The sequence below is a fragment of the Centropristis striata genome, chromosome 3 (assembly GCF_030273125.1).
Source record: "Centropristis striata isolate RG_2023a ecotype Rhode Island chromosome 3, C.striata_1.0, whole genome shotgun sequence".
Classification (NCBI taxonomy): domain Eukaryota; kingdom Metazoa; phylum Chordata; class Actinopteri; order Perciformes; family Serranidae; genus Centropristis; species Centropristis striata.
Genome location: NC_081519.1, coordinates 41,686,572 through 41,820,955, shown reverse-complemented (window position 1 = coordinate 41,820,955; position 134,384 = coordinate 41,686,572). Strand labels below are relative to the sequence as shown.

The 134,384-nt window shown below is 37.9% G+C and overlaps 5 protein-coding genes across 5 annotated transcripts; 2 read left to right on the top strand and 3 right to left on the bottom strand.

Annotated features, from left to right (window-relative positions):
- The first annotated feature begins 63,789 nt into the window (after positions 1-63,789).
- ppcs (phosphopantothenoylcysteine synthetase) lies at positions 63,790-71,423 on the top strand. Its single transcript, XM_059328803.1, has 4 exons — positions 63,790-63,916; positions 68,126-68,663; positions 68,744-68,847; positions 70,855-71,423. The coding sequence occupies exons 2-4, from the start codon at positions 68,129-68,131 to the stop codon at positions 71,179-71,181; spliced, it is 966 nt and encodes a 321-aa protein (XP_059184786.1). The 5' UTR covers positions 63,790-63,916; positions 68,126-68,128; the 3' UTR covers positions 71,182-71,423.
- Positions 71,424-73,418: 1,995 nt separating this feature from the next.
- On the bottom strand, positions 73,419-81,386 carry utp3 (UTP3 small subunit processome component). The gene is made up of 16 exons (XM_059329562.1): positions 81,189-81,386; positions 80,879-80,963; positions 79,890-79,946; positions 79,745-79,801; positions 79,559-79,661; positions 79,408-79,476; positions 78,833-78,954; positions 78,576-78,731; positions 78,388-78,459; positions 77,322-77,362; positions 77,131-77,227; positions 76,342-76,470; positions 75,069-75,208; positions 74,927-74,987; positions 74,005-74,112; positions 73,419-73,860 (listed from the first exon to the last, which is right to left on the bottom strand). Exons 1-16 carry the CDS (start codon positions 81,203-81,205, stop codon positions 73,771-73,773), a joined length of 1,404 nt encoding a protein of 467 aa, XP_059185545.1. The 5' UTR covers positions 81,206-81,386; the 3' UTR covers positions 73,419-73,770.
- Positions 81,387-82,595: 1,209 nt separating this feature from the next.
- Positions 82,596-98,231, bottom strand: fam83e (family with sequence similarity 83 member E). Its single transcript, XM_059328870.1, has 11 exons — positions 97,398-98,231; positions 96,109-96,255; positions 92,822-92,946; positions 91,477-91,914; positions 90,544-90,594; positions 89,958-90,008; positions 89,118-89,165; positions 88,975-89,025; positions 88,362-88,581; positions 87,294-87,503; positions 82,596-83,063 (listed from the first exon to the last, which is right to left on the bottom strand). Exons 1-11 carry the CDS (start codon positions 97,863-97,865, stop codon positions 82,878-82,880), a joined length of 1,995 nt encoding a protein of 664 aa, XP_059184853.1. The 5' UTR covers positions 97,866-98,231; the 3' UTR covers positions 82,596-82,877.
- Positions 98,232-102,227: 3,996 nt separating this feature from the next.
- Positions 102,228-108,496, bottom strand: emp3a (epithelial membrane protein 3a). Its single transcript, XM_059329096.1, has 5 exons — positions 108,373-108,496; positions 106,190-106,300; positions 103,813-103,915; positions 103,561-103,701; positions 102,228-102,458 (listed from the first exon to the last, which is right to left on the bottom strand). Exons 2-5 carry the CDS (start codon positions 106,265-106,267, stop codon positions 102,283-102,285), a joined length of 498 nt encoding a protein of 165 aa, XP_059185079.1. The 5' UTR covers positions 106,268-106,300; positions 108,373-108,496; the 3' UTR covers positions 102,228-102,282.
- A 1,603-nt stretch (positions 108,497-110,099) lies between these two features.
- On the top strand, positions 110,100-129,244 carry si:dkey-264d12.5 (coiled-coil domain-containing protein 30). Its single transcript, XM_059329081.1, has 19 exons — positions 110,100-110,401; positions 111,654-111,830; positions 111,921-112,041; positions 113,426-113,637; positions 113,738-113,833; positions 114,258-114,423; positions 114,691-114,762; positions 116,520-116,635; positions 120,029-120,136; positions 122,973-123,095; positions 123,330-123,428; positions 124,038-124,135; positions 124,511-124,592; positions 124,790-124,902; positions 125,930-126,071; positions 127,152-127,288; positions 127,381-127,498; positions 128,337-128,398; positions 128,487-129,244. The coding sequence occupies exons 1-19, from the start codon at positions 110,387-110,389 to the stop codon at positions 128,668-128,670; spliced, it is 2,241 nt and encodes a 746-aa protein (XP_059185064.1). The 5' UTR covers positions 110,100-110,386; the 3' UTR covers positions 128,671-129,244.
- Positions 129,245-134,384: the final 5,140 nt, after the last annotated feature.

The following is a 134,384-nucleotide window of genomic DNA, read 5'->3' as shown; positions in this document are numbered from 1 at the left end:
GAGGGGAACTTAAATGCTGCTGGATTTGCAGCCTTCGTGATCAAATGTGTTCTCCCTCGCATTGCAGTGTGTGGGAAAATAAGCAGCACTGGTAAACGGTGTCAGAACCCAGCGGTTACACATTACAATAACCTCCGCTACAGGAGCTGCTCATAAAGGCAAATATTCCAACTACAAATTATTCCTGAGTTCAATTTACATTTCCAATAAAGAGCAGGTCTTGGGAGGAAAGAAAAAAAGGACGCACAGTTTCAAGCTCAGAGCTTCATGACTTCTTGTGGTCAGAGCGATCGGCAAAGTGCAGACCGTGTGCACGGCCTCAGCGAAACATCTGGTCATTCATACTGATTGTGGTCAGAGCGGCTCTAATAACGGACCTCTGTTGATGTAAACTGGTTTCAATCATTTGCAACACGGTATGTGTGAACCCTCCACATGGTTAGAAAGAAAATACGGCCAAAAAGAGGACTCCTGGCCAGGTTGAAGTAATTAATTTATACATTGTGATATATAAAGCCTAATAGTCTATATAATATCCAATTATTGTTATTATTATGATGGAGAGGTATTATTCACTTCTTTACATTTACTAATAATTCTGTCCCAGTTAGAGGAGCGTGTGGCAGCGCTGATTGGAAATGTTTCTATGCGGTCAGAACCGCTGGTGGAGGAGACGGTGACGCTTAATAGCAGAAGACAACAACATTTAATATCCTCGGCTCATATTCTGATTAAAGAATTTCACGGTCGCAGGGTGAATTTAATTTTTAATCATGTTTTAATGATAAATGATGTAGTCTAAACATGTTTTGCTTTGTGTCCATTAAAAAACAAAACACTAAAGAGTTTTATCAGCTCGATACATCGATACAATAGTCTAAGATCAATTCTCCGACTCAGACGTGTGGACTTCACGCTGACTCAGATTTGCGTACACAAGCTGAGAGCAGACTGAGATCTGATCGTACCCTCCGCTCACGCCCACTTTACGCTCCCTTTCTGACGTACGCTCGTTTGATAAATTAGGGCCATTGTGTACTCTGTCACAGTAACACTGTTGTTTTAAGTCTCCTATTTTGTATTAAATTACCTTTTTACATTTACAATTAAATAGGAAACAGAATGTACCACAGAGCAGCCTTGTAAAAATATCATACAGGCCTTTGTTGCCACAGTTAATATCTTGTATGCAGTGTCTGTACAGAGGAGGGAGGAATGACAAATCAGAAGAAGCAAAGCAAACATTCTTGCTGGTGCCATCGCTTGGAGGATAGGACCTCAACCTCTAATTGACCTGTCAGCAAGTCTGAATGATGGAGGGATATAAAAGACTTGAGCCACTGCTGAGATAGATGCTTCAGATCTGTTTGAAAAATACAGAAATAAGTTCTGGTGGATGGATGAATGGTGAGACGGAGAGAAAAAACTGGGCACTGAGTGGGTGAGGGAGCAAGTGAAACAACAGCCAAACAAAAGGAAAGAAAGACAGAAAGGCGTGAGTGCTGGTCTTAATGAACAGCGTACAGGTCTCACTTAAAAGAGTGGCTTATGTCAGAGTAGGCAGCAGCCAAATAGTGAGATTTAATCACTGAGCGGAAATTATTGTTATGCAAGGACATCCTTCTATGACTGACAAAGCATTTCCAGTAACATTATTTTTAAATACTCCTGTCACATTGTAATTGGAAATTTAATTGTCAACTATTCTAATAATTGGGTTATAATTTAAGCAGTTTTTCAAAGGAAAAAAGAGCAAACGTTCTTTCTCTACGTCGTCCTCAGACGAGCCTTCCATCGTTGCTTCCAGTCATCCCGATTCTCCAAACATCTGATATGATCTATCTATCTATCTGTCTATCTACATCTGGCCACTTCATCGGTACTTTGTGCTCCTGCATCGTCCTTGAGTCCGTCCACATGTTAGTATGGGACGTCCCATGTGTTGGTTCCCTCAGCACCAGTTTGCTGGCCGACAGTTCTTGATGTCATTGGCAGTGTCCTGCTAGTCTCATTCTCCTGGCTGCTATTTATATATTTATTATATTTATATTCTGGCTCAACCTTGGTATTTCCTCATTACATTACATTACATGTCATTTAGCAGACGCTTTTGTCCAAAGCGACTTACAATAAGTGCATTTAACCTGAAGGTACTAGACATAGACCACAGGAATCAAGTAAGTACATAACTTACATAACTACAGGAGTGCTATATGTTAAAGAAGAAAAGAAGAGAAAAGAAGTAGAAGAGGAGCATTTTAAAAAATATATATATATGTTAGGTGACCATGACTTAACCGAGGTATTGTTGGAAGAGTCTTGTTGGTAACATGTGTACTCTTACTGATGTTTAATACTGCATGCAGCATTCTGGTGTAGCACCCGTCTAGAGACTTCTGCAGGGTCCAGCATTCACTGCCATATAAGAGAAGAGACTCCACCGTTGCATAGAAGAAGCTAAGTTTGATTTGACGGGGGAGGTTGGAGTTCCAGACACTGGTCATGCCATTCAGGGCCCTCCATGCTAGTGCCTTCCTCACTTTCAGGTCTTGCTGGGTTGAGTTGACCCATGAGCCCAGGTACTTGAAGTCTTTGACTTCCTTCAGCACAGTGCCTCCGGTCATTGTGAGAGGTGGATGTTCTGGTGAGACGTTATAGGTGATCACCTCCGTTTTCTTGGCATTTAGCCTAAGGCCAACCTTGGCACACTCCATCTCCACTCTGTTCATGACTTCCTGATCTTGTTCCACATTGTTGGAGAGCAGGCTGATGTCATCCGCATAGTCCAGGTCTGTCAGGACTACTTTGGGATGTCGTCTCGACCTCCTTGGTGTTAGAGTGAAGCCAAGATCCTGCTCTCGTCCACTGATGGCTTTCCTGAGTGCATAGTCCAGGACTATGATGAAGAGGAAGGGGTTGCTAGGGTGTCACCCTGCATTACGCCAGCACGGATATCAAACTCCTCGCTGTTGTTGTTGGTTTCAGCCTTTCCGATGTGAAGATTTGTTACATTTTCATTTAGTCATTTAGCAGACTTACAGGAAGAGTAAAAGCAAACAATCAAGGTGCTATCAGTGCATCAATAAGTGCTAGTGACAATTCTTTGAGGAGTAGAATTATCTTGTGGTCTAGGAGAGAAGATGCTCTCTGAAGAGATGGGTCTTCAGGAGTTTTTTTTAAAGGTAGAGAGGGACGCCCCTGCTCTGGTAGGATTGTTTGTTGCTAGCCTTGTATGTATTTATGATAGTACACTAAATATCTTTAGCTAGCTTGGATGAATTCAATTTGAATAGGTCACTGAATGTTGGAGTGAATTGTAAGTGGCAATTTTCAGTGTTTTCACATTAAAAAAAACCCCAACGTATTAAAGATGTTAAGGGTAAGTTATGACTGCGTATTGGGACAACTGCAGGTAAAAAAGAATCAAATTCTGTTGGGAAAAAAAATTAAAGTTGCAAATATATGAGAAAAAAATGATATTTTCTGAGATTGAAGTGGTAAATTAACAAGACAAAAACTCAGAACAATTGTGAGGAACAATCTTGTTTCACTTTGAGTGGCTGGATCAACACCACAGCACAGACGCCTCTGTTTGCCGTGTATGATGCCTGCAGTGGAGGACCTCATCAAAATGGATTTAGCGATAGGAAAATGCTTGTGATTTTAGCCCAGAATCAACATATATCATAAGCATTCCGTCATCTAACTGCAGCAGGTATCTGTTCAATCAGCAGTTGTGCACTGTCAAGCCACAATTATGCATGGCAAATCCACATTTACATTTTGTGCAATCAGCATCAGACTGTTGTAAAATATCTTCAGAGCCTCCCGTGCTTATGTGCACATCAAGCGTGTCGTTTTGATTCATTATTTTACACACTTTCTTCTGCAAATCAACAGGCGGTTGGAGACTGGAACACTGCCATGGACAGTGGCTAATTTCACAAGTATTATGTTATTAGGTCATCCACTGTTGGCATGTTTTAGCCCAGAATCACCATATTATCATAAGCATCCGGAACTGACAGCCCCTAAGAGGCTGTGCTCTCGCTTGATGTTGCCCTTACACATTAAAAAAAAACCCAGTCACGTCCACACAGCCAGGCATACAGCTTATTTAGTAAACACTGGTATCAGATTAGTCCTCGGTATCATCAGAAAGTGTCGTTTAATGGTTTGGAACTGAAAAAGCCGGATTGTTGCATCCCAAAATTTTCTGTCAAAAGACAGACTGAAAGACTGACAGAAAGAAAGAGGGGACAGTGAGAAAGTCCACAATAAAGAAAACGGGAAATGAATCAGTAGAGACACACACACACACACACACACACACACACACACAGTATTTTTAGGCCTTTGTTATTTTATACGGACCCTGTGACATGCCCACCAACACAGAACATACTCCTCAGCCTCAGGGATCTGCACCGAGGCCACGGAATGTAGCACCTTCACTGTCTATTTGTAGTGGGTGTGGGAAGGCATGTGGGATGCCACAGCATTCGCTCAGCAAGGCACCGCTTAAAAAAAAAAAAATGTTTTACTCTACCACACAGGTAGAGAAAGGTAAGTTCGTCCAGGTGCAATCACCAGATGATTTAATCCTGTTAGATGTGGGAAGAGCGGTGACCCGAAGGCCATTAGAACGAGGCTCTTCTGCCTGACTGTATGAAAACCTGCTGTGTGATGACAAAGGGGGGCCAGGATGCTGCGTGCTTCACTTTATGAACTCTTATAACCACTTTCACCTCCTGTTTCACAGCATATACATGAAATTCATAAGCAAGTAAAGCAAGTAAATTGGGGTTTCTGAAGCTTCAGTGTCAAAATTATTTTAGTAAGCACCTATTAAAGACATTTTTAACTCTAGTTAGCTCTCTTAAGGCTTATTGACTACAGTGACCCCTCCCCCACCAACACACACGCACTGTCAGACTCAAGAAGTCTGCCAACACACACCGCAAAGCTCTCTCGCATCAAGTGAAGCTACCGAGAGACCCAAAGCCCACACTCAATGAAGTCAACTATAACGATTTTCAACTTGATTTTTTTTTTTTTTTTCAAACATCTTCAAAGGCATTTGATCTGCCTCCCTTGGCAGCTAGTAGTAATGTGCTGGCATGCTAGGTTGCTCTGTAGTCTCTGATCTTTACTGACTTGTATGTAGTTTTAATAAAACATAAACAGTTTGCTTGCCTTCTGCAGAAAAATACATGCCAAGGTGAAATCTGTCATACATATAATAACCTGTTAATTCAAGCAAGGGGAGCTCTATATGTCCATAATGCAAAGACAAAAGAAAATGGAGCAATCAAGAAAAATAAAAATGATTGTTAACTTTTGCTATCTAGACGCAGGTCATCTGGTGTAGCACAATGAGGTATTATAGTAATTAAAACTCAACAACCACTTGTGCAGAAGGAGATGACACTATGGGGAAATTGTATTTTCTCCCCCCCTCCCCTAACCCTCTCTAACAGTGAGCATTTGGCTAAATTAAACCCATTTTTCACTGGCACACTCTTATAATGAGGGCAATGCATGCAAGACAGAAATTAGCTTGATAAGCGATTACATGTTGTGTGGACTCAAAAAGGACACGTTATCAGGAGAAGTGAGAACTGTGACAGCAGCAAAAGGAAAACAACCTTTCAGAACATGTGCAAAAGTGAGATGCTTGGACATTATTATTAAGGATTTTTTTAAAGAGCTTTAATTAATGAAAATAAATACGAAGAACAAAGGAAAAAATAATAAAAGCTGTCATGGTTCGCCTGCCACTACAGGGGAGCCAATTGAGATGACAACTGAGGTCACTGGTTTGCATCAGCCTCCACAGGTGTATTGTTTCCAGAGGCCAGCTCCATACATTCAAACTGCAGGAAAGGCAAAGAGGACAGACAGGAGAAGCTGCACGTACAAAATGTTCTTCATCAGCGGAAGAAAGCCACCTCTGACATTTAGTCTAGATAAATACAAGGACGCTAACAGATGCCTACAGCAACATGAGACTATCTCTGATCACCTACAGCAGGTGATATTAGACCAAGCTGTCTACATATTAACCAGTCAGACACACATTAACCAAAGAAGTCTGCAGACACAAAAGGTAGAAAGGTTGAGGTTACCTGCCTATTCTGATACGGAGAAAGTTAAACAATCCAACTTTATCTGCCAAGTATTTCTGTAGAGGGTAATCCAGGGATACTGCATCCTATGGAGCTCGGACTATAGATTGAGCCAAAAAAAAACAAAAAAAAAAAAAACATAGTTCTCTAGCGGCATAAAAGAAGTTTATGAATGCTGCACCAAGGATGTTCCCTTTTCAACGGAAGCATGGGGTTAGAGACCAAAAGCGCCAATATAAATGTTCTGAACTCAATCTCACTCAGGCACATGCACCCACATTCCCTTCCCATCCTGCTTTGTTGCTGTAAGGCCAACCTTGGAATGGACGTGCAGAAATTCAAGGAAAAAAACAACTTCTGCATTATTTTCTAGGTGCACTCGAGGTTACAGCCCTGGCTTGAATGCTGCGGTTGAAATTCGAGCATTCCCCTTATAAATTGGGAGGCGGTCACTGCAGATTTGAAAAGCTATGGGGGAAAAATTCACTTAATGCAACACTGAATGGCAGGTCACACTACAACAAAAGCCCTGAGCCACTCATATGAGGCCTATTTGATCACAGTCCTTCAGAGAGCTATCCATCTTTGTCTCCCTTTCTCTTTTGCCGATATTTGTGCCTCTCTCACTCTGTCTCACTCGCTCGCTCGGAGCAAAACCGCACACAGTCAAACCGCTTTGTACAACCTCTGGTGCTGTTACACTTGCTATGCTATTGCACGCTGCAGTGTGCATAAGTGGTGCATTATTCCATTAAGTGGATTATTTCAGAACATCTCCGACCTTTGACGAGGTTGTCGCTGCCAATGAACCAAGAAGAATTAAACGAGAAAAGATAATGGTCACCATCCGATAGAGAAGTGGGTAACAATGAGTTATAGATAACAGTAAGTCAGTCAATACAACACAGGAGATTCAGCGCAATCAAGCCAGAACAAAAGTGTCCGAAATTCAACTGGAGAAAATCAAGAATCAACCCAGTGTTTGAGCGAGGACGGTTTTGGGAGTGCTGAGAATTTATTTGACTGAATAAAAGAATAAATAAGTCAATAGAAGTTAAAATATAAGTTAACAGTAATATTATTAAAAACAGTTCATGTGTATAATATGTGATTAGAAAGAGACATTTAATTTCATTGATTTGGAGTTACATTATAAATACTTCATTTCCCAAGATGCTCTAGGAGCAGACGTAATGTACATGATTACGTCAGAGTTTTGTTGTGTTAGCAAGAAATGTGGAGTCACGGCATGAACGCACGCGCTGTATGTTTTTTGCTCTTCTTTATTTTTCACTAAAGATCGTCTGATCATGAAAGGAAAGGTCTCGCTTCATTATTTTTAGTCAAGAAGTATTTTCTGCTACAGGGAGTGAATCAAATGGGGCCATTAGCACTTTAGGGCATTACTGGTCCATCCCCACTTATTATGCACGATAAAATAAATGAAAAATTATATGACAATTGATTCATGTGTCACAAAAGACAAATAACTTGTAACTGAAAAATAGAGCCATCAAAAAAGTACACACCTTTGTTTCCCCAATTTTAACTGTGCCACTGTCAAATACTAAATCAGTATTTTTGCTTAAATTTAATTTAACTATCTGTATCTGGAAAACTGATTTAATGTTGCTCACATTTTTTGATAACAGCTACATTTATGGCTTGGCGATAATTCAATAAGATTATTTATCACCTTTAATGAAATTGTATCGAGAAATCGTGATAGACAAATGTTTTGTTTGAATTAATAAGAACAAGCACTAGGGCTGGTGACATATATCAGCAAAACACAATTTTTTTTTATATTTTTCTATATTGTTTATATTAGGATGTTGAAAAACCTGTGGCCGAATTGCACTATAGCAATAGTTGCGCCATTTGGACGACGCTTTACATTGTTTATAGAGTATAAAAAATAAACTTAACCATATGTCTATTATTGAGTTACCAGAAAACATGCTGTATCGTGATATATGTTGTTATCAAAACATGAAATTACCTATATCAAGATTACGACCAATACCCCACATCTCTAGCTATAATAACCCAAATCTTAAAGTGACCTTTTCACTACTGTAATCATTAATTACATACAAGTGTTTAATTAAGTAGTTCTCTGCTGGTAATTGCTGTAAAGTCAAATCATCACATTTTATCTCAGTGATTCTGTTAACAGCTCTTCAGCCTCCATTTTAGCTGTCGATGTGCTACCACTAGCTTACAAACCATCTTTGGCCGACCATACACACATTAGTTTGCAATGCACATTTGTAGAAAACTGCTACAGTTCTGCAAATGCACACAATAAATGTTGATACAGCTTATAAAATCTCAAAAAAATAAATAAATAGGAGCCTGCAAACAGCATCCACACTGATCCTACCCTTGATTTCATGTGGGCAAATGGGGGAGAAGTTGTAGCGATTGGGGCATTTTAGGTTTTAAGGGGGTTATAGTTGCAATAGTGCGGCTCTGGTTCAAACTCTGTCAGTCTATTTATTCTCATGCACTAAGCACCTAAGGTTATCACAAGTTATAACAGCCTTGAGGAAACAAAAATAATTGACAGATACTCAAATGGGATAAAAAGACGTAGCACATACTGCGTGTTTGGTCACTCGAGACAAACTGGGAAACTGGCACAGTACAGACTGACAATATTAGCAAAGAGAGCCGCCTTGCACAGTGCTGTAAATTGAGTCTGGTTCTCTGAACAACGCAGACTCGCACTTTTCTCCTGTGCCACAGTACACAGGGCGCCTTTTTCTCTCCCTTCCTCCTCCTCTGCAGAGGCAGCACAAGGCCATGAAAGATTGGAGGCAAAGTGACGTCCTCCGGTTTATCCTCCCTGAAAGCCTTCGCATGCTCTCAGTTCCACATGAGGGATCTGATGAAAGCCGTTTGTCAGTACGCCACTTAATTATCAGCCAGAAGAAGAGCCTCTGATGCTATCCTCTGACAATGGCTCACAGCAGCCTGCTGACTACAGTGCCCACTAACAATGAAGAACTGACTGCAGCTACTAATGGTGACGGGGTAGTGCCAACTGTCCACTTAAGAGTTAGACAAATCAAGTAAAGGCACAGAGAGCTTTTTGTGTGCTACTTCAATGTATATTATCTTCTCTGTAGGCTTTAAGTAGAAAGGAGCACATTTTACATCTTTATACCAAGAATTTAAAATGTGATGTTTGCAAGACAAAATGCAAAACAGAAAGAACAAGCCCTACTAAAAGCACATTATATTGAGCAGAGGGAAAGCCAAGACGTTCTGACCTTTTATTTTTCCTGCATGTCTACACAAACATTATGGAGCTTATGCTGCTGCTCAATATGCATGTTACCGTCAGACTGCAAATAAATAAAAGAGTCACATGCATTCCTTAACCTTCTATCTTTGCATATAGTGGGGCGGATTAGCTGAACAATCGTTCACTTTGTGATAAAAGCATGAAATTTGGTAGATGTGTTGGTGAATATGTTTCAAACAAATCTGGATATTGGGCCACCTCAAAAGCGCCCCCTAGTGGCCGTGGCAGGCATTTGTTATACAAATAAATCAATGATGAATAAAAACTGCCCTTTTAATAATACCAACTGGTGATGAATTGTATATTGCTGGAAAGCCTGATTAGTCACCTTTACAACGAGGTACAGCTTGTAAGGATCGTGCATTCATGGAATGAGCAACGGGGCTAAACGTGTGGGTAGCACCCCCCAAAAATGTGCATCCCCTGTGGGGCGGATTAGCTCAATAAATCACAAGAATTGTTTATTTTGCGATAGAAGCACACAATTTGGTGGATGTGTAGGTGGATATGTTTCAAACAAATCTGTATATTAGGCCGTCGCAAATTCGCCCCCTAGTGGCCATAGCAGTCATTTTCTTCGTTAAAATTACAAAAAATATTTAAATTATTTCTTAAAATATTTAAAAAATTTAAACTAAATATACGAACGTAAATTAAAAAATGTAAATACACATATTAAATTAACAAAAATCCAGTTAGACACTCTTTCAGTTATTTTTCCTGCCCCACCACAATCGGGCTAGCCATCGAGCTAGCTAGCAAATGAGCTAGCTAGCATTTGCTTCCTGGGACAAGCAGTGCAGTGCACTGTCCATCAAGGTATGTCTAAATATTTTATTTCACCTGTTATAATTATGAATAAAATATGCTATGAACATCATAAAGGCTAAAGAGAAAAACAATCATCATGGGCCTTGGCGGAAAAGCAAATTAGCAAGATAGCAAAAATAGGTACTTAAGCTAGCTAGTTAGCTTGGAACATGTATCAGTGGCTGTTGGGTGTGAAAGCTTAATAAGACACTGTTAAATTATGTCCTGTGGAATGTGGACATCCCTCTCTGCACACACACACACACACAGGCACACACACACACTGTAATGTCTCCTTTGCCCATGTGGTTCTTTTTTTCTTTTTTTTCAATGTATTTTATAACTCCATCACAGTTAGTCAGGCGGCTTAGGACCAGATTTGAGAAGAAAGGGGACACGCCGGACAAAAGCACTAAAATTTTTCCACATGCTCTCTATCACCAAAGGTTTCAACTCCTACCAGTTTCAACTGGTAGGAGCCAGTTTCAACTGGTAGGAGCCACTTCATCAAGATTGCAGATCGGAGATGGCAGCCATATAAGACATAAGCCATAAGTCTATGAGAACCAATATATCTTCCAAGCCACTTAGAAGGTCAATCTTGGTGTCAAAATATACATTTTCTGGGTCAAAGAATCATTTAAAGCTATTGTGAATATCACTGGATGACTCACTGTAAATAATTTGTTGATCAAGAACTGACATGAGATGAAAGCGTACCCTTGATTTTTTTGAGCAGTGTACATGGCAGCTAATCCACACTCTCCCGTGAACATTGATTCCAAACAGTTTCAACTCAGGATACCCTGCTGCAACTTGAAGCGAGTTGCCCAGTCTGAGTGAAAATGAACATATCTATTTGATCAAATAATCTTCTAGTGATATTCTCAATAGCTTTAAATGATTCCTGGACCCAGAAAATGTATATTTTGACACCAAGATAGACCTTGTAAGTGGCTTGGAAGATATAGCATTTCTCATAGACTTTATATGGCTGCCATCACCGCAATCTTGATGAAGGGGCTCCTACTAAAAATTGAAACCTATAATGATAGAGAGTATGTGGAAAAAATGTGGTGCTCTTGTCCGGCGTGTCCCCTTTATTTGGCTAAGCCGCCTGACTAAGTCACACACCTCAGTACAAGGATTTTGCCAGTAAGAGTAACCTGCTACAAGTAACCCTAGTAGAATTTTTAAAATGTATGATTTTTTTCTCTGTCTAAATGTGTTTTGTTTTTATTGTTGCAGGTCATACAATATTGAAAATTATTTTTTCTTTTTAAGGAGCAACAGAAGAATACAAGCCAAAGAGGAGGCCGTAGCCTGTGAATGGGAATATCAAGACCTAATAAAATGTTATACAAAGTTAATATTCTTTTCTATTAGACTGTAATAAAGCTTTTGTCACTTTAACATGTCTCTAAATTATATTTGTGGTGCTGAAAACATGAAACAGCAGCTGAAGGGTAGGCAAAGCATTCCACGCCAATAACCACCGGTGGCCATTTTTAAAAATGGCCGCTTTTAAATGGCCATTTTTAAAAATGGCCGCCACAGACATCAGAATTTTTTTTGCGATGGCCCAATATCCAGATTCATTAAACATGTATTCAGCAATGAGTGTACCAAATTTGATGCTTTTATCACAAAATGAACGATTGTTCAACTAATCTGCCCCACTACACAGGGGATGCACATTTTTGGGGGGTGCTACCCACACGTTTAGCCCCGTTGCTCATTCCATGAATGCACGATCCTTACAAGCTGTACCTCGTTGTAAAGGTGACTAATCAGGCTTTCCAACAATATACAATTCATCACCAGTTGGTATTATTAAAAGCGCAGTTTTTATTCATCATTGATTTATTCGTATAACAAATGCCTGCCACAGCCACTAGGGGGCGCTTTTGAGGTGGCCCAATATCCAGATTTGTTCGAAACATATTCACCAACACATCTACCAAATTTCATGCTTTTATCACAAAGTGAACGATTGTTGTAAAATATTGAGCTAATCCGCCCCACTAATAGTCATATTCTTGTGACTGCTTAGTGCTGACTGTAAAGAAACCCACAGTGACCACAGCCACATGCCACATTTATTTCTGTGATGATGGATAAAAAAAACAACAGAAAAAGGACCATCAGTATCTGTCATTATTGGTGTATATGTAGTCCAATATTCACTTGTATAAATACTTTTTTTTTACATAAAACACAATGCAGAAAATGATGTTTGGGATGATTTAGAATCAGTGATAGCATTTTCCCCATTTATATTTCTGGAATTGGTTCACAATTTAATATATGGTATGTTTAATATTATTAAATATGTTTCAGCAAAGTTCTTTCTTCCTAAAAGCAGCCTTCTGAGAACATTTGCAGCCATATACCTGTAAATTTGTTCACAATCCACATAGAAAAGGTTTATTTTCATTCCAACAAAACAACCCATTTATCAGCCTACCATTTTGGTAATAGTTACATTTTTCCCCTCTAAAATCAGTATGACATCAGTCTCAAAAATCCCATTTTCAGTGGGGCTTGAAAGAAATAACTGATTAACAAGCTTTATTTCAAAGAAACTCTAGCATCAGAATCCAATATGATATTTTAATATCATAAGGGGGGAAATGCTCAAAAAATGAGCATCAGTCTTGTTTTGATGACTAAAATCTCCTTATGTCTGGTAGAAGTCTATTTTCAAAATAACTAGGACTGTCGTTAGCAAATGTGCAGCTCAAATAGGGAAAGGGCTCCATTTCTTTATTCAGAAGCAACTCACTCTTACATTCACTAGTCATCCTCAAGCTCTTGAATACACTCAGCTACTACACAAGCAGAGAAAAAAGTAAGCCATTTACCATCATCCGTATTAATCTGATCTGATACTTAGCTTTTCATTAGCAAAGTACATTACGGTACACATCCATGACAGACACAGGGCTATGACTCAGTGTAACCTTGGACTCCCCACAGTAACCTGTCAGCAGGGAACAAATCCACAAAAGAAAAGCAAGAAGCAACGTCTCATTTCAAATCATTGCTCTGCTCTCACTAAGTCTGAAAAAAGCCTAAGAGAAGCTTTTTTTTTCTTGTAATATGTATTAGATTTGATTTCCTTCAGAAAGGAAATCACAGACCCACCCTACAGTCCATTAGCCAAGTTAATGCAGAGCTGCCAGACTTGCTGACCCATTAATAATACATTGCAGTGGTCAAAAGAGGCCAGACACCTCCGTGCACCCCTTCATCCCTCTACACGGCCACATTAATGGACTAATTCAGATGCAATTAACTGCTGGGGAGAGGCTGTGGCCTTGCGGCTGGTGGAGCACAGGCTGAAGGGCTTACAGCCAGGGCTTGGATTATAATCACTGTGAGCACACACATGAACACACACACACCAACACACACACACAAAAAACAATTTACATACAACAAGAAAAGAGCCAATACATTTGTCATTGGATACCAGAAGCAAAAAGGAAAATTAATGAATGGCATTTACACTAAATCCTCATATTTATCTGTAGAAACACAGTTTGTAAGTGGCCCTTGGCTACATAATCTGTTTCAGCCTATGTTTTCACTGTCCACCAAATAAACCTACAATAACTGCTTTTTTTTCTCTTTGCCACTTGGAGGCAATTGAAACAAGCTTTAAACATAACACTGACATTTTCACCTTTAAAGCTGATATGGCAAACATGTTGGCAAACAGTAACCTGTTTACACATCCAGCTGATGCAGAATAACTTCTGATGCCGTGTTTGTATTCACCTGCCAAACCTTAGTCCAACATTCACTCTTCTTTAAGCTTCAGTTTTGGCTCTTTAGTGGCTAAATATAGTATTGAATTTTGTTTACACTGTTGCTTGCTTCTGTTTTTTGTATGTAAAGTGTCTTTGAATACCTTTTAAAGCGGCACTGAAATAAAATGCATTATTATTAATATTATTATAGGCTAAATAGTTGGGCAAAAATTACATTTTGAGGAACCCCTAAAACACGATTAGTCATGTGACCAATTGTTAATATAAAATACTAATTATAGCTTAAGCATAGCCAATAAATGATGGACTGAAATTCCCAGCTGATATTGAGTTATCTAACACGTATGAGTATTGACATGTGTTTTCCGATAAACACGGATATAGAAATGTTTTGTACAGAAACAGCGCTTGGGTGATTAAGTAATGGTGTCAAATTGCTGTTATTTTATTTTGTAATTATTCTTTATTTAAATATTCAGCAAATGATGGGTGTCTATTTAGTCATTTTATTTAGTTTACCCTTATTTCTAGATTTGGTTAATATAATGAATAATAATGTTAAATATAAAAAAATATTCCTAAATAAAGTAGCCTTTTGAGTACCTTTGCAAGAGCATATCAATGCAAAACTGGTGCACAAAGCCACATGTAAAAAAAAAAAAAAGTCTACTTTCATTTGGACAGCCACCATATAGTTAATCTGTGAAATTTCCCCCTCTAAAATTAGTAACAGTCTTAAAACTCCCATATCGGTCTGGCTCTAATTAGAGAAACTTTAAACAACAGCAATGCTTTTATCCTGCGAGGACGTTTGTTATGGCAAATCGGCACAAAACAACAACGTGTGAAACACTGTCCTGCACTGTGATTTGATTTCATCCATTCCTTTTTCATGTTTGTCCATTACAGGAGAATTTTATTCAATAACGTGGCTTCAGAAAAATCAGCTCTTTGAGAATGTGACGTTGACAAATGAGCAATTACAGGGACGATATTCACGTGTCACATCTGTGGCCGGCATGACCTGCGATTAGCCCTACTGATGCTGAATGTGAGATGCGAGAGCCGGGCCTGTCAACACAGGCGCCTGGGAAGACAGCGTGGCCCATTCTGGCATGTCATCCATCACTGGTTCCACTTGGCTGCCACAGCTGTGTCACTGTCCCCCTCTCACAGACTGCTGACCCCACTGAGGACGCAGCAGCACCAGGATGATCAAATATCTCTCTGGGATAAGAGACAGCCATCCTGCTTCACTGACGAGGCAGAGGACACAAAAAAAAACCCTATCCTACATATCCTCTGCCATGGTGACATCTTTATCAATAAGCAGCATGTAATGGCAGGCGGCAGCAGCACAGTTGTGTAGAGACACATGGCTGCTTGCCTTTCATTCCAAAAAAAGATGGGATTGTGAAGACCAGTGAGGTCATTAGCTGCGGGAGACTGATGCAAAAGGTGGTAGGGGTTAAATAATTGCCAGAGAAGAGAGAGAGTGGATTAAAACAAAGATGAAATAGAACAACATCGCCCAGACGTATTTCCAAGATAATTAGTTGCTATGCAGATTTTTATCAACATGGCAATCAGGGCCACTGCACTCTTTTTGTAGTTCCTATCAGATGTGAATGACCTGCAGTGTGGATGTAAGGCAGCATGGCTGTGCTCCCAGTCCCTCTAAGTGGATATTCATTGGAGGGCTTACCTCAGTCAAGCTACAGACCTTTGACCCTATCAGCAGTCTCAGGTTGCTGTGGACTTTTTAAAAGATCCCTCTCCAGCCTCTGCTAATTAGTCCTGCAGCCTCTTTTCCTTTCATTTCCAAAAGGGAAACGCTGCGTGCACGCTACAGTGCTGGCAGATAAATTAGCTGCATGCTTCACAGGAGGAAACCGTTCTTTAGGGAGAGCAGGCTACCTTAATTATGAATATTATTAATTACAATTTAAAAAAGACAAAAAGAAATAATAAAAAAGAAAATCAATCAATTGGATTCATACTAAAAGAATATTTGTTCATATTAAATCACACCTTGTTTGCTTTTTCAAAAATTACATTGTATATACAGACGGTGCTGGCAGCAGTAGCCAGTCTAACCCAGCCCAGATGAATTTAACAGGGCAGATTCAGTGTTAAAGGCAGATTCCACGGACTGTGATCTATTTATAGCATGCAGAATTCATCAGCGTACCTCTCTCCTTTCTCTGCCTCCTTGTCAGGGCAAAAATCAGTGCGCACACACACAAGAGGCTATGTTAAAAGGCACCATCTGTGATCCCAATGTCAACAAAGGTAGCCTGATATTCAGACTGAATAGCCATTATGTTGCAACTCCACTATTCAGTCTGATACTGGCTTCTTATTAGCAGTTTCCTGGAGGAGAGGATTTGATTTAACCCAAACCAATCACTGAACTAATGCATCCGGAGTCCCTAACTGTGTTAGGCTGCAAACTGTTAATATTAATATTTACACAGAACAGTGGTTGATAATGAGATACAATTAGCTTTTAAAATATCACACATGGTGATCATGTGTCCAAGTGCAAGAAAATACCAAAAGGCAGCGTTGAATATTTCCAAAAAACAAAATAAGACTGTTTTCTTGTTTAAGCACAACAGAGGGGCATTGTCACTGTTTTAACATGGACGGATATCAAAGAAACAAAGTGTTCGTTATCTTAAGACAAATAACAGAGGCAGCTGAAATTTATTGAGGACTGTGCCTGCTCAGCCTAACTTCTGTGTGCTGCACCCTTTTGCATCCCGAGGATGTCATGCAAACTAGCTAGCCAAGTTAGCCAAGTTATAACCATGAGCATGTTTACTTTGTGTTCACACTGTAGTTACTTGGATTTAATATTAAATTGTGAGAACATTAGATTTGATTTTTCAATTATATATTATAATAAGGTGATGAATAAAACCAGAAATGTCACCCAAAAGTGATTTTCAAAGTAGGTGCCACCAGGGGGGGCTCAACAAAATGAAGGTAAGATTAGGGGAAATGAAAAAAAAAATAATAACTTAAATTATCATTATAAATATAATTATTAATAGGTGTATTATAACTATATAAAAATATAAAGCATGTGAATTCTTACTTTCCATGCCAATCTGCCAGTTAAAACACAATTCAACGCGTTATAGGATGTCAATGTTGATCCTTATGGTGTTCGCCTACCACACCGTTAGGGTGTTCGTACTATAAATTATGGATAAATAACCATCAGATATGTGGATGTATTGACAAAGTCAGTAATGGCAAATAAAAAAAAAGCTAGAAAAGGCTGCTAAGTTTAGAAAATTACATCACTTTAGTCTTATGCAGCCTTTAAAAACAGGAAAAAGACAGAATATCATATCACAATATTGATACAATGTTGATATATTGGTCATTTGGTCAAAATTACTGTTTGGACTTTTAATCACAACCACTCCAAGCGCAGAAAGTATTTTCTGTTAAAGGATGAAAACTTTCCTGATTTCTTTTGAGGGGGTGGCAGTATTCACAGACACTCTCAGCAATATTAAGCTGCAACTGTACATATGCTGCATTACGCAAAGGCGACAGCAAACCAAGTAGAAAAATGATAGAGGGCAAAAGGCCACTCACTGGGAAAACTAAGTTAAAATACAGGGAAAGCAAAGAGCTATTTTTGTCTAAATCTTTCTAGCCACGGAACGATGACTAAAGAGTTTCTGAGCAGCTCCCCATGGCCCTTCATCTTCCCCTCTGAAGAATCTAAGAACTAGCTAATGATTTTTCCAGTTATGAGTTGTTTTGAAATGTGCTTCAGATTCCTTGCAGATCATAACTTTAACTGTGACACCAAGGTTGATTTTCTTGCCCAGCTGTGCTTCAGGCTACATAACTGTTACAAAGAAAGGGCACGACCTACTGGAGGTGATGATCTCAGTCACCACATAAATGGACTGCTCTGGAAAAGTCATAGAAAGGCAGATCCTGACCCTTTCTCCAGTTATTAAAGAGCCTTATGGGTCTCACTTATGCCAGTCAGCTTAATACTTCAGCCTATAGCCATCCTATACAAACTCCTATTCAACAGAGACAAATGCAAGGCCTTAACTAAATAGGGGGCAGGAGGAAAACTTGCCACCCAACAGATATGACTCCTCTGACAGAGACTCTACAGCTTTGACTTCTCAATTTTCATGCTTTCATACAAACTAAGCTTCGACTAAGAATGTGTGCAGGGATCAACAGCCCAGCATTGTCCAGCATAATATGCATTATAAATGATTCTTAAAAAGAAGAAGAAGAAAAGCACGGCAGCACCAATGTGTGTCCCAGCCCGTGAGTCAGGTATCGACTTCAACAGATCTCATTATCACAGAGGAGGAAGTTCACTGAATCAATTGATGACCACGGTCAACAGCGTTTACAACCTGCTGCTGTATCTCATCTCACAGTGTAAAAAAGAGCAGATGGGAGGGAGCTGTTATGGGTTAATGACTGTTTAAAATGATAACAGGAGCCATATATATATATAAATGGGATGAACTGAGAGGCCATAGCCATGACTGTCAAAAAGACAGCTACAGTTTCAAGTAAAATTGAAGCCAACATCTCCACACAGGCCTGCAGGCCACAAGAGGAAGCGATAGAAGCCTCAGGCCTTTTATGTTCTGCACTGCAGTCAGCACTTCACTCAGCGGAGTGTGGGGACAGCAGCTCCTGCCAAAATGTATCCGTGCCAAGGCCTGCCAGCCTGCTCTCCCCGCCCACTCTAAGGGCCAGAGCGTGAGCGGTGGGGCGCCGGTAGGCGGGTGCAAGGTGAGGCTGGTGGGCGGGTGGCCAGGCTGGAGCTTCCTGACACGGGAACCCGCCTCACAGCAGGATCAAACTGGCTGCCGAGTGAATCACTACCCCTCCCACCACCTGACAAAGTCAGCGCAGGGCCAGTACGCAGCCACTTTTACCATCTCTACAATTAACAAGGAATTCAGGATATGAGAGAGAGAAATACTGCTGTATCACCTCATCATTCATCGGATTGCATCTCAACCAAGGATCAGGATACTGGAGTAAAAAAGAAAATTTTATGAACTTCATGAAAAGGATCATTTTGGACTTGGGGTTGGGTGTGTGGGTTACAAAAGGAACAGAGTAGCACTTTAAATATGTATCAGAGCTGCTGAAAAATTCAGTATCAGCAAAGTGCTTAAAATTTAAATGCTTGCTTTACGGTGTAATGATGATACAGGCTAAGAAAGTAGATGAAGGTATCAGAGAGTCTAGCACCGAAGCAATTTTACACTTTCAGATTTCAGGCCCTGCAAACCTAAGCTTGAGGTGGGAGATAGGGGCAGGAAGCACAAATTCTCATACCTGACCAATCTTATTTAAATAAGCAACAGGAGCAGGGATTTTCTGAGCTGTGGCTAGTCACTAGTCAGAAGCAGGAACATTATCTCCAGAGTAAATAATGTCCTGGAGGACCAGTAGCTACCCAAATCGCTTCTTAAAAAATAGAAAACTGCTCCAGGCTGCTATTATTAAGCCTCAGATCCAATGGGAAGTTGAACCTTTGATCTGTTTAGGGTACTGTGTATTTGCATTTTATAATGAGATCAAAGCAAGGTCCAGGGCCCCTGCAGAAGGCAGCTCTGCGCCCCATCTCTGCACACTGGACGATTTACAGACCAAAGCTATATTTCCCTGTTAACAAGATCATGCAAGAGCTATGGGCCTCAGTGAAAATGCACAGGGAGATTCAATGTTTGTTAGGCAATCAACAGCAGCCTACATTCTCTTCCAGCTAATTTTTCCTTCCTGTACACAGGTGTGGAAGAGAAAAAGTAAATAAAATCATGCCGGTAGCAACAATCTCCTCAACAGTTAAAGTTCAAGAGCAAACATTTCAAGCATTTTTAAACTGGTTGAGAATTGCTCCAGATTTTCTTTGGCATTCTTCACCTGGAAGAAATGCAGAGGGGAATTTACACACTTTGCCTGAAGTGAGCCTACGAGGAGCTGGGAGAAGGTTTGAGATGAGCATGGAGGTCAACATTTGAGAGTATATGTGGAGTCTCTGCTCAATACTGTTCCTGACCAGGTTTTTTATTTATTTTTTAAAGAAAAATATACAAGAAAAGCATTTTGCACACACTGTCACTTCTTCTTTGGCTGAGGGAAGCAGCCTCATATTTTCTCATGGCCTGATAAGAGGTGGAGCTGCAGATCTATCAGAGAGGTCTACTTGCTTAAATTAGCCCATACAGTATGCAGATTCCAATAAAAGTCTATAATTAGAGGAGATGTTATAACTTGCAATTAAATATTTTCTAAAATGTATTTCTAGTAGTATTTACTGTTTGGCATCAAACACTCTGTTAGCAGTCCTGCATGACCCATCTTTAGAGTTATTTATTAAATCGCACACAGGTTTCACACATTTTCTGGCATTTAACAATCTGAGTTTCATTCAGATAATAGTCATTTATCATGTCGTAAGTTAAAATTGTTGCTCTGTCCTTCTCGTGGGAATTCATTTAAATGGTTATCTTAAGATGCCAATCTTGATTTGGTCAGTAAAGTTAAACAAATGTCTCACCAGTCATTAAAAGAAATTGTAATATCTATTGAAAATATTATTTAATTCAGTGGTTGTACTTGACACTGACTCACTTTAGGATCCAGACATGTTTCCATCATGACTGACACTAACTGACAAAGCAACACTTGCACAGACTCCAATAAACTCTTAACCTCTGTCTATGGTTTGCTCAGACTGTAGACAACTGCAACCCTCCTGCCCGTCATCATGCATGCGCGTAAAGGTAAATTAGGGGAATACCCCCCTCCCCTGCAGCTGTCGTCTTGAAGTGTCTTGAGGTCTGGAAGCCACACGTCTGCAAATAATTTATGCAACAATTGCTCCACGAACGATTGTAGCGAAAGTGAGGTAACGCTGAATTGCCATTCATGACACGCAAGGCAGCATCCGTGAAGAGACAGATCAGATTTCAGAAGTTGTGACAACAGATTTATTGTGCAAAGAATCAACTATTTAAAAATATTTTCTGTGTTGTTTTTTTCCCCAAAGGTTCAATACCAAATTCCATCGCTGTTTTATGTGTCTGCAAATAAAGAATAAAGAAATATGCTCTAATGGACTCTTAAATACTTAGTACTGGTCCAAATATGTTATAATGTCTTAAAAGTATTAAAAGTCACATCTTTGTGAAGCACTCAGACGGGAAGAATTACATGTTCCTCTGACCTTGAAGTGTGAGAAGAACACTGTTCCCATTTACCTGTTAATCTCAGAGAGGAGTCTTGGCCATGTTATAGTAGCTGTAATGGCATTCAATAGGAAAGGGACTGAGCTACAGATATGAATTATAATCAGGAACACATAGAAACAGTATGCTGCATTATATTGTAGATAAGTGCTGCAAGCAAAATCATATACTCTCCCAGGAAATATGCGTTCAGGAATCCTAGTATATGAAATATCCTTAAGGAATCTGGCACATGTTCAGCAAGCCATGCTGCCATTCAAAGAACAGAAGGACACAGAGGCTACAGTATACAAGCTGAATTGTACAAAAGACTGCTTAGACTGACCTGCAAAATATGAATCAAAAGTACCGCAGAGAGCTGGAGAGGGTGTTAAGAAAAGCACCACCTAATTGCTTGCTCATAGATGCCGAGCACATAGTCTGCACTCACGGAGGCAGCGTTCACATTTTTTGACCTTGATGAATTATCTGTTTTTATTGACAGCACTTATTGATATTTCTTAAAAGCGCAGGCTAATGGAGTTCTATTGAGATTATTAAATGAGTTGCTGGTGCCCGGATTAGCCTGGTCTCATCTCGCCGGCACAGCTTGCATTATCATACAGAACAGACGCATGCGTGCGCTGAGTCCCAAATTCCTGCAACTGACATCTCCAGGGGAACAGAGGAGCGATGACTACATCCGACCTACATTCACCCCACCCAGGCATGCTCGCTTCCAACTAATTACACTCACAAACATGCATACTCTGTCACACTATAGGTGGATTCATACCACAGCACTAGTCACAGTGCAGGGAAACACAACTACTGTATGCATATTATAGGATTATACAATAATTCGGTATACATGCTACTTCTCCAAAGATACATCTCTGAGGGTTTTTAAGCAACTGTACAAGCTCTCGGTGACCTCCTGATGATTGGGGGAGAAACTTTTCTCAGGCTTAGATGAAAATATAATTTGTGTGATGGGTTGTGAAAATTCTCCAAGCACAAAAAAAACATTAGGAACAAACCTAAGGCTACTGGAGTTTGCTCAAATGCCTCGGGCATGGAAACGGCACTATTGGATTTCATTCAAATGTCTTATGCAATAAAACGATCTTTATAAATACTCTATACGCATTATTTTAGTTGTTTAGATTCTCAGAAAAAAACTATTGCAGGGAAAACACCCAATTAACAAGAACTGAGAAAAAAATTGTGACGCAGGCTCTAGCGTATGAGCACATCTTCAAACCGCTTCTTCACCGTTTCCTGTGCAGTACAGCATCCTGGTTATGATGTGGTTTTTCACACTTTTAAATGTGAGGGGTATTTCTACAGTTGCAGCCCACATTTAGGCCAGAATCTGTTGATCTATGCAAGCCTTTACTAAACTAGAAAGCACTTGAAGAGCGTCAATCTCAACCAACGCTGACTAATTCTACAACTTGCTGTTATACCCGAGGCTTTATTCCAGTTACGTCAAATCTACATTACACCCAGCAATGAAAAGAAACACTTTCCATTTCCACATGATCTATTTCTGCTGTTTTCATTTATGTGGATAAAAAAAAAAAAACAATGTAATGAAGAAATGTAATCAATTGTTCTCTGTTCAAGGCCCGTTGGTCCACCAAATTTCATGGAACCCCTCCCAAAAGAAAACATATGGATACATTAAATTAAATTAAATACTAAGCATTATGTACTCACAATCCACTGGCAAGCAGTATTGATACTGTGTGGAGCTTCCTATATTGTGCGTTGAATTTAATGTAAATACCCTTTACAGTACAGTTATCACCATCATCTTTTAAAAAAAAATTCTGCAACCACTTATCACCACAAGTGTACTTTTGTAATATAGCATATGATGCAACCTTTACAAATGCACTGAACTAAAACGTATAACTCTATATAAACATCTGTTTGGCTTTATCAAGTAATTTAAAGAAAACATCTGTCATTATCCTAAACTGCTTGAAACTGCATGCTTACTTCCACTATTGGAAATCTGCCCTGGTCAGTTAATCCCAAAGAGGATTGAACCCATTTGCTGGTTAGCTACCAAAAAGGATGTAGACAGACACATGCACAGAGAAAAAAATCCCCAAAATGCAACTGAGCAGCTGCATTTTAGCCACATCTGAAATGTCACATTTTCCAAACAGCTCCTGTGTTATTTTAAAAACCTGTTATCAATTAGCATTTCATGACATTTCAAAATCCTGAGTGCTATTTATTATTTTTAGGCATTCAAAACAAGGTTCTAATAACATTACAATATCCCAAAGTGTTTCCTGAGAATGGGAATCCCGACTTCAGCACCCGACTTCATGATAAAGCCACACGACAACAGAACCAAAGGCACATGCACAGCCACACAAATTGGCCAAGCATTGATGAAATCATATTATGTAGTCCTTTCCGCTGTATCTACAGTGGGACTGTAACACAGTGGGTAGAACAAATCTTCAACGCTGCCAGCAGTAGCAGTTTGATTCCCACTGAGGACACCCACACTAAAATGTATAAAAAGTGTATGCAGTCGAGTGTCAAATAAACGTTGTGTCTTATCTACAGCTATTTTAGTTGGGCTAGTCAGTCACACCCTCATATTTCCGAGCAATAAAGTCTGTGGATGTGTGCAAGACCAAGTCCCCTTCAACCCACATAAATGATGATTAACTTATAGCGGATTTCCAGATACAAAGAAATATTAACAGTGAAAGTATTTTAATAGATACAGGCTGAGCAATGAGTGCTACAGTCTCTGCAGCCAGATTTGTTAACATCCTTAACGAAGCAACAAAGATTAGCAGAAAATACTGCTGCAACCTTGTAGAGAAAATCAGGAGTATGCAATGAGTGGTTAAATTTAATGCTAAAGAAGGTGGGCGGTATACAAAATACAGTGCTGACCTCAGTGTTGAGTGAAAATGCCTGTAACTGGATGCAGGAATACATGCAGACTTACAGCACATACACTGCTGACAACTAAATAAGGAATGATGAAGGTAAAAGAGGAAACAAAGGTTGCAAAATAAAACAATTCATTTCCTTACAAAAGGCCTTGCCACAAAAGCTAAAATCAATCCATTTGTAATAACACATGCCTTCTCATCTCCCCCTCACCTACACACACATACACACACCTCCATGCAGCCTGTACACACGCCAGATCTTGTCGCCCTAGGAAATGGGCTTCATACATCTTGTCTGACTGCAATAAAGCAGTGCCTAAGATTCTATTTCCAATAAACGTCGACTGATTGGAAAACTCATTCTAATATCAATTTCCATCTGGGCCCTTTAAAAGGCAATCAGCATAGCTTCATCTCGGTATATCATGGGCTCCTTGAGATGATGACACAGCACTGGCTCTCTTTTCTGCATAATGGCCTTCTCCTATCAAGGCATCTGCAATGAATAATACCACCCATGAATGGGCTATTTAGTCTGTGTTCGCACAGATAGGGGCCACTTCTCTGAATATTAATCCAGGGTTTTACACTTCATATGGTTCTCTCAGGGCTGCACCATTTTTCATTCAGAGGAGTAAGGCACTTAGTGTGATTTGGCACACTCGTAGTTTCTCTCTAAGCTTTCTCAGAAGTGACAATGGTGATTACCAATGGCATCTCACTTTGTTTAAGATGCCCAGCAACCACAAAACAATGATTTAAGTCAAGGAATATCAAACCCAACTCCTCTACACAAAGCTGTCCACAATTTACGACAAAACGTAAGGTCAAAGAGGAATTTCCGCGAGTGATAAACATGGGTTACTGTAAATCTGCCGCCATAAAAACCAAAAGGACATCCAGTTTCAAAACCACTAAAATAATGTGATTTTACATCAAACCAAATATGACGGAGCGCCTGTTAAAGTCAGAAGCCCCACTATAACCAGAATGCAACTCTATAATCATCATCATGTTGGCAATGTGACTTTAACGGCTTAAAATAAAGGCCAGGTGTGTCTTTTTCTCACCTTCCACCCACTGCCCGCCTCCCTGTAGTAGGGAAAGTTATCACAGATCCACTGGTAGATCTCGCTCAATGTCATCTTCTTCTTTGGCGAGCTGTTGATGGCGAACGTGATGAGGCTGGCGTAGCTGTACGGCGGCTTGCCGTCCTTGTGCTGCTGTACCTCCTCCTGGTCCAACGTGGTGTTAGGATCCAGTAGGGTACTCTTCTTGCCCATGCCTGGCCCGTGGGCATTCTGGGCGTCCGCCTTGCGGATGGCCGCCTGCATGGTCAGCTGAGGGAGCCAATCCATGGAGGTCAGGCTACTCTCCAGCTCCGACGTCATGGTGACGGCAGGCTGGGCAGGAGGGGGGTGGGGAAAAGGTGGAGGTGATGGTGGTGGTTGCTGTCGGTGCCCGGTGACTGATGGAGGGTGAGCCAGGTGTCGAATAACAAACAGAGACGAGTGACGGGTTGGAGATGAAGTCTCTCTCAGCTCAAGACATCAGCATGACGTCGTCTGTCGGTCAACTCTGGAAAAAACAGGAAACAGAAATGCTTTTATTAGTCAGTTGTCATATTTTGTTGCAAGGAGTACATTGGAAATAAAAGATTTGCATATGAGCAATACTGCAGCGAACAAAAAGAAATGCAAGTGAGGAAGCAACTTTGAACAGTTTGGCCAACATCAAAAACCAAGTGTCTCTGTAAAGTATGCTTATATACGCTGTGCAGGAGATCACAAGCCCAACACTTTCTCCACCACTTGCTGCTCTCAAAGCTGACTCATAGCTGGGACTCCATCTGTACAGAGAGAGAGAGCGAGTAAATGCCAGGCAATTGTTTTCACAACTGCCAGCCAAATGGGGGAATGGCTCAGGAGGAATTCCGACTCTCTTGAGGGTAGTAAACCCCCTCTACTTTCTTCCCTGCCAGCTTGCCTGCCTCCTCCCCTTCCTCCCTCAAACGGAGCCTCTGCCGTAAACAAGCCAACCAGTGTCGTCTTGCAGACCGTCCTCTGCCCTGTGTGTGTGTTGGCCGCGTTGAGCAGAGTGCAGCCTGCAACAGCCTGCCTCTCTGTCCCTCTCGGCACACTGCCCTCTCCGTCTTTAAATAGAGGGGCATGGGTAGAAAGGCCTAAAGTTACAAACGTAGGTGAACACGAGAGATCTGTGAAAAAAAAAAAAAAAAAACCAGAGCAGGATGACACTGCAATCTGGCTGAGGGGGGGAAACGAGAACAGGCGGGAGAATGAGAAATCCTCACCAAGTTGTGGGATTTTTCTCTTGACAAAGCATGCTCGCACAAGTGTGTGTCTGTGTGTGAGCATGTGTGAGTGTGCACTCAGGCTGACAGCCTAGGAATAAATAGTCCTGACGGCACTCAATAGGTCAAATACCGTGTCTTTCAAAAATAGTATTTTGTTTGCAGTGAGGAATCATACCCAGTTATTACCATTTAACCCCATTTTTCAAACTAAAGTTCAAAGGATTTGGGATTATTATTATTCTTATATTTTCTTTTCATGATTGTAATCTTTATCTTTATCAAAAAAAATGTTGCCTTTAAAAAAAAGTTTGAAGTAATATATGTTAATACATTTACAGCTGAGATTTCTTATGTATATATTTGTTTTTTATCAATCTATCTTCATATCCAAAAGGAGGCGAATATTTGTATGGGCATCTGGTGTTGATATGAAATGCAGCAGGAATAGTGAGCAATTCTATAAATAAATATAAAAATTCAGAAATTGGGCAAACTGCTTCGGTGGTAGTTGGTCACAAGCAGTTTGTGGTTGTCCCTTTCAATTGATCTCTCACAGCGGGGGTTAGCTCGGGCCCAGCAGCCAATTCAATATCTGCTTTCAGTGCATACAGCCAGAGCCAGATGATGAAGGCATTTTTCATACATCCAAACAGAACTCTAAGAAGGAAAAATACCAAATCCAGTTGGGGGAGATCATTAATGGAGTCAAGCATTGGTCTCAAATCTTCCCTTATAATCAGTGTTGGGATTCATCAGGCACCGTCAAGCTTCTAATCCAAGTTGTTTTTTTTGTTTTTGTTTTAAGCAAAATGCATTCACATTTGTATTAATGTTATTGTCTTTTTAAATGTTACTCCACCTAAAATGTATTCTCTAAGAATAAAAACTGAAAGGAGAATGATGGAGAACAGCAGCTGGGGTCACCTTGAGCGTATTAACAATAAACTTAAAAAGTTGTTTTTAAAAAAAAGAAATACCCATGGTCTGAATACGCTTCTCAAATCACTGCAGGAGCCTATTCCCATCATGCACTGTCCATCTGTATGATCAGCATGTTTTAAACTGTCATATTTTCACCAAACTATGGCCAAACATGCTACTTTTGGCTGAGCTTCAAAGCTTTGAGAAGGCAAAACACGACATGAAAGCAGCATTTTTAGACATATTTTAGAAAAATGATGAACATACGGAGCATGAAGGTGGACAACAAAGTGGCAGATTTTGCTGCAGGGGTGGTTTAAGAAGTGTTCATGGATGTTTTGACTATTATACTTATTATACCTACTATAAATACTTATTTGGGGTGTCACAATTTTCCAAATCCATGGTTCAATAAGACGATTTTAAGATCACTTTTCAATTTAAACATTTTTAGCAGCACTGTAACTTCCAAACGATTTTGAACTGAAATAATGATGCGTCTACAATCTACTTTAACTGACGAAATCAAGCTACCCACAACTGTTCTTCTTCAATGAGAAAAACACAACGAATGTTTAATGACAACTTTAAGCCTTTTGATATCTAAAAATAAGAGAAGAGTTTTCACTTTAATCTTTTCACTTGGAAAAGAGCTGGTTATTTACTTTTCACTGTGGGGTTTTATTCCTCTTTCATTAACAGTTGCACCATGTTTGCTCACAGGTTGGAGGCCTGGATGAAAACACCAAAGGCTTTGAGGTAACTCTCCCAACCTCTGCAGTCATGAGCAGACTGATAGATGAGCACACTTGCTGACTGACTACTGACAGGTGAGTCAGCCTAATGGTGGAGAACTGTTCCTCATCACCGAAAAGACAAACAAATCATACACAAAATATCTCCACCCTGTAACTGAAATAAAGGTGACTCACAAGCTGCTAATGACAGTAATTTTCCTCTTTGAATGGCAGCCTATTGAAATGTAAAACAAATTGGAAATTTGAAAATGTGTGTATCATCCATTTGAGTATCTGCAGCAGCACTCAGACATACATTGTTAGTATATACCTACAAACCAAGCTACATCCATTTCACAGGATCTCCACTAGACAGACAGACAAGTCATTGTAATGCCATCACATCAACAACAGCAGCTCCCACGGTAAAATATGTTGCACTGTTAACTGATCTCAGGTGGATTTAGTTATTATCATGCATGATTTACTACCAACCAGTATGCATATTTCAGTTACAATGACTCATTTGAGCATATACTGCAATGAATGCGACAAGGCCTTTTATAGATTGTTCATAAAGTTAAATGTAGGACACATTTATTACAAAATACAGTAGCCAGAAAAGGAAATGCTTCTCATTTTTGCTTCAAAAGACCATGTATTGTTTTGTTCAACTGACGCAGAATGTGTCACACCTTTCAGTAGATGTTGCCAATATTTTGTCGACCCAAATAGCCCCATAAATGTATTCATTCGTTCATTATCCTTAGCTGTTTTATCCTTGATAGGGCTAACACATGGAGAGACAGACAACCATTCACGCTCTCATTCACTCCTACGGGCAATATGCAGTCTCCAATCAAACCTAAGCTGCATGTCTTTAAACCAGGCATGTCCAAACTATTCCAGAAATGGCACACCAAGCAGCAGCACACCAGACTTGACTCAGTTAATCAACTTATCTCAGTCTTCACACAGTTGATTGGTCGAACTGTGTGCTTTTGCTTGGTTGAAACGAAAACCTGCAGCCACACGGCCCTTTGTGGAATAGTTTGGACATGCCTGCTTTAAACGGTGGGAGGAAGCTGGAGGACCCAGAGAGAACCCACGCTGACACGGGTAGAACATGAAAACTCCACACAGCAACCAATGTCGAGCCCCAGCTTTATATATGAATAATATAATGTATCGATCAAGAGGCGATCCATTGACAACCACTTTGATAGCGTAATCGTTGGGTCCAGCTCGCAGCTTTTCTCTGTTTCATGTTAATGGAAATTTAATATCTTTGTACAGTCTGCTGGTCAGACAGCACAAGACATTTGAGGACATGTCACCTCAGGCTCTGAGCAACTCTGATTGGCTTTTTAAACATTTTTTGACATCTCTTAGACAAAATGATTAATCAATTAGTTCAGAAAAATTGTACATGGATCCATACTGAAAATAATATTTGTTGTAGCCCTTATACAATTAAATTCAAGCACACAGCTTTCCAAATGACCACTGACTGAAACCATCACTCATCTGACTGTGTGTCTGTTGTAATCCATTACATCAGTAGTTCTCAACCTTTTTGAGTCGCGACCCCCAATTTAACATGCATGTTGTCCGCGCCCCCCGCTCACTGAACACAATCTCACACGCACAGTTCAGATCACCCAAAAAAGAAAAAATGACCTAAAAAAGGAAACAAAATGACCAAAAAAGACACAAATTGACCACAAATGACAAAAAAAAGACACAAAATGACCTAAAAAAGGAAACAAAATGACCAAAAAAGACACAAATTGACCACAAAATGACAAAAAAAAAAGAAACAAAATTACCAAAAAAGTCACAAATTGACCACAAAATTATCAAAAAAAGACAGGTAAATGACCAAAAAACACACACATTGACCACAAAATGATCAAAAAAAGACACAAAATGACCAAAAAAAACACACAAAATGACCCCCAAAAAAAGACATTAAGTGACCAAAAACACATGAACACTTTAACACAGTGGAGACAGAGCTGACTTCCAAAATGATTTGGCGACCCCCAGAAACCATCTCGCGACCCCAATTGGGGGTCCCGACCCCAAGGTTGAGAATAGCTGCATTACACAGACATAACATTCAAGCATTAGGCTTAGCTAGCTGTGCCTGAAAAACAGCCAGCCCAGTGTAAGTATTTGAATAAGTTCCCTTTTTTTTGTGGTCTTGATGTTAAGGCTTCCCATTAACACCAAACGCTCTGTATGGATGAGGGGAAACGAAGAGGAAGAAGCAGACAGAGCCTTCTGGTGGCCACCAGAGGTGAGCTGCCAGAGACAGGGGTTGATGAAAGGCGCTCCGCCTGCTACACAGAGATGCATGCCATTTGACCCTCTACGCTAATGATCCAGCTGCTACATAATCTGCAGGGCCAAGTCGGTGTCTTAATTAGAGAACCTTGAGCTGTGGCAGGAATGATGAAGCGCATCACAGGAAAGCAGTAAGGCGGCCCCCCTGCTGCCTTCATTACCCTGCCAGGCAGTGGGACAGTCAGAGCGGGGGGACAAGCCTGAGCCTGCTGCTGCCACATCAGGAAGGACTGTCTGAGTATGTTCACCGACTGGTCTTGGGGTAAGCAGAGAAGAAAGATGAGAAGAAAAGCCAGGGGAGATGGAGCAGTAGGGGAGGGTGTGAAGGGCAGCGCAATGCTGGTATCAGGTCTGGCAGAGAGCAGAAAGTGGCAACAGAGTCTGCACCGAGGAGGTCTGAGAGTTCAGGCGCTGTGATTACGAGCCCAAGGGAAAAGACTGCGATCCCTCACACATGGAGCCACTTTGATCTGGCTCTAAGAAAAAGGAGTTCCGTCACTGTCACCGCCAAAAAAAAAGAAAAAGGGAAAACTTCTTTCTCTCTTTCTCGACTTTAATTTGTTTTTAGAATGGAGCACTGAGAGTATTTGAGGGCTGAGAGGGAGAAATGGATGGTCAAATTCATTCTCTATTCACCACTCAAAGTTTCTTTATCCTCCAGGGATTAATGGCAGATTTAGTTGTGAATGAGAAATTGAAAGCGTTTTTGAAACATCTTAATTTACCAAGTTCTTGACAGGACTTATCAACGTTCCTGCTGCCAACTGAGCACTGACAGCAAATCAGTGATTGTGTTTTGTGTCTCTGCTACTAAGTCTGAAGTGGCTCAATCAAACTGACAGCATGGTTATTATACATGTGCTAGGCCCTCTTTTATTCAAGAATCTCCAATGAGGCAATGAGGCTGAGTAACAACAAGAGATTACTCAACGCAACACAGCAGATTACGTCAGCTTCATCATGTTAGGCAAGTACGTACTGAGTTGCAAGTCAGCAACTGCGTCACAAAAATCTGCACTGTTCCCCATCTCACTGTTGCAAAATTGATGTGTGTACTTAGCAACCACTTAAAAGTTTTAGTAGCCCTAGCAATGGATGGCCCAGAAGTGTGATATGACTACAGTGAATGGCACTTAACTGTCTTCAACATTTCATGTAATGACAATAACCGTAACTATCTACTTTATTTTAATTCTAATGCAGAATGTATGGATGTTTTGTGAGTGTGGATTAGCTCAAGTTATCAGTCACTGTTGGCATTTTGAGAAGCAATTATTGGACTCTGATCAGTGGCAACCACCTTTTAAATTGTGGAAAAATAGTGACAGTAAACAGCAAAAGGTGCACCTTAAAATAAAAACATTTTTAATATTTAAGGGTTTCAGTTTTTCATTGCAAGGCTGGTGACCCACAATGCCTACGTTGACTTCCCACTGGGAAAATCATGGATTTTTAGAAATGTATTTTTAAGATGTTTTTTATACTACAAATACAGTTACAGTCAGAGCCATTTAATGCTGCACAGTGCTTTTACTAACCCGTTAACACCACAAACAAATGTACAAATAGAATCAAATAAGCTGCCATATAACTCTATAGTATTTTAATTACTCAAAATATATGGTGACTAAAAATGGCAAACATGTTTTTCAGTGTCAGCAACCAAAAGCTCCTCAATAGAGGTTACGACCCTGGTAACCATTTCAAATAATACACCAGAATGTAGCATTCACATGAGTTGTTATATTTTGCAATTTATGGGGTGAGTCACTTCTTTCTCTTCTTCTTACATTGCCGTGTCCACTGTGTCCACATCTTTTACTTTCCTTACAGTAAGGGATGGGGCGTTACCAGTTTTATAACTAGCTACAGTGACCTGAACCTAATGCTAATTACACTGTTCCACACTTTAATGATCATTTAATTGCATCTATTATTTTACTGTGAATAATCTATTGTCCAGTAACACATGTCACATCGTCAGGCGTCTTGCTAAACATAGTACACAGGTGCAGCATGCAATATGACACTATTTGTCTGCTTCAATCACGCTATGTAAAAAGGCAACGGTGGCGCTTTGAAGCCTTTTCAGCCATTTAGGACCAGTCTGAAGTACCTTTGAATTAAGGTAATTTAATCAAAAATAAATATTTAATGTGTCATTCGCATGAGTGCAGTCTGATGCTTTATGATAAATGCAACATGGTTAATATTTATTGTCACAGATCTAAGGTGCAGTGTTTATACTTTTATACAGACTTCCACAGATTTACGTATAAAAGATTTTATGTTCCCATATAACAGAAATTGTGTATTTGTATCGACTTGAAAACACCATTGACTAATGTCACAAAGACACCACAACATTTACAACCTAAACTAGTTTCCAGGGCCTGTCCCAACAGAATAATGTGTCATTACACCTAATAATACTGCTCAACAGTTTGTAAAGAATACAGTGAGATGGAAAATGTTCTGCCTTCAACAGCACGGGATGAAAATCACTTTGCAAAGACCTGACACCTGCTAAGGTAGGTAATCCCTCTCAGTAAACAATTTTGCTTTTATCAAAATTATCTTATAATGCATATAGTTGTTCTGTTGTGAAGCCCTGAGAGCCAGGACATTAAAAATCAATGTGGGAGAGTTATTACTTTATACCTCAAAGGGCTAAAATCACTACAAATATTAGAAGCCCACAAGCAACAATTTTAAATCACCGTTATAAGATTTAAAATACAACTCACAAAAATATACAATATACTATAATAAGCTCACTGTACTCTTGTCATGTGCAACCTTCAATCTAATGAATGAAACTCACACTCTATATCTGGCTCATGACATTCTGCTTAACACAGGAAACTAGTGACCAAAGCAGAAGTATGAGACGCAGACTTAAAGGAAGTAGGTCAAACTAAAAGGTGAATAAGATTGGTTTTACTGTTTTAATTACAGTTCCAGTGCAGTCCCAGTAGGGAGTAATATTTAAAGACATGACAAGACACCCCACAGGTAATATTAGTCAAGGATAAGAAGCCTAAGTGAAACAGACAGTGCACACACACACACACGTAATGTTTTCATCTGCCACTTCTGTTTAATAATCTAAGGTCAATAAACCTGACGAAATTAATTTGTACTGTGTTTGACTAACCGCATACACATCAGTTTACCTGTAAGCTGTAAGTGTGTTTAGGAGTAGAATATGCAGGGAAGAAAGCAGATAAAGGACAAAATCAGATGTTGTGCCTAATTTGGTGTTAAGATGGGTGTCAGGGGGAAAACATCTATGTTTGTCATCGTTGTGGATGAGTCAACATGACATATTGACAAGTGTTTTACACAGGTCTGACACTGTTCGACCCATGAAAGGGGCATTTGTTGCTGTGTCTGTGCTCACTACAGCAGCCACTGAGGACAGCACAAAGGCTTTTCTCCTCAACAGATATTAGTGGGTACTTGTCCTGTCACCCATAAGTCCCCTTCATCTTCAGGGGAACACATGCTAAAACACGAGCAAAAAAAAAGTCCTCCAACCCATACAACCTTAGTGGAGCGTTGCCTAGGTTAGTAGAAGATTATAACATTATAATTAACATAATTAACATTATAACATTCCTAGGTTAGTGCCTCCTACCAGTGACAGGAGATCAACAAATCCTTGTACCTAAACTTAGCGGTTAAAGTTTTAAACATGGGTTTAACATTGTGGGAAAAGTCGCAGTTTTGTAAGCTTTAGGCAACAAAACTACTTGGCTCAGCTAAGGAAAAGATCATGGTTTGGCTTAAAACAAGGAATAATAATAGTAGTAATTTGTTACATTACTGACCTTGTCACATATGTGGCATAGAATATGACAGTTAGATTAAAAATAAAGTCGCTTTGTTTAAATAACTCAACATTGACTTTTGGTTGCACACGGGACATGAACAGCGGTCTACTGGGTCAAAGACCTGTGTTTGAGTCATCCACCCACTCTGATCTCCTCTCTGCAGACTTTGTATGGTGATGAAGTAAAAATACGGTAGATGTGAGTTATTCCGTTTAAAATACACTGGTACAAATGATTTGTTCTATTGCAATTCATTCGTGCAAGGCTTGCAAGGTGCCATTTTTTCTCATAATATATGATGAATATATTGGCACAACGTACAGCTGCTTTTATTAGATGTATGGCACATTAAATAAGAGCAACAGTATCTATATCCTCACTTCCTGTGTATTTGGTGATTTGCCATTTTCAGTTTGCTGTTTTATCTAAAGTGTCTAAAGACAAATACACAAATAGACAGAAAATATGTATATTATATAACACTCCACAACAGCTAGCCTATTTTTCTCTCTACCTAGAACACCTAGCTGCCTACCTAGAACAACTTCCTTTCAAATACCTGTGCATTACAGTCATTATTTCCTCTCCGAGAAAAGAGTAGGCTATTCAGCTCACATTCTCACTCCCACTTGCAGACACAAGACTGTTGATAGGTACCAGACCAGTGCTCTCTTGCACTTATCTGCAATTTCCGCGATTAATCCCCTTTTACAGCAGTCATGCATCCATCACGGGTAACACTCCAGCAGCATGTGCCTGCTCAGCTACACAGACACAACCATTAAGACCTGTGATGGCTGTACGGCCATATATGCTATCTCAGAACAGTAGAGGTGATGAATGCTGCATTAAAAACAATGTCACTAGGATTCAAACAGACCACAATAAATATTTACACCACTGATTGTTAAATGTTGGCCAGACATTGGTGTGTGCAGAGAGAGAGAGACACACACAGACAGAGAGAAAGAGAGAGAGAGCGCGCTTATTATGACAAGAATCTTCCTGTAGTGTGATGGTAACTTGGCAAATGGGAGGGGAATCGCTAAGCGTGCTCCCTCTGTTATGCCTGAAGATTTGGCACATGCACTCACAACAACAACAGTGATGTAACCTGGTAACAAGCCTTTGGCATCTTTACTCTCGACCGAAACCCGGGTCATACCTTCCATATCAACGGCTTGATATCCAGCGTGGGAGAAGCCCTTGTTTTCCTAGAGATTGTAAGGAGGATAAACAGGGAGGGGTGGGAACTCTGCTCACCTGCCCTTCAGTCAAAGGGAGACTCTTCACTTTTTCCAGCCTTGGAGGCAAATGACTTAGGGAGTTATTTTTGAGATCTCTCAAACTAAAATAGCAGTGCGTCTGAGTATTGTGATTGCACGTGATCTCTAATCATGCAGCGAGCTACCCTAAGCCTCATCTTCATTAAAACACAAAAAGTAGGTAACGGCAATACCAAGGCAACAGCTTTTAATGTCAGTCTTCCTTCTCAATTAAAGGCTTAATGATTCAGCTGAAACCACCCCCAGGAAGAAAGCATTAATAACCCCGTCCTTACTTGCATTTTTAGGATGTGTCAATTATCGCTTCATCGCTCACGCGGCTGAGCACATTGTTCAGCTTATTGCAGCCTACAGCAGAGCCGGGCGCCAACCGGGGCCTCCTCGCTGCTAACAGAATGTGCAAGAGTGTCTATGTTTTACAGTGCAATCTATGTGTCAGTGTTATTAGTGGGCTATGTTGTGTTAAAGTTGGCTGTTAAGATGCAGGCAAGCAGTCCTCTCTGCTGCGCTCTTAAAAAAGAAAAATGGTATACATGCTCTTTCTGCTCCCCTACTCCCTCAATCCCACTACGCCTGTGGTTGAACAAATCAAGTCCATAATTATTCTGCCAATCAATCGGGAGCGCAACTGTGGCTGTGGGGCAGTTAAACGCTGAGGAGAGAGAGTTGTCAACAAAGCAAAGCTAAACCTTGAGTTCTTTTAAACCCACTGAACCTTAAAAAGGCAAGGGAGACACCGTAGTCTTATTAGTCAGTGCCAAACAAACAGAGGTCCTCTAAGTATGTGGTTAAGAGAAGAAGCATCCAGCTGCTGCAGACATACAGACAGATAGGCAGGCAGAGGGACAGAGGATCAGAGTAGTGGAAGATCTGGGAGTTGGCTGTGGATCAACTGAGCTGCTTCAGGCTGTCTGGAGAGGCCACAATGCGATCAAAAGGTTTGTGACCCCTGAATGCAGACGCAGTCGTTCTAAGAGAGAAATGTGAATAGATGTAGCAGCGTTCGCTATTAGAGATATTAGAGAGCTGCTCTCAACAGTCAGCTACTTTTCATTTTAATGTGGGTTTGTTGGGTAGGATATATATATATACATATGTGTGTGTGTGTGTGTGTGTGTAGAGAGAGATCTAAACACAAGCACAAGGCCCTCAGCTCATTGTGTAATCTGCAGGTCAATACAAAAAAAGAAAAAACGCATACAATATTCCAGTAATTGAATAAGCCTTTGCAGTGAATCAGAGCAGTGATCAAGAGGGGTTGGTCTCTCTGTCCCTAACAGCTTGCCTGGGAGGTGGCCTTTGTTTTGGAGGTGGCAGGGGTGCCCTGACACAGACCATGCAAACCCAATTACCCCGGTCCCACGGCCTGGGGGCCCGCATTAACACACTCCCCCTGGGAGGCTGACTCCATGCCAGCCTGGCAGCCTGCAAGATCCTGCTGCTGAATCACAAATAGACCACTTAAGGCACTGGCAGGCCCAGCGTTTTGGTGGCGATCTTGAGGGTCTATCCACATCTGCATTCGCCAGATCCATTTCATCATTGACGTTAAATATTGAGCCAGTCTCTGAAGCGAGCAGTGAGGTAACAAGAGCTGAGGTCAGTTTGCCGAGGATAAGAAAGCTCTCCATTGTTCATTGAAAAATCAGGAAAACATGGGTCTACCTGGGAGTACAATTTATTTCTTTAGTTGTAATTTGGTCAGAAAAAGCACTGCCAAATGGGAAATGTTAAACTATTGCACCAGAGGCTTGACTGTATCACACATGAGTAATAACCATGAAAAAAAAAAGTTGTAGTGTAGTCTCAAGTCACGTTCATCATGGCCTACACCAAGCTTAATCCACATTTTGCTATCCTGACCATGTTAGGAAACTAATTAAAAAGAGACAAATTAAAACCAACTACAAATTGTAAGCATCACAAAACGGTCAATTTATCTTTTTACATTATGGCACTTTTGACATTAATAATAATCATCATGCATCTGGCATCACTGGTCTGAATAAACTGACAGAAGATAATTTGCCAACAATTTTTTTTACAAATATTAACCAACCGTTTTTGATTTTCACATTCATTGACACCAGCTTCTCAGTTATGATCAATTTGTTTATCTTGCGTATAGCATAGCAAACTGACTGTCTTGGGGTTTGGGGCTTAAGGAAATTATGACAGGAATGTATTCATTATGTCTTATGTCATTTTATATATCAAACAACTATTTGATTAATTGAATAAATAATCTTTGTTAATAATATGATCGTCAGTTGCAGCCCCATTCAAACCCTGAATGACAGGCATGTTTACATATCTGATGAGATGAGAATTAAAAAAGATTGTCTATTTAATTGTCTACATAAATTCAGTATACTGTCACTCTTTAAGATAAGACCGTACACTTTCAGCTTTTTTGTTCTCTTACTGAACTCAGACATAATGTGGCATGGCTGAATGTGTCCATGTCCTCCTTCTCAGAAACAACCCTGTATGAGCCTCATTTTCAGGTGCAACACGGACGTGTTACAAAAGACACCGTGCTAGAATTACCCAAGCGTGATTTAAAGGAATTACCTGGGTGGGCAATGCATGTTCTGAGTGCTACACAGAGCAGGAATCAGGTCATGAATTTCAAATTTAGACAGTGGATCAGCATTGGCACCTCTGAAGCTGGAGCTGAGAGAAGGAACTGTAACACCGGTTACACGGAGACAGAACACTCACTTTCAAACCCAGAAAGTACAAAGTAAAAACAAAATTCAAACAGAGTTGAAATAGCTTCAGGTTTGGTAGATTTGTTAGATGTTCCTCTCACGTAAAGCCTAAAATCGTCTTCATTTAGAATGCCACTGGAGCTGGAGTTATAATTAAAACCATTTTGCTTTTTAATCAATATTCAATCTCTCAGAAATAATTAACAGCATATTAAAGAGTTTACTGCCTGACGGAGCTGGATGCCTCTACATCATTAAGCTGTTGAAGCGCTGCTCTTTGACTCCTCATGTCCCATTTCCCTGGTTTACTGCGCCTCCGTACAGGCTCTTTAAAATGCTCCTGGAGTCGTACTGTACCTTCAGATAATAACACAGCCCACTGATAACATGCGGCGTGTATACTCTCTCACTCTCACAGAGACATGGCTTTTAACATGTAACACATAAACACTTGGAGCGACATGAGTGAACCTGAACGTGAGATGTAAGGCTTAAGCAAGTCTACAAACTGCAAAAAAAAAAGCTTCACAAGAAATGGCAGCAATTTATGATCAAGGTTTTCACGGCATATTGCTGAGGGGCGGCCACCTGCCATAAATCCTTGCCCTTTCCCCCTGAGTGATAATGCAGCGTGCATTGGTAGTTGCACAACAACAACACGAATCACAGAATATCTGCTATATTAGCAGGATTAGAAGTCACAGGTCAATAGTTTCATATTTTTTCTTCTGATTTATTGCGACACTGTAACCACCTATAGCCAAACAGACAGCACTGCTAGTGTCCATGACATAACGACTCTATTAAACACTAAGGGTGCAGGTCACACACACACACACACACACAGCACAAAGCTAGGTTGACGACAGCCCAACTGATTAATCACCTGCTAGATCAAAATACATCACATACCTGAAGAGATGTGCAGGGAACCAAGGTTATTATAGTTAACGAAAACTAACGAAATAACGAAAACTAGAATTGAAAAAACATTTTCGTTAACTGAAATAAAAATAAAAACTAGAGTTTTTAAAAAAACGATAACTAACTGAAACTGTATTGTGTGGTTACAAAACTAACTAAAACTAACTAAAATTATAGTGAAAATGTCCTTAGTTTTTGTTTTTGTCAACTTTTTTCATTCATAATTCAGTGTTTCTATTTGAACATGCAACACATGGTAAATATGTTTACTGAGACTGGGATGTCTACACTCAAACCAAAATTCAAAACACCTGGAACTGTAAGAGTTAATAACCTTATTGGGGCTGAGATGGATAAACCAAAGGAAACATTTATTATGAACTCTTTGAATCAGGCACCAACACATAGCCCATTACAAAAAAACTAAAACTAACACTAAAACTAATAAAAACTAAACTAAAACTAAGCATTTTCAAAAAATAAAAACTAAACTAAAACTAGAAAACTCACTCTAAAAACTTATTAAAACTAACTGAATTTGAAAACAAAAATTCAGAACGAAATTAAAACTAAAACTAATGAAAAATCCAAAACTATTATAACCTTGCAGGGAACATTTACTACAGAAACAGTGGCGGAATTTCAGAACACAGTATGAAAACACTCCAGTCAGCTGTTGAATTTAACCAGCTCCATCTTACGTCACCAGGAATTGTCTGTGTCTATACAAGCTAATAAATTCCTTGGGCATCCTCCAGATGACTTCCATGGTTATTCAGGGGCAGCTTGGTGCTCGTCTATTGCTGATTAAGAAAAAGAGCAGTGGAGTAAAACATGAGACTGAGGCCATCTACAGCGCCTTATAACAAACCAGGAATTTGTTTTTACGTGTAACGGACATCTGTCGATGTCTATACCTGTTCTGTACACCCTGCTCCGTTCCAGACAATTTCAATTAATTTGGTTTCCAGGAGACAATGTTGCTATTTACTTGGGTGTGGATGAGGGGGGGAAAGTAGCAGCAGTCATTGTTGGTTTAAGCTCTGCAGTCAAAATACCTGCTGGCAAAAAAATGGATTCATCACTGTGAGGTTACTGCCTTACAAGAGCCACAATAGGTCATCACAAAACCAGAGGTTTAACAGAATAAACAGCAGCCACGTGAGTTAGGCCTAGAGTCAAAAGTTTTTGGCTTCCACTACTTAACCGACAAGACGAGATTTAATGGTAACTCAAACAGAGTGGCACTCAGCCGCTGGTGCCTCTCAAGAAAGGCTTTTAGGCAAATTATGGATATGCTGCTGGCATTATTTGGGCACAAATCACAAATTAGCTAAGAACACATGCGTCAGTCTGATTCAGCAGAGTAACCAAGACAAAGTAAGACTAATGCCCATTACAACAATATATAGCCTTGAAGTAAACGTCCTTTGTGAGGTTTGGTTACATTTTTAAAAAAATAACTCATTCATTCGATCCTCATTCATCACTATATAGAAAAAAATGTTTTTTAGGATATATAGCAGATGACAACATTGCTGTAGAATATAAGAACTATGCATAAAATCCGCCATTTTGTCATATCCAATCTATTTATGTTTAAAGATGATGCCGTGTTGTTGTTTGTTTAGTTTTTTGTTGGTTTGTTCGTTGTTGCTTTTGTTTTGTTTTAACTTTTATTCTTTTCTTTCTTGTATACCAAAAAAGCATATAAAACTATGATTGCTTTGTGAGAGACATGTATTCCAACCAATGTGGACTTGGCAATAAAAAGAATATATATTAAAAAAAAAAAAAAAAAAAGAACTATGTATAAGAAAAGTGATAAATCTCCTTTATAATTTCACAGTTTTGTGTTTTAAACCTGTAGTTTATGTACATCTATGGGTATGGATGAAGCAAGATAATATGCCATAGCTCTGACCTATTGATACTGATCACTATTGTTGACACAACAAAAACAAACAAAAGTTCTGACTTTTCAAATGTTCATTAAAAAACTTCCAAAATACTTTTTAAAAATAGTTTTATACAGCATTTTGCTTGACGTATCTGCTGAATAAGACATGTTAAGTGAAATCAATTTTGTATTATCAGCTCTTGTTATCAACTATAATTGAATTATCTGAATAATAAATTATATAATTTTCCCATTATCTGTAGCAATCTATAATTTATTGGCCCAATATAAACATTCCTAGACATGAAGAAACATCATGTGAATTTAGTAACTTGTGTTAAAAACAGATTGCTGTTAAGCAGCCAACTCTCCCAGCTGCACATAAACGCCCCACATCATGAGATAGTTCAAGTTAAATGCAAAACACAGTGGATGTCCTTGAGCACCATTACAAAAAAAAAAGTTAAGAAAATAAATGAATAAAAAACTGAACTGTGCTAAATCCAGCATCAGACATCAAGCTCAGTCCAAATTTGAATAGTAATACAAATTGGTCAATTTATTCTTAAACCTTGATGTCAGTAAATAGCTGAATTCAGCTGAGGATGAGTAATAGCCAACCTCTAAGTCAGGCAGTGACAAAGGCCACAGCTGCCTCAGACACCCTGAGGAACTCCAGTGATGTCTCCACCCACCCCGTGCACCCTCCGATAGCCCAGCACGTCAGAAACACAGGAACTCCCTTCAGTGTGACGAGGCAGTCAGGCAACAATCTGAGTCGTCAGACAGGCCGCAAGAGCAGAAGGAGAGACTGTAGTACTGTTGTGAAATTGGCTGTGGTGTTTCCAATGAGGAACTCTAATTTCAAAGCAGGAAGGTGAAGAAGCTGTGTGGGCTGCTGACATTTTATTCTGCTATCTAGCATAATATTGGCCATGATAGGTCAACAACTTGCTCCAAACCTTGTAAAAATAGATTACTTTTAACACTTGTAGAGTCAGATAATGTCAAATCCTCGGTCTAACTTCTAGTAGTTAAAAAACATCGGCATTTGTTTTGCAGTCCTGGATGTGCTTCTCAAGTCAAGCACAATCCTCGAAACACAACAACTGTGTACAGCAATCACTCAGAGAGCAAAAACTGGTCACTTAGTTATTAACCCTCTGAACCACACAACCTGTTGGTGGATTAAAACATTACACAATTTATCATGGCTGGAAACCGGAACTGGTATTATCAGTGGATTTTCACATGTAATGAATGCTTCTGTGAGTAAAAAACTAACCAAATCCAAGCTTAAAATTTATTTTACATCTCTCACTTAGAATCTCGCTGAAAATAAAATGTACTATCCAGTTCCTATAAAAACACAATAAATTCTGCATTCCTCAGCACAACTTGGCAGCCATGAATGACTTGGCTGTGACCAGTCATGTGATCAAAATTCAATGAAATTGCGACTGAACTGCAGGCATTTTATAAAAAGCTTTCGTGCCTTCTTCTCTCTGCTCTGTGTAAACAGTTGTTTTTTTAAAAAAACATTTTTGTATTTATGGCATTGTAACTGTTCGACTGCACCAAAAAAAAAAAAAAAAAAAAAAAAAAAAAGATTTTTGAGTTCTCCCCGCTTCTTGCCATGACTGTGCTGTTTCCATAGAGCTACAGGGTTGTTATGCTGCAGTGGAAAAACTAGGCAAGAGTGAGTAAAAACTGACAGGAGCAAAAAAAAAAAACCTGAAACTGCGTTCTGAAGGTTAAGAAGGTTAACAGGATTAAAGACGGATAATGGTTTTAATGTTATTGATCAAGAAGTATGTAGCCGAATAGTTAAAGGTAAAGAATAAAGGAAGGCGGAATTAAACTGAAAACTTAACTTTAGGTCAATTGTTTTAATTGAGATGTGTAAGAAAGTGAATCCTCTAAGTCTAGCCTTTCTGGTATTTTCTCTTTCCACCACCATGTATATCCTTTCCACAACACAATCACTTTCTGCTCTTGTTCCAGACAAAGCTTTTTAATCCATTATCAGTCTTATTTGCCTAATCTTCATTTTCTAAATGTGGTGGAAAATGCACTAAAGAAGCCTTTTCTTCCTTGAGTTAGTTGCTGACTTTTATATCCTGGAGCTTATAGTTTCTGTGTCTTTTGGGACAGAAAAATCCCCAATACCATGTCCCCTAAATAGTTATAAAGATTTAAAGACCCCATGACATATTGTAGGTCTCAGCTTCTGTGAAGTGGCTGTTAACCTGTGATCGATCTGCAGAGCTCATCAAAAGTCTTGAGTGCTTTACATTATTGGATGGAGACAGAGGCCAAAGCATCCCAGCATTGACTGGGGATTTAATTCTTTATGAGTGAATAAAATCACATTTGCACAGCAATTGGACAGCCCAGCATAGACTAATGGGGTTTATGACACACTTCACAGACTGCAGCGTGGTGGCAGGTAAAATATTCCTGCTGAATGTCAGTCAAAGCACCTACAACACGGCATTTACCAATCTGCATAAATCATCAGATGTAGTATCCAGTTTATGGATGGTTAAAAAATCCAGGAGGGAAAACTGAATCAACTTGTGTGAAGATTCTTAAATCATGTGTATTCACACATCCTGAAACTATTGGTGTGATCCTTCCTTATCACGAGATACTGTCACTCAAAATGATCTGTTGGTGTGATAAGTCATGTTACCTCTAATGTAGTGAGCTATAAAACATTCACAACCCTCACAATTACATTCAACAACAAGCATTTTAGGATGCTAAACTTTCAGCAGAGCCACACAAAAGCCTCATTACATTTGCTAACAGTGATGATGCACTGTTTTTGTTTTTTTTCACACCACGTCTTGCTGGTGTAAAAGATAAGGCTAATTAACGTGGCACCATTTGCATCTTTACCTCGATGTTTCAACTGCGAAGGGAAGAGAGCAGCCGCAGCGGGCTAATGAATGTTTGATTTGAGAGGGAAGACTTCCTGTCACTTCCAACACTCCTGACATAACCCTCTCCTAAACCCCTTAAATTTGCGCGCTCTCCTATCTGGCTCGGCTGTCGGCGTCTCACCTTTTCCCCCCCACCTTTTCTTTCTCCACTTTAAATTCCTGAGTTCATCCCCCTCTCCTCACCCCCCACTACCACCACCACCACCACACAGGCTGCGCTCATTACAGCAGATTTGCATGTCTGCTCCACAGCAGTATGAGAGGAGATGAAACAGAACTCCCAGTGGCTGCCTCTGCAGAGCTTCACTCATCTGACAGAAAGAGCTCCACCTTGGGCCCCAGACACAGCCAGCAAACAAATGCAGGCTTCTTAAACAGGCCAAACACATACACACACACACATATATTCACAAACAAACACAAAGATACTCCCCCAGAAAGAATTTATACTGCACCGTATTCAGTTTAAATATATCTATATTCAGGAAATAAATTGAAAAACAGAAGTCTACCTTCCAGCACATTGCTCTCCTCCCTGTGCATTACCAATCAAGTCTGCTCAGCTGAGAAGGATGAGACCACAGGTTATGTTACTATGCAATCAGTCTCCGTCCCCACTAAGACCTCGCACACACAAGACTGATGACCATCTTTTTTTTATGTGCAGGTCATCGTTTCTCAACTGGTCACAGCTGGGTGATAATTCAAAAATACCATCTTTCTTTTTAATCGTATTATGACTAAATTATCATCACGGAATAAAATCCGTTTTAATAATAACTCATTCATTTGTTCAGTATCCGTATAACTGCTTAGCATAACTAGGGTCGTGGGGAGCTGGAGCCAAACCCAGCTGACATGGTGGGAGAGGCAGGGTACACCATGGACAGGTCACCAGACTATCACAGGGCTAAAGATAACATTTCCTCTGGGGCTTGAACACCAATCTCTTGGGGACAAGTCTGTGTTGAACCCATTCAACCACCACAACCTTCTATTATTAGCATAACGCTCTCTAAAAATATGATGTTAATTCTGTCTATAATGACCCAAACAGGAGCATAGATGAACATGAATCCCCCTATTTCTGTCCCAGACCTTAAAGTGGACATCTTGTGAAAAAAAAACGTTTTTTTAATCCCTGTGCACATGCATTCAGGTACCTAGGCCTATCAAGATGATTACAAAATCGACTTCAGTATGATATGTGGACATGACCACGTTCATTTGTCTGACCTCAATAATGCCCACCGTGATGCAGGTTTGTTTACTTAATAATGTCAGCAACATTTTAGCCAACATGATGTTTGACAAACGGCAGGTTTTACTGACCATTATAAGACCTGGGTGCAGTGCCTAAGCATGTTTTCATAGCTGCAAAACCCAATGAACAAAAATAACAAATTATTTCTGCTCTGTTGCTTCATTTATTGAGGATATTTTAGGTTTTAGGTTTTTTTCGCATTCATGTGTGCATAAGAATTAAAAGTCAATTGCTATTTGATATATATATATATATATATATATATATATATAAACACACAGTACTGTGCAAAAGTCTTAGGCAGGTGTGAAAAAATGCCTCACATTTTGATTGAAGCTGATTTGAAGGCAAAGGGGGGTCACACAAAGTATTGGTTTGATTTAGAGTTTTCTTCTGTTCACTCACTGTCTTTTGTTAATTGATAAAAAAGAAACTATTTACACATACATACTACATTTCTAATTTTGAAAGCATTCTTATTTTACAGCATTTTTTCACACCTGCCTAAGACTTTTGTATTGTATTGTATAAATCTAATATATCTGTATAATATCAGTGGCACATATTGGTCTTACAATTACAATAATATTGTTTGTTGCAGTCATTTCTGGGACAATACATCATCTAACAAACATTGGTTTTGTGCCGACCATGACACAAACTGAAATAAGACAACGCAGTCAGTTTAATATGGGCTGCCAGGATCAGAAAGCATGTGATTCAACAAGCCATTCAGATTTGGCTCCCCTTCCTATGTCACATGTAGTCTCATTAGAATATACTGTCCCCTGTCGGAGCATGTTCACCCACGACTTGACAAGTACCACTGTAAATGTGTGCCATATTTTTCTCGCAGGCCAATCAGAGCAGACTGGGATTATATTTTATTTGATCAGTTGGAGTGAGGCATCATCTTCATTTTTTAGTATAAGTTGGTAAAGTAGTGTGAAGATTAACACATTCTGGTACTACCAAATGCTCTGTCACCACTACACAGTTAACCATGAGCAAAAATAGTATGTCTGCTTCCTGGTCAGCGATGACTAAATGTCACATACTTTACTAAAAAAAAAAAACAGCAAAACCTCAAAAATAGGGAAAAAGTGCATGTTTCGTTTTCAAATTAGGAGCTTTTGTTCAGCATGACTCCCTTGGTGAAAGTGGCTTGAGGAGTGAGTCACCGTAAAAGAGAAGGGCAGAGACCATACGGTACATGCTCCAGACCTGACCTGTATTGTTCCTACTGACCTTACTTTAGTAAAAAGTACAGAAAAAGTCTTGATGACCTGCCAACTATTCTGACTATAAGTCATTCAAAAACCAAAAAGAAAAGTTTGAAAAGTTAAAAGCATTTACATCCTATATTTTCTTGAAATATTAATCAATAAATACAGTCTGCTGCTGTGAACAGTCTTCATTTTTTTCCATTTGAAATGCATTCATTGCATCATATCGGCAAGGAAAATCCAACTTGGTCCACTCTGACTCATCCTCAGCTGATGAATTAAATAAAGAGAAATTAAAAATGAGAACTTGGACATTATTTTGGACACAAGACTTTCAGATCCATATCTATCCATATTTGCAGAAAGTTGCATTATTAAGATAAAAAATAGACACACATAGGATAAATTATAGAAAATAACTTAAATTCAACTAGCTTATTTGAACATATAGGATATAATGAATACGGAACATGTGGTAATTGCAAAAATAAAGCACAGCAGGGTGGAATTACCATCAAAGGGTAAGGGTCATTTTAGAAATACTAAATGTATTTATATAGAAATGTACAAACTTGGTGACTGTGGGTTGAGATGAGTGTGAAACCACAATCTGTTGTGCAGAAATAAATGACCTCAACAGGTCTTCACTGTCACAAATTGGTCCCTTTACCTTGAATATTTTTTCTTTCCAGGGGATGCACGTGGTGTCATTAAAAGCTACTGTCACCACAACAATACAAAACAAACAAGCAAATCCCTCAAAGTCAAATTTAACTTCACATGTAATACCTTTTCTGTGCTGGAGCCAATAACGGAAAAAGTAAAGTGGCACCAGTGTCACAAGTGTTAATCTTTCGTCCTGCTCCTTCTTTCAGTAGCAATATTAGAGCAAACCACACAACCAGCAAATACAAGCACATTCTTTTGTAACCGGCTGAGTACATATAGTATCTAGGAGACAATATACGTTTAATATTGGACAGAGAAACTTAATGTTTGGGCTTAGCAATGCAACAAGAATGACTTCACTGAAAGGAAAATGTTTGAGTAAAGAAAAAAGGTAAAAATCCATCACCAGAGTGTTGGTCAAAGTCCCAAACTGGGACCTCTTTAAAAGAAGCAAAAACATGACAAAATTCATTGGACAACAGAATTTTTTTTTTTTTTTAAAGAGGTTTCAAAAAGGCAGTCATTTCGGATGACTAAATAGGGATTATCAGCCATAAACCCAAGCAGCAATCAGCGTTAACCAAAGACTTGATAATTTGTTCCTCTCCAATTATAGTCACTTTTGTCAGAGCATCATTTTGACTTTCCTTGACTGGACTCGCACAAAAAGGCAGAAATCGGAGCACTGTGAGCCGCCTGCAGAACTTAGCTGGAGTGCAGCCGGGCTGTACAGTGCACATTAAGTCATTAAAGTCCCCATGCTCACAATCCCTCCCTAACCCCCCACTGTACAAACCAGTAACCCCCCCCCAACCCCCCAACCCCCAGCACTAAGCCTTTCAGACCAAACGCTGCTCAGCCTTCTGCATCTTAATAAGAGGAGGGAAACTAGAGGGAAGTGAAGGCATGGCAGTCTTTTAGAGGAAGCCGAATAAATGACTGAACACACACCCTGGGGCGGGCATGCCGGGGGGTTTCCAGGAGGTCGGAGCGAGCGGGGCCAATCGTGTCAAGACGAAGGCGGCAGACTAAAACAAAACTGACATATCAAAGCAGCCAAGCCTTGTAGAAGGGAAAAGAGCAGCCAAGACACCGCATTCAGCTGCACAGCTTGTTTCTGCTTCAATGAGAGACAACACGACCAAAAAACGGCAATTAGCGATTAAAGTGGAAATTCCATCTGCTGCAAAGCGGCATCTTTTTCCAATCAAAAACCAGCTCAAACCATCAAACCATCTGAGTGATCCTATGGCCTTTGATCCCATCTTTGTTTTCTTTTTTAGAGGTACAGTTGAAATATAAATAAGGCATTTGGGAGACTTCTTCTGTACCAAAACATTTTTTATCCCCGGTCCTAATCCATATAATATTTAAGAGCAACTGTTCAAACTTTACCTACCCAGTACAGCCAAAACTCTATCATTACTAAAACAAACCAACTAGGCCTTGAGGCGACTTTCACTGATTCATGTAGATAAATGCTTTGTCTACATGTAGAGACCATAATCTCTGACAACCTGGATAAACTGGGACTGTGCAATATAAAAGCACACAGATACTGCAGGATTACAAGAGCTCTTAAATGAGTTATATTTTTAAATTAGCTTGATGAGAGCCAGTGTGGCCTTAAACTCAGTTTGCTTCTAATGAGATATCAACTGTTTACTACATATCTTCTTTCCTCGTGATAATGAAGAGATTCCTCGGAGGTCGCTGCCATGCTGACACAGCCTTTAGGTGCTTAAATCCAAAAATGGGTGCATTAAGTGCATTTTAATTGACTTATATTTACCCATTGTATTGTCTTGCAAATAAAAAAGATCTTCTGGCACTCCTAGAAGACTTAAAAAGTAGGTCACTCAGTCTCCTGTGAGTCATAGATTTTGGCAGGGGACCAAGCAGAGCAGGTATGGGAGAGACGGAGCTAGAGCTGAGGGGAGCCTAATGGTATACTGATACCATTTCATTAGTTTTATAAAAGATAATCAAGTTTACTTACAACTCTGTGCATATTGGGATACAATGTAATATCAAGCAAAATTGGCTGCTGGAAGTTTAGGGAATTAAAAAATAGAAAACTGGAGTGTTACACAGTTAACTGGATCATAAATTTACACACACAAATTTATATTGTAGTCAGGCCTCCTGAGGAACATTTCAGCCTTGTAACTGCATGCAAACTCCTCCACAGTCTTTACATCCTACCACATAAATTTCCCTCCAGTAAAGCAGATCTCACATATTGCAGGTGCAGTTGTTTCTCTCCAGAGTCGAGGCCCTGGGCTCTCCTCCCAGGGCCATGGCACCTTGGCAGAGTGGCCGATTTGTGGGGTCAGAGCTGGGCATGAGATTTCAAAATAGTTACTTTTTGAAGGCAGTGACTCAGCCTGTTCAAAGCCGTCAGTCACACAGCCACCTAGGGACAGCCACATTTTGAGCCGGCGCTGATGTGCACGTATCAGGCCCTGTGACCAACACACCAATACTTTCTTAATTACATTGGGCAACTGGCACAAACCACGTCGCCTCAGCCACTGAGCCTCCTCAGCTAACCTCTCCACCCTCTCATTCATCCACCCTGAGGGAGAGGCATGCAGGCCAGAGGAAGTATGACTCATCTGAGTAACAAGATGCATTCTTCTGAATTCTCTACAGACGTGTTGTTTGCTAAGTGAAGAGCACAGGAGAGTATGGCGCAGAGAGAGATAAAGAAAAATAAGAGGGACATAAATGAAACAATAATCAACAGACTGGCTACGTGTGAGAGGAAGAAAGCAGAATGGGGTGAGAATGATGGGGCAAGAGCGAGTCATCATTTGTGTGGGTTTCCTGGTCCACACAGATCAACATTTCCTCCAACTCCACCGAGAGAATCCTTGGCTTCTGTTAGGGGTTTTCTGAATCACAGATGGAGACTCCAAGTACTACATCTAAGGCTAATCCATCAGGTTCGATGCAGAAAAAAAAAGTGACAAATGACGACAACAGAGAGGTTTTGATGTGCAAATCTGCTGAGTGTGCAGAGGAAAACGAGGCAAAGACGTATGAAGAAAAAGTGTTAAATCATCCGGTCAACAGACGTACCGCAACTCCTTCCCAACCAACACCACATCTGCAAAACTTGGCACTCGCCCCTACAGATCATGAGCCTCACACACCACATCACACACAGTCTCCAACTTCTACATAAAGCTATTTCTGGACCAGCCCACATTAACATTGTCTGAAATCACAAAACAAATGGAGAAGCTACACACAGCCTTCAGGTCTGATAAACAGACACAAGGCTGTTGAAATGCACCCTGACTTGTGATTCCATTATAAATGATCTGTCTCCCACCAGTTTACTGTCAGCAGAGGATGAATTTGAGTGATGTGGAAGTCAACCACGTCCTCAAGACTCCACTATTTAACCCTACTAAGCAGGCTTAGGACTGTGGACTTAATTAAACCTGACCCTCTCTGACTTTCCTCTCAGAGTCTGAAGATTGACATTCAAACATGTGAGAAATTCTTCTGTGCTGCCCAGCGAAACACACATAATACACAGAAATAAACCAATGTACCTATAACAGAATAGGTTATCCCACGTAATCATCACTGACTATCTTCAACGACTGTGTATTGGCAAGAAACTGGCAATTTCATAAGTATTATGACACAGGGGTTACAAGTCAATATGCTGCAAATACTGTTAGCAAGGGGATGTATTGCAATTTTCAAAAAGCGTACTTTCTTTATGCAGTCAGAACAGTGAGATCTGCATTTGCATGCATAGTCCCTGTAAAATCCAACACCGTAGCAGTACTTTTTGTGCAGTCTTTCTGCTACAAATCTTTACATGTAAACTATTAATTGAAAATAAAGTATCACAAAACATAAAATTGCAATGCTGAAGTGTGTTAATATTTCTTACACCTCTACCATCTTCAGCAGATTAATTAAAAAGGTGCAGTTGGTAACTCTTTGGCTGTAAATTTGTGGCTGACAAGAAGACAACCCTCCTATCTCTTTCAATCAAAAGCCAGTATATTTAAAATTCATGTGCAATGTACACAATTTCTAGCATTTATCTACTCTCGTACGCATGCACCAACCACCAGCTCACAGAGCAGTGAGATTATCGTATTATCAATCAAGTCTTTTTTACAGCAGACTCTACACTTGTCATCACCTCTAAATTGCCATGAAATGCATGCAGTCTACAGAAGGGAACTGAAGGTAGCATCTGGGAATATAATGTTATTAAATTGTCATTTCTCTGTGGGATTTTGGTAGAGGAGCTGTTGCTCTCATTTGTATGATCTGTCATGAACAACAGCTCTGTGGCTTCCGATCTGCAGACAAAGTTGTGTTGTTTAGCCAGTTGACGGTGCTACCATTTATAGTTTCAAATTTTCACCGTTCAAAGCTGTCAGAAAGTCCCATCTCTTCGATATTAAAACTGTCTCTAGGTATTGTGCCACTTCACCTGGAAGTGAATTTTGTATCCGCCACAGGAGCTACTGTAATGATTAAAACAGATACCAAATACTATGATGAAAGCCCCGTTCTTATTACTTAAGCTGTGTCAGCTTAGCGAGCTTCTCTTCCTGCACACAGCTCGAAAGTCTCCTAAGAGTGTGAATCATATAAGCATATCAATTGCTTCTCCTGAGTAGAGAACAAAAAAGCTTAAGAGAAATACACTGATACTGAGGTCCTATCAAAACTCAAGGACAAAGCATACGATATGATAATTTATCAAATCCTTCAAGGCGTTGAAAAGTCAAGCCGGTCTTATTCGTTTAGGACTTGGTTATTCATTGTCACCAGAGTCAGTAAAATGTCAAATGACACAGCGGTGCATTTACTCTGAAATCTTTTGTTTTACATGTCATTAAGCACCACATTAACTCCCCTATAATGGAGGGGATTTGTAGGTCCCCGATTAAGTTTGTACAGTTAGTGCACTAAAACCACCTAACACATATTCTATTTTTATATACACTTCTGTTCATGTACCTCATACAGTTTGTAGACTTGAACTTAATGCAGAGATAAGATTAAACCGAACATTCATAACAGACTTGCCACGAAATTTATTAGTCTTTTTTTGCTACCACAAGGCTGGAATGAGTCACAGATGCACTACAAGAACCACCAATCCCCCACAAACCCCCACCCCCAGCCTTTTCTCCTACACTTTCTAAACTTACCCAGCAAGCTCTGGTGTGGGTAGTTACAGTAGTTCCCCTGCAGAAAGATGGGCCCTGATTAGTCAGACTGGGGAAATAAATGGCTAAACACTTTCAGATGAAACATGTATCCGAGCAAATGTGCCGATAATATTAGGCAGCAAACCAGTTGAATTAAACATCACATACTTCCCTCACTAATTCATGTCCACATCCACATCCAACCCAGAACGTGAATTGGAGCATATAGGACTAGTTCACTGACAGATTCAACTCAATAGACTAGAAGGGGGGTGTGGGATGAGGAGAACTAGGCAGTGTATTGCTGGATGAATAAAAAATGAAAGTGTAGTGCTTCAGTAAATTCGCTCTCTCCATCCCATGAGGAGGATGGGTGGGGAAGGGGGGTGGGGGGGTGGGGGGGGTGACGGTGGAGTAGAGGCTTGTTTGAAAACTGAACCAGTGCTGCATTCCCACATCCACCCGTATCCAGCGAGGGGCTCTTTAAAAATTCATTAATTTACAGCAAAAATAGATTAAAGCACCCAGCTGAGCAAAACTCAAAATTTGGCTCCTGAATAACATTAATGATAAAACATCTCCCTCAAGCCCAGGGGGTTTTGCCTGAAGAAAGAGTACTGGCTTTTTTCACCTTACAGCACCTTGAGAATAATTTATTTTCAATCATTACTAAAATAATGCATTTCTAATTGTCATTTTTAATTACGCTTTTCTTAGGTTGGAAAAAAAAGGAGCAGAGCAAAAACCTGCATAAACTAATTAAAATCCATCCAAGGATCTGCCATTCCCATGATGCCATGCCAATGTCATTCTATTCACCATTTGATATCTCAGCTACAGAGACTCAATGACAGCTGCTCCAGGCCCCCAAAAACGCCTAGAACTGCAGTTACAGTAATTGCTCTGGCCAGCACTAAATGAGGTTCACTTAAGTGCAATTATCCCCCTCTGATCTCTCACATAAAGAGACTTCTTTAACATGGAGAAGTGGGCTCACACAATGTGACTGCAAACAAGATTCAAATTGGAATCAGGGAGGCATTTCCAGCAGATGAATGGCTTCATAGCTCATCTGCATTCTAGTGATGCACGGCGTTGCTAATGAAGACTGAGCCAGTCCCTTCTCACCAACACAGCTTCCATGAGAGCAAAACTTCACGCTGGATGTATAAGCAGTGAGTACGAGGAGAAATTTCCAACAAAAACAGTCCAGTCTTTTGGCCTGAGCCGCTTTAGAGGACGACCTAGCCTCCACGCAGAGTTAACAGCTGTTGAAAAGAAAAGGAAGATCCTGTCGTTTCTGCCCAATCCAAGGTGAAAAACGCACTGAAGGACAAGATGATGGGCGATGAAGCGAAAAGAAACTGCAAGCTGAAATAACTTCACAATTCAGAGCAGAGAAATTGAAACAAGCCCAGTTTGGATCGAGACCAAAAATAAGTCATCGTAAAAATACTAAACAGAGGCCTTTGACCAACAGCATCACCACTACACCATGCCAAAAAATATATCAGACGTCCTCATGAATAAATTGCCATCTGCCAATCGCATAACACAATAGGTTTTCAGCCTGAGGGGTAAGATGTGGCAGTCTAATAGGGGTTGCTACAGAGAGTACCTGTTGGGTGCAGTCCAACAACACAGGGTGGTGAGGAGGGGGGCTGTGATGGGCATTCATGTTGCCACAGGCTCAACTACCACCAGGAGTCTGATAACTGCATCTCACGGATGGCCATTTGAATAATCACTTCAACAAGGGGAGAAATTAAAAAGCCTCTCAGTGAGACGGGGCTAGGCTCAAGGCCACATACTGAATTCCAAATGAGGAGTCTGTATTTAAAAAATAGAAACCTGTTCTAAAGTCACTCTACTCTACTGGCTTGCTGACCCTTAACATCTATCTAAATTAGCCCCATATCATGTCACTTTTCTATTTAATACATTCAATTATATGCCATCACTTTTACAAATGATGACAAAGTAACTTTTCTTCAGAGAGATGACAGACAAATGTGCTCCCTGGCGCCATGCACACACACAAAACACAGGAAGACCTTGGAGGTGTCGTGTTTTTAAACCATTAGGCAATAGACTTCTCAAAGACCACTGCAGGCTTAAACCACCATTAAAGAGAAGCTTTATCACATCCTCCCATTCACACTTTTAAATGGTGACTGTGAGAATAAACAGATGTGTAATCTCCTCTATGCTTTCTTCTCAACTCTTCAATCCATTCATCAAAACCTTGAGGGATCCATAAAAAGTAACTTACTCTGTTCAATTTGAGTTGATGTAAAATAGCAAATAACAGCTAACAAAAAGGCATATAAATCACCAAAAACATGCACAATCGGGAGCCTGCACAGCATCCCCAGTCGTGAACAAAACTGAATAACTACATTGCCTATAAACTAACAGAATCTGATGGATGCGATAGTAGAGCTCTAAGAAACAAATTCTACAATGCGTGTGTGCCGTGATTCATATTTCCGCACGCAATCTGCACACATCGGCTGCATTCTAGGTCTATTCTTTAACAGCCAGCAAGCAAACAACAGCACAATGTCACTTCTATGCCAATTATTCCAAGGTTGTTGTTTTTTTCACTTAGTTGCTTTAATTGACATACGTTATTGCTTGTAAATACAACACTCTTTATTAAAAAAAACTGAATTCCATCAATGTATTTCTTGCGAGGGAGTTATAAATAGCAATATAATTCCAATTAACGTGAATTGCACATGGAGAGCAACAGAGTACAGCAGCAGGCCAATTGACAGAAAGAGAGACAAATGTTCATACTGATTTCTAGACGATAAATGAAGCTACACTGGCTCTGCTTACCTGGACGGAGTCACATCAAAACTCAAACACCATGTGTCTTTCTAAAGCTGCACGCACAGATAGCCTCGATCCAGACAGCTCGCTGAAGGCCTGCTATTTAAAGGATGGGTGATTAAGAAGCAAACCAGGTCTGACCTTTGATTGTGGGTACTGACTAACGCTTTGAGCATTTTGTTAGTTGAAGCAGAATGTATGGCATGGGTTTGGAGGTTCTGGGGGAATTTATAATGTTTTGTTTTAGTCATAAATTTAACCTTTTTATGCTGGCTTTATGACAAAATAAACTTGGGAGCATGTGAGACGAGCAGCTAATCATTTTCACCTCATTGCACCTCAATCGTTAAAATAACAACGTGACTTCATTGATAAAACTCGCACAAGTTGACAGCGGGGCAAATTAAGAGTTCAGTCATCCATCCTCTAATAAAGGCCGTCAGGATAAAGCAAGGGCACCGTTTTGTATACAGCTGCACGCAAATGCCACAGCTGTTTAGTTTAAAGTCACAGCATTAACTAGTCAGTGTCTGCCCCGTGCGATCACACACACACCAACTGGTGAAACATCAAAGCAAGGAGAAGCATGCCCTGAGAAATGTCTTGCACACAGGTCCAAATATTTAACTGCAACACCGCCTGTGCCATCTCAGGGCAATCCACAAGGGTATACCACCTCCAGAGGCAAAGACACAGTCCCGAGATTAAATTCAGTCGCATAAAATTCCCCCTGAAACATGCTTTGCACTTGTTGATTGTCTGGCCACATGACAAACCTGCGCCTTCTCATAAAGATCGACTAGTTTTACATACGAGGATCATTATTTTCCGGGAGGAATTTAACCAGCCGCCTGAGAAGCAGACGATTGACAGACGAGAAAACACACTGCAACAGCTGTGAGTCAAATACCATCAGAGCATGCAGGAAAGCCAAATGACACTGGGTTTCTACACACACACACACACACACACACACACACACTCACTCCATGCAGGACACACAACGTCTCACATACCAAACAGCTAGCTAACGATAGCTGTTGGAGGGCTGGGGATAGGTCATTATATCCACCTAATGCGAAGAAAACACACACCTAGTCCTGGCCCAGGAGAGAGCTCAGCTAAAGTTAGCTGGCTACCAAAACTGGCTAGCTAGCTGTCAAAGTTGCCCTGTCAGTTGTCACCGGTTGCACGGCGGTGCTAGCAGGCTAACGCAGGAGCTGTCAACTTGGGAGAGTTAGAGCAACACGGCCGGGGTGTAGGCTACCGACACTGACCACGGGGACACACTGACTGGCTCTCTGAGGGAAAGGTGTCCCCCGCACGCGCCGCCACAGCGCGCGGAAAAGCAGCGTGCCAAGGCCTGTTCACCGGGCTCAATCCCCACAACTTCAGTGCGGCTCACTTCCCCGTTAAAGTCGTCCATGTCGTGGGCCTTAGTTCAACTTCCATGCCCGTGTAGCTCACTTACTCTGGGTGAAAGCTGCTGTGGCGGCGGCTCTCTGTAATCCTGTCGGTAGTTTCAGAGTAACTGCCCCCTCCCCTTTCCTTCCGCCTCCTCTTCTTCAGCTAGCGGGGGCTCCCCAGGAGTGTCCTGTGCTCTTGACGTTATCGTCCTGTGCAAAAGAAAGCGCCGTAGCCGTAGCTTCGCCGGTGTGCCCGCGGTGCCGTGGCGTCCCTCTTCAGCTTCTCTCCGCCTTCTCCCGTTCGCCTTTCTCTCGGCGGCCGAGCCAACATCCGGGACTCTCCCCCCTCCGTTTGGGTTAAAGTGCCCGGAACTACTTTCACATACGACGACGCACATGAAGGTGTTTTTTTTCTCCCTCTCTGTCACCACCGCTGCCGCCACAGAAACTAGCGCGCGGTCAAACGCACGAGCCCGCAGTGTAAAACGGCCCACACACGAGCCTGACTATCAAACAATCAAAGGGGGGCAACAAATCAGCTTTATTGGAAGTAAATATCACCAAAATAACATTAGAGCCAGTGGTGAAAACATTTAATTAAACCCCCAGAATTCCTCAGAATCACAGATTTGACTCCAGTAAGAAGACTGAATATCTTTTAGCATATATTCAGTTTTATCTTGAAGTTTTAACCCTTTGTAGTTTTGAGCTATTTTATCCGCTTTTGAATCCTTTTCATTCCGCCTCTATAAACCACCTACACACAATGTTTGCCATGCCATGTTGGTTTCATTTTTTTCAGCATAACCTCACCTATATGACCTGATAATTAGAGTATGAAAATTGCATTTTCTTTTACTTTTAACACACAATCATGCTCACCGAAGAATTTTAAATGTTGTTAATGTGAACACAGGTTACAAATATAACATATAAGAGGTAAAATTAGGATAACATCTGGTTCTATATTTCTATGCTAAATACATTTGACCATATCTCTGGTTTTACTCGGAAAATCATCATTAAACAAAAACTGTAGTAAAGTTTTAAGCCATTTCTTTAGAGAGAAGTTGAAGTACTGTACTTCAGTACAATTCTGAGATACTACTTAATATACTTTTCTTGGTGTAATAACATGTTTGCAACTGAGGCGAGTATTGTACTCCACTACATTTAATTAATGACTTTAGTGACTAGTTGAGCTACTTTTCAGATTGAGATAAATATATCATCAACTAATCATGCATGTGTATATATACTGTATAGGGATATGTAAATATGTGCCATAATACTAGTTTACTTTAGTTTCCCCTTTCTCAGTCTTCTGTCTTTCTTTCTTTCTTTTATTGTTTTTTCTCTATAAAATATTTAAACATTGCAGTAGTGCTATTAATATGAACAACATCATATTTAACTCAATGTAACTCATAAACGCCAGGACTCCTACAATATAATGTATTTTATTATTATTATTATTATTATTATTATTGTTATTGATATTATTATTATTATTATTATTATTATTATAAATCATGATGATCTATTATTAAAGGCTGGGTTAAAATAAGATCAGATTTATATTGGATTATTACCTGGAGGAAAGCTACTCAGCAGTATATATGGTACATTTTCAAGCTGCAATGTTAAAGTGGTGAACACATTATTGCATTAATATTTAAAGCATAATGTGAAATTATTCTGAAATATGGTATTCTAAAAAACGAATAGGCTTTGTTTACTAAAAGTATATTATGTTGCAAACTTTTGTACCTTTTAGTAAAAGTTTGAATGCAGGACTTTTTCCTCCTAACAGACTGTGAAGTTGTTACTTTTACTGAAGAAGATTAGCTGAGTTCTTCTTCCACCACTGCTTGTAGTGTAAGCCTATTAAATAAATAAGTGAAATCACACAAGAAGCCAAATAAAACACAGGGGATCATAGACTGGAAGCATAAAAAGCAATAACTAAAAGTTAATAAGTAATAAGATAACATAATGGATGAATAACTTATTTAGCATTGGTTAATGATTTCGGCTATCAACTATTAGTAAAGCCATCAGTTATGCCTTGCAGACATTTTTACAAAGGACGTCTTATCTTTAAATGGTAATAAGGAACATCAAAGCTAAGGAAAACACATCTAAAATTGTTTCCATGATTAAAATAGACATCTTTTCTAGGACTATTTTGTCCTAGAGAAATGTAAAAAAAAATGAACATGAACATCACGGGCTGAGGTTTTAATGGCCCATGATTAAAAAATACTGAAACACTAATTATTCATTTAAATAAAGTGTGTTTTAGAAATGTTTGTATTGTCCTTTACTGTCCTACCTGCATTCAAGGTTATTAAATAAATCTCTAAATTCCCTTTTTTTTTTTTTTTTTTTTTTTTACCAAGGACATGACCTTTATGTCCTCAGCAGTCTAGTGAGGTCATGTTGACCTTGTTTTAACTTTTTATTCTTACCCTCTGTAATACAGCTATGGGGTTTTATGTGGTAACGTTGAGTTAAATACCATGTTTTATTATGACTATGATATATGATATAGAAAGTATAAAGTTACTATATGGGATTGTTAATTTATCTCAACTGAGTTCTTATGACAAAGTGTTTAAACATGTTATTGCTAAAGGCCTTAAAAGATTACTTTTTGGTGTAAGGTCCTTTGAGGACACTTTCAGACGCCAATATTATGTGTGTCAGCAATTGGAAAAATTTAATCTGATGGAAAATCATGAGGCTGAAAAACCTACACAGTTTCCTGTGTCATTTTAGCATCAACAGTAAATTATAAATCAAAGCTGCCATCTATATTTAGCTAAAAGCCATGTATCTGATATGAAATACTATATAATCTCATCTGTTTTTATCATTTATATTTATTTTATTGACTTTTGGCTAATTTTTGATTGTACGCATCTTTCCAATTACAATGCAGGCTCTTGAACTCACACACAAGACTCCATGTATGTGTTTATTAAATCCTGCTTTTAAATAACCTATTTAACTGTTAGTGTCTCAGTAAAAGGGTGCGGATTTTATTTTTATCTAGTGGACATATATATTTAATATTTATATACATATAGTAATCTATAGTAATCTACAATATACATGTATAGGTATTCACAATGTAATATAAATTGTTTATAGTATATATATATATATATATATTGATTATTCATATATGTATGTATATACTGACCCGTTAAGGGGTAGGACTAGATAAGTTTATTTATTTCTTCCTATCCCCTTTCGAGCTTGCAGAAAGTGTCTGTTTTTTCCAATTTTTTTGCTTTTTTGTTTTGTTTTTTATTTATTCATCTATTAATATTTAAACTTGTTTTTCTTATTGCTTGCATGTTCGAAATAAAGACAATCAATCAATCAATCAATCAATAAAAAAAAATGAATTCAGTTAGTCAAGAAAATCAAACTTGTATCAAAGAAAGCAGCTGTGCTCAAGTGTTGTGGATGAACAATCAGCAGGGCAACAGCGTCACATGTGGGTCGAACAGGGGAACTGCTGTTAATAAATCTTGGCTAAATGATCATTTCATTTTAGAATTAAAACATTTGCAGCAATAACGACTGAATAACTCTGCCTTTGTGTTCAAAGCGACGCTTTAGACTGAAACACGGAATGAGCGTTGTTATGCAGACGTAACAAATACCAATTATCTGAGGTAAAAATAATTAAAAGTTAAAAAGATTTAGATATTCAGCAAATATTAGGTAAGTCAGTTAGTTATTTAAACCACAGAATGTCCAGTCCTCCGCTGTTGGTTGTACAAACGAGACGATCATTTCTCTCTTTGACATTCAGCAAAGCAACATTTATTTATTTCCCCTCATTAAATTCTAAGAAAATGTCATCCTTCCTTGCAGTCTCTGCAGGGGGGAAATCTAGCATGTAGGTCACATCAAGTTATCAAATCATACCCGAAAGTAAGATGAACTGAGTGGAGAGAAATAACGCATAGCTAGACCAAAGAGCAAGATGTGAAATATGTAGAAAATGTTCAGCAGCCTGCAGATTAACTTTTAATTGCAAATAATGAGTTGATAATAACAGACCATATTATCAATTTGTTATTTCTCACTTATATATATAAGGTATGAAGGAAAATAGAATATGCATTTAACAGGCACATGAGACATTTAATTAAATAAATAAATAAATAAATAAATAAATAGAAAGTAACAGTTACAAAACTCACCAGATATCAGACAGAGAGCTATCCTGTGAGAAGTGTTTTAAAAACTATTCCCCCAAAGAAAACGAGACGAAGATTTGAAGAGCACCAAATAGCTGCACGGGCCACAGATCAGCTTCAAACACTTGATTGTCATGACACTTGCTGAGTCAGTGGGACAGTCCAGCCCCGAAGATCCCCTTTAGAATAAAAAAAAATCCCCCCTCTGCCCCAAGGGAGTCTGTCTGCGCCACTGGTGATGCTCGCGGTCATAAAGTCTGACACCTCATAGTGAGAATGTGTGAAAGGTAATTGACGCACGACATAATTTCATCTGACTCAAAAAAACACCAAGCCGTCACACTGTTAAAATAATCGCCGTCATTTTTTGTCAAAATTGCCTAAATAATCTCGTCATGATGCCGGCAAACTATGGTAAAATCACCTGCATCCTCATTTGATCAGATCATGATTTTACTCCTTTAAGATCATCACTTCTTTGACAATTTGCCACATTCATACACAGCAAAATCTAGAGTGCTAATTCAACTCAAAGAGTGTTAAATTTAACACTTTTTCTGAGTTTATATAGTTCTCACGGATTCTGAGTTGAAATTACACTTTGAAAAGTGTTAATATTTTAACTCTTTAATAGTGTTAAATATTGGACACGCTTGGTGTTGTTTTATGACACCGCATAAGTGCACTTTTAACTCGAAATCGTGTTATTCCCTTTCACTGTGAGTGTTCATTTTTAACATATATACATGTTACTTTGACACATAAACACCTTAAAATCATGTTATTTCCGTTCACTCATGTGATAATTAACATTCATTTTTTTGTTTTAAGATACATTAAAAGTGCATTCTGTCTTTAGCCGAACATACAAGACACAAAATCTGAAAATCAACTCCAACTGAAGTGAATCTAACTCAGGTGTCAGGTGTTAACATGTAACAACGCTGGCAGAGCTTTTTGATCAATAAGTGTTAAAACAACTCCAAAATCAACACTGATCAACTCAAAATTATTAACACTGAAAAAACAACACTACAGATTTTGCTGTGTAGGCATCAGATAAAAACCCAGCAAAGAAGAGCTAGAGGGAGATTGTTTAGTTAATCAGTTTAGTTTATCAGTGTTTTACTGTTGACAATAACATTGGTAACACTTTACTCCAAGGTGTCTACATAAAAGTGTCATGAGCGTGTCATAAACATGACATGGGATGTGTCATGAACATTAATGACACTTTGAAGTAACATTAATGCTCATGATACTTGTCCTGTCATGTTTCTGACAGGCTTGTGTAGACACCTTCAAAATAAAGTGTTACTATATCTTGCTTAACACTTTAAAGGGCACTCCTGGAGATTAAAAATGTGTCATGAACATTAATGACACTTTGAAGTAACATTAATGCTCATGATACTTGTCATGTCATGTTTCTGACAGGCTTGTGTGACTCTTATGTAGACACCTTCAAAATAAAGTGTTACCATATCTTGCTTAACCCTTTATAGGGCACTCCTGGAAATTAAAAATGCCAACCCTGAAGTGTAATTTGAGGATATTACAAGACTTTTTGCAAAATGTTTCATTTTTATATTGCAAATCGAGGTCAACTGAGTCATTATTATTATTATTATTATATTTATTATAGTCTCTTTCCCACCTCAACCCTAAATAGACAATAACACATCATTTGCATCCATCACCACTTTATCTTTTACCTTTAAACTATTTATTGTCTTTTTAGACTACTTATTACATATGTGTAATGTCTGAATGTCTTTTTTAAAGCACCTTATATATGAGAATCACACGTAAATTTAGTTGTATACTTTTTTAATACAATGACAATAAAGGAAAGCTTGAATCTTGTATGATTTACTGATTGGTCAGATGCCACAGTGTCACTATCTGTGATGTAGAAATCCATGTGGTTCTATGAGAGCGAGGAGACCTGTTATAGATGTCCCCTCAAGTTACCAAATATGGTTCTTTGCCTGATAAAGGGTTAAGTCACAAAGGCATGTTCAAAAAATTGCTTAAGTCATTTATTTCTCTTAAGTTACATAACTTACACACAGTGTTATTACTATGCCAATAGCCATCCTTTGTTTACCTTTTTGAGTGAAATGATCAATAAATGTCATATGTCATAGTTTTTTGTAATACTGTGCATAAACATAACACCAGAAGGCAGACAAGGGTGATATTGTGCAAGCTCATCCAAGAACTAATTCTCTGAAAAGAACAGTGCTTTATAGAGCGAGTAAAATATGGAATGATTTACCACTTGATATCCGTCAAGAAAAAAGCAAAATATCCTTCAAAAAGAAATTAAAGATGTACTTTGTCAGTGGTTAATGTTAGGTGTTGGGCTTATTATATTTTTTGGGGGGGTTTATTTAAAAATGTTTTGTTTATTTTGGTTGAAAGGACGCTACTCTTTATAGAAGCGATGTTTGCCTGAATTCATGATGTCCAGGATTACAATCAATGATACTGGTTGTTTTGTTTTGTTTTGTTGTATTTTATTTGTTTTCTGATCAAATGCATTTGACCAATTATTCCTAAACATTTAATCCAAATGGCTATAATTCAATGGTTTGATTCTTCAAACTGTCTTTTAAATTTGTGCTGCATTTTGTAATGAACTTTTGTTCTTATTTTGGAATGTATTTTTACTGTTAAAGTTGTTGTAGGACTGTTGAGTATAACTTGTTGGAATGTGGACCCCAGGAGAAGTTTGGTGAAGTTTTTTGTGTTTCCTGCAAAACTTGAAAAACTGAGTTAGGCGAATATTTTAACAGGGTGATGTGGTGGTTGTGTTGGTAGTGCCGCTTCACGGCCACTGGGGGCGCTGACGGGTTTCTTCTGTCTTTAATAAAGACCAAAGAATGCAGCTCAGAGCTTTCAGGAAGTGCAGAAGTTGTTGTGGATCTGACCGAAGACAACCTCGGAATCAAAAGTAGGGCATTGTGCAGCTTTATCTCTAAATATTGTGTTCGTTTTTGTTCCATTCACGGTTGTCACTGCGGCAAATTATTGCCTAAAAGCAGGAAACGTAACGTGGTCTACATTGTTTAAGAAGACTCACCTGCTCCTGTTCTTCTCCACTCTCATTTAACTCAATAATTACGGATACATTCAAGATATTAATTATTTTGTCCTTGATAAAACTATCTTAAAAAAAAAGACTTGGTTTCCTGCAGTCGCCAGCAAATTTTTTTTTATTACGCAAATGTTAAGATAGAGGTTCACGCAAACTGTGAGGTTTATATAAAGGTATAACATATTAATATAATAACACTAGCGACTGCTATTTTTTAAATAAATTGCTATGGAAACGCTGGATGCTGAAGAGTTGACGTCACGCTGGCGGGAAAGTGTCAGAAGAAGCTGAAGTAGAATTATTGGGTGGAATTAAAAGTACTGTAATGAAAAGTGCAATAACACCAATAATGTGTGTTTAAAAAAAAAAAGTGGTATATTTTTAAATTCATTGTGGGTTGATGCTACACGGCAATGGCAGTTTAAATTTGTCAGAAGTAGTAGTAAGAAGTAAGTAGAAGGAACAAGTGGTGACTGGAAAAAAATGAGTTTGGGTAATTAATATGAATGTCATTGAAAAGTTCAATAATACCAATAATGTATACAAATCTTGAAGTACATTGAAGAGCAGATGCTAATTGCAAAGGTGCCCTTAAAGGGTAATGTAAAGTTTAAGTAGTAGAAAGGAAAAAAAGCGAGTGAGTGGTGATAACACACAATAGTAGTATGTAGAGACAACTTGAGAGCAAAACACCAGTTAGAAAAGTAGAGAAACTGATGTAAATGTATGCAGTCTAAATGTGCTGCTGGGGCATGGCTGAGGAGAACTGGTGATAATGGTATGTAAAGACATGCCTCCAGGATTCCCACCAACTACTATAAGGATTAGATAGATTATGTAAAGTCTAGTAAAATACTGTGATTTTTAAGGTCTGTGTTCAGATTGTTCAGTTAATGTTCAAACTGTTTTAAAGAGGTGTTTATCAAATCTTATGGTCATTTTGAGGGTTGCTTTTGCTACTGATTTATACTGCGTTTTCCAGTATTACATCAAAATATAAATTGGGTGCAAAAAGTATGTGGAATACCTTTCAGTTTAACACAATAGTTTGTTTCATTTCGTTTCTTATCTGTTTATTTCGGTCAATACATGTCATCAAACAAACCAGAAAAAAAAAACATTGATCAAAGTAAACAACATGTAAACAGAGAGAGAACAAATTGATGAGAGACCTTTGGACCGAAAAGGCTGAAGCAGCTTATTACGCCTTATTACCCTGTTACAACTCAAGTAAATTTAAAAATTAGAAATGTACAATCTGTTAATTATCAACAAAAGAAATAAGCAGTCACAAAAGAGAGGAAAGAAAGAAGCTTATTACTCATTACTCTAACTTATATAAATGAATCATCCTATTTTTAAATAATTTTTTGAATAAGTTAATGGTATTGCAAGTTTTCAAGTCTTTCTCCAATTTGTTCTTTAAATTAACGGCTGTTACCGTGGTGCATCGTGATTTGGTGTTGGTTCTGGTTTTTAACTTTTTAAATATACACACCCCTCTGAAATGATAATGGCTTTGTCTTAGAACATAAACTGTGCTGCTTTAAAATCCACCAGTTCTTTGAATTTGAGTTCATTTAAATTAATAAATAATTGATTGGTTGGATGCTTATAATCGACTTTGTTTATAAGTCTCATTGCTTTTTGAAGTAGAAAAATTGGTTTGGTGATTGACTTAAATGTGTGTCCCCACACTTCTATGCAATAGGTTATATATGGTTTTATTAGGGATTGATACAAAATTTTTAATGAGTTCAACAACAGCACCAGAAACTACACCCTCTGTAAAACAGTCAACTGACCATTATAACATTCATCATAAATGTTGTTTAAAACTCCATTCTTCTTTGTGAAATCACAAGTTTCATCACAATACAGTATTTTTTCATATCAAAGTCCATTTAACTCAACCAGAAGATGTATCTTAAAGATGATATGTATTGATATTTTCAATTTGCATCGCTGATAGTTGCTTGTTGATCATTTGATGTTTTCTTTATTGATCCAGATCTATGTACTGTTACACCCCTATAAGTTAGGTGTACAAATGAGTTTTCACGGCCCTGTCTGGTATAATACCAATATATTGTAGTAAGTTTTCTCTGTCCAAGGATAGAGCTGGATCAATACTGGATTTTTGAGGCCAAGAGCAATATTGATATTACAAAGTTCAACAATAAATAAGCCAACACTTTACAAGCACGAGCATCTAACACACATTGTTGATTAAAATCTCTTGAGCACAAATTGTTTTTTTTAAAGAAGGTATTTGACTTTTATCAAACACTTATTGCCTTGTTATTGCCCATGTCTCTGCATGCCCTTTGTTAAAAAACATGGTGTCCAAGCACAAGCTGAGCACATGTTCTCAAATGTTTATTTTGCAAGGCAAGGCAAGTTTATTTATATAGCACAATTCGGACACAGGGACATTCAAAGTGCTTTACAGGGGCAAGATTAAAATACATAAAACACATTAGAAGACATTTAAAAGCGAATTAGAAAAAAAAAAAAAAAGTGAATGAATAAAACATTTAAGAGCGAATGAATAAAAATTACAGGTTAAAATGGAAACAGAAAAGTCTTCAGACTTGATTTAAAAGAGCTGAGAGTTGCAGCAGACCTCAAGTTCTCTGGGAGTTTGTTCCAGAGATTTGGTGCATAAAAACTAAACGCTGCTTCTCCTTGTTTAGTCCTAATATCTATATATATATAAATAATATAACTCTGGGGACTGTAAGTAGACCTGTCCCAGAGGACCTAAGGGCTCTGGACGGCTCATAACGTATCAGCAGATCGGTAATATATTTTTGCCCTAATCCAATCCAATCCACTTTATTTATATAGCACAATTTTAGCAAACACAAGGTTTCCAAAGTGCTGCACAAACAATAAATACATAACACAATACAAAGAGATGTAGTAAACAATAGATCAGTAAGATGCAATAAGATAAAATAAATTAAAAATGGGATAAAAATAAATAAAATAAAATGTAAAATGTACTGCCCGCACAAAATAAAATATGCATGAATACAATAAAAACAAAAAATCATAAAATCAACATAAAATCAACACTCTACGTGGTGTTAAAAGCCAACGAGAAGAGGTGGGTTTTAAGAAGAGATTTAAAATGAGACAGTGAGGAGGCCTGTCTGATGTGCAGCGGCAATTCATTCCACAGTTTTGGAGCTGCGATGGCAAAAGCTCGTTCCCCTCTGAGCTTCAGCCTAGCTCTTGGCACTCTCAGGAGAAGCTGGTCAGCTGACCTGAGAGAGCGGGTAGGAGAGTAGGGGTGCAGCAGCTCAGAGAGGTAAGGAGGAGCAAGACCATTTAAAGCTTTAAAAGCAAATAAAATAATTTTAAAATGAATCCTAAAATGAACGGGCAGCCAGTGCAGTGAAGCTAAAACAGGTGAAATGTGCTCATACTTTCTTGTGCCAGTTAAAAGACGTGCAGCAGCATTTTGGACCAGTTGAAGGCGGGCAATGGAGGACCCACTAACCCCCATATAAAGTGCGTTACAGTAATCCAGCCCTAGACCATTTAGGGCTTTATAAACCAACATTAATATTTTGAAATCAATTCTTTGAGTGACAGGAAGCCAGTGTAAAGACCTCAGAATTGGGGTGATGTGATCAAATTTTTTGGTCCTGGTGAGTACTCGAGCAGCAGCGTTCTGAATTAGCTGAAGCTGTCTGATAGATTTTTTTGGAAGCCCTGCAAGGACACTGTTACAGTAGTCAAGTCTACTAAAGATAAATGCATGGACAAGTTTTTCTAAATCTTGCTGAGACATAAGCCCTTTAATTCTTGATATGTTTTTAAGGCTAATAGGCTGACTTATTAATTGATTTAATGTGTTTTTTGAAATTCAAGCCTGAGTCTATGAATTGAATCTTGCAATTGGGATTCAATGCTGTGTTTTGCTTGGCTGCGTCTGATTTCTACTGTATATCCATCATTACATCATCAGGCAACTGATCGTGCAGGCTAAATGGATGCAGAAGTTCTCCATTAAACACAGGTCTGATTGACTGTCCATCACTGCTCCTTCCTCAGGTGATGGCTGAACCCAGATTATCTTCCATTGATGGGAGGTTAGCTGAAGAATTTGCTGTCCCCTCCCATGTGGAGGAGGTGAAAGAGAAGATGGCTGCTTTCGCCAGGGAGCACGCTGCTGCAGGTCGCAGGCTGGTCCTCATCACATCTGGAGGCACCAAAGTCCCGCTGGAGTCCCGCACCGTCCGCTTCCTGGATAACTTCAGCAGCGGGCGGCGAGGAGCCTCCTCCGCAGAGTATTTCATAGACTCGGGCTACGCCGTCATCTTCCTCCACAGGCACCGCTCCCTCTACCCCTACACACGCATGTTCTCCACCCTAAACATGCTGGACGCCCTGAAGTTCAGAGGTGAAGAAGGAGCGTCCGGTAACCATGGTGAAGTGGTGGTGAACCAGCAGGTGCTCCCCAACATCGCCAAAGCGCTGAAGCGATACCAGGAAGTGAAAGAAGGCAAACTCCTTCTGCCCATTGAGTTCAGCACTCTATCAGAGTATCTGCATCTGCTCAAAGCTGCAGCACAGGCACTCAGCACAATAGGTACAGATTAGGAACTACTTACAGGTTGGAGTGATGGTTTTATACAGCATATTGTTCATAATTCATCATTCTGCTCTCAGGATCCAAGGCCATGTTTTACTTGGCTGCTGCTGTGTCTGACTTCTATATCCCAGCATCGGAGATGCCCGAACACAAAATCCAGTCTTCAAACGGACCTCTTCAAGTAAGTGGACATTTATAATTCTAGCAAATGTACGTGCAAGATTTCTGAATTTGAAACCAGCGTGGCTTAAGGCAGCTATTCTCAACCTTGGGGTCGGGACCCCAATTGGGGTCGCGAGATGATTTCTGGGGGTCGCCAAATCATTTTGGAAGTCAGCTCTGTCTCCACTGTGTTAAAGTGTTCATGTGTTTTAGTCTTTTTGGTCACTTAATGTCTTTTATTGGTCATTGTGGGGTTTTTTTTTGGACATTTTGTGCCTTTATTGTCATTTTGTGTCTTTTTTTGGTAATTTTGTGTCTTTTTTTTGGTAATTTTGTTTCTTTTTTTAGGTCATTTTGTGTCTTTTTTTTATCATTTTGTGGTCAATTTGTGTCTTTTTTGGTAATTTTGTTTCTTTTTTTGGGTCATTTTGTGTCTTTTTTTATCATTTTGTGGTCAATTTGTGTCTTTTTTGGTAATTTTGTTTCTTTTTTTGGGTCATTTTGTGTCTTTTTTTGGTCAATTTGTGTCTTTTCTTTGGTCATTTTGTGTCTTTTTTGGTCAATTTGTGTCTTTTTTGGTCAATTTGTGTCTTTTCTTTGGTCATTTTGTGTCTTTTTTGGTCATTTTGTGTCTTTTTTTGGTCATTTTGTGTCTTTTGGGTCATTTTGTGTCTTTTTAGGGTCATTTTTTGTCTTTTTTTATCATTTTGTGGTCAATTTGTGTCTTTGGTCATTTTGTTTCCTTTTTTGGTCAATTTGTGTCTTTTTTTGGTCATTTTGTGTCTTTTCTGCTCAATTTGTGTCTTTTTTGATCATTTTGTGGTCCATTCATGTCTTTTTTGGTCATTTTGTTTCTTTTTTGGGTGATCTGAACTGTGCGTGTGAGATTGTGTTCAGTGAGCGGGGGTCACGGACAACATGCATGTTAAATTGGGGGTCGCGACTCAAAAAGGTTGAGAACTACTGGCTTAAGGGATGGTGATGCCAGTCTGTGCATTTAGCTTTAAGCCCAGTTGTGCCCAATTATAGCCTCAAAGATCTGCTCGCATTGATGTAGACTATATAATATTATTAATGTAGGATTCTTACATCTTTTCTTAAGTCGATACAAGCACTTCAAGCATTTAAGGGGCATTTTCAAGCTTTTCCTGTAACTCATAGCTGTACTAAATTACATATTTATATACATTACCCATACGGTATATGCAGTATACAAATATCTTATTTATGTACACTACCGGTCAAAAGTTTTAGAACACCCCAATTTTTCCAGTTTTTTATTGAAATTCAAGCAGTTCAAGTCAAATGAACAGCTTGAAAGGGTACAAAGGTAAGTGGTGAACTGCCAGAGGTAAATAAAAAAAGGTAAGCTTAACCAAAACTGAAAAATAATGTACATTTCAGAATTATACAAGTAGGCCTTTTTCAGGGAACAAGAAGTGGGTTAACAACTTAACTCTATGGAGTCTTGGGCTATTTTGTCCATTTTTTAATTCTTTTCATGTCTTTGTAAGTCATTTTGTGTCTTTTTTTTGGTCATTTTGTGTCTTTTTTTTAGTCATTTTGTGTCTTTTTGATAATTTTGTGTCTTTTGGTGACTTTTTGTCATTTTGTGTATTTTTTTTGGTAATTTTGTGTCTTTTTTTAGTCCTTTAGTCCAACATAAAATGTGATTTTGAATCTTTTTTTTACTTTCAAAACACTATCATGCTCAATAAAGAATTTAAAATGTTGCAAATGTGCATTCATTTCAGAGTACACTGAGACATTAAACTGCATAATTTTAGATGAAATTCTGGAAAAGTTGGTGTGTTCTAAAACTTTTGACCAGTAGTGTATTTTTCTAGAAAGCAAACTATTCAGTAGGTGATTCATTATGAAAGTTATGCAATTATAATTTCAAGCACTTTATAAAAGGAATCCAAGCTTCTTTTTTTTAACCTTGAATACACCAAATTAAAATTCAAGTGCTCTCAAGTATTTCTCTCACCCTGTAATAACGTGCTTGTTTTTTTCCCACCTTCAGCTCAGCATGAACATGGTCCCCAAGATACTGTCCCCCCTGGTGAAGGACTGGGCCCCTCAGGCTTTTGTCATCTCCTTTAAGCTGGAGACGGATGCAACCATCCTGCTGGACAAAGCTCGCCGGGCTCTGGACACCTACAGGCACCAGGCGGTGGTGGCCAACGTGCTGGACTCTAGACGGGGTTACGTGGTGGTGGTGACCCCCGAGACTCAGGCTGAGCTGATCCTCACAGAAGAGGACGCCAAGAACGAGGTGGAGATAGAGGAGAGGATAGTGAGCAACCTGACGTCAGCACACAACAAGTTCATAACTCAACAACAGGGCTGACGGTGCATGTTTGAGTCAATGATGCAGCTAGAAGTTGTTGTGTCTGTGCTCTAACCTGATCCTGAGTTGGCTTTAACCCACTGAGGCCTGAAACGCCTGTAAAACCTCTGGGCGATTTTAAAATAAGCCCCTAAAACCTGAAGTTTTTCTGGAAATTCAAGAGAAGTGTCAACTATGGAAGTAAATCTGTGTCATCAGAGTTTGAAATAAAAAAAGACGTTGAATTTCTAGCACTGAATATTTTTGCATTGAAATGATGTATCTGAATGTTTTTCAACGTCAAACCGCAAAAAATTCAACCGAAAAAAAAATTCAACCGAAAAAAATTCAACTGCAAAAAATTCAACCGCAAAAGATTCAACAAAAAAAGAATTCTACCTCAAAAAATTCAACCTAAAAAAAAATTCAACCGAAAAAAATTCAGGTTGCATTTGAATTTTTTGAGGTTGAATTTTTTGGACAAAATGACAAAAAAAGACACAAAATGACCAAAAAAAGACACAAAATTACTAAAAAAAAAAGACACAAAATGACCAAAAAAGACAAAATGACTAAAAAAAGACACAAAATGACCAAAAAAGACACAAAATGACCAAAAAAGACACATGAAAATGATTCAGAAATGGACAAAATATATATAATTTCAATGCATAAATATTCAGTGCTAGAAATTCAACGTCTTTTTTATTTCAAACTCCGATGACACAGATTTACTTCCATAGTCAACGCTTCTACTAAATAATAGATTTTTCAGCCTCTGTAGCAGGTAGAAATGAAATTCAAAAAGTATTTGAGAGCTTATACAAATACTACAAAACGACGGATCTGCTTTCCAGGCTTCAATGGGTTAATTCATACTTGCCTGTTCTGCTGACAAGTTATTGTATATTCAGTAAGCTGTACGGTTGCATTACTGTAGTAACTATGAACACAACATGCCTTCCCTGGTCTTTTAATGTGCTCTAAAAATGAGTCCCTAAGCCAACTGCTGTATTTCTTAACCTAGACCTTATTCTCAAATATTTTTGTGTCTAAGTGACTAATGGGGATACATTTCTGGAACTGGTCCAGTATTGAGTGAGTGTGCTGCAGCCCACAGCCAGGAAACAGAATAAATAACATTTTCTTCACATTTCGCTCTATCCACGTTTGTTGTCGAGTTTTAAGTCTTGCTGGAGAAGTCTGGATCTGAAATCTTGTTTGGTCTCTTCCACACTTTCAAAAACAGCTAAATATTCAGCCATGACATTGAAAATCATTCAGATATCACTAACCTACACTGTCTGTACTCTACAACAATTTTTTTTTTTTGGTAATTTTGTTTCTTTTTTTGGGTCATTTTGTGTCTTTTTTTGATCATTTGTGGTCAATTTGTTTCTTTTTTGGGTAATTTTGTGTCTCTTTTTTTGTCATTTTGTTTCTTTTTTGGTCAATTTGTGTCTTTTCTTTCTCTGTACTCTACAACTATTTTTTCCCACCACTCCTCTCTCCAACTCCCTCATGTTTGCACCATTATCTTCCCCTTTGAGATTTCTTCTTGAATGAGACTTTGTTAGATACAATAACAAGCAGAGCAGAAGCAAAAGGCAAAGAAACATTTTTTTTTCTATGTGAATCCTTTCCATGATGTTGTTTGACACAATCAGAGCCAATCAGTGGCAAAACCACTTTACGTGGAAGTGCGTTGCAGTATTACACTGCAGCTGCTGCAAAAGTCACTTACACACAGAAACATAAGGGCCAGATTGAAACAAGGTTATCATAGTTAACGAAAACTAAGGAAATAACGAAAACTAGAATTGAAAAAACATTTTCGTTCACTGAAATAAAAATAAAAACTAGTTTTTAAAAAAACTATAACTAACTGAAACTGTATTTTGTGGTTACAAAACTAAAACTGACTAAAATGACAGTGAAAATGTCCTTAGTTTTTGTTTTTGTCAACTTTTTTCATTCATAATTCAGTGTTTCTATTTGAACATGCAACACATGGTGAATATGTTTACTGAGACTGGGATGTTTACACTAGAACCAAAATTCAAAACACCTGGAACTGTAAGAGTTAATAACCTTATTGGGGCTGAGCTGGATAAACCAAAGGAAATAAACGCAAAATTTATTATGATCTATTTGAATCTGGCACCCAATGTATAGCCCATTACAAAAAAACTAAAACTAACACTAAAACTAATAAAAACTAAACTAAAACTAAGCATTTTCAAAAACTAAAAACTAAACTAAAACTAACTGAATTTGAAAACAAAAATTCACAACGAAATTAAAACTAAAACTAATGAAAAATCCAAAACTATTATAACCTTGGATTGAAAACAACTGATGTTTCCCTTTAAGTTGATAGTGGTGTCTCTGTACAGGGACAATAAGCAACATATTGAAGGTTTATTAAATGTTTATTCACACTGCAAAAATGATCTAGAAAAAAATGTTTTTTTCTACAACACTAACAGCTGAATGATTCGATGAAACAGTTAACATCACCTACAACAATAAACATTCACAAGTAAAGTCAGCTGGTATTTTTGCAGCCTCATGGCTCCATTTGGCAGCAAACTTTTAAATCTCTCTTGGTTACTTAAGTTTGACGCTCTTCTTGACGCCGGCACGGATACCAGACATCTCTCCGCTGTATCTCGTCTCCTCCCGACGGACCTCACGCACCTGACAAACACAAACAACCAGTTAATATCACTCTCAGGAATGTGTTTGACATTATCAACATACAGTCCTGATTCACACAGACAGCTCCACAGAAGCTTTATGATGCACTTATAAAATGTTCTCATTAATATGTGGAAAACAAACCTGGCCCTTTCTGCGGATTTTGGCCCGTCTGAACTTCTCTCTGTGCTTGACTCTGGGATTACGGTCGATCTTCTTCCTCTTTGGTGTGAGCCCCTTGTTCTTGGCCATCTGTGGAATTGTTGGAGGCGCGTAATTGGAAAAAAATGTTCAGAAATGATAATGTTTGCCATGGCATGCACGAGGTGAACATATTCTTAGTGGTCCTAATGACTCATTTCTCTTTTTATTTAAAAGTTCAAACTAAGTTAGTTAGTTGACTTGTCTAAAAGTAAGAAAACATAAATAATAAATAAAACAGTCAAAGTTGAGCACAATTTAATCTATACATTTAAACGTGCAATAATAAATACTGTAAATAGTCATTTGAAATGTTTTTTTCGTGACCAAATATTTTAAATGGTCCTGTGCATGCGAAGACTGTTCATCATCCTACAAAACATTTACATTTAGTCATTTAGCACTTTACGCTTTTATCCAAAGCGACTTACAGGAAGAGTAAAAACAAACAATCAAGGTATAGTGCGATAATAATTAGTGCATCAATAAGTGCTAGTGACAATTATTTGAGGAGTAGAATTAATGAACAATTCACTGAAAAAATATTCTTTCGGAATGGATCATTGGTAGCGGATGCTTTTTTTTTTTAAATGAAGAAAACATTTGACTAGGAGGAGATGATCTCTTAGTGCAAAATATGTCATTTAGTTGTGTAAATTACTAAAATACAATTTAATTACAAGTTCAACAGAACAGACTAGTATTTCTGGTGCCAATTAGTGATGTTGGCAACATTAAATCAACCACTAAACCAACACACTGACTGAGAGGATCCAGTGAATGATCTCCTGCTCTGATGTTACTGAAGTGAGATTATCAGACTAAATACTGATATTTCAGTGTGTGAGTGGTTGTAACTGTGTACCTGGTAAGTGATTCCTCTTTTAGCTTCTGGATCTTCCTCCTCATCTTCATTCTCCTCCAACCTGCAACAAATTCACAAGTTATCAGACCCCTGATTGTTTTTCCCCTCCAGTTGCCATTTTGAAGGTGCAAACCACTCTTACTCTTCAGCTTCTGGCTCATTCTGGCCCTTCCTCTTCAGTTTGGAGCGCTGCTCCGCCGCTCTGTAGAAACGCAGAGCTGCTTCCTCGTCCAGCTCAGAATCTGAATCCTCCTCAACCTCAGGCACAACTTCTCCAGAATCCTGCAAATAACACAGACATCAGCTAAATGCAAAGCTAAACTAAAGCATGGAAACAATCAAATACACCAAAATTAAGAGCATGGGTACTAACAGCAGAACAAAGTTTAGAGATGGAAAGACTAACTTTTAGAAATAGGGAACACATACATATTTAGAATAAGTTAAACTGTAAAGAAAGGCTGGTAAAAACAGTGGAAATATTTAATCACATTAAGGAGATGAACTAAATGGTCCCCACCCCAACACTAACACTCACATACACACACACACACAGATTCATGAACACGCATACATGCACCACCCCTTATTTTCTCATTAGTCTATTTTAGTATATCTTAGTATTTTTTTCTTTTTTTTTGTGTCGTTAGTTTGTTGTTTGTTCCCTTTCTTGGAGATCCTCATTTGGGGAATACCAGTTTGTCTTGTATATATGTTTGTCTGTTTACCCTATGTTTTGTTATTTACTTTGTGAATATATACCTTGAAAAAAAAGAAAAAAAATGCAAGGTACAATATTGTAAAGAAAACGAAATGACTGATTATGTTTGTGAAAGTAAGAAGCCTTGCAATAAAGTATTAAAAGTTAAGCCTCTAAAGCATGGAAACAAGAGCATGGGCATTAACAGCAGAACAAAGTTTAGAGATGGAAAGACTAACTTTTAGAAATAGGGAACAAATACATATTTGGAATAAGTTATACTGTAAAGAAAGGCTGGTATAAACAGTGGAAATATATTATATAAATATATTAATATTTACATACACCACCCCTTATTTTCTCATTAGTCTATTTTAGTATATCTTAGTATTTTTATTATTATAATTTTTTTTGTTTTTGTGTGTCGTTAGTTTGTTGTTTACTCCCTTTCTTGGCGATCCTCATTTGGGGAATACCAGTTTGCCTTGTATATATGTTTGTCTGTTTACCCTATGTTTTGTTATTTACTTTGTGAATATATACCTTGAAAAAAAAAGAAAAAAAATGCAAGGTACAATATTGTAACGAAACAAAATGACTGATTATGTTTGTGAAAGTAAGAAGCCTTGCAATAAAGTATTAAAAAGTTCCACATCAGCTACAGGAAGTGAAGTCCGTGACTGGAGGTCTGCTGAAAAACACACAAAAATCTCACCTTTTCCTTTTTACTGGACACTCTGGTCTTCTTGCCCTCTGCTGGTCTGCTGGTGCTCTCCTCACCAGACAGCAGTTTGCGGAACTGAGGGGCGAGCCGAGCGTCGACTGGACCAAGTTCATTAATAATCTGCAGACAGCAAGACAGACCGCTGTAACTAATGTAGGATGTGTGTGTGTGTGTGTGTGTAGAGCAGAAGTGGGCAATTAATTTCCCCAAGGGGCCACATGACCAATACCACGAAGGTTGCAGGGGCCGGACCAAAACTCTGAACTAAATTCTGCTCAATATTAATGTAATCGCTTTATAAAATACAGTAAATTATCTGGTTTTGAGCTGCTACTGATAAGAATACATGTTACGATAAGAGTAAATCAAATATAGCAGTAAAAAGTAGTAAATACTCCAATCACTATATCACTTTTCCATTTATTTTAAACACAACTGTAAATGACCTTTAGTGTTTTACAATGTTGTGATGCTTTTATTTTGAAAAGGTGCCGTCCAGTGTGAAACAGGTGCTTTAATTTCGAAAGGTAGTGACAGGAAATAACCGGTAGAACAGTTAAATGAAAAAACGAACGGTAAATAATAACGAGTGCGTAGTAATTCATATAAAGGTGATATAAAGTATGAAAAAGGCTTCTATAGTGGCTGGCTGACAGGACAGAAGAAAGTGCTAATGCTAATGTTTGCTATTTTTCAAAATAAAAGCACCACGGTTATATTGATTTCTATTGAAATTGAGAGACATTTCACTCATGCAGCAGGTATTCACATTGAACTCACATTCCTGTAGGTGAGCAGTCTTTCGATCACTGGATGGTTATGAGCAGGAACTCGTTTGGCTTTCAGCACCAGGTAGAAACTGATGTTTGTGCAGTAACTGGCAGGAGAGAATCATGAGTCAATCAATGAAGGACTGTGACATCATTCTACAGCATGTAATCACAATTTAATTACATTTAATTACAACTTACTTGAGATAAAGTTGCTGTTTTGTCTTGAGGTAGTCAGCACCCTATAGAAAACATACAGAAACTATTAAGATTTACACATTCACATGGCTACATGACATATTAATTGTATTTTCTGGTGCTACCCATCACTTACAAGGTTCATCACAACAAGCTTTAGTGGAAAAAGTATTCCGATCCCTTACTTAAGTAAAAGTACTAATGACAGTCAGCAGCAAAATGTGCTAAAAGTAAAAGTACTGGTTATGCTGAATGGCCTCACTCAAATTGTTCTATATATTCTTAATATATTATTGAATTATTATTATTATTGAAGCATTTATGTAAGAAGCATTTTAATATCTCAAGGTAATGCTCATTTAAACTACTTAATATACTGTTGTGAGGTTTAAATTTAAAAAAAATCAAATCACTTCAAATGTATCATGTTTTTCATGTTAAATATTGACATGAAAAGTAACTACAGCTGTCAGATAAATGTAGTCAATCAATCAATCAATCAATATCCTTTATTTAACCAGGTAAAATTCATTGAGATTAAAATCTCTTTACTTAAGTAAAAGAACTAATGACAGTCAGCAGCAAAATGTGCTAAAAGTAAAAGTACTGGTTATGCTGAATGGCCTCACTCAAATTGTTTGATATATTCTTAATATATTATGGGATTATTATTATTATTGAAGCATTGATGTAAGAAGCATTTTAATATCTCAAGGTAATGCTCATTTAAACTACTTAATATACTGTTGTGAGGTTTAAATTTTAAAAAATCGAATCACTTCAAATGTATCATGTTTTTAATGTTAAATATTGGCATGAAAAGTAACTACAGCTGTCAGAAAAAATACAAACATTTGCCTCAAAATGAAGTAAAAGTATAAAGTTAGATAAAATGGAAATACTCAAGTAAAGTATAAGTACCTCAAAATGATACTTAAATACAGTTACTTTGTTACTTTCCACCACTGACAACAAACGACCTCTTTCACATTGTTATTATAAAAATAGCAATTATAGCCTTTATAATTCTGTCTGCAGACAAACTACAAATGAATCTTAATGAGCTCACCTTTCCTGGAGGGATTTTTCCGTCCTTGACCATCTGCACGAGCGGCCGCAGCTCGTTCTTCAGTTCATTAAGCTGCACACATGCAAAATAATTCCCATCAATTATCACATGTTGGTGCAAATATCTTATGGCAAATGAAACCTGAGGTTGTTTTATGAGTGCGTTTTGGTTGCATGTCAGTGTTTTACCTTTGCCTTGAAGTCCTGAATGAGTTCGAGCAGCTCTGGCGACTCCTTTTTCAGAAGTTTCATTTTCTCCTTCTGGGACATCTGCTGCAGGTCTTTCACAATCCTCTCCTCTTTTTCCACCGTCTTGTTTTCATCCTTCTCCTCTGCAGCAAACTCCTTCATTTAGACACATAAAACAACAAAAAATAAACATAAAAAAATGTAGAAACTTGGAATTTACTGCAGGTGTACAGGATAGAATTATTATAATAAAATACCTGAAAAAAGTTTAAGTCGTAATCTTCCTCGGTCAGATTTGCAGCTAAACGGTTTTGGATGTTTTTAGCCTCTTCTTCCTCCTCTTCTTCCTCAGCTTCCAACTCGTCTTGCTTTTTCCCCTCTGTAATACCACAGATAAAATGTTGCATACTCAAACAACAAATTCATCACATTTTGTCATTTTGTGTCTTTTTTTGGTCATTTTGTGTCTTTTTTTGGGTCATTTTGTGTCTTTTTTTGGGTCATTGTGTCTTTTTATGTCATTTTGTGTCTTTTTTTGATCATTTTGTGGTCAATTTGTGTCTTTTTTGGTAATTTTGTTTCTTTTTTGGGTCATTTTTTCGTCATTTTGTTTCCTTTTTTTGGTCATTTTGTTTCTTTTTTGAGTGATCTGAACTGTGCGTGTAAGATTGTGTTCAGTGAGCGGGGGTCGGGGACAACATGCATGTTAAATTGGGGGTCGCGACTCAAAAAGGTTGAGAACTACTGTCTTAGACGTCATACCAGCCACCTCTGGTTTATCTTAATATTGATAGATAATAGATTAATATTGCTCGAGATAAAAGATGCTTACTGGTGGCCACGTAGTCAGAGTCATAGAACATCTTCTTCCTGTTGCCCCAGGCCATTTCATTGGGAAGATCTGTAGGAATGAAAAGAAAATCACAGTTAAATGGGCGAGGATAAACCAAATCCCAGACATAAACAGATTATTTTGTGTTTACCTTCTTCTTGCTGCCCCTCTAGGTCACTCTCCATGTCCGTCCCCTCTTCCTCCTCTTCTTCTTCATCCTCTGACGCTGAATCATCCAGGGCCATCACTTCCTCCTGTGAAATACAGCGGAGCTTGAATTTGTTCTCGAATTACTTCATTTTTTTTTTTAAATCCATGCAAACATATGGGCCATCACCTCATCATCCAGCTCCTCCTGGTCGCTCTCCATCTGAACGCCACTGGCGAGAAGTTTCTGTGGCAAAGAGAAAGAAAAACAAGTTAAAATAAGTTGAAACATAACCACAGAACACACAACAGAAGTACTTCTGAGGTCAACTTACTGCAATCTTCTCATCGTGAAATTCATCAATTTTGTCCTTTGTGTAGTTTGCCGAGTTCTGAAAGGAAACAAAGAAGACGTTCAAATCTGAATGTTGAAAACAACGACTGCAACAACAAAGCAGAGTCAAAGTGGCTCAGCTGATGTATGGAATACATATCATCAGATTGGGGATATTTGGGATATATGATGTAAAGGTTGGATAACACTGTCTAGAAGGACACCAAAATATTATTGTTCTAGTTAACACACCTCTGTATATTTTGGGCTTTTTGACATGCAAAAAAAATACATATACTACAAAGAATCTACAAGACTACAAACAACAACCACAGGGTAGATTGGAAACAGATTGTTACACATATTAAAAAGATAAATCATAGTTCTAAGTTTCTGTGTCTCTAGCAGGATATTGCAACATTCCAAAAATGTCTGCAAGACCCTAAAAAGCCTTGAATAAATCTCTAGATTGAGTACTTCAGCTTCACTTTGGTGTCACTTTTAGAACAAATAGCCACAAAAATAAAATATCGCCTGACCGAATAATCAGCTCTTTACCCAGGACAGGAATATCAGATCTTTGACAATTAGGGGTAGCATATTTTTTAAAAACAAACTTTGACTGAACATTTGCTCTCACTTTGAGATAAAAATATTGGGCTATGTATCGTATATCAATATTCAGCCTAAATATATCGGGATATGACTTTTGGTCCATATCGCCCAACCCTAATATATATATATATATATATATATATATATATATATATATATACATACATACACACACACACACACACACACACACACACACACATATATGTTCGAAATACATTTTCAATTTCCATATTGATCACATACACTACCACACACTATCTGTATTGGTGTTGGTGTAAATATGTTTTATGATATAACAACACAAATACAGGCTGTAATGATGCGCCTTTCATAAACAACAACATTCCCAGCAGCTCAGGTGAGTCCTGTTACCTTGTCAGGGACAGGCATGCTCTGGAAGGCTTCAGGGTCATCTTCATTATACTCTTTCTTTTTAGGCCTTTGTAACTTCACAGCCCTGTGCAATCACATAAAAGAGACAGAAGAGTTTAAAATCAGAGTACTTTTATAACTTGTATATCTTTTGATTCGTTTAAGATCCCGAATGAAAATAATCAAATGGTTAAAATGCACCATACTACAATAAATCGGATATATCACTGTGTGAAGGCGAGGTTTAACGTTAAAACCGGTTAAAAGACATAAAAACAGACAGATTTTAGCTAACTTTAGCCAAACTCACCTTTTCTCTCGAACCATGATGGAAAAGAATCAAACGTGTTTTCTACACGTTAGCAACAAAACAAAACCTGACAGTGATGACTAAACAACACGTTTCAATGCCAGTGTTTAAATGTGGAGATTAAAATGAAAGAAAACTGTAAATATCCAGTTGACTTGAGTTAAATCCACACATTTTCACCATGTGCTTCCGTGATTTCTTCTTCTTCTTCTTTATTCTGGCTGGCGGAGTAAACAGCGGAGGTGCATACTGCCACCTGCTGGACTGGAGGAGCGAGCTTGTTTGAGTTGTTTAACTCAAACAAACGACGTGCGAATTATGTATTGCAGGGAGAGAAACTATAAAATATGATTTTTCACACTGTTCATCTGCTCGGTGCAATTTTAACTAATAGGAATAAGAGTTTCATAAATTGGAAACCCTTTATCTAATTTAAAATAGTCTTCTTCTTGTGAGATGACAATTGCTCAGATTCTTGTGGATATTATAATATATGACATTCTCCAACTCATATTGTTTGTTCCCCATCTTAAAAAAAATCATTTAAATCCTGAAGTCCATCTCTGAGGTCATAGGTCAAAAACAACCATTCTTACTCTGCAGATAGATTATTGTTATTCGGGCCATGGGGCAATCGCACTATTGTTATTCTGTGGATTTTTTCTTCTTCCTCTTCTGGACACAATTTCGTCCCACTACTTGTCCTGCAACTCTTCGTTTTGATATATAAATTGACAAAATATATATCAAAACGTGTGGTTTGATCGGGATCAGTGTGCTAATACTTTTCTCTACGGTATACGAATTGAAAACTGCAAAAAATTGTGCATTGAAGTGAATGGGACGGCCGTCCCAAGTATATATATATATATATATATATATATATATATATATATATATACTTAACTCATTCAGATAAATATTTTTGCTCTTTGTTGTTTATTTCTGACCTAGATATTCTCTACATTGTGGTTTAAAAGGATTTTCTCCACAATGCCAGGACTCTGCTGGGAGAATTGTTGTTATTATTCCATTATGTATTTCTTTGAATTTTTCAAAAATACTAATACTAAATAAATAAATACGTAAGTGTAAAAAAGTATCGGTATCTGCTTGTCTAATCGCTCAGTTTGACATGGTCTGTGTCTTCACTGTAGCTATAGGCTTGTTTTCCTTTAAAACTATTTATTTGACCTTCTTTTTCATGTATAACGTTGCATTAAGTCCAATATATCCAAACCTTAAAACTGAATAAACATCTTCTTTGTGACATCTTCACATCAGTTTATCAGCACCATTTATGTATGTACATGAATTGCCTCTTGCTGAAAGTTTATTAAAATAGTTCCACTACATTTTTATTAAAGAGAGAGCCCTTTTATACCTTAAGAGTCCTTTTATACCTTCTTTTTCTATGACAGCTGCCCAGCAGTTAAAACTATTGATATTTAAAATTCATTGTGAGCAGCATTAGTGAACGTCTTTATTTATTTCAACATAATAAAGTCAGAACATATATACATCCAACATATTAACATGGTTTTATTCTCAGAGTCACAGCCTGTTTGTGGCTCAGCTAATTAACACTGCAGAGGTTGTAAATATCCACTGCTGACAGCTGCCATTCTTCAGTGACAGAAGACATTATTACGCAACATATTTCTCATGTATTTTTCTTTTCCTCGCTCCTCATTCCAGCTCGCCCTCCGCCTCTGCCAGCGACCTCCTCCAGTCCAACTTGAGTGTATAACCAGCGCTGCGAGGCCTTTCTCTGGGCAAAAAGTTCATTGGAGTTCTGTACAAAGAAGGTTTCAACTCATCGTTCCTCTTCTTCATGAGGGCAAGAGCAGGGGTCATGTGATCCGGGTCGAAGTACTGCAACCAGGACAGTGACAGAAAAAAAACACACATTAAAATCACGTGCATTAATTGAGTAAAGCAGAGGTGTCAAACTCTGGCCCGCAGGCCAAATTTGGCCCGCAGTATAATTATATTTGGCCCAGAAAGGCAATACCAAATTGTTATTATACAGCGCAAATAATACTACAAATCCCAGAATGCTCTGCTGGTGTTTTGGCTTGAACACAGTAGATCAGTGTGTAGCAAACTGAGCAACAATTAAAGTTGTCTATATTGTTCTTGCTAGTCCAAGGCTTGAATGGTTGCACATTCATTGGAGGATATTATTATTAGTCATTTGGTTTGTTATTGTTATTTTATTCTTACATTTATTTTTAGCCTGTGGAAAAAGATTACTGTTAAATTTAAATTTAAAGAAGGCCGCATATAAAATAAAGGGACATACGATTTTTATTTAAATTGTATTTAAGAAATGAATGCCATTGATGTGTTTGTTTGTTTTATTTGATATTCGATTTTGCATGTTTGCAATATTAAGTTATATCAAGCTTTGCTTGTTCCATTTCGTTTGAACTTCTTTAGGTCAATTTTTTCAATAAATATCAATGTTGGCCCGCGACTTTGTCCAAGTTTTAAATTTTGGCCCACTGTGTATTTGAGTTTGACGCCCCTGGAGTAAAGGATTAGAGATGCATCTTCGGTTACTTAAAGGGAAACTTCTGTATTTTACAATTTTGTGACTAACGGAGACAGAATTTCTTTTCAATTTTTGACGTAAAAACAAGTGCAATGTAATAACTTGGGGCACTTATCAACTGTCAGTGTAGATCCACTAAAAGTGCTTGATTTTTGTCACTGACGGGCTCAGATTGTTGTTTTAAGTGTCTGACAACATCATGATAAAAGGACTCTACAGAGAAGACGGAGAGGAGAAAGTCTGACAGAGTGACTTGTTGCCTCAAGACAACAGTTGAAATGTGACTGAGAGTTTGAGAAAAGAGTGCCAGGAAAGGTTTGCTGTGTTGGAGGACAGAAAACGTAGCTGTTATCTAAAAGATTTTTGGTAACACTTTACAATAACCAACTAAGTGATGTTTATAGATGGTTTATAAACCAATTATTAACATTTACAAAGTGCGATACATATTTAATCTTTAAATGTTTTCAACCAATTTCTTAAAGGTATATGAATAATTTCAAAATCATTAACATACTTAATATGGTGTTAAAAATGTTATAATGAGTGCAACTAACACTATTAATAAACTATTAATTATAATTTAATTGTTTGTTAATGGTAAAGTAACTAGAAACTTACATTAATATACCATCTATTTGTCATTTTTTAAAAGATTTAGATAGTTTAACATTAATAAATTATGTATTTACCATTCTAAATGGTCTATATATGGTTTATAAATCTGTTTATCATTTAAAAATGATGGTTATTGTAAAGTGTTACCAGATTTTCAATGTCATGGCCGTAGTTCATTGAGTATACAGATGAAAAGCTCCAAGAAGTTGAAGAGCGGACAAAGAGATAGAGAGTGAGAGAAAGAATGTCCACATTTTAGAATTCAAATCTCTGTAGGTCCTTTCTATAATGTTGCCAGTCTATTATAATAACAATCTGAGCCTGTCAGTGGAAACAACACAAATCTTTAGTGGATGTAACGTTATGTTGATGGTGCACAATTTCCCTTGCAGCCTGTCAGCTGTAGCGTTCCCTCCAAACACTGGACCAATTTAAATAAGACCAGGTCAAAACTTACTGTAGTATATGGTTGACCAAGTTTGGTCAATGTGACTTTGTGGGTGTTACAGGAATAGTTAATGTTAGTTTCTGTTAGAGCCAAGTACTGCTCTTGGCATAAATAGGAACGAATCTTTGGTGCCCCGGTTGCTACCCGGTTGCTACCCGGAAGCACACACACACACACACACACACACACACATACACACACACTCATACACTCTGTCTGCACAGAAAAAAGAGATGTGTCAAAAAACAACACACATGGTTGATATAATTTTGACACACGTTGTGTAGATTTTAGCACACAATGTGTTATTTTTCTTTTCTTTTTTCCCCATGCCTCTGGATAGATTGACACAATACATGTGTCATCTAATTGGGCAAGAATAGTTTTATAACAAAAAAAAAAAAAAAGGTTTATAACAAGAAAAACTTGATAAAAATGTATATGATAGTACATGAAATAGCCTGAAAAAGAATAAAAAATAATATTTATATACAAAATTAATATATAGGCCTGTGAATGTATCAAGTTTAAAAGTTTAACGGCCATTTTTTTGTCATCCAAATGGATTCGGACGTGGACGTGGTTAACACATTAAGTTGTAGTTTTTGGTAATTTTCAGTTACACATCATCAACATATAATGAGTTAAAATGACACAATTTGTGTGTTAAAATGGCTCACACATTTATTGTGTTAAATTTGACACAACATGTGTAGTCCCTAAGCACACTCACTACATGTGTTAATATTCTGCACAACATGTGTCATTTTTAACACACTCCCATTTTTTCAGAGTGGAGAAACTTGAATTGAAAGAAATAAATGCATCCAGTGGTTTTAATTGCAATAACATATGCTTTTGTCCCTGTAATACAAAAAAGTAATAATTATACGCCTAATGATATAACAAACTTTGAGGAGTAACAATATCATTTTTGCACCACTCGGCGGTTGTGTCCTAACATTTGAAATAAAATAAGTGTCCTCATAGAGCCCTTATCAGAACACGTCACTCTAGCATCGCACGTATGTCCGTTGCAGGAATCAGAAGTCGGCTTAAATACACCAGAATTTTGATTTTAATCACAGGAAGAGTTGTAATCTGTTTTGAGCATGTCCTGTTGTGCGATGGGCTGCCAAAACTGAAAAAAGGTACTAATAAAAGTCTTAATTTTTATACTTATACATTATATTATTATTTTATACATTTACATATACATTTTTTTATACTAGCCTATCCCTGAGTGAAGCTGTTATAATATCGAGACAGCATTTGACTAAAAGGAAAGTCCCATGAGAAAGTTGTCTTGTTTTGCTACACTGTAAAAAGTGTTTGTAGAAATTACAGTAAAACACTGTCAAATTGCATATGAAATAGGGCACTTTTATTAACCGTAGATCAAGAAATAGTACAAAAGTTTTGAAAAAACAGTAGAAAACTAGTAAAATTTTCATGTAATTAATGGAGACATACCATATTGTCACAAGGACACAATTATCCTAAAATGAAAGGGACTTTTCAGTCTCATTTACAGTTTTTGCTTTTATTTACATTTAAATTTACAGTAGAAAACCCACTCACTGTAATTTTTACGGTGAAGTTCTTGCAACCACAGCTGACGTTTTCTTTTTTAACCGTAAATTAAACTGAATGTTGTTGTTTTTTACAGTGTATGTAGTTTTCTTCGCAACCACAGTGTTACACTTACCATGCCTGCACATTGTCAGTGTTTGTAGAAGAGGACAGAAGACAAGCAGCCTCAAACAGCCTAAAGTGTGATCATTCACTCAGTCCATCAGTCTCATACACACCTGTGTGTAGGGCTGACTTCGGCCATCAGCCAATAATTGTTGTCCGGATTAGTCACATAACATAATGACATGGGAAAATTGGGTCTGGGGTAAAAAATACTAGCCTGGCTAACACCAGACTAATCACAAAAGAGATTTAGTCTGGAAACCAGCCGTTCATTTCTCCGTTCAGTAGCGGGGCTAGTAGCGGCTCTAGTAGCGGGGCTATTAGCGGCGCTAGTAGCGGGGCTAGTAGCGGGGCTGGTAGCGGCGCTAATTGGTAGATTAGACTTTTCCCAAATCCCGTCGGAAGCAAGGCTAAAACATCCTTTTTCGTGGTGAAACAGGAGTGTAAAGTCTGTAAAGTCAGCTAAAGAGAGTTTCGCGTCTACTGCAGCCATGTTGGATCCGTAAGAAAACTACAAAACTACAAGCTTCCGTCTGCCGGGTAGTACGCGTCATCGTCTTGCCGTCCCTCCCCGCTCTGTGATTGGATCCTAAAACAGGGCTAAGAAACCTCCCTGGTTTCCAGACTGCCTGAAGGTTTGAAATGAAATTTGAGAGCGCAAGGCAGTCTGGGTATACCCACGCTAAAAAAAATACCAGAATTTCCCTTTAAAAAGTAAAATCTCTTTGAGCTGTAAACCTTTTTATCTCTTTCTAGCTGAAACATGATGAATCCACACACTTACACTGGCCTTAAACCTCGGCACCGGGGGTCCTCTGTCCTCATCTGGGTTGTGAACGCTCAGGTCCATCATGGACCGACTCACTTCTGACACCGCTGCCTTTGATCCTTTCCTGAGCTGTGCTGAAGCACTCTGCTGAGGCTGAATCCTCTTCATGATGTCACTCAGGGAGCTGAAGCTCTCAGACTGTGGCATCCTCAGGATGATTGGTTTCTGCCAGGAGAGACATGCACCTCAGTTTTTTCACAAGGTTAACTCAAGTGTTTTTGTCAGAAAAGTGCAGTTACGTTTTGGTCTTGCGACTCACTTTCCTTTTTTTGGAAATGTATTATTGAGTTGATATCTCAATGTCTACAAGTACCTATTCCATTGTCACCTTGTTTGACAAGTGGAATAAACACCATAGCAGATACATAGATCTTGTTATGCTGGCAGCCAGGAAATGTATAACTTTAAAATGGAAAGATACAGAACCCCCTGCAATAGCTCACTGGTGGAATGAACTTTCAAGCTATCTTACACTGGATAATATATATTATAGGAGTAAAGGCAGATCCTCAGACTTTTTAAAAATTTGGCAATCTCATATGGAATTTGACTTTAAGAGCACTCTGGGTCAATATAAGGCATAGTAAAAATGGCAAGACCTGAGCGTAATAGTATGTGTTGTTGTGGGGTTTTTGTTTGTTTGTTTTGTTTGTCTGTTCTTTTCTTTTTTTGTTTGATTGTTTTTCTCATCTGTTTGTTTTCTCATATGTTGGTTTTTTTTTCTCATATGTTTTATTTGTTCCTTATTTATGCTGTGTAACAATGTCTGTTGTGTGTTGAGGGTCTAGGTTTGGATATTATTTTGGTTTTCTGAGTGGTGTGAAAGGGAGTCTCGCTTTCTGTAATAAGTTTTTGACTTTGGCAAGTTTGTGTTTCTGTGCATATTATTAGAGCTATTTTGATTTACCCTATGTGAGGGAATATGAGTTGTGGGGGTTGGAGTTTTGTGCACATCCTCTGTAACCTGTTGATTGTGTGTGATAAAAGATATAATTAAAAAAAAAGAAAAGTGCAGTTACTTACTCTAGAAGACGGTGAGTTCTCCACTTTGGAGCTAAGCTCCTTTATGCTGCTCTCTTCTTCCAACATGGCGTCCCTCTGTGGCCGCTCTCTTCTCTTGGAAGATGAAAGTTGGATCACATTGTGTGTCGGATCTGTTTCTTTATCATCCAGTCTTGTTGTTTTTCTGTCATTTGAATTGGAGAGTTGCCTGGAAATAGTTTTATTTATTATGTGTTCAACCCTGCAGGAGAAACAAAATACTTTTTCTTTTAGATATCTATGAACAATAATTTAATAATTGGAGTGTGTATTGTATTAATTCAATAATAATTTAGACTAATTGTCAAAGTCAAGTCAAAGTTTATTTATAGAGCACATTTAAAAACAACCTCAGTTGACCAAAGTGCTGTACAGTTGTTAAAATAGAATAAATCATACACAAATAGGTATAAATAAAAACAATGAAAACAATAAAATACTAAAAACAGTAAAACGATAAAATAAAATAGTAATAAAAACTCAATCCAAAACAGAGTTAGAGATAAAAAAGACAAATAAAAGGGTAAAAAAAGTAAAAAAGAAAGCCAAGGATTCTTGCCTAATTGTATTTTCTTTTGTATGTGTTCAGTCTTACCTTTTCATTCTTTCTGGAGATGTCGAGTCTGTTGTCGGGGGCTGTTTATTGCTATGAAAAGGGACGATTTACATAAAACATTAGGAGAAAAAGATAACGGACAATACCAGTATAATATCAAAATAAGCTTAAACAAGACTCACTTGAAGGTTTTGTATTTATCTGGCACTGGAGAGGTGTTTTCATATACCCTGTCACATACAAAAAGTATTACTGTATTCAATAATAAACATTTTAAATAACCAAGCTTCTGTCAATAGAAACCACAATTTTTTTATTTACTCAAATCATATAGTTTTTTTTAATGTATATTGTATTAATTCAATAATAATTTTATTCTAATTTTATTTCCTCTTGTATCTGTTCGGCCTTACCTTTTCATTCTTTCTTGAGATGTCGGGTCTGTTGGCGGGGCCTGTTTGTTGCTATAAAAAGGGAAGATTTTCATAATATATTTCATAATACATTGGGAGAAAAAGACAACAGACAATACGCTTAATCAGCGAAATTCCAAAACAAGCTGAAACAAGACTCACTTGAAGGTTGTGTATTTATCTGGCGCAGTTTTTGTCACTGGAGAGGTGTTTTCATATACCCTGCTACATACAAAAAGAGATAAATTAAGTCGTGCAAAAAACCTGTTGCACAAAATATTGCAACCCCAATTCCAAAACAGTTGGGACGATGTGTAAAACATAAATAAGAGAAAGCATCAAATTCAGAATAAGTGAATATATTAACAACGTTTTCTTCCCAGCTTAAGCATTATGTATCTTCTCTTTGTACTGTATTCAGTAATAAACGTCATCACTTGCACAACACTGGACATCCTACACAAACCTGCCATTTTAAATAACCAAGCTTCTGTCAATAGAAACCACAATTTTTTTTATTTACTCAAGTCATATAGTTTTTTTAAGTATATTGTATTAATTCAATAATTTATTCTAATTTTATTTCCTCTTGTATCTGTTCGGCCTTACCTTTTCATTCTTTCTTGAGATGTCGGGTCTGTTGGCGGGGCCTGTTTGTTGCTATAAAAAGGAAAGATTTTCATAATACATTGGGAGAAAAAGACAACAGACAATACGCTTAATCAGCGGAATTCCAAAATAAGCTGAAACAAGACTCACTTGAAGGTTGTGTATTTATCTAGCGCAGTTTTTGTCCCTGGAGAGGTGTTTTCATATACCCTGCTACATACAAAGAGAGATAAATTAATTCGTGAAAAAAACCTGTTGCACAAAATATCGCAACCCCAATTCCAAAACAGTTGGGACGATGTGTAAAACATAAATAAAAGAAAGCATCAAATTCAGAATAAGTGAATATATTAACAACGTTTTCTTCCCAGCTTAAGTATTATGTATCTTCTCTTTGTACTGTATTCAGTAATAAACGTCATCACTTGCACAACACTGGACATCCAACACAAACCTGCCATTTTAAATAACCAAGCTTCTGTCAATAGAAACTGATTTTTTTATTTACTCAAATCATATAGTTTTTTATGTATATTGTATTAATTCAATAATAATTTTATTTCCTCTTGTATCTGTTCGGCCTTACCTTTTCATTCTTTCTTGAGATGTCGGGTCTGTTGGCGGGGCCTGTTTGTTGCTATAAAAAGGAAAGATTTTCAGAATACATTGGGAGAAAAAGACAACAGACAATACGCTTAATCAGTGAAATTTCAAAAATAGCTGAAACAAGACTCACTTGAAGGTTGTGTATTTATCTTGCACAGTTTTTGTCACTGGAGAGGTGTTTTCATATACCCTGCTACATACAAAGAGAGATAAATTAAGTGAATTAAGATGATAATAGTTACTTTGTGGGACTTTTATTTCACTGTTTCCAGTTAAGCCACAATTACCCCTCATGCTTTAATTCTACTAAACCAGCTATTCTCAACCTTGGGGTAAGGACCCCAATTGGGGTCGCGAGATGATTTCTGGGGGTCGCCAAATCATTTTGGAAGTCAGCTCTGTCTCCACTGTGTTAATGTGTTTATGTGTTTTAGTCTTTTGGGTCATTTAATGTCTTTTTTGGGGGGTCATTTTGTGTTTTTTTAGTCATTTTGTGTCATTTTTGGTCAATTTGTGTCTTTTTGTGGTCATTTTTTGTCTTTTTGTGGTCAAGGCTCCGGAGAATTTATGAGTGTCAGACAGTGTCAGTCCTTTTTTTTTTTTCATTTTGTGTCTTTTTTATCATTTTGTGGTAAATTTGATTCTTTTTTTGGTAATTTTGTGTCTTTTCTAACAACATGCATGTTAAATTGGGGGTTGCGACTCAAAAAGGTTGAGAACTGTACTAAACTACTAAGATATAGTTCAACTGTGCAACAAGTAGTTCGTTAAAAATTGTCTGGAAGATGAAGAATGAGAAATAAGTATGACGAAGACTAGACAGTATAGCTGCACCTAGGATGTACATCAGCACACCGAATAACAAACACTTCATTTATATTTGTGTAAATGTGTATACTGGTGATGCATGTACCTTTTCTTATCGACAAATTGGTTTCCATTGTTAAAAGTAAAACCATCCATAATGGGTGTGTTTCTATCAAACAGCATTTTGCTCTGGAGGGGAACTTCCTTGACCACGATTTCCTCACGGTGATCGACAGGACTGTCCGGGAAGCAGCGGTCTCTCTGGAGGACCCCCATGGCCTCCCAGTCCAGGAGGGAATCAGCAGGCGGGGACGGAGGGCTGGTAATCTCAGCCTCCAAATGGTGATGCCTTTGAAACCCGAGATCTGAGCGGTCTTTCAGCTGATGAGTCACATCTGCATGAGTGCCTACAGCCCTCCATGTGTCTGGGACGGGCAGCGAAGCAGCAAAAAGGATCCTGAACTCCCGATCGAATGACTCAACAACCGGGCCGCTTATAACAGTGATGAGCTGCCGGTGCAGGTGGGCGTCCGTCCACGTGAAGCTGCAGAGTGTGAAGACAGCTTGTTACATCACTCTTAAGCAACCTGGTCTCACAGGAATCCGTGAAATAGCCACGGATTCGCTGAACTCAAAATCCGTGGAATAGCCACGGAATCACTCAAATTTCCGTGAAACTGACACGAATTTCGCTACAATGCAAGTTAATGATATACATATCCCGTGGCTATTCCAACATACAAAGTGATTATGTACATTCACTGAGTGAATATTTAGAAAATAAAACATATATTTCTTGCTAAAAATGTGATCAAAATCCATTTTTATGCAGAAACGAAGTCAAAATATTGATTTTTTCACTAAAAATGAGAGAACTGTCCGCCATGTTTTTTGTTCTGACCGCCGGGACCTTGAAAGTCACGTGACTTGGACAACCTGGTCTCACAGAAATCCGTGGAATAGCCACGGAATCGCTCAAATTTCCGTGAAACTGACACGGATTTCGCTACAATGCAAGTTAATGACAGTCATATCCCGTGGCTATTGGTTCGTTCCAAGTCACGTGACTTTCAAGGTCCCGGCGGTCAGAACAAAAAACATGGCGGACAGTTCTCTCATTTTTAGTGAAAAATCAATATTTTGACTTAGTTTCTGCATAAAAATGGATTTTGATCACATTTGTAGCGAGAAATATATGTTTTATTTTCTAAATATTCACTCAGTGAATGTACATAATCACTTTGTATGTTGGAATAGCCACGGGATATGACTGTCATTAACTTGCATTGTAGCGAAATCCGTGTCAGTTTCACGGAAATTTGAGTGATTCCGTGGCTATTCCACGGATTTTGAGTTAAGTGAATCCGTGGCTATTTCACGGATTCCTGTGAGACCAGGTTCCTCTTAAGTGTGTGTGATACACAGAAAAGGAATGAGACTGGACTGCTCACCTGTAGCTGCCGTGAATCACCGTCTCTAAATCCACCAGAAGGAACTTGTCTCTCATTTCCCCGACCACCATTCTTCCGGTCTGCGAACAGAAGGTTTTCCCTCCAAGAACACGGACCTGCATGTTCTGTCAGGCCATAAACTTGAGATTAACTTACATTCAATGACAGAATGTGATGAAATGGTGTAAAATATTTTTTTATGTGAGGTTTTCATGTAAACAAAGCCATGCTGGGGGCTCATGGGGGCTGACCCAACGGTGTTTTGAGCTAAAAGCTAATGTCAGCATGCTAACATTAGCATAGTGACTATGCTAACATGCTGATGATTGGCAGGTACAATGTTTACCATGTTCATCTTATTTTAGCATGTTAATAGTTGGTAAATCTGACAGATGAAGATAATGGGAGTGTAATTTGTTTGGCAGGCATACACCAAACACCCTGAGGGTGGCATGAATGTGTGTACTTAACCCTTTATCGGGCGAAGAACCGTATTTGGTAACTTCAGCGGATATCTAAAATGAGGTCCCCATGGGTATTATTTTGAGAAAAAAGTTGCAAATTTACTAGATTAAAGTGGCAAATCTACAAGAAAAAAAGTCGCAGATTTAAGAGATTTAAAGTGGCAAATCTGCGTGAAAAAAGTCACATATTTACGAGAAAAAAGTGGGGGAAAAGCAACTTTTTTCTCGTAGATTTGCCACTTTAATCTGGTAAACTTTTTTATCAAAATATGACCCCCCTCCCCCTGGTCTGTATGTTTTTTTTACACATTCTGTCTGGGGTTCTCTAGGGTTGAAATTTGGAATTTGCAAGTATTTCAATGAGTGCCCTATTAAGGGTTAATTGCAGGAAATCAAGTAATTTTTGCAGTAATGTCAACATCACAGTGGTGTTAAAGGAAAATGTCTGCAGGATACATTGTGGATAGATTACTAGATTAAAGGCAGAGGATCATCAGAGTCACTATGGTTCATGGCAGACAGTTGGTGAGATATTTCAGTCAAAGTGGTGGACTGAAACCAACATAACCATCCCTTGAGTCACACCTCTAGCATAACTAAAACTTGACATCATCAGATTGTTATAACCACAGAATACCAGTATAATTAATATTATGTAATTAATTGAATTAGTCTTCACACAATGATTGTAATGTTAGAACTGGATACCGGATCCAACAAATATTCAGCCTAGTAAGAATTGCTCATCAGGTGCATATGCCACAAATGTTTATAGCTTCCAGGTTTACCTCTGGAGGACTGAATGACACTGAATATGAATTTTTAATCGCATTTCTCTGCTCAACGAAATTTTTACACATATAAAACTTGCATGGATCAAAAGTTCATAATGGAAAGACTCATAATCAACAATGTTAGCTGTCCTACCAGCAGTCTTTTTTATCGTCCATAGGGAAGAACACCGATTGGTCGAAGATAGCCATCACTTACACAGCACCGGGCACAATATTAAATAATCAAACTACTGTCAATAGAAACCGCAATTTTTTAACTTACTTTTTTAAATGGCAGCCACAAATTGCAGGTTTTTGCAGATTGTGTTGTGCAAGTGTCCCTTTACTAAGACTGATCTAAACTAAACACCATAAAGCATTCTTTTATACAAAAAATGTCATGCTAGCATGTCGGAGAGGAGAAATAACTCTCCAACATGAGGATAAATGTGGACGAGGGAATAAATGGTATGGACATTTTCTTAGTGGTCCCTTGACCTCTGACCTCAAGTTATCTGAATGAAAATGGGTTAATTAGTTAGAATATTTCTGCATACTGGGAACACTGAAACAATCTTGGTATTGCTTGAATTGGTTATGACTAGAAAGTCATTTTATTCATGTGTGATGGTGCTATTCCAACAGTAGATTTTTTTATTGTCGTGTGACCATTTCTTGAAGTTTGACGTCATTGTATAAAATGATCTGCCACAGCCTCGTGAAACTTTACAAGCATGCAACTTTGCACAAGTCGTTCAATCGTATGTGGCCCTAGCCTGGCATCCAGCACAGGTTACGTCCCTTCCCCAAGTCTTCGTGTTATGATAAACTGAGAATCCTCCCTACAGAACACAGGACTGCATTCACGAAAAAAACACAATTTTGCTCTCAACAAGACGGACAGTATTTCATCACTTTAAAGACACACAGACAGCACTGAATGCTGTGCAACCAGTTCATGTTGCATTCCTAAGGTAAGCATGCCAAAGTAAAAGGACATAGTTGCTTTTCATGAGATACCTCTCAAGAGTACATATGCAGTGTGTCAAGTTTGTATTTATTTATTAACTCTTGATTTTAGGTGTGACCTTTGTGAGACAGGCAGTGGTGGAAGAAGTGTTAGGATCCTTTACTTAAGTAAAAGTACTAATAAAACACTGTGAAATGACTCCACTACAAGTAAAAGTCCTGCATTCAAAACATACTGAAGTAAAAGTACAAAAGTATCAGCACCAAAATGTACTTAAAGTATCAAAAGTAAAAGTACTCGTTTTGCAGAATGAACCCACTCAGATTGTTTTATGTGTTCTAAATATATTATAAGATTATTTGTATTGATGCATTTATATAAGTAGCATTTTACTGTTGTCCAGATAGGACTAATTTTAACTACTTAATACACTGTTATGTTTTATAAATCATATTAGTAATATATAGTATACTATAGACTATAGAGTATACTATAGATTATATAGTAATCATATTAAATATTTTTTCATGTTGAATCTGAAAAGTAACTAAAGCTGTCAGCTAAATGTAGTGGAGTAAAAAGTACAATATTTGCCTCAAAATGTAGTGGAGTAGAAGTATAAAGTTACATAAAATGGAAATACTCAAGTAAAATACAAGTACCTCAAAATTGTACGTAAGAACAGTACTAGAGTAAATGTACTTAGTTACATTCCACCACTGAATCCCACAGTGCCCAGGTGTTTTTGAAAATTCTGTGAAAAGAAAAAAGGGAACTGTATATTTGTGGCCCATTTAAAAATATTTCCATTTAAAATTTGAACCTTTTAGCTTAAGGCTGAGTACCACTGGATGAATTGGAAGGTAACTCAAAGTAACTCAAAATTGTACTTAAGTACAGTACTTGAGTAAATGTACTTAGTTACTTCCCACCACTGGAGACAGGAAACCATAAAACAATGTGTTGGTCTGTTAGACTGGAGGTTCTGGCTCAATAAAGTCTCTGATTTTTTTTTGGCACGTTAAACATCCAGGAGCAGATGGCTGCTAGGTGTGTGCTGTTCTGCAGGAGGTGACTCACCGGATGCCTGAGCCTGTTGAGCGTGAAGTTCTCTTGAATGGACCTTTGGTTCAGGATGATGTAGACAGGGACTCCCCGCGAGGCAGCATTGTGTAAATCTCCAATAATAGCACCATCTGTCAATCTGTCTGTCACAATGGCAATCACCTGCAAAGTGCACAAAGTTTCACTTAGGCGGTAATTGATAGGTTTATCCAGAAAGTGATATCATTTCCTCTTTTTTTCCCTCTCTGATTATAAGATGAAAATAATCATGTCATTTAACTTGATAAAGCAAGAAAAACTGAACAAGTATTACCAGCAAAGAGTAGTGAATCAAATGTTGTTTCTATCATAGTGGGATGTTTATTGATTTGTTAACCTTTAAGCAAAATTTCAATGTTGTAGCTGATGCAGGTTGCTTCGTGTCTGAATTCTGTTTGTACTGTTGAAGAGTTTAAACCAAAGCTGTGCATTATGGTTTCGAGTTTACTCTATAAGTTTCATGTAAAACCTTAACCCATAAGAACCCAGACCAAGTTATCCTTAAATGATGTGTCCTATAAGTGGACCACACAGAACACATTTGTGATGTTTTAAAAAAAATTCTACCCCTTAAATGTCAAAGATCTGTGATGTGACATAAATGTTACAATGGTATTTATGTTTCTGACATTTCTTATTTTAAAATAGAAAGAAACTAGACACATTTTCTGCTTACAGAGACACAAATTTACCTTTTTCTTTTGCATCTCCATAACTTATATCAAAATTGTGACTTTAATTTGAGCAAGAAATATGGTCAGAACAAGTTAAATGCAATACAGGACATCCTATTGACGGATTAGAATTGTTAAATGGGTTTAAAGTTAATAGCCTAATAACAAAAAATAAGCTTTTTAAAATTAGCTACTTTTCCACATGTCTGTTTCCAGTCACAGCCACATTTTGGAGAAGTCACTTCTTGTCACAGTCACATGACCACCACACCAGGGTGTTGAGTATACGTCGCTTAGGGATTTAATGAGTTAATGTGAAGCATAAAGCTGAATATGGAACATATAGAACATTTAAAGTGTTTGTTCCACGGGTGTCACCATAGGTTCTTACGGGTTAAACTAAAATCCCAGTGATCATAGTGAGGCAAAATGTGCTCTCTCTAAAATGTAATGCTGTTAAAGTATTTGGTCTAAAAAGAAGTTTATCAGTAAAGTATCAGTTTCTCAAATAACTCCTGACGTTCTCCACCTCTATCAATTTAAAGAAATGTGTTGTCTTCATCCATAAAAAAAAAAATCACATTTGCATACTTGGCCAGCCTTTTGCAAGTGCCGTCTGACGAGCTGTCTGACGTGAGGTTGCCCCTCAGCAGGTGGATTGGTGTGGACTGTAACGCTCCCCTTCGGCACCCAGGGGCCTCTCTCAGGCCAGCCCAGCTCCAGGTCCGGGGCCGGAGTGTCGGAGAAGGAGGGGAAGTACGTGGAGCAGAAGTCCTGCATCTCTGAGCTGCCTTCCTCTCCGTTCTCCTGTCTTTGCACCTGCGGCGGGTTCAGGCGGAAGTCCTGAGTCCAGCCGGTGATCTGGCTGACCTCTTCAGAGGACAGGAAGCAGCCGGAGCGCTCCGTGCCCACTGAGCTGTAGAAGGCCTCGGGTCCTTCGTTTAGGAGTCTCTCCACTGCTTGACGCTCCTTCTCAGAGTGCAGAAACTCTGGGGAGGACTCGTTCACCGGCAGGAACACTGCATTCTCATCCAGGCTCTGTTCGTGGGAGTTGGACATGGCTGCAGCGTGGTGTGTCTCTGGGAATGCTACCTGTTAAAGTTCACGCTACCTGACTCCTGTTGTGTCACCCTTTGATCTAGTTAAAAACATTTCATTCATCCCTCTGGCAGAAAGTCACAATTATTCCACGTTGGCAGGAGTGGCCCAGAACACACTCGGTGTAGCAGACAATCCCTTCTGAGAAAAAGTCTCAACATGAGAAGAAAGAAAACGAGCAGTGAGCTGAAGAAAAATACAGTTTGAACACCGAAAAATCAACACAATGTGAAACTCACCTGCCGGGCAGCATGTCTGACACTCAGGTATTACTCAGAAACTCTCCGGAGCCTTCGCTCTTCATGGTTCCCTCCCCTGTATGTCATCTCACCTATCTTGACTCCTCCACTCCTACATTGTTCTCAGATTCCAGAGATTCTGTGCAGGTGACACACACACACACACACACACACACACACACACACACACACACACACACACGCGCGTTCTTGTACTTCTATCTTTGTGAGGACTCTCATTGTAACAGTGAATTCCCTATCAAGGATATAATAGTTTTGATTTTTTCATCAGTTTTGTTATGAATTTTTGTTTTCAATTTCAGAGTTTTTAGAGTGAGTTTACTAGTTTTAGTTTAGTATTTATTTATTTTAAATGCTTTTAGTTTTAGTTTAGTTTTTATTAGTGTTAGTTTTTTGTAATGGGGTATTTGTTGGGTGGGAGATTAAAAGAGGTCACAGAAAATGTTTCCTTTATTTCCTTTGTCTGATCCATCTTCATTATGTATGAAAAAAGTTGACAAAGATGAAAATAAAGGACATTTTCTCTATAATTTTAGTTAGTTTTGTAACCACACAATACAGTTTCAGTTAATTATCATTATCACATAACCTTTAACCCTTAAAACAAAGTCTGAAATCTCAAAAAAAAAGCCTTTAAAGAAGTGAGGACCGGCCGAAATGTCCTCACTTTGCAAAAATGTCCTCACTCTGTTGGTTAAAAACGTGTTCTGGTCCTCACTATGTAGGAAGCACAAGAATACACACACACACACACACACACACACACACACACACACACACACACTCTCTCTCTCTCTCTCTCTCTCTCTCTCTCTCTCTCTCTCTCTCTCTCTCTCTCTCTCTCGGTCCTGTGATACCTCTATCTTCACAGCTGCAAGATTAGATTAAAATCGTTGATATTCAGGTTCCAGTTCATAAATCCCTAGTCCTGTGTAAAGTGTCTAGCAAATAATATAGCCATGCATACTTTATCTGAGAGGCTGCGACTTACCTCACAGTTACATTTCTGGACTGGTCCAGCCTGACAGGTAGGTTTTAGGTGAGCAAGAGTAACACTTCCTATCTCAAAGTATCAGGTGCAATCACAGCGATTTCCTTTTTTATTTCTTTGGAAAAAAAAATGTGTTTGTAACTCTCGATGGTGTAGAAGTGTGACTGCCAGTTTGTTATCAGCTCTTTATCAACTTCCTCGATTATCCAGTAGAAAATTGTGCAAGCATATTTTAACAAAGGAAACAATGAATGAGTGTCACAAAACAATGACTGATTACATGAGAAGGATGGCACACCCTCTCACAACCACAGTGTTATGTCAGAGGATTGCACCTGCACTGTGTTACCTAGAGAGCACTTAATACAGAACAAAACAGGCTTTACACTAATGTAGCCCTCTAAATAAAGGAACACTCTTGAATAAAGCTCATGTCAACAAACAATGTATTGTTTTTTTAAATATGTAAACACAGATATGTACAAATACACACAAAAACCCCAGAATCACAATCAAACATTAAGCTATTGAAGCCCTGAGAGGCAACTGCCACATGCCATCACACTGTACAATAACAAATAATAGTCTGGTTCATTACTGTCTATGCACTTTATGTGTTTTTTATGCATACTGTTCATTGCACCTTATTTGTTTCATAGCAGCAACATTTTTATACAGTATATTCATATTTATTCTGCACTGGAATTCTATTCTACTCCTTAATACATACTCCTTCTTTAGATACTTTATCTATCTATCTATCTAAAGAGGTTTAAAAAAAGTTTTCTGCAGCATAATCTACGTCCATCATTATTATTATAAATGGTATATTTTGTATTATAACTCTAATTTTCATCCATAAAACAGGTGAGTTTTTTTTCCCTCCATTTTTGATTTTTTTTTGTTGTGTCAAATTAATATATTTTAGGATCTGTTGTTGTAATACTCATTTCAGCCACAAGGGGGCTTAAGTGCAACACTGCCCCATGTTCTTCATAAGACTAAAAACATTCTTGTTTTCTTCCAAATTCCTCATGTGCCCTGTGTTCATGACTTAAGAACAGGTGGATTAAAGGTTTTGCCAGTATAAATTATTTTGTTTTGCCAGTGCAACAGTTTTTTTTATATTCATAGAGTTATAGATTATTTTTTAGGTGTTTGTTGTTGCAATACTAATTTCAACCACAAGAGGCTGAAGGGCACCACTCTTTTATTTTTATTTCTCCATGCACTCTAAACACAAGGTATTGAAGCCAGATGGAGCATTACATCAATTAACACTAAGAAAAAGAAGGGGGAAAGACCTATCATAACTTTTTGAACCTGTTTTCACAGATAAAATGATTCTGGAAAAAAAAATCCCCATCTGTTCTTTAGTCATGAACACAGAAGAGAAAACAATAAAGGTCACACCCAGAAAATTGACCACTGGAAATGATTTTCCTCATTTGCCTCAGAGCTTCTGTATTAAGTGCAACACATTTCTGCATTCATTGCTTAATATATGTGTCAGAATCATTCAATGTTACACATTAATTAGAGTGTTGTAGAGAGTTTTATTTTTTTTGATCTGGTCTTGGGGGACAACATGTGTTAACTTAATAGGGCACTCATTGAAATACTTGCAAATTCCAAATTTCAACCCTAGAGAATATTGGAGGATATTACATACAGCCAGAATGTGTAAAAAAAAAAGCATACGAAAATAATATTTTGAGAAAAAAGTTTACGAGATTAAAGTGGCAAATCTACGAGAAAAAAGGCGTAGATTTATGAGATTTAAAGTGGTGAATCTGCGAGAAAAAAGTGGCTTTTTTCCCACTTTTTTCTCGTAAATCTGCAACTTTTTTCACGCAGATTTGCCACTTTAAATCTCTTAAATCTGTGACTTTTTTTCTTGTAGATTTGCCACTTTAATCTAGTAAATTTGCAACTTTTTTCTCGAAACATTACCTGAAGTTACCAAATGTAGTTCTTTGCCTGATAAAGTGTTAATACTTATACTTTAAGTAAGGGATCTGAATACTTTTTCCACCACTGGTGGGATTTAACACATTAATTAGAGTGTTGTAGAGAGTTTTATTTTTCTTGATCTGGTCTTGGGGGACAACATGTGTCTCACACATGCAATCATGATGACATGCAGCACAGTTGGCTGGATTTTGGGTCATAAAGAAAACAAAATTGTATAATCTAAAGAGGTATTTCCCTCTCAGTCATTTTATTAACTCAAGTGCGCAGTGGCGGTTCTAGACCAGTTTTACTGTTGGGGCCAAGGAGGGGCCAGTGTTTAATCAGAGGGGCACATTAGCACATGAAAAATGGCAAAGATGATATTTAAGCATTCAGAATCTTTGAATGTCTTGAAAAACACACAAAATGACCAAAAAAGACACAAAATGAGAAGACAGAATAACAAAAAAAAACCCCACAGAAGACATAAAAATGACAAAAAAAGACACAAAATAACTTAAACAGACACATAAATGACACAAATGACAAAAAGACACAAAATGACCAAAAAAAGACACAAATTAACTAAAAAAGACACAACAACAGACACAAAATTACCAAAAAAAGAAACAAAAAAGACACAAAATGACTTACAAAGACACAAAATAACTAAAACAGACACAAAAAGACACATAAATGACACCAATGACCAAAAAAAGACACAAAATGACCAAAAAAAGACACAAAATAACTAAAAAAGACACAACAACAGACACAAAATTACCAAAAAAGAAACAAAAAAGACACTAATGACCAAAAAAGACACAAAATGACTTACAAAGACATGTAAAGACATGAAAAGGATTTTAAAAAATGGACAAAATAGCCTCATAAGTCTCCATAGAGTTAAACTATTATACAATGTAACATTCTGGGTTTCTTTTGTGTACAATGAGATATTGTTTGAACAAAAAAAAGGTTAAAATTGTTCCATTGTTCATTGTTATAAATTGATCATTTTATTATTAATTTGACACAGGGGCCACAGCAGGGGCCAAAGGCTTCTTCACAGGGGCAGTGGCTGTGTAGAACCGCCACTGCATGTGCGCTTCTTGTTAACTGGAAAGTGAGTTGCACTCTTATGAAGAGGCTTTCCATCCTTTCTGTTTTCAGCTCACTGCTTCTTGCGCAGGTGGGCGTACAGGACAGCACTGACCAGGAGGAGAGGGACACACAGCCACGCCAGGATGAAACAGTAGCCGAAGCGTCCTTTGCTCAGATCTCTGGAGTCACTTAAAATCTCCTTTCTGTGGAAGGTGAAGATGAGGCAAGCAGCAAAGGCTGTGAAACCTGCATGAGAAACACATTAAAAAAAGTTTTAGTTCAGATTACTATCTCACAGTCATGGTATGTATGTAATTAACTGCACATTAGGGATTAATGTTTATGTGGATTTAAAAAAAATGATTTGCAAAGGGATAACAATGGAATTGTTTTTGGTTTTCGTCATGTCAACAGATGCTGAAAAAAGAACCAAAGCCAACAATGCGTTAATCTGTCTCTCAATTCTTTCCAATATTTCCTTTCCTTTTAGACAGCTTTGGTTACTTCAGGTCGAGATTTAACATAAAAAAAATAAGATACATTTAAAATGGTTATGCATTTTATTTTTAATGCTAAAATACAATTATTATTGTTATCCATGAATTTTCAAATTTACTGTTTTCCAAAATAACTGCAAAAATAGTAAAGATTTTAAGATTTCAAATTATAGTTATTTACTTGCATTCCTGGACAGAAAAATTAGTTTAAGTGGTTGAATGGTATGCTTGATCAATTTCTGACTTGAGCTAGCTGAAATTTGGGTATAAAAAGGTGAATTCAGTTTATTATTTGCCAAATAAATAACAATAACATTTTTAGGTAACGCTATATAATAAGGTCCTTAATAACCATTAATTAACAAGTAATAACGCATTGTTCTCACTTTAGATCCAGCAGTTGCAAAAAGCATAGTTAACTTATAGTTAACTTATAATAGATGAGCAATAAAGTATATTTTAATATCAATAAGCAAACAAAATAAGATTAATAAAGGCATGGCAAAGACATAATGGGTGGGTCATGGGTGTTTGTAATGCCATTATTAACACTTATATAAGCTTATAAACACACAATAATGTTAATAAGCATCTTGTAAGGACTTACAAGGGCCTTATTACTTGTTAATTAATGGTTATTACAAGGACCTTAATATAAAGCGTTACCCATTTTTAGTTTTAAACAAACTTTAAAAAAAATAAAAAAAAAATTCTTGTTTTTATGACAGGTGGTATAATACATGTGTTAAGCATTGTAAAATGATGCCTTTGTAAGCGTAAAAAACATTAAATGCTGTGAGGTTTTAATTTCACTGACAGCATTTTGGTCTATGGAGTTAGACTTCAAACACCTGCAAAGGCCTGACTGAGGCCTGTGAAGTAGAAGAGTCCTCCTTTGGACATGGTTAACAGCTGACCCAGAAAAACCAGGAAGGAGATGGAGGAGAAGACCACAGAGAGGACCATGAGGGCCTGGACCGACTGCAGCCAGTCTGGGAGAGCACGTCAGAGAACTGGTGTTAGACAGGATTCACAAGCAAAACTACAAGTCCCATCATGCAGAAATACATGCAGATACGTTTTTTTTTTTTTTTTTTTTTTACCACTTTCATTGGTGGCAGCACACAGCCAGGTATTTGTGGCATTATCATGGAAGCAGTTATACCACAGATCTGTGATTTCTACGTCATCCCATATCCACCAGGACTGCAGAAAGAGAGAAAGGGCACAGTGCACAAAACCATCCGTTAATATGTAAAATTTTTTTGTTTGATTTACTTAACCCTTTATCAGGCAAAGAACCATATTTGGTAATTTCAGGTAACATTTCGAGAAAAAAGTTGCAAATTTGCTAGATTAAAGTGGCAAATCTACAGGAAAAAAAGTCGCAGATTTAAGAGATTTAAAGTGGCAAATCTGCGAGAAAAAATGTGTGGATTTACGTGAAAAAAGTGGGAAAAAGCAGCTTTTTTTCCCCCCAGATTCATCACTTTAAATCTCATAAATCTTCACATTTTTTTCTCGTAGATTTGCCACTTTAATCTCGTAAACTTTTTTCTCAAAATATTATTTTCGTATGTTTTTTTTTTTTACACATTCTGGCTGTATGTAATATCCTCCAATATTCTCTAGGGTTGAAATTTGGAATTTGCAAGTATTACAATGAGTGTCCTATTAAGGGTTAAAGTGGTGAATCTGGGAGAAAAAAGTTGCTTTTTTCCCACTTTTTTCTTGTAAATCTGCAACTTTTTTCCCGCAGATTTGCCATTTTAAATCTCTTAAATCTGCAACTTTTTTTCTTGTAGATTTGCCACTTTAATCTAGTAAATTTGCAACTTTTTTTCTCGAAATATTACCTGAAGTTACCAAATATAGTTATTTGCCTGATAAAGGGTTAACAGTGATATCTACTATAAGAAGGAATATACTGTAACATTATATGACAACAGTTTATATGTCTGTTTCTTAGTAATTCTCAACAGCATGCATCTGTAAACTCAGCACACTTGATACTTATGATGTTTGTATTTTCAGGAACACACTTTGTGTCTACTGTACATTTGAGTAAGATATTGATATGCTGACTAGGCAATGTCCTCTTAATTCAGCTATGACAGTCTGACCATATAAACTGTGACCAGTCTGACCAGTTTGACTACACCTGACACATATAGTATGTTTCATCTGTATGACACGTTGACTATGTTGACTATGTATGTGATGTTCAGCAGTGAACTTGCAATGTCCAAGAATAACTGGCACCGTGCCATGACGAGTATACAGTCATGGAAAAAATATTAATAACAATAATAACAAATATAATGATAACAACAAAAATAGCTCATAAGAGTTTGATTTAAGAGCTGATATCTGGACATTTCCCATGATTTTCTTGATAATGATTTTGGTTAAACCATGGGAAATGTCTAGATATCAGTTATTAAATTAAACTCTTATGAGCTATTTTTGTTGTTATCGTTATATTTGTCCAAACAAATGTACCTTTAGTTGTACCAGGCATCAAAATGAACAAGATATTAGAGAAAACAAGGGTGGTCTAATCATTTTTTCCATGACTGTATAAGGTGTCCGGCCTTTGTCACATCCATCGTCAGATGGAAAAAATGCTCATTAACCCTTAAATGGGCACTTAATAGGAATGTATAAAAAAAAAACATACGGACCCAGGGGAGGGGGGTAATATTTTGAGAAAAAACATGCAGATTTATGAGATTTTAAGTGGTGAATCTGCAAGAAAAAAGTTGCTTTTTCCCCACTTTTTTCTCATAAATATATGACTTTTTTCGCACAGATTTGCCACTTTAAATCTCTTAAATCTGCAACTTTTTTTCTTGTAGATTTGCCACTTTAATCTAGTAAATTTTCAACTTTTTTCTCGAAATATTACCTTTGATTTGCCAATTAGCTGGAAGAAATCCATGTGGCTCTATGACCTCACAGAGAGACATTTTGGATATCCACTGAAGTTACCAAATACACTGTAAAAAAAAAACCTGTTTAATTTACGGTAAAATACCGGCAGCTGTGGTTGCCAGAACTTCACCGTAAGAAATACAGTGAGCGTATGTAAATGTGAATATCAGCAAAAAAACTGTAATTTATACAGAATAATCCCATTGCTTTCAGGATAATTGTGTCATCATGGTATTTCTCCATTCATTTTACATGAAAATTGTTTATTTTTACAGCACAACTGTGTGTTTTCTACAGTTTATGACAGTAGAATTTAAAGTTTTATGCTATTCTTTGATTTACAGTAATTAAAAGTATCTACTACGATGATGTACAATGTTCAATTTTACGACCTATTTCTGATGTAATTTGACAGTGTTTTACTGTAATTTCTACAAACATTTTTTACAGTGTACGGTTCTTCGCCCGATAAAGGGTTAAGCAAACACCTTTCCACTTGTTCTCTTCCTCTATCAAACCACAAAATGCTAACTATCAGTGTCTCACCTTCTCCAGCGTGGCGATGAGGAGCATGGCCAAGGTGGTCAAATGCAGCACCGTGAGGAATATGAGCAGAAGGACCATGGCTGCTTGGAGGTGAGGGAAGACTCTGGTGTCCTGCATTCAAACAACATTTTGAGGTTATTATGATGATGGTCTGTAAAATCCATTTGTCTTAATACTGGTGGTGCAACATGGAACCAAGAGGCCAGACAGTTTCTGTTAGCAGCGGTCTGAAACAGTGGACCCTCTGTCTTCCTCTCTGAGCTCTTTCATCATACATCTCAACATCTGCACTGACAATCTCTGCCCATTTATCAGTCCACAGGCACGCCAGACAGGCAGACAGGGGGTTTTCCTCTCTGTCTCCAGAGCTGGAGCGCTCTCTGAGGAATACATCAGAACATCACCTCCCTCTAACTGTAAACAAGCAGTCTGAAGTCCTGTCCACCAACAGTCTGACATCCTGCTGTGCACTTATTATTAGTCAGGGAGCAAACTTTACAGTATACAAGATGACAAGCAGTCATTACACTTCAGGTTTTCTATACCACCAAACCAAAAATATCTTTCACCAAAGAAAGATATTGTTAAAAGGTGAAAAAGTCAAATGGCTTTCAATAAGAGTGATGTATGACTCAAAACTGTTTTACTTTAATATATATATATATATATATATATGTGTGTGTATATATACTACAAGGGTCATAGATACATGTAAAGAGTATAATATGTAAATAAATATAAATAATAAATGCATAATACTGTAATAAGTATTGTTGAATCATCAGTCCAACCCCCCAAAAAATCTATTTAACTATATTGTTTAAAAAGCAAAGATACCAATCCTAGCAAGAAGCTTTAAGCAGTGAATTTTGCAAAAGATTAATTTTCTGTCAATCAATTAATCAACAAAAACTATTCAGTGCAGTAATGATTACATTAAAATTTCTAAATCTTTACCAGTGGCACACATACGCAAGACACTTAAGACAATAAAACAAATGATATAAAATCATAATAAAGACAAGAATACAATTGCTTGTTTCAGACCACAGTTGACATTTATAACGCACATTTCAGACGCACAACAGAGCACTGACCTTGTGGTCAGCTACGTTAGACATAGAGTTGTCGTTTGTACAATGTTTCCCAGCTGCCGGTTAACAAAACTGTAGTTATCATTATTAAAATCTTGAAAATGTATTCACTTTTTCCATCAGGAGTATTTTAAGGACAAGAAAAGAGGATGTCATATTATTAAGTAAGACCTGATGCTCTTTACTTTCACTTCCCCTAGATACACAGTTATACACAACTACTTATTAAAACAAATAATGGCTGAATTTGCATTGTGTCCCACTTATAGATGGCAGCTCATAAATTTGGAATAAAATATATATATATATTACCTCTTTCCATGAAATAGCTGGAACAATGTGATTTATAATTGACAGATATCACATTGACAGATATGAATATCTTCTCAAACTTTATTAATCAATCTCTTCTAAACATATCACAATTATAAATGAAACCACAATTAACAGAGGATTTTGTCCGAAAACTACATTATTCAAACTTTATAGGCAACAGTGTATATTACAATCTAAATAAGACATCTTAAGACATCAATATAGTATTGTGTGCGGTTTTTCTACTCTACTAGTATAGGTGGCTAACTCAGAAAGAGCATAATGCACAAATTAAATGCTTTTCATTACTCTGTGTTGAGTCTAGATATCAAAATTGTACCATTTAGTACATTTGTTTCTGTGGCATTGAAAGAGAGACTTTTGCAAATCATTGAATCCATTCTCAAATGCAAATCTAGAATTCTACTTTTCCGAAGTCACCCTCCCTCACATGTACAGTACACTTTAAGGAGAGGCTATTCTTCCACTTGTTTGTCTTTCCCACACGGCTCCGTCCAGAGAGGGAAACCACTGTTGCTATTAGATTGTGGACAATCCAGAGAGGCATGTGTTTGATTACATACTACTACATCTGGTTTCAGTAACTGGCACAGACAGGATGAAAGTATGGACTGAAAAGAATCATCACATTGTTTCAAAGAATATAACAGATGACTATTTTGTTCGTGTTGGGGTGTGTTGGGGTGCATCCTACTGAGATGCATGTGAAAATCTAGGCAAAACATCCAACATAAGCAAAGATGAAGTTCTTACCCTTCAGCTTCTGCGTCTTTGAGTCCGCACCCTTCAGAGAACGTCCTTGATTTTTTTTTTTTATCCCAGTTGTTGTTATCCTCCCTCTGTGCTCTTTTTGTCCTCTCAGAAGTCTTAGCTCCAAATCGTTAAGAGGAATGTGGAGTTAGATATAGGAGGAGTTCTCAACACCCATTTCCTCTAAAGTTTCTCTGCCCTCCCCCTCAAAAGTGTGGCCTGGACCAGCTCAACACCAAAAATAACATTCCTTTAGACCTACATGAACACTGAACATTTCCTTAAAAGCTGTACTGCCAACATCCACTCTGCATTTAAATTTGGAACAAAATATGGTATGCTTAAATCTAATATTCAGATTTTACCAAAGGACAAACAGAATCACACAGTTGAAACAAAATGGTCATAAGAGGGCTGGATGTGCAGGCTGGTAATGATTAAATTTTGCATGATTGAAGCCAAACTGTTGTACCAGTGCTGCACATGTACTCATGTTCATCCAGCTGTGCAGCTTTGCATTAACTCCACTACAGTATTTCCAGAATGAGGTGATTGAAAGGCAGGAAGTAAGGGCTGATTGCTGCCCACTTTTCACCGTAAATGTGCAGGAAATCTCAGACCACCCAAGACACAACACACAGTGATTATTCCTAATTTTGATCTCCACAAGGAATATCAATTTGCACAGACATTGTGTTTCATGAAATGTCAAATAAACTATAGTGTCCCACCAGGGAAGGAGATTTGTTCAAACATATACAGTACAGACCATATATACAGTAAAAGAAATGCAATGTAATACAATAAAAAACATAAACACACTCAGTAACATGACACATTACCATCATTTTGCTGGTCACATTTCAGCTTGTGACCTTTGTTACAGGTCTCTAACCTTTCAAATCAAATAAAAAGGTGAAAATACACCCAAAAGATAACCTAAAAAATAAATATATAAACAAATCTCTGACCTTGGTATATTTTTATTTATTTGCATGTTTATGTTTTTATATTGATTAGGCTTACAGATAATATTATTAGCACCCCTTTGGCAATTTATGTTGTCATTTGTAAGATGAACATATTTTGTAAATAAGTTACTGCAGCACCATGACATAACCTATACGTAGTGATGGATGGGAAAAAATCGGATAGATTATATATATTGGGTAGTTTAATCTATAACAATAACAATGCATGCCGCATCATAAATTTTGTATGTAAAAAATCTTTTTGAAAAGTTCTATAAAATGCAGTGAAGTTGAGATATAATGTAAAAATAGAAATACTATTAATTACCTCAGATTTGTTATTACCTTAGATGCCACACCCGTTATGAGTAGAGGTGTCCAATAAGTGTACTTATTTAGCCAAATATTGAACATGACATTGGTACACAAAGTTTTATTTTTTTTAAAATACTTTATTTATTCATTTTCAAAACATCCAGGTACATAACAACCCAAACAATGACCCCCTCCTTCCCACCCCCCCACTCCCAAAGCAGGTTATGGAAAAAAAAAAAAAGTTTCGTTTTTACTGATATTTACTGGTGGCTTTAAACTACTCACGCTGTTAACGGTCTTACAAGACTCCTTCAAGGACCCACGGACAGCCCATGCGCAGGAGCAGGAGCCCTGAATCTTCACATCAAGTAGATTCAGAACTTCACAACACCACTTTTTTTTCTGCAACCACAGACAAAGATACTTCATGTCCACACCTTCAGCCTCAGCCCACATCCCGTTTCCACTTCATATCGCTGTTTTGAGTATCTGTTTATAAAAAGTATTCCTGTTCAGCACGCAGCCTGTTACCGTTTATGACCGTTAAACAGCGTGAAGACGGTGGGCTCGAGTGTTTACGTCACAGTGTTCTGGAACGCGAGGCTACGTCTGTCTGTGAGAGTTGATTTTTCCGTGTCAAAGTCGGACTTTTTCGGAAAACTACGAAAATGGACGCAGAAATGTGATTGAAAACTACGGTCCAAAGTTGTTTTTTTGCCATCGCAGAACAAATGGAACAACCAAAGGTACCGAACACATACTTTTCCTCCGTTAAGTTTACTAAACTTCTATCTTAAATCTAAACTTTGGCTAGACTGTCAATGGAAATGTTGTTTAGATGTCTCGTGCATTATCCACTACTCATTTTCCTAACATGTATATCTGATGTCGTTTGCATCTTTTCAAACAGATTTTTTTTAGGCTAGAATTTTAAATAAAGTTAGCAAGTTGTGGCTGCAGCACATGCAACTATAATAACAAGGTAAAAATGTGGTCAGTTATGTTTTGTTTTGTTCTTCAGTTTTCCCAGTTTAACACCACCACAGATAAGCAAAGAAGAAGCTGTTTAACAGAACAATGTTGGCAGTGCCAGCTGTCTCCACAGGAAGAAACAGCTGCTCCCCAAAATGTGCAAACAACCTCAGCCACAGCCAAAAGAGGTGTCTGCCATCTCACTCTGGTGCAGAGTTGAGGCATTCATTGATCAATATTTATTTGTCAAGCCTCTTGCCATCTTAAGATGAAACAAGGTTGATAATCATCTAATCTTATCCTAAGAAGTTGCTTGTGTATTTTAATCTTATAGCATCACCAGTTTGAAGATGCAGGATGAGCTTAAAACAATATTTAAATAGCAATACCCTATTCACACCCTTTCTAAATATTTGATTTGATTTGAATGATTTATTTCAAATATGCAAAACCAATACAATAATAATAATGCATCAACAGGAGTCAGCCCTAGTGACTCCTGCACTGATTAGGCCACCAAGCACTCTATAAAAATGCCACAACATATTTGAAAAGGGGTGGGAAGAAGTAAAAACTTGTTCAATCCCACCCCACTTCTTTAAACAATATTAACAGGTTAGAAATCAAAATCGAAACTCAAACTCAAAACTACCTGTTTCCTTCAGACTAATTTCTCATTTTCATGATATCAATTCTATGTATCAACACTTGCATATCTGTACACCGATACACATAGACACACACAAGCGTACAAACGAACACTTGCATATCTGTACACCATACCAGTACACATAGATGCACACAAACATACCAATACATTTCCTGTATACCCATACACTTATACATAATACTACACATACCCATGTTTCCTACTCACTGACACACTGAAAATGTCAGCCACTCCGACTACCAGCACCACAGCAACTGTGGAGTCAGCCATCGCAGAAGGCCGAGCCACCACAGGTGAGATAAGGTGGTTTGTCTGTGAGCATGTCCACATATATGTGTCACCCATACCATCTCTAGGAGGAGCTGGAGCAAATCGCGTCATGGTTCAGTGAGGAGGGACTTGCTCCTGACTCCCCCAAGGAGGCTCAGCTGTGTTTGCTATGGAGTGCCCTCCAGCGCACTAGAAGCCGTCTGAACAGTGTGACATGGGACCTGGACAGCCAGCGATCACAACACCTCGCAGAGATGGCGGAGGTAATTTATAGCAGCTGAATTATCAGAGACATAAGAAATTGTCAAGAACAGCAAGAATAAGTGAAGGTCTGTGTCGGCTGTGTCTGTCAGGTTCGCAAGTCCTTGGAGCAGATCCGAATCTTTACAGAGCACAAAGATGTTTTGGCTCAGGAGATACAAGATGAAAATGACCATCTCAAGGACCAGCTGCGACGCATAATATCCCTTCAAGGTTGGACATTTTTTCCTGAACACTACCTACATATTACATTGAGGATTTTCAGAATCAGAATCAGCTTTATTGGCCAAGTATGTGTACACGTACAACCCTGGTTCCAGAAAAGCTGGACGCAGTGTGAAACAAATCAAAACAGAATCCTTCATATTCAGAATTCAGTACAGATTATATATATATACAGTACAGGCCAAAAGTTTTGACACACCTTCTCATTCAATGCATTTCCTTTATTTTCATGACTATTGACATTGTAAATTCATCAAAACTATTAATGAACACATGTGGAATTATGTACTTAACAAAAAAGTGTGAAATATCTGAAAACATGTCTTATATTCTAGTAAGCAAAGGGTGGTTACTTTGAGGAATCTAAAATACAAGACATGTTTTCAGTTATTTTACACTTTTTTTTGTTAAGTACATAATTCCATATGTGTTCATTCATAGTTTTGATGCCTTCAGTGAGAATCTACAATGTAAATAGTCATGAAAATAAAGAAAAACGCATTGAATGAGAAGGTGCGTGTCCAAACTTTTGGCCTGTACTGTATATATATATATATATATATATATTTAAATGGAGGGTCAACAGTAATGTTTCCTGCCCGTTTCTTGCAGTTTACTGCTCTTTCTGCGGCCCTGACTGTCCATTGTAGTCTGTTCTGATCTATTTATCTAACAATTTAATTTTTTTAAGTAACACAAGGCTTTTTAGCTGTCCTATCCTGTTGGACAATTGATGGAGATTGAGCCGTTGACCAGATGTAAATTCACCAAACCAACCGTCAAGGCAGGTGACGCGGCAGGACAGAGTCACCAAATGCAGACTAGAGCAAACAGGAACAGCTGAAAAAATACACATTAACAGTCTGGGGAGGAATAAGCATAAATTAGGTTGTATACTGAATGGCTGATGAGGGAAATTGGAAACAGGTGAGCAGGTGACTGGAAAAGGTAAAGTGTGAGGGCAGCTAATGGCAATGCAGAGGGCTGGGGGAGTGGGAATGTGCAGACAAAAAGTTACAACGGGCAAAACAATTGAGGCAGACATCTTAATACCAACCAGTTAGTCTTCATCATTGAAGAACACAAGCCTTATTGGCAAAGCTGGCTTAACCTGACTGCCTTCTAGAGACAAGACCCCAGACACAAGTCCACAGGTTTTACATTTTAATATTTGAATATATCGGAAGTCAGAATCAGAAATACTTTACTCTGCCCCCCAAAAGGGCACTTTACTAGATATACAACAACAATATAAAACACAAATGCAACAAGTCTTCAATAAATAGAAATATGTACAAATAGAAATATGGAAATACATTTGAGGTAAATAGAAATATATTAATCTGACTCAGTCACCACTCTGTTGTGACAGATGCCCAGATAAGCGAGGTGGCAAAGATGCTGTACCAGCAGGGTCTCACAGATCTGATTCACAGCAGCCCCAGTGAGCAGGTGGCCTACCTCCTGGTGGAGAGAGCTTCCTTACTTGAGGCGTGTGAAGATCCCAGCAGTGTGACAGGTGATGGGAACACAGCCAGCCTGCTGGACACAAAGGCCCAGGCACTGAACACCAATGTGCACCAGGTTTGAGGAAGAACCTTTAAGATTTGTACGTAGATGCTGTACATTTCTCTGTGAGCAAAGTACTTACTCTATCATTCTGTGATCTAATGTAATTCCACAGTCTACCCACAAGGGGGCACCACGTCACAGCCAGAGCCCGTGGAAGAGACTCTTTGGACTACACAAAGCTTCACAGAGCAAACATACATTTATTCCTGTATGTCCTTTAATCTGCAGTAATGCTTCTTCACCCCGTACTAACAAACACTTAAAACTGCACTCAGGTCAGTTGAAAAATCAGGGACAATCAGCCACCCTGACTTTATTTTGGATGCACGCTTGGATATGAGGATCTTTTTGCATGTTTCAAACAGCATCCATATTAACTGCAACCTCTTTTTTTTGTTCCAGTGTTTTCAAACTCTGTTACCATCTCAAACTAGGGAACTTTGCATGGTGGAAGGAATGAAATATAACACATCACTGATGTGTCTTTATCCACTGCGATTCCCAAGGTGTCTTGTCTTTTCTTGCATGCATTTCTGAACATTTTCTTGTTGTTTTTTTTATGGGTTTCTTCATAGTAAGGCAATCCCTCTAATCCTGGTCACTTGGTTTGTGCTATTTCCCTCTCTCTTCAGACTGAGGCCAGGCATTTGGCCAGCCAAGCAAGCAGCGTGGAGAGGGAATGTTCCCGTCTGGAGCGGGACCTGGAGGAGGGCTCCCGTCGGCTGGCCATGGCCCACAATGAGATCCGGCGTTTGACTGATGAGCTGGAGTCTGCTCATTTGACCCAAAGAGCTTATGGTGAGTAATACTAATCAACTACTAACAAGCAGATGTCTTATTCTCAGAGATTGTCCAAGATAACACACTAGTCTGCTGTCACCATTATCTCACAGTTTCCTGTATTCTTTTTTTTGTCATTCTGTCAAGGTTGCCACCACTGCTAGAAAAAGAAAACATCACAGACTTTGAACTAAAACTTAAGTTACCATCAACTTCCACTGCTCTGAATTGAAGCGGTAACTCTGCCAGCAACTTTGTGTTTATTCTAATGTCTGTGTTTTTTAGAGCCGGAGCTGCAGGCAGCACAGCAGGAGGTGGAGCAGCTCAGACAGGAAGTACAAAAAGTAAAGAAATATGGTGAGAATTCTTCTTCATGTGTATTCTTCAGACTGTTTCCAAAGAATTTTCATATTTTATTGAGCTTATATATTGGGTATAAAAAGAAGAAAAGATCTGTGCTGCAGCTCAGATTAGATATTGTATACTTCCCTGTCCAGTTCATACAGGCTGGAGATTATTCCAGGACATATCACTGTTATTTTACACACTTGTCTCTTAGCAGGATTGTCCACCCCAAAAAAGAGATGGAGATGCTATATTGACATATTTGCCCTTTTTCTTTAAATATAATTAACTAGGTGGTACTTGACTTGTGGTGCAAAAACCATCTAGATCAGAGGTGTATAACTCAAATTATATTTGGCCCGCGAGGAAATACCAAAATATAATACTACAAATCCCAGAATGCTCTGCTGGTGTTTTGGCTTGAACACAGTAGATCAGTGTGTAGCAAACTGAGCAACAATTAAAGTTGTCTTTATGCACTTTTTCTTGCTAGTCCAAGGCTTGAATGGTTGCACATTCATTGAAGGATATTATTATTAGTCATTTGGTTTATTATTGTTATTTTATTCTTACATGAATTTTTAGCCTGTGGAAAAAGATTACTGTTAAATTTAAATTTAAAGAAGGCCGCATATAAAATAAAGGGACATACGATTTTTATTTAAATTTTATTACTTACTTACTTACTTACTTACTTACTTTATTTAGGAAATGAATGCCATTGATGTGTTTGTTTGTTTTATTTGATATTCGATTTTGCATGTTTGCAATATTAAGTTATATCAAGTTCCGTTTCGTTTGAACTTGTTTAGGTCAATTTTTTCAATAAATATCAATGTTGGCCCACGACTTTGTCCAAGTTTTAAATTTTGGCCCCCTGTGTATTTGAGTTTGACACCCCTGATCTAGATTGATGACTAGCACTACAGGTAAGAGGAAAAATATGTATTTTTGAGTTTGGGGTGAATTGTCCCTTTTAGACAATTTTAGCTTCCACTTCAGTTTACCTGCAGAGGCCAGATGTGTAAATGATGTGCATACCTTACCTACATATAAAATTGTATTTATAAAGGAAGAATGTGTAGTGACAATGTCCACAGGTCTCACATACTTCAGAACAGGCATACGCACAGTTTTATCTGAGATAGCTCATGAGTTGAGAGATGGCTAATGTGCTATTATATTTGGTATATACACTGTAATCAAAGGCACATTTACAAACTTAATTTAAAATGATTTATTATTGGTATTTATTTATTATTTATAAGTGATGAATTTCATGATTTTTATTTACATTTCAGCCATCCTCTCCTTGTTGAAGATCATTTAATTTGATCCTGAATTGTGAAGCACTTTGTAAAGTCAGTTTCAACACGAGTATTGATCATCTATATGACATTTAGTTAATAATTGTGATTGAAAATGTACTGCGATGATGGTTAATAGAAATGTGTGATGAAATAGTGGTACAGACACTGCAAATAGCCACATCCGTGCATAACTACAGTTGTTCTCGTGCTGTTGGAGAACCTCATCGATCGGTTACAATTTGCACTTATCTGCCGTATTTCTCATAGTAGTATTGATAGTATTGATATGCACACTGATGTTTAGGTGTTTCTGCATCCATTTATGGCTACCCGTTGGTGTGGAAATGAAGTTTGTGCATATGCACCAAGTTTCACAATGATTGAAATGTATACAGTTAGAATTTTTAACATGTATTATTTATAATCTGATGAGTGCATGATCTTACCTTCTTTCAAAAGAAATGGTGGAACTGCGTAAGGCCAAAGAGCTGAACGATCGTCTCGACCTTGAGATCAGAACCCTGAGGAACCAGATACGCACCCTGGATGCTGAGAAAGGAACTCTGCAACAGACGGTAAGATACCTGATGTAATAAAGTATTTTATCTGTAAACATCACTTTGAGACAGATATTCATCCCTCATAGTAGGATATTATGGGAAGAATATACATTTCCTGAATTGTTACAGTCCTGTGAGTATTTTAGTTTTTGTTATTTGTGTTAGTGCTGTTACTACATTTCACAGTGCTATAAAAAAGACAACAGTTTAGGCGAAAATAGTTTTAAAATAGTTGTTAAGACAGTTTGACCTTTGACCTGTGACCTTTATATTTTTTTAGATAGGCCCAAAACTAGGTCTAAATGAAAGCTAGCATTGTACACTTTACAATGATACCAAACATGCCCTCATAACATATGAGTAAAGATCTTAAAATGAGCACAAAACAGGATTTGCCCCCTGCGTTTAGAGGCCTATTTATTGCAGGGGGTGTATAACTTTATGTGCTGATAACTGTCATAAAGCTACCACTTTGGATGTGCTATCATACCAAAATATCATCTATGGACATGTACCTTTTCAAAAAACATTACTAGATTTTGCCACCTTGAGTGGTACCAAAAAGTCAAATTTTGGCCTTTGGCCCATGGACGATACCTCCACTCCAATCAACTCTACGAAACATTCCAATCTGGCTTCCGTACCCACCACAGCACCGAAACCACTCTACTAAAAGTGACCAACGACCTCCTACTCGCCTCTGACTCCGGTTCCCTCAACATTCTCCTCCTCCTCGACCTCAGCGACGCTTTTGACACCATCGACCACTCCATCCTCCTCAGTCGTCTGCAATCATGCATTGATATCACTGGCTCAGCACTCTCCTGGTTTAAATCCTACCTCTCTGATAGATTTCACTACATCTCCATCAATAACTGCAAATCCCATATCATCCCTGTCACACATGGTGTCCCCCAAGGCTCGGTGCTTGGTCCCCTCCTATTCATCCTGTACATGCTACCCCTCGGTCACATCATACGCCACCATGGACTACAATTTCATTGCTATGCAGACGATACCCAACTCTACCTCTCCACAAAAACCATCACTCCCGCCACTCTGCTCACCATCACAAACTGCCTCACCGACATAAAAACCTGGATGAACAGCAACTTTCTCAAACTAAACTACAACAAATCAGAAATCATCGTCATTGGCCCCAAATCCCGCCTCCCCTCTTCCCAGGACTTCTCACTGAACATTGATGGACACACAGTCACCCCCTCCCCCTCTGTCCGAAATCTCGGCGTCACCATGGATCCAACTCTCTCCTTCAAAACTCACATCAAGAACATCACCAAAACATCCTTCTTCCACCTCCGCAACATCTCACGTCTTCGCCCTATCCTGTTCTCCTCCGCTGCCGAAACACTAATTCATGCTTTTATAACCTCCAGACTGGACTATTGCAACAGCATTCTCTATGGCCTCCCCTCCACCAACCTTCAAAAACTACAATACGTCCAAAATTCAGCTGCTCGTTTGCTCACCCACTCCCGCTCCAGAGACCGCATCACGCCCATCCTTCAGCACCTTCACTGGCTCCCTATCCAGCACAGAATCCACTTTAAGATCCTGCTCATCACCTACAAAGCCCCCAATAACCTTGCTCCCCCATACCTCACAGATCTGCTCCAACGTCACTCCCCCACCCGCAACCTCAGATCTTCAGACGCCAACCTACTGACCCCCATCACCAGGACCAAGCACCGCACCATTGGCGACAGAGCCTTCTCCACTGCTGCTCCGACCCTCTGGAACTCCCTCCCTACTCACATCCGCAATTCCGACTCCCTCCACGCCTTCAAAAACCAACTCAAAACCGACCTTTTCAAAATAGCTTACAATACCTGAACTCATAATCTCTCATCTCTGTTTAGTTGTTTTCTTCTGTATTTTGTGTTTGTGTGTGTCTAAATAAAGTGTCATGTAAAGCGACTTTGAGTACCTTTTATAAGCGCTATAAAAATTTAATGTATTATTATTATTATTATTATTATTAATGTAATAATATAGAGTTTAATCTAGCATATTACCGGCAATAATAAAACAATTAACTGATAGTGTTTATAGAACATTCACTGTGCTTCACTGGAGACTGGTGTGTATGATGTAGATACATGTATCTATGACCCTTGTAGTGTGTATATATATATATATATATATTATATATATATATATATATATATATAATATATATTATATATATTATATATATATTATAATATATAATATATAATATATATATATATATATTATATATATATATATTATTTCATACCTTGGATTCTGTATATTACTGCTTCATGCTATTTAACTACTGCTTTAGCACTTCTGGTTAGATATTATCTGCATTTTGTTACTTTCTACCTGTGATATGTGCAATGACAATAAAGTTGAATCTAATCTAATCTAGTATTTCAGTCTACCCTATTTAGACAGTAGGCCTTTATGAAAAGGTACATTATACCATGTTGTAAAGCACATTTACAGTCCAGCCTGAACAAAGTGTTGAGTACCACTGTCCTTCTGTGTATGTAGCAATAAGTATGTATATTCCACTATAATGTAATAATATAAAGTTTAATCTAGCACACTACCGGCAATAATAAAACAATTAACTGATAGTGTTTATAGAACATTCACTGTGCTTCACTGGAGACTGGTGTGTATGATGTAGATACATGTATCTATGACCCTTGTAGTGGTGTTCAGTAGACCACACGGCTTTCCTGTTTTGTTAACCGGCAGCTGGTTGTACAAACGACAACTCTATGTCTAACGTAGCTGACCACAAGGTCAGTGCTCTGTTAGAACACTTGTGAAGAAGACACTACTTGAAAATGAAATGTGCATTATAAATGTCAGCTGTGGTCTGAAACAAGCAATTGTATTCTTGTCTTTATTATGATTTTATATCATTTGTTTTATTGTCTTAAGTGTCTTGTGTATGTGTGCCACTGGTAAAGATTTAGAAATTTAAATGTAATCATTACTGCACTGAATAGTTTTTGTTGATTAATTGATTGACAGAAAATTAATCTTTTGCAAAATTCGCTGCTTACAGCTTCTTGCTAGGATTGGTAGCTTTGCTTTTTAAACAATACAGTTAAATTGATATTTTGGGGGTTTGGACTGATGATTCAACAATACTTATTACAGTATTATGCATTTATTATTTATATTTATTTGTTTTATTATATATACTGTCTATGGACAAAACTAAATGTTTGAATATGTCAACCTGTGCTCTGGTAAATTGTTATGGGCATTTTCACTGCTTTCTCATTTGTTGCATACCAAATATTAATTGATTAATGAAGATAATGTCCAGCAGATGTATCTGTAATGAAAAAGAGTTACAGTCCTACTACATACTGTGTGTGTGTGTGTGTGTGTTTGTCTTAGGTGGTGTCTCTGCAGGAGAAGGCGGAGCGGCTGGAGTTGGCTCTGCAGGAGCAGCAGCAGGTCCTCACTGTGCAGGTTCAGGCTAACCGGGCCACCCAGCAGCCTGAAGTATGCCTCACTGTTTAACTTTGAAAACAAATACACGTTAGAAAATACAGAACTTTTATTAACCCATTGAAGCCTGGAAAGCGGATACGTCGTTTTGTAGTATTTGTATAAGCTCTCAAATACTTTTTGAATTTCATTTCTATCTGCTACAGAGGCTGAAAAATCTATTATTTAGTAGAATCGTTGACACTTCTGTTGAATTTCCAGATACACTTCAGGTTTTAGGGGCTTATTTTAAAATCACCCAGAGGTTTTACAGGAAGTTTTAGGCATCAATGGGTTAATCAAATTGAATCTGAATTATCATGTAAATACAGAGTAGATGAACATGAGAAGTTCATTGTTCAGGCTGAAAGCTTTGTGGTAAAGGAGGTGGCAGGGAGTGAGTAATTACATGAATGCAGTGGGTTTACACTCTGATGTCTTTTCTCATGTTGAGGTCTCACATGAATGCAGATTGATGGGAGAACATTTAGATCACTCAGCATTTTGCCAATGTTGAATTCACTGGCTTTTGTTCTTGATGACATTTATAATTTTTTTGTTCAAAATCTCTACTCTCTATCTTTCAATAATTACAACTTTTATTATATTATATATATATACTTACTTATTTATTTATTTATATACATTTATTGTGATATTATAACAGTCCATCATGTGAAAGTTAATCAAAGTAGTAAGTGAAGTTTCACTCATAGTAATCTGAAGATAATTGATTTTATTCCACTAAGCATTGTATATATATTATGAATGTAATTTCATTTATTTTTTTGAATCATATAGTCACTCAGTTTACAGACAAGATAAAGCATATGTTATGGTATGGTTTCTATATTTGGTATAAATACTAATAAAGGGAGTATGATTAGGGGAATTATTAGAGAATATTAGATCATCTTTTAAAGTTTTCAATCATATAAGCACACAAAAAGTGTGTCTGTCAAAAGACAGACACAGTGTCTCTAAGCATGAACGTTTGGCAGCCCGGTCCATCCTGGTACATCTTGTTATGGGTGTTAAGGTGTTAACTCTGATTCAGGAGTTCCCTGGAAATCCCAAAGTATCATATGAGAACAAAACCAGGAAATTAAAGAGCGAGAGTCAAGCCTCACGAGTGAAATACGCACTTTTGTTCTGACCAAATTGTACGAATCTTTATTTTGATATCTTTCATTAAATCCTGCACAAGGCTGTTTTTCCAAAAAACTCTTGTCATCCAGTGTTTATCAAGATTTTCTCCAACAATATAACAAGGCTTGTGGTGGTTCACACAGCAAATGAGGAATTGCTTGCAATCAAAATAGATAAATGATAAATGAAGTGACAGAAAATTATCCTCTTTAAAATCTTCCCACTCAATCTAATCAGCTGCTAAAAACATATGCCGGTTTTTTACAAGGCAACAACACATTATATTGAACGATATGTAATATTTGACTGTGAATGTCTGATAGATGTGGACCCTGGTCATAGACACAGATGCAGTGTACAGTATGGCACATTTAATCATGTGTTTTTATATATTTTCCCAGGTGGAGCGGTTGGAGTCGGCCCTGCAGGAGCTGCAGCAGCAGACTGTGCAGGTTCAGGCCAACCGGGCCAATGAGTTATCTAAAGTAAGTCTCACTACACAGAACCTTAAGCATTACATCTGTCACCAGCCAGGTTTCCATCAAAATGTCTTACACATTTTGGGGAAATCAGCAAATAAGAATGAATGTTTGATTGCTTGTTTCCATCCACTATGGTTACGTGGTTATTTGGAGTTGATCCTCAAGATAAGCAGTAAGTTGCCCCAAGTCTCCAGTTGGAACACCATTATATTATTATATATTGTTAATACTTTTTATATTTCTACATGTCTGAATTGTTAATACTTTTTCTATATTTCTACTTGTTTAAATAGTAAATTGTTAATACCTTTGTATATTTTTTTACTTGTTTAATTGTTAATATATAGTAGTTTATAGTGCTTGTTTACTATTTATTGTTATTTTTATTGAAACTCCTCTCTATCTTGCAATCCACTTTGCTGCTGTAATGCTTGAAATTTCCCCATTGTGGGACTAATAAAGGAAAATCTTATCTTATTATTGCAGAAGAAGAGGGCACAGTAAGACCACATAGTAAAACGAGAGAACCCTTCAAACCAAACAGTTAAAAACATTTTTTGTGATTGTACAGGTGCTGGTCATATAATTAGAATATCATGAAAATGTTGATTTATTTCAGTAATTCTATTCAAAAAGTAAAACCTGTATAATGTATGCATTCATTCCACACAGACTGTTATATTTCAAGTGTTTATTTCTTTTAATTTTGATTATTATAACTGACAAATAATGAAAATCCCAAATTCAGTATCTCAGAAAATTAGAATATTGTGAAAAGGTTCAATATTGAAGACCCCTGGTGCCACACTCTAATCAGAAAATTAACTCAAAACACCTGCAAAGGCCTTTAAATGATCTCTCAGTCTAGTTCTGTAGGCTACACAATCATGGGGAAGACTGCTGACTTGACAGAAATAAACACTTGAAATATATCAGTCTGTGTGGAATGAATGTATACATTATACAAGTTTCACTTTTTGAATGGAATTACTGAAATAAATCAACTTTTTCATGATATTCTAATTATATGACCAGCACCTGTATGTATGAAAGATGGATTATTTGCACATAACAAATTATCACCTGATGGAAGCTTTGGTGCCTCTTTTGTCAGCAAATGTAAAAATCCTGATCAGTCAAACCTCAAAGGTGCATTATGAATATGGAGCCTGTGCTGAGACAGACATTTGGTAACTCCATAGATCTGCATTATGTCTCAGGTGATATCTCTGCAGAGGGAGGTGCAGCGGCTGGAGGCGGCCCTGCAGGAGCAGCAGCAGCAGGCTGAGCAGCACCTCCTCAATGTGCAGCTTCAGGCCAACCAGGTTCATGAGTTAGCTGAGGTGAGTCTTACTGCCTCATAAATACCTGAGCATCACATGAGAAGATTACACCTGCTTTTCCTGCTATCACAAGATCAAACAGAGCACACCTGTATTTTATGTGAAACAGCACAAGGTTCAACTCAGTTCACACAAATCTTCATGTGCATGGATCCAACCTGAACAGAAAGTGTTGAACAACTGTTACTCGTGAAATAAAACTGATGTGTGATGTTGATCTTGTTGTGTTTCCAGTCTCAGGCAAATGAATTGAGTCAGAGCAATGTGATCTGCAGAGATTTACAAAATAAGCTCAGCGCTCAATCGAGATGCATTTTGGAGAAGGAGTCAGAAGTAAGTAATTCAAAATATGAATAATACTAATAATACAAAATCATATGTACCAATACATGTGCAGGTTGTTCTGTCATGTTCCGTGCTCCAGTTTGTGTTGCTGCAGTTCGCTGCTGTCTGTCTTTTGTATTTTTACTGTTTTATTTAATTGTAATTTTGTATATATTGTCCACTTTAATTTAGTGTGCTACAGACTTTTTGTGCCCTTAATAAAATCATTATCATTATAACATTTATTATTATTATTATTATTATTATTATTACTATTATTATTAATAATAATAATAATAATAATACAAAATATTGAGAGGTTTCAGACAAGTACACAAAAACAATCAAAGGAAGGATTAGTATTAGCATTAGTCAAATGTATTTTTTTTTAAATCATTATTTTTTAAAGTTTACTAGTTCTTGTCATTATAATTTGTTCTAATGGTCATGTATTTCTTTTTAGCTTTCTCTTTATTTGCCCTCCACCACCGCCAATACCACACACACACACACACACACACACACACACATTTCTTTGTAGGAATTTTTCCTACAGTACAACTAGAATGTTCTTTGTTTCCCAGTGCATGAATTCAAAACCTTTTCCTATCCTTTCAGATACATTTACTCAAGCAGCAAATGGATGCTTCCAATGATGACCTGGATAAACTTATAGCATCCATCTGCACCAAAGAAAACAACATTCAGGATCAAAAGTAGGATTTTTCCCTCCGTACAGCATCCAGCAGCTACTTAATCTCCATGCCAACTCGCAGTGGGCCTCATGCAAAAACCAACTGTATGAAAAGATTCATTCTGAAGTGGCTCGTACAAAAGATTTAGGAGAACCTGCTGCATTCACCAATTTAGTCATATTTCGACTTCACTCTTATGCACAGAAGTTGCCCGACCTGTTGTAGGACATATGTGCAGTTTTTCAGTAATGGATTGTATATTTCCTTACTATGTGGTGATTTTGAGATGAAAATCCCATATAAATGATGTATTCTCAAGTAAGAGAAAGTTATTTCTTGCATGAGTCCTATTGTTGCATTGAAATATAAGTCATGAAGGTTTCTGTGTGTTTGAAGGAAGCAGCATTGTGAAAACGGTCACCGTCAAGTCAAAGATGAAGAGCTGCCGACACAGAACGAGGAGAACACACTGCACAAGGTCATTTCTGATGTTTGAAAGCACTGGACTGTATCCAATTAATTTTTGACTGTGAAACATTATTTAAAGGCAGGAAGTATTAAAAGCTGATAAGCCAAAGCAGTAAATTGGTTTGAATGGCACATCTTACGCTGCGTTATGTACTACATGTAAGGGAACTGGTCATTTTCATCTGATGTCTGTACTTTGGACCACAGGTGTTTCCTGATTATCAAGAATCAGTCAATACTCTGCTGGCAACGCAGGAAGAGTGTGAGATGCTCAAGAAGGAGATCTGTGAAACCCTCAAATGCCTCGACAAAGAGCGAAGGTAATGATGTTGCCTTCAGCTGAAAAATTTGAGAGAAACTACTCCATAAAGCTTGATAAAAATATATATTTTTTTTATCTTGGCTAATTAGATTTGTTTGTATGAACCCTGTAGAAGACACTGAAAACTCTTGACAGCATATGACAACGTCCCTTCATAGTACAATCATATCTATAATACCACAACTAATAATAATAATAATAAGAGGCTTTGTAATTAATTAATTGAAATTAATCACATATAAATATTTGACCTGAGAACAGTGAGAAGTAGTTTTTTCACATGGATTTTTAGTATACCATTGAATAATGATTGAATACATAAGCTCAAGCAACAAAAATATTGTATTTTTATTTTTGTTCAAGTCCAACAGACCAGTGCAATTTTTGCCATTAAGTGTAGCAATAGCATATTTAGAAATATAGTACATTTCATAAATCCAGGTAGCCTATAGGTAGGTAGACCTTCTGTAAACTAGAATACTTTGTTTTATTAAGTAAAACACAATCCACGCTAGCTACCACACTAGCCGCTAGCTGCTATATGTTTAGCATTGAGGTGATACTTGAGGCTGGAGTCGTGCGGTGATATGTGAAATCCTTGTTGCCTAGCAACACAACCATGCTCTTATCGACGCTTCCATCCGTTGGTTTTTAGTAACTAAATGTCCCATCATCCACGGGGCCAACCAAAGGTCTCATCAGCTTCTTCCTTCATGTTCACTGTGGTTTGTTGTTGTCCCAAACACCCGGTAACCAGTTCAGACTTTATGTGGACTTGGTGAAGGGATGCGGGCACAACACCTCCCAATACCTCTAACAGAACTTCTCCCGCAGGCAGACTTAGGACTCCACGGCAACACTCTAGAGAGGATGAAAGACTGAGAACAGCCAGAATCACGTAGCACCGTGACGGGGCGCTGGTCCTCAGCTCTTCCTGTCAAAGACACAAATGCAGTAGAGATGAAAAGTTCAAAACAGGCGTTAGGCTTGATGATGTGTGACTTTGGTCTTTGTTCTCCTTACAGTAAATACCACGAAATGAAGGAGAAGCACAAGGTGAAACTGTGCCGGGCCAAACAGAAATGTGGTGATGAAACCACATGGCGTGATGAGAAGATAAAGCATCTAGAGCGAGAACTGTCTTTGTGTTCCCATTCAGTGGCAAAGGTAAATATGCAGCTGTGTCCTACTTTACACCACAGAAACCAATGAGGTGGGCCGACTGTTTCAGGAACATGTTCTCATGTTTGTGTTTTTATTGGCTATTTTTGAAAGCATCTGGTTTAAAATTTAAATTGTCATGATTTTTTTTTTATTATTTTGGGATGTTTTTTTTTTTAATTCACATGATATATTTCAATATCAATATTGTGTTAATATAGTACAGGGGTAGGCAACCTGCTGCTCCAGAGCCATATGTGGCTCTTCAGGCCATCTGCAGTAGCAATAGCTTTGCTCATAGCCTGTGGCTAGCCTGTGGTTATGAGCAAAACATTTATACCGGTTCATACGGTTATTTGTTTCTGTTTTAATTTTTATTTAACATTGGTGTAGACCCGAAGCAATTTATATCCTTCGATCGTAAAAATGTGCAGCTTATTAACAGCATTAAAACATTTTTTTTAAACTTTTTGCTCAACTTAAATGTGCATCATAGCTTACAAAAGTCTACTGCACGGCACCTTAACCTCTAAATTTTACCAACTTCAAGTCTGGTTTTAATTTGCACTTTGGTTCTCACTGCTTTCTGACAAAATCATATTGATAAATGCTCATTATGACCTATTAGTAAAGCTGGTAGGCTAGTTTAGACTCAGTAGGCTGTTTTATCCTCATCTTAAGGCTTGAAATAAGGTTTTGTGTGTCTATTCCGACATTTTTTCCCTTTTTTCGTGCAGCAGCGGCTCTTTTGCCCATAAAGGTGGCCGACCCCTGATATAGCAGAAGATTGCTCTGGTAAAAAAGATGACAGATTTTTCCTCTGCAGCGACAGTATGTTGTTGCATTGACGCCTACAACCGTCGTGTTAAACTGTGGTAAAGGTGAAAGTTCTCAGGAGACACAGTCATAATGCAATTCATGTGTTTACTCACTCTGTAGTACGGAAGAAAAAATGTTTTCATGTGTGACCCTAAGCCTCTTCTGTACTATACTATACTTTTTTTTTTCTTCAAATAAATTTGATTATATACATTTGGATGATTAAAGTATTTGTTTTATTTCATTTTATTCATTTTTGTTCTTCAGGAAAAAGAGCTTACTCTAAGTATTACCCAGGAAAATGAGAAACTTCTTGTTGAGAGGAGAAGGCTTCTACAGCAGTTAAATGAAGAGGAGCACAACAAGAAAGACAGTAATCTCACAGCTTCTTTGTCCAAATGCAGGTACTGAACTTAACCTGCATGAGATTCCACACATTATGTTCAAAGGAAAACTGCAGATTTAGCTCATGTGTGTTTCCTGTCTTGATCTCAAGGGTCGACTTTCTAGAGATGGAAAACAAGAAACTAAGAAACAAAATACTCAACATGTCCAATCAGCTGGCTGTCCTGGAGCGCAGCCTGCAGAACATGCAGTCACTCCACTTTGCTGAGGTACGAAGGACAGTCAAGTCTCTTTCATCTACTACTTTAGACCAGCTATTCTCAACCTTGGGGTCAGGACCCCAATTTGGGGTCGCAAGATGATTTCTGGGGGTCGCCAAATCATTTTGGAAGTCAGCTCTGTCTTTCACTTAATGTCTTTTATTGGTCATTGTGGGTTTTTTTTGTAATTTTGTGTCTTTTTTGGTCATTCTGTGTCTTTTTTTGGTCATTTTGTGTGTTTTTTTGGTCATTTTGTGTCCTTTTATGTCATTTTGTGTCTTTTTTTGATCATTTTGTGGTCAATTTGTGTCTTTTTTGGTCATTTTGTTTCTTTTTTGGGGCATTTTGTGTCTTTTTTGGTAATTTGGTTTCTTTTTTGGGTCATTTTGTGTCTTTTTTGGTCAATTTGTGTCTTTTCTTTGGTCATTTTGTGTCTTTTTTTGGTCATTTTGTGTCTTTTTTTGGTCATTTTGTGTCTTTTTTGGTCAATTTGTGTCTTTTCTTTGGTCATTTTGTGTCTTTTTTTGGTCATTTTGTGTCTTTTCTGCTCTGTCTTTTTTGCTCAATTTGTGTCTTTTTTGGTCATTTTGTTTCCTCTTTTTGGTCATTTTGTTTCTTTTTTGGGTGATCTGAACTGTGCGTGTGAAATTGTGTTCAGTGAGCGGGGGTCGCGGACAACATGCATGTTGAATTGGGGGTCGCGACTCAAAAAGGTTGAGAACTACTGCTTTAGACCAACTCCTTCCTAATAAAATACAGACTGACACATGTTGTTCTATTAGAGAAAGACTGATTTTTTTTCCAAATGATATATTAATCCTTCATATTTTATGTTTTGTTTTATTAGGAGCTGAAGAAAACATCTAATCTTCTGCAGGTTTTTAAATCCCTCCCTGTTCAAACTTCAAGGTAAATCTGACCCTGTTTCAGAATTGAAGCGAGACCTGTTTGGTTGCTAAATGAAACATCATTCTGTCACCTTTGATTGCGTCCCTAGTGTGAAGATGGCTGAGTCGTCTGAAATTGAGGGTTTACTGGACGACAGTCAGACAGACGTGACCTCCTCCCCTCACTGTTTCATCTCTCGGTCAGCAGAGATGGGCTACCTGAATCTGATCTCGGCTCAGAAACACTCGACTCCCTTGGCTGCCTTCAGCCGCTCAGACAGTACGTGCTCCTGAGATTTTTGTTATCTGTCTGCAAAATGAATACACTGTGTAAAAAAATGTTTTATTTGTAAGTAAATTAATCAACAAAATTCCTGTTCTCTGGCTTTCTCTTGTTCATACTGAACACAACAAAAATGGAAAAGAATTAAGAAATTTTAGGAAAAAACTGCTGTTGATAATACATTTTTTAATGGTTCCAAATCCAGACGTGAAATGTGTCTAAATGTCTAATAACCTAGCCTGACCTATATGTGTATAATGCTTGAATTTTCCGCTCAGTAGATGAATAAAAAAACCTACACCCACCCGTCACACTTCAGATACATTCACACTCCATCATGACGTTTGTTTTCACATCTTTTAGTTTCTTCCTTTGCACGAAAGTTTGGTACCATATCCTGTGGCTAAAACCACAGTGTCAAATCTAAACCGGAAATAGGAGCTACAGCTTTGCAGCTCTATATAATATGTACTTTAATCAAGAAAGTAGCTGCTTGGCTGCACATGTGGCCAGTTGGCCCCTCGGTCTCTTTAAAAAAATGTTTAAAATATAATGTATCAAATTTGAGGCACATATTTACAAGAACAAAGGTTTAACAGTTTGTACCTCAAATGTTTAACTTATGTTTAATTTATGTATTGTTAACTATTGTATCAAGTTAAGCTTTTTTTAAAACCCATCTTTTAAGTTGTTTTTATTTAAATTAAATATAGAAAAAAGAAAAGAAAAAAATGAACGTCACTTGCTAAAATTAACTGAAGAAAGTATCTGAAGAGGACTGTCAATGTGATTTTTTTTTTTTTAAATGTAATTGTTAGATTATAAAAAAGAAGCAGAACAATTAAAAGAGACTTGAACATCTAAGTTAAAAGCTAATTGTACTATTAAATAAAATAAAAAGACTATTAAAGGCATTTTTACAGACGTGAAATGTGTCTAAATGTCTAATAACCTAGCCTGAACTATACGTATATAATGCTTGAATTTTCCGCTCAGTAGATGAATAAAAAAACCTACACACAACTGTCACACTTCAGATATATATCACACTTAATATATTAGATATATTCACACTCCATCATGATGTTTGTTTTCACATCTTTTGGTTCCTTCCTTTGCAAGAAAGTTTGGCTAAAACCACAGTGTTAAATCTAAACCGGAAATACGAGCTACAGCTTTGCAGCTCTAAATAATATGATATAATGATAATATGTACTTTAATCAAGAAAGTAGCTGCTTGGCTGAACATGTGGCCAGTTGGCCCCTCAGTCTGTTTAAAAAGATGTTTAAAATATAATGTATCAAATTTGAGGCACATATCTACAAGAACAAAGGTTTTACAGTTTGTACCTCAAATGTTTTGTCTTTGTTAAGCTTTCAATAATTATGTCTCAAAAAGGATTAGCAAGTGTCTTTTTTGACTATTCTATCAAGTTAAGCTTTTTTTTAAAAACCCATCTTTTAAGTTGTTTTTATTTAAATTAAATATTTTAAGATAGAGAAAAGAAAAGAAAAAAATGAATGTACTTGCTAAAATTAACTCTGAAGAAAATATCTGAAGAGGACTGTCAATGTGATTTTTTTTTTTTAAATGTAATTGTTAGATTATAAAAAAGAGGCAGAACAATTTAGACTTGAACATCTAAGTTAAAAGCTAATTGTACTATTAAATAAAATAAAAAGACTATTAAAGGCATTTTTACAGACGTGAAATGTGTCTAAATGTCTAATAACCTAGCCTGAACTATACGTATATAATGCTTGAATTTTCCGCTCAGTAGATGAATAAAAAAACCTACATACAACTGTCACTCTTCAGATACATTCACACTCCATCATGATGTTTGTTTTCACATCTTTCGGTTCCTTCCTTTGCAAGAAAGTTTGGCTAAAACCACAGTGTTAAATCTAAACCGGAAATACGAGCTACAGCTTTGCAGCTCTAAATAATAATATATAATAATATGTACTTTAATCAAGAAAGTAGCTGCTTGGCTGTAATTGTTAGATTATAAAAAAGACTAAAAGATTAAAAGAGACTTGAACATCTAAGTTAAAAGCTAATTGTACTATAAAATAAAATAAAAAGACTATTAAAGGCATTTTTACTTTTAAAAAAAAAAGGACATCTCTTGGACAAGTTGCTTCAGCATATTTTATTTCTCTTTGAAAGAGTCTTTCTTACAATATGTTTTCCAAAAGGTTATATTGTAAACCTTTACAAAATAAACACAATCATTGTGTCCCTGCAGAAAAACAAATCATGCAGCAGTAAATGTGTCTAAATAACCACTCGGAAAGAATCTCGCCCACACATCTGCTGTAAACTTTCCAGTTGACTTGAGCAGTAGTTCTCAACCTTTTTGAGTCGCAACCCCCAATTTAACATGCATGTTGTCCATGACCCCCGCTCACTGAACACAATCTCACACGCACAGTTCAGATCACCCGAAAAAAGAAACAAAATGACCAAAAAAGACACGAATGGACCACAAAATGACCAAAGAAAAGACACAAATTGACCAAAAAAGACACAAAATGACCAAAAAAAGACACAAAATGACAAAAAAAGACACAAAATGTCCAAAAAAAGAAACAAAATGACCAAAAAAGACATAATTTGACCACAAAATGATCAAAAAAAAGACACAAAATGACAAAAAAAAAACCCCACAATGACCAATAAAAGACATTAATTGACCAAAAAGACTAAAACACATTAACACATGAACACTTTAACACAGTGGAGACAGAGCTGACTTCCAAAATGATTTGGCGACCCCCAGAAATCATCTCGCGACCCCAATTGGGGTCCCGACCCCAAGGTTGAGAATAGCTGGACTTGAGAACCCTATACACTTGTAACAACATACATTTTATGTATACTTCCCCATCTTACTCAAATGCATTTAAAGTAGAAAAAGGTCAGTCATCATCAGCTTTAACAATCAATTTGAAGCTTTCCTGAGTGAAAATAGATGAGCACTATTTAAAAATGAATTTCAGACCAATAAAAAAGTATATACGAAAAATAAAAAAGAGGCAGGATCAATGCAAAATGTAGAGAAAACAAAAGTTTAACTTCCATTATTGATTAAGCTCGAAGGATTTATCAATCATTGGCCTGTATCCAAACTTTTCACAGTTTGTCTGGTCCCATAGCGGATGTTGGCTTCTTTAGAAACTAAACTAGGCACAAAAAGTAAGGCAATTTGTGTTGGGTAAATTATTTTGTTATTGTAACAATGCTTTTTGGCAATAAATCTTAGACCCTTGGAAAGCCTGAAGTCTCCCCTTTTAAATGGTACCACATGTGTAAGGAACATGCATTTGTGGGAAAAGCAGCAGAGCTGAGTATGTAGGCTGTGCCCAAGAAAAATGTGCCAAATCTTCTCATTATTTTGCTGTTGCTATTGACTCTTAGGCCCCGTTCACACGAGGACGCTCGCGGGTGAAAACGACAAAATATTTTATCCGAAGTGCCTATCGTTTAGACGGTGACGGCGTTTTTGGGGCTTAAAGACGCAAAAATCTGAAACCACCCTCCAAAGTGGAAAAGTTAAATCCGCTCCGCCGTATCGTGTCCAAGACGCAAAACTCTGATCTGATCTGCTCACGTCACGTATGTGTTTACGTCAGATACATGCTCCAGTACAGGAAAATAAACAAATGTGGGATTATTTCCATGCGTGGGACCTTCAAGCTGCTCTGGCAGCTCTAATAAACTTACAGGAGTCTTTCCACCAAATGTACAGGATATGTACAGATAGTATTAGTGAACAGAGAAGGATCTGGAATTACCTCCATCACATTCTGGATGCACCGATTGGTCGGAGGCGAGCCAGACGGCTGTGAACGAGACCTGGGAGATCTAGTGATGGTGGAGAACTTTGTGGAAGGAGTAGCTGATGAAAATGTGTGGTGTGAAAACATCCACATGCCCAAAGATGCTCTTATGGCTTTAAGTGATGCCGCCTGGCTGCATACAATCCAATTTCACACACTTTTGCGTCACCGTTTGCAGCAGATTTCCTCCCGAAAATGCTCGTCTAAACGAGGAATAAAAAGTGAAGACGCGACGCCACTTTTGCGTCTTCTGTTCAGACCGTCCTCGTGTGAACGGGGCCTTATTTTGAGCTTTTGGTACTCCCAGGTGATGCCAATCAGAAACTTGATTGGCACCAGAATCTTGAAACAAGAGTCAATGGCAAAGTTGCCTAGGCATTGGCAGAGAAGATTTGGCACATTTCTCTTTGGTGCAGCCTACATACTCAGCTCTGCTGCCAAAAACCCACAAATGGATGTTCCTTACACATGTGGTATCTTTTCAAAGGGGAGGCTTCAGGCTTTCCAACGGTATAATATTTATTACCAAAAAGCATTGTTACAACAACAAAATAATCTACCAAACATAAATTGCCTTACTTTTTGTGCGTAGTTTATATCCTGAACGACATCTTTGAGAAACAAATAGAGAGCCACTGTCTCTGACTGTAGGTGAGAGGTAAATGGAGTTACTATGTTAGACTGCACTCCCTTTGACCCTGATACCTGAATGAACTAATGAGGCTTTGTTGACCTAAAGCTGCTCTATTGTGTCAAATTCTTTAATTTGTATGGCTTAAAGACAACATGTCAATGACTCACTGACATCCTGGATATTAAATATCTACCTTCAGTGTTTAAAGCCATACATATAATCATTAACACTGTGGGCAACAATCCGTTTTATCATGGGGAAGAGGAACACAACACTAATTCATAGGAAACAAACCTTATGTCACTGCAACATTTCTCAAGTGAAAATATACATTCTTATGGCACACAAAGTAAATAAATTAGATTTATAAAAGTTTATTAAAGTTGGGCAAATAAGGTACTTAAAGCCACCTAAAAAAACAGACTTAGAAAATCCAATATCAGTTTAAGGGGAACACTATATTTAGAATATTTTCACAGCTTTACCTTGTTGGGGAGTCTTTATATCTATCTATCTGTCTTCAAACACCACACTTCTTTGACAAAAAAAACCCCCAGTAATTTTACTGTTGCTCGTCTCCTGCTGACTTGATTGTTTGTGTTACTGTGTGACTTTGTCAATCCAAACTAACCCTTTAAAACACCAAAGACACACAATAACACAAACAAAATAACAGATGAAGGCAGCAGGAGAGCAGCAACTCTCATGTTCTATTAGGTAAAATAGCTGTCTGGTGGCTTTTACCCTTAATAGGACACTCATTGAAATACTTGCAAATTCCAAATTTCAACCCTAGAGAATATTGGAGGATATTACATACAGCCAGAATGTGTAAAAAAAAACATACGGACCCGGGGGAGGGGGGGTTTGAGAAATACATTTACGAGATTAAAGTGGCAAATCTACAACAAATAATGTGTAGATTTATGAGATTTAAAGTGGTGAATCTGCGAAAAAAAAGTTCCTTTTCCCCCCACTTTTTTCTCGTTAATCTGCAACTTTTTTCACGCAGATTTGCCACTTTAAATCCCTTAAATCTGCGACTTTCTTTCTTGTAGATTTGCCACTTTAGTCTAGTAAATTTGCAACTTTTTTCTCAAAATATTAACATTTTTCATTTTTACATTGGAGGTCAAGGTCAATAAAGTTAATTATTATATTATTATCATACTGATTGGTCAGATGTCATTGTGTTACTGTTTGTGACGTAGCCTGATCTTTGCTGATTAGCAATGAAAATATTCT

Bases quoted from the DNA above. Each gene is read 5' to 3' on its own strand.
- fam83e (XM_059328870.1), bottom strand. From the start codon at position 97,865: ATGTCCAACTCCCACGAACAGAGCCTGGATGAGAATGCAGTGTTCCTG. The intron at 90,595-91,476 runs GTACATGCATCA...TCCTTTTTATAG, and splicing joins CAATTTGTCGATAAGAAAAG to CAACAAACAGGCCCCGCCAA. The intron at 83,064-87,293 runs GTAAGTGTGTGG...TCCTGGTTGCAG, and splicing joins TGCCGAGGTTTAAGGCCAGT to TACTTCGACCCGGATCACAT.
- utp3 (XM_059329562.1), bottom strand. The intron at 78,732-78,832 runs GTATTTTATTAT...GTCTAAATGAAG, and splicing joins ACGACTTAAACTTTTTTCAG to GAGTTTGCTGCAGAGGAGAA. The intron at 75,209-76,341 runs GTGAGATTTTTG...TGTTATTTGCAG, and splicing joins TGTCCAGTAAAAAGGAAAAG to GATTCTGGAGAAGTTGTGCC.
- emp3a (XM_059329096.1), bottom strand. From the start codon at position 106,267: ATGGTCCTTCTGCTCATATTCCTCACGGTGCTGCATTTGACCACCTTG. The intron at 103,916-106,189 runs GTGAGACACTGA...CTCTTTCTGCAG, and splicing joins TCATCGCCACGCTGGAGAAG to TCCTGGTGGATATGGGATGA. The intron at 102,459-103,560 runs GTGTTTGAAGTC...TTTCTCATGCAG, and splicing joins CCTCAGTCAGGCCTTTGCAG to GTTTCACAGCCTTTGCTGCT.
- ppcs (XM_059328803.1), top strand. From the start codon at position 68,129: ATGGCTGAACCCAGATTATCTTCCATTGATGGGAGGTTAGCTGAAGAA. The intron at 68,664-68,743 runs GTACAGATTAGG...TTCTGCTCTCAG, and splicing joins ACAGGCACTCAGCACAATAG to GATCCAAGGCCATGTTTTAC. The intron at 68,848-70,854 runs GTAAGTGGACAT...TCCCACCTTCAG, and splicing joins CTTCAAACGGACCTCTTCAA to CTCAGCATGAACATGGTCCC.
- si:dkey-264d12.5 (XM_059329081.1), top strand. The intron at 112,042-113,425 runs GTTGGACATTTT...CTGTTGTGACAG, and splicing joins ACGCATAATATCCCTTCAAG to ATGCCCAGATAAGCGAGGTG. The intron at 114,424-114,690 runs GTGAGTAATACT...TGTGTTTTTTAG, and splicing joins TTTGACCCAAAGAGCTTATG to AGCCGGAGCTGCAGGCAGCA.